This window comes from Emys orbicularis, chromosome 21 (genome assembly GCF_028017835.1).
Source record: "Emys orbicularis isolate rEmyOrb1 chromosome 21, rEmyOrb1.hap1, whole genome shotgun sequence".
Classification (NCBI taxonomy): Eukaryota; Metazoa; Chordata; order Testudines; family Emydidae; genus Emys; species Emys orbicularis.
This window is the reverse complement of record NC_088703.1, coordinates 19,896,848-20,033,093: the sequence shown is the minus strand read 5'-3', so window position 1 is coordinate 20,033,093 and position 136,246 is coordinate 19,896,848. Positions and strand designations below refer to the sequence as shown.

Below are 136,246 nucleotides of genomic sequence, written 5' to 3'. Positions count from 1 at the left end.
GATTGGTCCTGCTTTGAGCAGGAGGGTGGACTAGATGACCTACTGAGGTCCCTTCTAACCCTGATATTCTATTATATGATTCTATGCTGAGTGGCGTATTAACTCTGAAACCTAATGATGACCGTCAAACCTTGAACCTGCCTCACTATTATCATTTATTTGTATCTTTAAGTAGCAACTAGAGACCTTAACTGAAATTGGGGCTCAGTCATGCCAGGGGCTGCAGTCACAGAGTGACTGAGACAGGTGCCCCATCACACCGGGCGCTGCCCAAAAACAGAATCGCTGAGATCAGGGCCCCGTCATGCTGGGCACTGCCCAGACAGGGAATCACCAAGACTGGAGTCCCATCATGCTGGGCTCTGCCCAGATACAGAATCACTGAGGTCAGGGTCCCATCATGCCGGGTGCAGCACAAACCAAGAGACACCCTAGCGGCTTCCGATCTATATAGACAGAGAGGAAGTATTCCTACATCTGCTTCTGAGCCCTTGACTTTGCACGTTTAATGGCTTCTTCGCAGATTGGTTTTTTTGTTTTTTTTTCTTGTGCATGTGGAAACGGAATTTCCCAGGTTTTTCTTCTGCAATTCCCTCCTCCCTCCCCCCGCAACCCTCCAAACCGAACCATCTGCTTCCACCAGCAGGCCGGAAAAAGGAGAGACAGCCCAAAAGCTAAGCCAGCTCCGGCCGGGTAGGCTGCTCCCGGCCAAATCAAAATGGATTTGCACAGAGACGGAGAAAAGAACTGGCCCAAGGGCAATTTCGCTGCCAAACTTCCACTCCGGCGCCCCAGCTGGTATGGGTGCCAGCGCCGCGTTTAAAAAAAGACATCAAAGTTTACACCGTTTTGGGGTCTATTCTGGGCTATTCTCTCCACAGCCTCTGCACTTCCAAACTGCTTTAAGGCACAGCCTGGAATGGCAAACAAGGTTGGGCCGGGAGCATAGACGGGGCCTGGGGTATTTAACCCTGGAAGGGGAACAACATGAGCATGTTTAAAAAAAGGGGCTTGGAATTGGAAAGTTCAGGCAACCTTAGCTAGAGATGGGGACAAAGCCGGACTAGACTCCAATTCCTTTCCAGGTCAACTTCCCGCCTGTATTACAGCTGTCGGGAACCCCAAAACTGAGACGCCCCTGCATCTCCTCCTGCATTTCAGCCCCCAGGAAGATGCCATGCTGTGCGCTAAGCAGGATTCCCGCTACGGCACAGGGCCATTGTGGGTCGCGCCGGCGGTGCAGCGGGGGACCCCCATGGATACGTACGCAGGAGATACTCTGCGCTGTCGTGGTCGTAATCTGTGTCCTCGGGGAAGTGGTTAATTTTCACGCACACACCCCTCTTCAGGCCTGCAACAGAGATGGAGAAATCAGAGTTTGGGGCCTCTCTCCCGCCCAGTATCCGGCTCAGACCAATGGGGACGCCGACGCTGCGAGCTTCCCCACAGCGGTGCCCAGATGGGGATTCTGATGTTGTGAGCTTCCCCACAGCGGTGCCCAGATGGGGACGCTGATGCTGTAAGCTTTCCCACAGCAGTGCCCAGATGGGGATGCTGATGCTGTGAGCTTCCCCACAGCAGTGACCAGATGGGGATGCTGATGCTGCAAGCTTCCCCACAGCAGTGTCCCAGACAGGGACGCCGATGCTGCGAGCTTCCCCACAGCAGTGACCAGATGGGGATGCTGATGCTGTGAGCTTTCCCACAGCAGTGTCCCAGACAGGGACGCCGATGCTGCGAGCTTCCCCACAGCAGTGCCCAGCCCGGGATCCCCAAATGAAGGTACCTTCCAGGCAGCATATCCTCCAGAGGCCAGAGTGGGTGAGGCCCCCTGGGTCCTTCTTGTCCTTGTGGGGCATCTCCTCGCTGGAGATGTTGGTGGTGTTACAGATGAAGGCGCGGGCGTAGAGCCAGTAGTCAGTGCCGATGGCGATGGTCATGAGGCCGAAGGCTGCGAAGGCCCCGACGGTGGTGAGGAGGATCTGAACCCCCTTCTCACACCACACCACCCTCTCCTCATTCCAGCGCTTCAGGGACTCCAGCTTGACAGGGGGACGGGGTGGGGCCACCCACCCAACCAGACAACGGGGACTTCCTTGCACCAGCACCCTCCTCCCTACTCGTGGCTGGGGACAGGGGATCGTCTCTGGAACCCAGGAGTCCTGGATCCTAAAACTCTCTAGCCACTAGACCCCAATAACCTCCCACAGTGGGGGATAGAACCCAGGAGTCCGGGCTCCCTGCTCTAACCACTAGACTCCAATAACCTCCTGGAACCAGAGATAGAACCCAGGAGCCCTGGCGCCCAGCCCCCCCTGCTCTAACCACTAGACCCCACTCTCCTCCCAGAGCACAGATCTTCTTCCTTAAGCAGGTGTCTCCTTCCTCGGCTTCAGTCCCTGGTTCTGGGCTGGAGGCCGAGTGGGTCAAGGGGTGCGGGCGCCCGTACTGGCAGCCCCAGGGGCGATTCCATGGGTGGCGCCAGCCCACCTGGTCTGTCCTCAGCCTGGGGCACGGTGCCAGCCGACCTGGGGGTGGGAGAGAAATGGAGAAGGGGGGAGATTAGCTGGGGATGGGCAAGGAGATGGCCTGACACCCAGCACCCCCACACACACATGCCCCTCTGACACCCAGCACACCCCCCACATAGCCCTCTAACACCCAGCAACCCCCCTGCACCCATCTGACACCCAGTACCCCCTGCATGCCCCTCTGACTCCCAGCACCCCCCCGCACACCCTTCTGATACACAGCACCAATCCCATCCCAGTATTCCATTCCCCCCACCAGCCTGCGCTCCTAACACCACCTCCCTCCCTGATCCACCCCCATGGCCTGTAAACTCCCCCTTCCCCACCCTGTGGCCCCCTGCAGCCCCCGCTGCAGGAGTCCCTCCCGGGTTCCCCCTCCCCAGCCTGCACTGCTGTGGAGGGGTGCTGGGAGACTGGCAGCCAGGACTCCTGGGTTCTCTCCCCAGCTCTGGGAGGGAAGTGGGGGTCTAGTGGTTAGAGCAGGGAGGGCTGGGGGGGGCTGGGAGCCAGGACTCCTGGGTGCTGTTATTGGCTCTGTGACTCTGTCTCTTTCCCTCTGCCTCATTGAAAACACAGAGAAACTGAGGCAAACACTGTTTGCACCCCGCCAGCACGGGAAGATGAAGATGGGCAGGGTATTGGGGTCCATGAATGCTCCTCCTGGGCATCGAATGCCTCGAAGGACAAAGCGAGACCCACCCCAAGCCCGATATTCCTGTGTCTGGAGCATGAGCACTTGGTACGGCTGCATCCGGCCTCACCCCAAATTTCAGCAACTCTTCCAGGCACCAAAGGGCAGAGCCCTGTGGAGCCCGGGGGAAATTGAGGAAACCAGAAGAGGACAAGTGGGACCTGGCATCTGGTTAGCGCAGCCGGTCGCCTTCAGCCAGGCCTGTGGATCAAAGAACCAGCTGCTGGCAAAAACCGAGGCCTCTCAGCGGAGCAGCACACCCGAGCCAGCACTGCCCAGCGTCCCAGTAGAGAGAGCCACGTAGACACCCTGAAAGAGTGATGTCCCGAAACAAGGGAAAGGAGTGAGGAGGAGAGAGACACAGATGCCTTGTCAAGGGGGGAAGATAGATAGATAGATAGATAGATAGATAGATAGATAGATAGATAGATAGATAGATAGATAGATAGATAGATGAGGTGTATGGGGATGGATGGATGGATGGATGGATGGGGGTACGGGGATGGATGGAGAGACAGGGAGATGTGTATGGGGATAGATAGATAGATAGATAGATAGATAGATAGATAGATAGATAGATAGATAGATAGATAGATAGATAAGGTGTATGGGGATGGATGGATGGATGGATGGATGGATGGGGGTACGGGGATGGATGGAGAGACAGGGAGATGTGTATGGGGATAGATAGATAGATAGATAGATAGATAGATAGATAGATAGATAGATAGATAGATAGATAGATAGATAGATAGATAGATAAGGTGTATGGGGATGGATGGATGGATGGATGGATGGATGGATGGAGAGACAGGAAGATGTGTATGGGGATAGACAGACAGACAGAGGCCTCCAAGCCCAACCCACCCTGCTCTCCTTGAATCTGTATTAACTCCTCAGCAAGGGGGAGGTCTCTTTGGGTTCTCCCCCACCCCAAGGATCTGCCTCCATGTCTGGGTGCCTTCCCCGCCCGCTCACCATGCATTAGGTAAATATTCCTCCGCATCGGCTTCCCCCCGCCCAGGTGCCCCTCGCCTCCAGCGCCCACGAATCCCCCCTCCCTCCCTGCCCTGACCCCTTATCCTCTCTGTCAGCTCCTGGAAGATGGGGTCAGGGGTGCGGTTCCGGCGTGTGCCATTAGCCACGGTTCACAGCAAGCGCACCAATGTGTGTGTCATTTACACAAGCGCCTGCCAAGAATCGTGGCTAGAACACCCGTGCACGTGTCATTCCCGACATGTTCCATGCGCACACGACTCCGGCCACGTCTTTCCCTTCCGGTTACCAAATGGCAACCGCGGCCTCGTCCGCCCAGCCTGGCTCCTGTCTGAGGGTGTCAAATGGAACACAAGCGTGTGGGGAACACACACAGAGAACATCACACACACACGCACAAACATCACACTGAGACACACACACCATCACGTCACACACCGAGGCAACACCAAGACACAACATCACACACACACACAGAGACAACATCACACTGAGACAAACTCAGGCAGAACACACACACAGAGACACAACACACAGAGACACACATACCATCATGTCACATACAGAGGCAACACCAAGACACATCATACACACACACACCACCACCACCACCAAGACACAGACAGGACAGACAACCTCACACACAGACACGCACTTAACCAACCTGCTGCTCAAATTAGTGAGTTGCCAAGAGAGAGAGAGGGTGTGTGTGTGTGTGTAAATATCTCCTGCTCCCAAAAATCCTGGCCTGCTAATCAGTCAGCCCCTCCACACGGTTCCTTCCCTTTCAATATCCCCCCTCCCCTCCCTTTGTGCATTTCATTGCTTTCTTTGCAGCCGCTTGGAGATGCAATTTCCTTCCCAGATGCAGAACACAGTCCCCCCCACCCCATCTCCGGCAGCCAGAAGCCCCCCCCCCCGCCCCCGCATCCCCGACAGCCATTGCCCTGACGGCTTGCAATAAAGCTACCCCCCTTCACCCCACCCCCCTTTTCACTTCAGCACCACTTGCTCCCAGGTGCATCCATTAGCTGCCAACCATCCCCCACCACCCGAGCCCGCGTGCGCCATGCGGCCAGGAAATCGCCCAGCAGATCTGTTGCATTTTCCACGCGCGTTTCCTCTGTCCCCCTCCTCTGTCCACACCCCTAAACTCCAGCCACTCTGCAGGACTGGGCCTCACTTCCCCTGCACCCCCACCCCCATACAGCCCCCCAAATCCTTCCAATGAGTATCACTGGGGCTCACTTCCCCTGCACCCCCACCCCCATACAGCCCCCCAAATCCTTCCAATGAGTATCACTGGGGCTCACTTCCCCTGCACCCCCACCCCCATACAGCCCCCCAAATCCTTCCAATGAGTATCATTGGGGCTCACTTCCCCTGCACCCCACCCCCATACAGCCCCCCAAATCCATCCAATGAGTATCATTGGGGCTCACTTCCCCTGCACCCCCACCCCCATACAGCCCCCCAAATCCTTCCACTGAGTATCACTGGGGCTCACTTCCCCTGCACCCCACCCCCATCCAGACCCCCAAATCCATCCAATGAGTATCACTGGGGCTCACTTCCCCTGCACCCCACCCCCATACAGCCCCCCAAATCCTTCCAATGAGTATCACTGGGGCTCACTTCCCCTGCACCCCCACCCCCATACAGCCCCCCAAATCCTTCCAATGAGTAATATTGAGGCTCACTTCCCCTGCACCCCACCCCCATACAGCCCCCCAAATCCATCCAATGAGTATCATTGGGGCTCACTTCCCCTGCACCCCACCCCCATCCAGCCCCCCAAATCCTTCCAATGAGTATCACTGGGGCTCACTTCCCCTGCACCCCACCCCCATACAGCCCCCCAAATCCTTCCAATGAGTATCACTGGGGCTCACTTCCCCTGCACCCCACCCCCATACAGCCCCCCAAATCCTTCCAATGAGTATCACTGGGGCTCACTTCCCCTGCACCCCACCCCATCCAGACCCCCAAATCCTTCCAATGAGTATCACTGGGGCTCACTTCCCCTGCACCCCACCCCCATACAGCCCCCCAAATCCATCCAATGAGTATCACTGGGGCTCACTTCCCCTGCATTCCAACCCCATCCAGCCCCTCAAATCCTTCCAATGAGTATCACTGGGGCTCACTTCCCCTGCACCCCACCCCCATACAGCCCCCCAAATCCATCCAATGAGTATCACTGGGGCTCACTTCCCCTGCACCCCACCCCCATACAGCCCCCCAAATCCTTCCAATGAGTATCACTGGGGCTCACTTCCCCTGCACCCCACCCCCATACAGCCCCCCAAATCCTTCCAACGAGTATCACTGGGGCTCACTTCCCCTGCACCCCACCCCCATACAGCCCCTCAAAAATCCAGCCACCGAGCATCTTTAGGCCTCATTTCTTCTCACCCACAAAAACCCCCAAATCCATCCACCGAGCGTCTTTGGGTTTAATTTCCCCTGCCCCCCCAAATGCCCCCAAATCCATCCACTGAGTGTCTTTGGGTTTAATTTCCCCTGCCCCCCCCAAATGCCCCCAAATCCATCCACTGAGTATCTTTGGGTCTCATTTCCCGTGCCCCCCAAAACACCCCCAAATCCATCCACCAAGCGTCATTAGGCCTCATTTCCCCTGCCCCCCCAAACGCCCCCAAATCCATCCACTGAGCGTCTTTGGGGTTCATTCCCCCTGCCCCCTCAAACACCCCCAAATCCATCCACCAGCCTCTTCGGGGCTCATTTCCCCTGTCCCCCAAATCCATCCACTTGCGTCTTCTGGCCTCATTTCCTCCCCCCCCTACACCCCCAAATCCATCCATGGAGTGTCTTTGGGGCTCATTTCCCTTGCCCCCCACCCCCCTGAATCCATGCACGAGCCTATTTCAGTCTCCCCCCCCCCCAGCTCCTGCCCCCCAAGGAGGGGTCTCCACGCGTGGGCAGAGGCTGGCACGACCCCCGGCTCTTTGGGGTCCCAGGCAGGGCAACCCCCCCGCAGCCGGGGGGTACAGAAGCCGAGGCCGCGCGGGGGGGGGCGCCTTACCGTGCGGATGCAGAGCGGGGTGGGGGGGTCTCTGGTCCGGCGCCGGCCCCGGGAGCGGTCAGGGGGCGCGGGGGGCTCCGGGGCGCGTGGCGAGCTCGGCGGGGCGCAGGGCGCGGGCGCCCCGGTCCATGCCCCGCTGCAGAGCGGCTCGGGGCGGGGGGGGGGGACGCAGCAGCCGGCGCGCACCCGGCAGCCCGCTCGTATGGCACCGGGAGGGACCGCGGGCGGAGGCTGAGAAGGAGCTGGGGGGGGGGGGGGGATGGGGAGAGGAAGGGGGAGGGGACAGGAGGGGAAGGGGGCAAAGGGAGGTAGGAGGGGTGCAGGAGAGGAGTGGGGGTGCAGGGGGAGAGGACATGGTAGGGAGGGGGAAGGGAGAGGGAGGAGGGGATGGGGTGCAGGAGAGGAGTGGGGGTGCAGGGGGGAGGGGACACGGTAGGGAGGAGGAAGGGAGAGGGAGGAGGGGATGGGGTGCAGGAGAGGAGTGGGGGTGCAGGGGGGAGGGGACACGGTAGGGAGGAGGAAGGGAGAGGGAGGAGGGGATGGGGGCAGGAGGGGAGTGGGGTGTAGGGGGGAGGGAACACGGTAGGGAGGAGGAAGGGAGAGGGAGGAGGGGATGGGGTGCAGGGGGAACTGAGGGGTGGGGGAAGGGAGATGGGATGGGGGTGCAGGAGGAGAGGGAACATGGGGTGCAGGGGGGAGAGGACATGGTAGGGAGGGGGAAGGGAGAGGGAGGAGGGGATGGGGTGCAGGAGAGGAGTGGGGGTGCAGGGGGAGGGGACACGGTAGGGAGCAGGAAGGGAGAGGGAGGAGGGGATGGGGTGCAGGGGGGAGGGGACACGATAGGGAGGAGGAAGGGAGAGGGAAGAGGGGATGGGGTGCAGGGGGAGGGGGAACTGAGGGGTGGGGGGAAGGGAGATGGGATGGGGGTGCAGGAGGAGAGGGAACAGGGGGTGCAGGGGGGAGGGGACAAGGAGGGGAGGGGGAAGGAAGAGGGAGGAGAGGAGTGGGGATGCAGGAGGGGTGGGGCACAGGGAGGTGGGAGGGGGTGCAGGAGAAGAGTGGGGGTGCCGGAGGAGGAGACATGGAAGGGAGGGGGAAGGAAGAGGGAGGAGGGAATAGGGTGCAGGGGGAGGGGGAACTGAGGGGTGGGGGAAGGGAGATGGGATGGGGGTGCAGCAGGAGAGGGAACAGGGGGTGCAGGGGGGAGGGGACACGGAGGGGAGGAGGAAGGGAGAGGGAGGAGGGGATGGGGTGCATGAGAGGTTTGGGAGTGTAGGGGGGAGGGGGAAGGAAGAGAGAGGAGAGAAGTGGGGATGCAGGAGGGGTGGGGCACAGGGAGATGGGAGGGGGTGCAGGAAAAGAGTGGGGGTGCCGGAGGAGGAGACATGAAAGGGAGGGGGAAGGGAGGTGGGATGGGGTTCAGAAAGGGAAGGAAAGGGGGGAGGATGTGGTGCAGGAGGAGAGGGGGAGGGAATATGGGGAGGGGTCATGGGGTACGGGAGGAGAGGTGGGGTGAAGGAGAGGGGAGGGGGAAGGGAGGTGGGATGGGGTGCAAGTGGAGAGGGGGAGGGAACATGGGGGTCATGAGGGGAGGGGACATGGGGTGAAGGAGGGCAGAGGTGGGACGGGGTGCAGGAGTAGAGGGGGAGGGATGATGGGGAGGGGAGGGGAGATGGGGTGAAGTAGGGGAGGGGACACAATTCGGGGGAAGGCAGGTGGGATGGGGAGGGGGAAGCAGGTGGGGGGGCAGGAAGGGAGGGGGCACAGGGAGAAGGGGAGGGGGCACAAAAGGTGGGATGGGGGGGCGTGCGGGAAGGGAGAGGTTGGAGGGCCTGGACGAGGCTGGGTGGCTGGATGGATATTTCCTGCTGGCTTCTGGGTGCATGTCGTATGAGCTGTGCTCTACAATCTCTTGGCGTGTTCTGTGTGTGTGTGTGTGCGTGTTCTCGGTGTGCACTGGGTGTGGTCAATGCATGCCTCCCCTGCGTGCCCCGGGTGTGTCTCTCACACGCAGGTGCATCGTGCGAGCATCGGGTGCCCATGTCTCACGTCTATCACGCGTGTAGCGTGATCCCAGGGGATCCGCCCCTCCGTGGGGGAACAGCCATGTGAACACAGAGGGCCCGTCGGTCCGGCAGGCCAAGGGCTAACTCCATCCAGTGGCTGGAAGTCGAAGCTGGACAAAGCCAGACTGGAAATAAGGCGTCAGTTTTGAACAGGGACGGGAATTCATCCTTGGAACAAGTCACCCCGGGTCCTGGTGGGTTCTCCAGCCACGGTGAGTTTTAAATCTCATATAAAAGCCATGGTCTAGTTCAAACGGGAAGTACTCCTGGGACGTCCTCTGGGCTGCGTCATATAGGACTGGCTGATCACAGGGAGTCCTGCTGGCCTTAGACACTAGGAAGTTTTGAATTGTGCACCGTATGTGCTCATGCATGTGTCATGCGTGTGCATCATGTGCATGCACTGTGCTTGTGTCTCCTGGGTGTGCCTTGTGTTGGCATTCACTGAGTTTGTGTCTCATGGGTGTGCGTTGTGTGTGCACGCACCGTGTTTGCGTCTCGTGTGTGCATCCTGTGTGTCAGGCACCTGCATAAAATGCATGCCCCATTTGCGTCGCAAGCATATGCAAGATGTGTCTCATGCGTGTGTACCCTGTGCATGCATCGCATGTATCAGGCGTGTGCGCCGTGTCAGGCATGTGCGCCGTATGTGCACCGTGCGCGTGCATCACATGCGCTGGGAACGTGTGGCGGCGTGCGGCTGTGCAGGGACGGGGATGTCATACGCTGTGCCGCAGCAGCCGCTGCCTCCCCCTCCCCCTCCCGGTCTCCCCCACCCGCCTCCAGCTCCGGTCGCCATGCCAACGGGAATGCTCCGAGCCGGCTGTGTGCTGTGCTGCACTTTGAGGGCCCCGCCCCCTCCCCCTCCACTGCGTGACAGGCTGTGGGGCCTCCCCCCCAAAAAATCGCAAGGTGCTAGCAAACCCCCATGTTCTGGAGTGAGTCAGGCAAATACAGCCGTGTTGTACAGCAACGGGCCTCGAGTCCGCAGCGCTCTGGTCCCATAGGTCCCAATGCTGCATCGCTCTAGAGCAATAGATCCCAATGACACCACGCTCCAGAACAATAGATCCCGGAGCAAGATTTCCCAATCCCACAGCGCTCTAGAGCGAGATTCCCAATCCTGCAGCACTCTAGAGCGAGACACCCAATCCCGCAGCACTCTAGCACAATACATCCCAATACCTCAGTGCTCTAGAACAATATATCATAATACCACAGCGCTCCAGAACAATAGATCCAAAGCTGCAGCACTCTGGAGCAAGAAATCACAATGCCACGTCGCTCTAGAGCAAGATATCCCAATCCCGCAGGGCTCTAGAGTGAGATACCCAATCCTGCAGCACTCTAAAGCATGGGACCCCAATCCCACCACGTTCTAGAACAATAGGTCCCACTACCTCAGTGCTCTAGAACAATATATTCTAATGCCACGGCGCTCCAGAACAATAGATCCCAAAACTGCAGCGCTCTGGAGCAAGCTATCACAATACCACGTTGTGTTAGAGCAATATATCCCAATCCCTCAGCGCTCCAGAGCGAGCTACCCAATCCGGAAGCACTCTAGAACAATAGATCCCAATGATGCAGCACTCTAGCGCCAGACACCGTGGTGCTCTAGATTCTAGAACAATAGATCCCAATACCGCAGCACGCTACAGCAAGATACCCCAATACTGCAGCGCTCTAGAATATATTCTGATCCTGAGGCACGCTACAGCAAGATATCCACTTCCGCAGCACTCTAGAACAATAGATTCCCAATACCCCGGCACTCTAGAGCAATATATCACAATGTTACGTCACTCTAGAGCAATGTATCCCAACCCCGGGGCACGCTAGCACAAGATATGTGCACTCCTGTGCAAAAACATGCCATTTGCAAATACCGGGAGGATGAAGGGGTGATCAGCGGCAGCCAACCTGGATTTCCCAAGAACAAATCATGCCAAACCAGCTTGATTCCCTTCTTTGATGGGGTAACTGCTTTGGTGGATGGGGGGAATGCAGAGGACATAATACACCTGGACTTCAGCCAGGCTTTGGACACAGTCCCACAGGACATTCTGCTACGTCAGGTGGAGAAATGCGGGCTCGACAGAGCTACCATTAAGCGGATACAGACTTGCTTAGACAACCGCAAACAAAGAGTAACCGTGAATGGAGTGATGTCAGACTGGAGGGAGATCTCAAGTGGGGTTCGACAGGGATCTGTTCTGGGTCCAGTGTTGTTTAGTATCTTCATTAATGACCTGGTTGTGGGACTAGAGAGCAGACCGATCAAATCTGCAGATGACACAAAGCTGGGGGGGTTGCCAAAGCTAAAGTTCAGAGGGATCTTGATCCATTGGAGAACTGGTCTGTAGACAACAAAACGAAACTCGACAAAGACAAATGTAAGGGGCTACACTTAGGGAAGAAAAACCAAATGCACCAGTCCAGAATGGGGGCTAGCGGACTTGGCTGCAGCACTGCTGAGACGGATTGGGGAGCTGTGGTGGATCACACCCTCAACGTGAGTCAGCAACGCGATGCCGTTGCAAAACAAAAGCAAATGCAATGTTCGGCTGCATTAACAGAGGTGCAGCGTGCAAGTCACGGGCGGTGAGAGTACCGCTCTGCTCGGCGCTGGGCAGGCCGGGTGTGCTGGGTCCAGTTCTGGTCACCGCTGTATAGAAAGGATGTGGAGAAACTGGAAAAAGGATCCAGAGGTGAGCGACAAAGATGATCAAAGGGCAGGAATGCAGCCACGTGAGCAAAGGCTGAAGGAACCGGGTATGTTTAGTTTGGAAAAGAGGAGATTAAGCGGGGACATGACAGCGGTCTTCAAATACTTGAAAGGCTGTGATAGAAAAGATGGAGAAAAGTTGCTCTCTCTTGCACCAGAGGGCAGGACAAGAGGCAGTGGGTTCAAACTGCAGCAGAGCAGATTTAGATTAAATCTCAGGACAAACTTCCTAACCGTGAGAATAGAAGGACAGTGGAACAGACACCTCAGGAGGTCGTGGAAGCTCCTTCATTGGAGGTTTTCAAAGGGAGGCTTGAGCCACCTGTCCGGGATGGTTTAGACCCAACAAATTCTGCATCTTGGCCGGGGGGTTAGACGAGATGACCCTTGCGGTTCCTTCTGACCCCATGGTTCTGTGAGTCTGAGCGATACCAAACCACGTCACTCTAGAGCACAGGGTCACAATCCTCAATGCTCTCGAGTGCAAGATCCCAACACGACAGTGTTTTAGAGCAAGATATCACAGTCCCGTGGCGCTCTAGAGCAGGGGTTCTCAAACTGCATTGCGCCGCGATCCCCTTCTGACAACAACAATTCCTACACCACCCCAGGAGGGAGCACCGAAGCCTGAGCCCTGCTACCCTGCGGGGGGTGCGGGGGCAAAGCCCAAGGCCTTCAGCCCCAGGCAGGGGGCCTGTAACCTGAGCCCCGTCTCCCAGTGCTGAAGCCCTTGGGCTTTGCGGGGTTCTGCCTTCAGCCCCAGGCCCCAGCAAGTCTAATGCCAGACCTGGCGACCCCATTAAAACAGGGTCCCGACCCACTTTGGGGTCCCGACCCACAGTTTGAGAACCGCTGCTCTAGAACAAGGGAGCCCAATAATGCAGCACTCTAGAGCACCCGATCCCAATGCCCCGGCACCCTAGAGCAAGGGATCCCCATGCTAGAGCAAGTCCACATGACACTGCAGGATTCTGGAGCAAGGCATCTGCACCTTGAACACGGCACCATTCTAGAGCAATGCCATAAATCCTGCATGCCCTCTCGAGCAGGGGTTCTCAACCCATGGGCCAGGCCCCAAAATGGGGTGGCCGGAATGTGCCAAGGGGTCCCGGGGTTGGCTGGGCTCAGTTCTGGGCATTGGGGCCTAGTGCACAGGGTCCAAGCGCCGCTCAGGTATCCAGCTGGGCCAAAGTTGAGTGTTTCATGCTGCCCCTCCCCCCAGTTGTTGGGGTGGGGGGGTGTTCCTCATCGGGGGGACGCCAGCAAATACCGGCCCCCTCCAATGTAACCCCCACAGCCAGGTGACGCCCCATCTTCCATACCCCCATCCTGCTCCCCAGTACCCCCCCCCAGTATAGCCGCTTCCCCACAGCTGGGCGACTCCCCCTCTGTCATACATCCAGATCTTCCCCCACTGCCCCCCAACCCTTCTGCCCCCCCAACTCCTTCCCTCCAGCCCCCACCCACCCTAACCCAGGACCCCAAATCCCTCCACCCCTTTACGCTGATTTGCCCTCATGAGATTCCAAGGGGCATAGACCCCGGGGGCCCATCTTGCCCGGTGGTCGTCTCCACCTGCAGCTCTGGGCTGACCAGCTCCTGGGGAGCCCTCAATGCTGCCCCCCGCTGGGGTGGGGGGGAATTGCCAGACTGTGTGTGTGTGTGTGTGTGTGTGTGTGTGTGTCTCACACACACACGCACACACACACACACCAAGACCCCCTCTGCAGTGGGAACCCAGCCTCCTGGGCATAAAGGCTGCATTGCGGGACGGGGGAGTACATAAAGTCTCAGGTTCTCTCCCCTGGGGGCAACCACTGGGGGGAGGCCACTTAAAGGACCCTGCCCCACATGCATACTCCAGCACTGGGGGGTGGGGGTCAGAATACCCACACATCTCTTTCTCCTTCCCCCCCCCCCACCCCCCAGCAATAGCCAGGCTCTCTGCGGGCGCTGCAGCTCGAGGTACCAGAGCCTGGCAGGTCACCATGGTGACCATTAACCCCTGCTGTGCTGGTCCACGGCCAGGCTGTTGAGCCATCGCCAGCCTCCGCCCGCTAGCGCCCTTTCAGCTGCCAGCCTGCCAGCGCCTTTGCTCCCCTCCCCCGCCCTCCAGCCAGGCACAGAGAGAGGGGTGGGGGGGGGCAGCCAGGAGTCCTGGCTCCCTCCCCCCCACCCCCCTCTCTAACCACTAGATCCCACTTCCCTCCCAGTGCTGGGGATAGAACCCAGGAGTCCTGGCTCCCTCCCCCCCCCTCCCTCTCTAACCACTAGATCCCACTTCCCTCCCAGTGCTGGGGATAGAACCCAGGAGTGGGGGTGGGGGGTGGATGGATGGAGGGAGGGGTATGGGAGTGGATGGATGGGTGTTGGGGGAGGTGGATGGAGGGAAGGAGGGGTATGGGAGTGGATGGATGGCGGGGGGTGGGGGGTGGATGGAGGGAGGGAGGGGTAGGGGAGTGGATGGATGGAGGGAGGAGTATGGGAGTGGATGGATGGGTGGGTGGGGTGGATGGAGGGAAGGAGGGGTAGGGGAGTGGATGGATGGGTGAGGCTGGGGGTGGATGGATGGAGGGAGGGGTATGGGAGTGGATGCATGGTGGGTGTGGGGGGGTGGATGGATGGAGGGAGGGGTATGGGAGTGGCTGGATGGATGGAGTGGGGGTGGATGGAAGGAGGGAGGGGTATGGGAGTGAATTGATGGATGGGATGGATGGAAGGAGGGGTATGGGAGTGGATGCATGGTGGGTGTGGGGGGTGGATCGAGGGAGGGGTATGGGAGTGGATGGATGGGTGGGGGGGTGCATGGAGGGAGGGAGGGAGATGGGGTGCATGGATCAAGATGCGGGGGGGTATGTTTGGATGGATGGAGATGTGGGGGGGTATGGATGGAGGGAGGGAGATGGGGGTGCATGGAAGGAGATGTGGGGGGGTATGGAGGGAGGCAGATGGGAGTGCATGGATGGAGATGCGCGGGGGGTATGGATGGAGGGAAGGAGATGGGGTTCATGGATGGAGATGCGGGGAGTATGGATGGAGGGAGATGGGGTGCATGGATGGAGATGTGGGGGGTATGGAGGGAGGGAGATGGGGGTGCATGGATGGAGATGCGGGGGGTATGGAGGGAGGGAGATGGGGGTGCATGGATGGAGATGCGGGGGGTATGGAGGGAGGGAGATGGGGGTGCATGGATGGAGATGCGGGGGGTATGGAGGGAGGGAGATGGGGGTGCATGGATGGAGATGTGGGAGGGTATGGAGGGAGGGAGGGAGATGGGGGGTGCATGGATGGAGATGCGGGGGGTATGGATGGATGGAGATGCGGGGGGGTATGGATGGAGGGAGGGAGATGGAGGGTGCATGGATGGAGATGCGGGGGGTATGTTTGGATGGATAGAGATGTGGGGGGGGTATGGAGGGAGATGGAGGATGCATGGATGGAGATGCAGGGGAGTATGGAGAGAGGGAGATGGGGTGCATGGATGGAGATGCGGGGGGGGGTATGGAGGGAGGGAGATGGAGGGTGCATGGATGGAGATGTGGGGGGTATGGAGGGAGGGAGATGGGGTTGCATGGATGGAGATGTGGGGGGTATGGAGGGAGGGAGGGAGATGGGGGGTTCATGGATGGAGATGCGGGGGGTATGGATGGAGATGTGGGGGGGGGTATGGAGGGGAGGGAGGGAGATGGGGGGTGCATGGATGGAGATGCGGGGGGATATGTTTGGATGGATGGAGATGTGGGGGGGTATGGAGGGAGGGAGATGGGGGTGCATGGATGGAGATGCGGGGGGGGTATGGATGGATGGAGATGCGGGGGGTATGGATGGAGGGAGGGAGATGGAGGGTGCATGGATCAAGATGCGGGGGGGTATGTTTGGATGGATAGAGATGTGGGGGGGGTATGGAGGGAGGGAGGGAGATGGAGGGTGCATGGATGGAGATGCAGGGGAGTATGGAGAGAGGGAGATGGGGTGCATGGATGGAGATGCGGGGGGGTATGGAGGGAGGGAGGGAGATGGAGGGTGCATGGATGGAGATGCAGGGGAGTATGGAGAGAGGGAGGGAGATGGAGGGTGCATGGATGGAGATGTGAGGGGTGTATGTTTGGATGGATGGAGAGGTGTGGGGGGTATGGAGGGAGGGAGGGAGATGGAGGGTGCGTGGATGGAGATGTGAGAGGGGTGCATGGAGGGATGGGGGAACAGCCAGACAGCCAGACACGGGAGGTGTTTGAAATAAAGTTTATTGCAGTCTCTCAGTTCTATGTACATATGGTACAGAGTAAATAAGGGGGGGGGGGTCGGCCCCGCCCCCCCCCAGCACGGGGGGGGGAGAAGAATATATGACAATAAAAAGGGGTCCCTCCTTGGTTACCAGTGTAGTATGCACATCCCCCCATCCCCTCCCCGACCCCCCCATCCCACCCTGCAGGCTAAGAACCTATTTCTCCCCCCACACTCTCCCGTCACAGGTGCCAGCCGGATTCCCCCACCCCACCGCCCGTTCACAGTGATTGGAGGGGGCCGGGGGGTGTAGCTAGTTAGCTTTCGTCACCCCCGCCTCCAGCATGCCCTGTGCCCAGGGGCCATTTCTGGGGCTAGATTTTTAACCCTTTCTTTACCACCAGGTCCCAACTGTGGGGGTGCCATGACCTTCCTCCTCGACCTCCCTTTGCCAGGTCTAAGTGCTGAGGGGTCCCCTGATCCCCGGGAGCATTCAAGAGCAGGAGGTGGGATTTCTAAGGGTGGAGGAAGAAGGAGATTTCTGGCCCTTTAAGTGTCAGGGGCAAAAGATGGTGTCTCCCACTCCCTGAGGGCACACAAACTCCCCCCCCACACACACACTTCCGATATATCCCATAGACCTCACTCCCCTGACAGAACTGGAGGTAGAACCCAGGCATCCTGGCTCCCAAGCCCCCTGCTCTAACCACTAGACCCCACTCCCCTCTCAGAGCCAGGGATAGAACCCAGGAGTCCTGACTCCCAGCCCCCTTGCTCTAACCACTAGACCTCATCCCCCTCCTAGAGCTGGGTCCCACCCAGCATATACCACCCTCTGTTGGATGCTGTAAGAACAGCTCCTCTGTATGTCATAGTCCCAACATCATGACAAGAGATGAGGAGGGTGATTCTCCTTCAGCTCCCTGGCTGGGAGGCACTGCCGTGGGGAAGCTCGCAAAGTCAGGTACAGATGACCTTGTCAAAGGAGCCCACAAAAATACCCACACGGGACAGGGACCGAACAGTACCAACCAAGTCCACAGCAAGAGTCCTGGGTCCTGGCAGGGCCCAGCCAGCAGGAGGTGCCTAAACCCAGCTGTGATTCCAGTTCCCCGCACTGATCCATCCCTGAAGGCCCAGGTATCTATAACCTACCCCTTTTCTTTCCTCCATCACCTCCCTCAGCCTCGTTTCTCTTCTCTCCACCTTCCCTTCATTCTCTCGTTTCCCTCTCCCCTATTTTCCTTTCCTCCTTCTCTCCACTGGCATTTTTCTCCTCCTCTGGCTATATTTGCTCCTTCCTCGTTTCTGCATGGATGGAGACACCTTCCCCTCTACAAACACAGTCACCGTGGCAAAAGAAATGCAGTCTGAGATACACCCCAGCATGTGGAGGTGGCTAAAAGAGAAGGGAACTAACAGAGAAAGAACAAAAGAGGGTAGAGAAAGGAAGAGGAACACAAAAGGGGGGGGGAAAGGAACCTGTAAATGGACATATAAAGAAAATCAATAGAGAAGAAGTGCCGAGAAATGAACAAAAGAAGGAATGGACGAAAGAGTGCAGAGAGAGGAAGGAATCAAAGAAAACTTGCAAATGGAAACGAAAGAGAAAAGGAACAAAAGAAAGAGTGCAGTGAAAGGAAGAAGGAAAGAGCCGGGAAATGGAAAAGAAAAAAGGTGGCGAGACTGGAAGAAGAAAGCAAATAGAAAGAAAGGAAAGAGCAAAGCATGGTTAACATGGCCCACGCTTGCTAAGAAAAGGGCTTCTTCGAACGTTCTTTGGAGGGAAGACAAAGAGACGGGGCCCCCATCTGGCGGTTGAGGGGGGAGCGGGTCTCTGAGGGCGAGGTGTTGGCAGCCAGCCACCGCCGTTGCTTTAGCCGGACGGACGTTGGTGTCTATATTTTCAGCTCGCCTTGAGTCATCTCTCTGGGTTGGGTTGCTTCCGAGGGAAGAAAGTGGCCTGGGCCCTTCTCTGTGTCCCCATTTGCTGACGCAGTTCCCCCATCTGGTTCATTTGGAAAACAACAAAGATGGCGGAGGAGCCATTTCCTCTCCGGATTTGTGGGTGGGGGAGTGGGGGAGGGACCAGTGCAGCAACACGGAAAATGGCTGATGAGTGACTTCCTGTCAGGGTTGGCCATTGTGGGGCAGCAAAGATGGCGGAGAAACCATTTCCTCTCATGATCTGCAGGGGAAGGGACTGGCATGGCAACAAGGAAAATGGCTGACGAGTGACTTCCTGTCAGGGTTGGCCATTCTGGAACTGAGGAAAATGGCATTAGGAGCCATTGCTTCTCAGGATCCATACCAAGGGGAGCTGGTACAATGACAACCAGAATGGCAGATGGGCAGTTTCCTAACCGGGGTTGGCCATTGTGGGGCAAAAAAGATGGCAAAGGAGCCACTTCCTGTCAGGATCTGGGAGGAAGAGATTGGAGCAGGGAGGGATCACTTCCTGTTAGGAATTGGCCCCTGTGGGGACAAAAAAAAGTATCTGGGGCTGGCCCGATGATGACAAACAAAATGGCTGACAGGTGGCTTCCTGTTGGGAATCCCGGCACCTTCCTGTGGCAACCAAAATGGCCGATGGGGTGACTTCCTGTCGGGAGTCCTGCCACCTGCCCATGGCAGCCAAAATGGCCAACAGGTTACTTCCTATCGGCAATCTTGCCAAGTTCCCATGGCTACCAAAATAGCCGAAAAGGTGACTTTCTGTTGGGAATCCTTCAGTGACCAAAATGGCCAACGGGGTGACTTCCTCCTGGGAATCTCACCACCTTCCCATAGCTATCAAAATGGCCAACAGGGTGACTTCCTGTCAGGAATCCCGCCAAGCTCCCATGGCTACCAAACTGGCTGACGGAGGGACTTCCTGTCACAAATCCTGCCAAAATGGCCAAATTGGGGAGGCCTCCAGAGACGGTGCAAAGGGAGCGAGAAAGGGGGGACAAGGAGAGGTTTCAGTCCAGTAGCACCCCGTCTGTGATCTATGGGTGGGCCCCACTTCGCGCAGTCTCTGGGGTGGGGGGCAGCTGGCAGGCCCCGGTGGGGGATGGTCGGGGGGGATGGCCTAGCAGGGCGAGGTGGATATGTGCATGTGCTCGGGGTACTTGATAGCAGGGGGGTAATTCTGGGTCATCTGGATGGAGACGTCACTGGAGATGTCGGAGGGGCTGCGCCCGCGGTGCCACACCTCCGGGTGCAGGAACTGGCCCGAGTAGTCGGAGCAGTCGCTCAGGCGCGGGCGGTAGAAGGCCGGGTGAGGACGGTACATCTCCTCCTCCGCGTAGCGCTTGGTGAACAGGTACACGGACATCACGCCGGCGCCCTGCAGAAGGTAGGGGGGGACAGTGAGTGGAAGGGGAGGGAATGGGACAGCAGAACCCTGCTCCCCTCCCAGAGCTGGGGATGGAACCCAGGAGTCCTGGCTCTCCCCTGCCCCCAATCCACTAGATCCCACTCCCCCCGCCCAAGCCGGGGATAAAACCCAGGCATCCTGACTCCCAGCCCCTGCCTGCTCTAACCACTAGTCCCCACTCTCCTCCCAGAGCCGGGCATAGAACCCAGGAGTCCTGGCTCCCAGCCCTCCTGCTCTAACCACTAGACCTCCCTCCCCTCCCAATTGGGCCCATCTACCTCATCTATTTTAAGGACTCCACAGTTTGTAATTTGAGGTCAGAGACTTTCTAGGCTCCTCCAACAGCTCTCGCCACTGCTCCTGCTGGATAGATTAGAACTGCCCCCCTCCATGTGTCACAGTCACCGTACTGTGCCAGCAGAGGGGGATTCTCCGTTAGTTCAGCCTGCAGAATCAGGGGAAAGGGGGTTCTAAGTCCTACCCCAGGGGGCAGCACAGAGCCAGCCAGGAATCTCCAGGCCCCGAAGAGGAGGGGTTGGGATGAGGTGTGGGGCAAGGTCCAAACCTCTTTGAGGAGGAAGGAGGAGGCTGCGAAGGCGAAGGACCAGCCGTAGCGATAGTGGAAATACTGCTCCGACCCGCTGGGCCGATTCATCACCTCGTCGTTGATGCTGGAGATGTAGAGAACTAACCCCACCACGAGAGACAGGCCTGCAAGAGACAGGGCCAACGATAAAGCTACTGAGATGCAGCCGTCTCTGGGGGCTGTTGAGACAGGGACCCCTCGCCTCGCTCAGATGCGACCGCCTCTGGGGTGAGACGTGGGGTCTGCTTATACAGGGACCCCTCGCCCAGCACTGAGAAGCAGCCTCACTGGGGTGGGGTGCAGGGGCTGTTTATACAGGGACCCCTCGCCTCGCTCAGATGCGACCGCCTCTGGGGTGAGACGTGGGGTCTGCTTATACAGGGCCCCCTCGCCCAGCACTGAGAAGCAGCCTCACTGGGGTGGGGTGCAGGGGCTGTTTATACAGGGACCCCTCGCCCAGCTCTGAGATGCGGCTGCCTCTGGGGTGGGGCATGGGGTCTGCTTATACAGGAAGCCCTCGCCCAGCACTGAGAAGCAGCCCCACTGGGGTGGGGTGCAGGGGCTGTTTATACAGGGACCCCTCGGCCCGCGCTGAGATGTGGCTGCCTCTGGGTGGGGCAATGGGGTCTGCTTATACAGGAAGCCCTCGCCCAGCACTGAGAAGCAGCCCCACTGGGGTGGGGTGCAGGGGCTGTTTATACAGGACCCCTCGGCCCGCGCTGAGATGTGGCTGCCTCTGGGGTGGGGTATGGGGTCTGCTTATACAGGGACCCCTCGCCCAGCATTGTGGGGTGCAGGGGCTATTTATACAGGGACCCCACGGCCCGCAGTGATGCGACCACCTCTGGGTGGGCCTGGAGCCTGTTTACACGAGGACTATAAAATGTCAGGATGGAAGGGACCTCAAGGGGGTCATCTAATCCAGCCCCCTGCACTGATGCCAGACCAAGTAAACCTAGACCAGTGCCGACAGGGGTCTGGCCAACCTGTTCTTAAAACCTCCACTGACGGGGATGCTATAACCTCCCTTGGGAGCCGATTCCAGAGCTTTCCTCCCCTTAGAGTTAGAACATTTTTCCTAATATCTAACCTACATCTCCCTTGCTGAGGATTAAGCCGATTACTTCTTGTCCCACCTCCAGCGGACGTAGAAAACAACTGATCACAGCCCTTTATAACAGCTCTTATGAGAAGACTGGTCTCGGGTCCCCGCCTTGGGCTTTTTCTTTTCTGGACTAAACATGCCCAGGTTTTTAAAACTTCCCTTCGGACCGGGTTTCTGGCTCCCCTCTGGACTCTGTCCAATCTGTGCCTCTGTCCCAAAGGGCGGTGCCCAGAACTGGACGCAGCCAAGGTCTCCACCAGCGCCGAGCAGAGCGGGACAATCACCTCCCGTGTCTTACGTCCGACACTCCTGTTACCCAGCCCCAGAAGGACAGTCGCTTTTTTGGCAACTGCGTCGTTGCCTCGTATTCAGTTCATGACCCATTTTAACCCCCTGCCCCTTTCCAGCCGTCTGAACCTCTAGCCAGCTAGTCCACCTTTTGTAGCCGTGCATTGGATTTTTCCTTCCCAAGTGATGGACTTGGCCCTTGTCTGGACTGAATTTCATCTGGTCCATTTCAGACCACGTCTGCAATCGTCCAGGTCGTTTTGAACGCTAATCCCATCCTCCAAAGGGCTCACAACCCCTCGTGGCTTGGAGGCATCTGCCAATGCCACTTTCCACTCCATAATCCGAGTCATTAATTAAAAGAGTGAATAGTACCGGACCCACGACTGACCCCTGCAGGCCTCACTAGAGCCACCTCCCAGTTATCAATGGTTACGACGCTTAGAGTACGGTCTTCCAACCAATGATGCATCTGCCTTATAGTAAATTCATCTAGAAAGAGCCACATTTCCCTAGTCTGCTAATGAGAATGTCACGCGGGCCTTGCTAAAAATCCAGATCTCTCACAGCTACTGCTTCCCCCCGTCCACTTGGCCAGTAATCCTGTCAAAGCAGGAAATGAGGTTGGCTTGGCATGATTTGTTCTTGACAAAGCCGTGCGGGCTGTTCCTTACAACTCCGTTATCCTCCAGGTGCACAAAACTGGTTCTTTCATATTTGTCCCAGTGTCTTTCTCTGCTGGGCGTGGGGCCTGTTTATACCCGAATTCCACACTGGGTGCTGAGATGTAGCCACCTCTGGGGTGGGGACACGGGACTGTTTATATGGGGATCCCTCGCCCAGCCCTGAGATGCAGCCGCTTCTGAAGTAGGGCGCTGGGGGTGTTTACACAGGGACCCCCACTCCTGGCACTATTCAATGGCTGCACCACACAAAAGTTTGGGATGGGAACTGAAAGAGAATCTCACATCCAACCACAACCTCAGCAGGATTTTGGGGGGCGCTGACTGCTAGGGGACAGCGCCCCCTACTGAGCCCCCCCACTCCCTGCAGGACAGCGCTTCCCTAGTGCCGCACTGGGGCATTGGGGCCAGCCCTGACTGCCAGGGGAGCACGCCCCCTACTGAGCCCCCCACTCCCTGCAGGACAGTGCCCCCTAGTGCCGCACTGGGGCATTGGGGCCAGCCCTGACTGCCAGGGGAGAGCACCCCCTACCGAGCCCCCCACCCCGCTCCCAGGCCTCTCACCAGAGAGGATGAAGAAGATGCCAGAGACGAAGGCCAGGATGGTTCTCTGCGGCCGGATGTGGCCGATGTTGCTGATGACGAAGGCCGTGAAGACAAGGAAGAGGCTGACCATGGGGAAGGGCGTGGCCGTGCGAACTGTCTCTGTGGGGGGAGGGGACAACAGTCAGAGCACCTCCACCCCTGTCCGCCACCCCATCCCAGGGGGTAGGACCACCCTCTCTCAGACCCCCCAACACTCTCCTCACCTCCCATCCCCCATGTACCCCACCTGCCCATGGGAACACCTCCTCCCCCATCTCCTCCCTGTCCCCACTGCCCCCTACAAACTCCAGCTCTACCCCCCCTAGGTCCCGCCGCTAACAGCTCCCAACCCCACGGAGGACCAGGGTGCCAGGCAGCTGGGCTTCATGCCACATGCCGTCTTGCTCGGAGCAGAGTCCTGGGACACGCCTGTGACACTGCTGCCATCTCCTCTCCACAGCACGTGGGAGCTGACACGTTTTCTCCCTGTGCACACCCTCTTGCCCGTGCGCTCTGTCTCGAAGCCCCGGGACGGGAGGGGGCCCCTCTCACTTACTCAAGATGTTCTCCGTGTTTTCCGTCACCAGGTTTATCTCGGGTTCCAGGAAGTATTCTGATGCCACGCACCGGCCCTTCTCCCGGCCTGCAGGGGGCAAGAGATGGCGTTACCTGGCAAAGCCCCCGCCAGGGCGCTGCTCTGAGGAAACTCGCAGCACCGAGGAGTCCCCAGCCAGGGCAGTGCTACGGGATGCAAAAGAAGCCCTGGCTGGGGGCACTGCCGGGGGAAGCTCGCAACACGGGGCTCGTACCGGCGAAGAAGCAGACCCTCCAGAGCCCGGCGTGCAGCGCCATCTTGATCTCGGTGGTCTGGTTCTGCTGCAGCACGATGCCCTCCTCCATGTAAAGCCAGTAGTCGGTGCTGACGGCGATGCCAACCAGGAGCAGCCCGCAGGCCCCGAACACGCTACTGAGCAGCGTCAGCGCGCGGCTGCTGCAGTTACTCATCCTAAGGGACGGGGGGCGCCACACACAGCACGCGGACCTGGGCAGGGAGAGAGAAACAAGCTCAGGAGCCACTGCCAGCCACCCCCACCCCCGCTCTAACCACTAGACCCCACTCTCCTCCCAGAGCCCGGGACGGAACCCAGGAGTCCTGGCTCCCAGTTAATCTGCACTCCCCGCAGCCCAGCGCCCCCTGCAGAGCCCCCCGCCCTGCCCCTGCAGCCCAGCGCCCCCTGCTGAACCCCCCACCCCACTCCCCGCAGCCCAGTGTCCCCCGCTGAGCCCCCGCCCCGCTGCCCAGCGCCCCCCGCTGAGCCCCTCCCCTGCAGCCCAGAGCCCCCTAGCCTTGCCCTGGGCAATGGGGCCAGCCCTGACGGTGAGGGTAGAGCACACACACAGTTGGATGTAGGGGCAGGTCTATGGGGCTCAGCCGCACAGCAGCCAGGGAGCCCCCTGGCCCCAGCACCTGGCCCAGGCAGAGAAGGGTCCCACTTGCCAGGGGCTGGGCTGCTCCCCTCCCTCCCCCGGTCCTGCATCACTGACGCAGGAACAGGGCTGAATTCTGCCGGAGCAGAGCTCTGGGAAATATTTTCAAGTCCCCTGGAGTTTTCACAGCATGTTGGGGGGGGGTCCCCCTCCAGGAAATACTCTATGAGAGTTTAACCCCTGTGGACGGGATCTGTTAATATAACCCCACGATAACAAACCAGCGCTCCTGAGAGACCCTACAATAACAAAACAGTATGGACAGCCCCCACATCTCAGAGACCCACCATAACAAACCAGCGCTCCTGAGAGACCCTACAATAACAAAACAGTATGGACAGCCCCCACATCTCAGAGACCCACCATAACAAACCAGCGCTCCTGAGAGACCCTACAATAACAAAACAGTGTGGACAGCCCCCACATCTCAGAGACCCACCATAACAAACCAGCGCTCCTGAGAGACCCTAGAATAACAAAACAGTATGGACAGCCCCCACATCTCAGAGACCCACCATAACAAACCAGCGCTCCTGAGAGACCCTACAATAACAAAACAGCAGAGACAGACACAGCGACTGACAGACCCTACCATAACAAGCCAGCACTCCTAAGACACTCTACCTACCCCCATCTAGCACTGTACAGGCTCCCCCACCCCACCACTGCGTAGTGACTGGTCTCAGAAACACACCAACTGTGTAGCAAGCAGCCAAACAGCACACAACACAACTAACACAAACACAACATACCCTAGGACATCACACCTAAAGACACACTAGGCCCACCCCCACCCACCACAAAACAGCCACCAGTACACACAACACAGACACTAGCGCAATGCACAAACACACACCACTCAGAAGCACATATTAGCACACACTAAAACTCAGTAACAACTGACACCAGCGCAACACACACCAGCCACTAGCGCACACTAACTACACTAGCACAACGCACACAGTAGTGCACATCAACACCACACACACACACACACACACACACACACACACACACACACACATGTTCAGAGAGGCACTAAGGAAATCACACAGACAATACTGACATTGCTCAGAAACTCTCACAAATCGCACACACAACTTGCCACCTACTGGACCAACCAAGCAAAATGTGTGTGCGCACCCACATACACGTACACACACATGCACAAAGACACACATGCAAAACTTCACAATGCACTCTACACAACATCTCCACAGGATGCATGCACACCTGCGTGCACACACACACAGAGCAGGGCTCATCCCCTCCAGCAGGGGGCAGCAGGGACACACACACACTCACACACAATTTACAGTTCACAACAGCAGCAAACAATTCTCACACACCTACAGGGGCACAAACCCTAGCACAACTCCTCGCATGAACACACACACACCACAATATACTGTACACAACATCTCCAAATAAAGCATGTGCATACACACAGGAGCACTAATGATTATCACATACACTAGCACAACTCTCACTGCCACACACAGACACCCTCCCTCCGTCCTTGCACTGGAAAATGGGTTGGGAAAATGAAACAACAACTGAGGCTAAAAGTCACCAGCTAGCTCCGCGGACAGAACTCCAGAGGAGAGTACAGCAGGAGACATGCACACACACACACACACACACACAACAGGGGGCAGCACCACACTTTCTCCCTCACACACACACACTCCCATGTACGTATGTACATACACACACACACTGTTTCTCACTGACATTCACACCAGGTGTATGTACACACACAGACTCTCTCTCATACACTCACAGTGTAGGTACACCCCTCCCAGTGTATCCCCTCTCTCTCACACACACTCACACATACACATACACACACACGGTGTACGTAAACCACCACCCCCCGGTGTGTCCCCCTCACACACACTTGGTGTACATACACACACACACACACACACACCCTACACACAGTGTACTCACACAAACACACACATACACAATGTACATACACACACACAGACTGTACATACACACACACACACACACACACATACACGATGTACATACACACACCCACACCTGGTGTACCCACACACACAATGTACATACATGCGCGCGCACACACACACACACACAGGGTGTACGTACACATACACACACACCAGTGTACCCACACACACACACACACACACACACAGGGTGTACATACACATACACACAGAGACAATGTACACACACACACAATGTACACACACGGTGTACCACCCCACCACACACACAATGTACACACACACACATGGTGTACACACACACACACACACGGTGTACCCTCACACACACAATGTACAAACACCCACACCCACGGTGTACCCCATGCACGTGCACGCACACACATACACACACGGTGTGCACACACACACATTATGTACACACACACACACAGGGTGTACCCATACACACACGATGTACACACACACGATATACACACCCAGTGTACCCGCACACCCAGTGTACACACACACACACATACACACACGATGTACACACACCCAGTGTACACACACACACACACGATGTACACACACACACAGTGTACACACACACCAAGTGTACCCCCCCACACACAGTGTACACACATACACGATCTACACACCCGGTGCACATCCAGCCCGCATCCCCCGCGCTCACCTGGCCCTTACTCCCGGGGGCGCTGGCCGGCCGGCGGCCCCCACATGCTCTGCCCCCGCCGCTCCGCTCCTGCGCCGGCCTCAGACCCTCCGGCAGCTGCTCCCCGGGCCCCCAAGAGCCATGGGCGGGGGGGGGGTCTCCTCCGGGAGCCGCAGCAGCGGCAGGGGGGAGCCGGGCGAGCGCAGCGGGGGAAGGAGCCGGAGACCCGGGCGGAGGGATGCAGCAGTGTGGGGAGGGGGCAGAAGGGAACAGGGCCCGGCGGAGGGATGCGGCGGGGGGGGGGGGGGACAGGGCCCGGCGGAGGGATGCGGCGGGGGGGGGGGGGGGGACAGGGCCCGGCGGAGGGATGCGGCGGGGGGGGGGGGGGACAGGGCCCGGTGGAGGGATGCGGTGCGGGGGGAGACAGGAGCCCGGCGGAGGGATGCGGCGGGGGGGGGGGGAACAGGGCCCGGCGGAGGGATGCGGCGGGGGGGGGGGGGGGAACAGGGCCCGGCGGAGGGATGCGGCGGGGGGGGGGGGGGGACAGGGCCCGGTGGAGGGATGCGGTGCGGGGGGAGACAGGAGCCCGGCGGAGGGATGCGGCGGGGGGGGGGGGAACAGGGCCCGGCGGAGGGATGCGGCGGGGGGGGGGGGAACAGGGCCCGGTGGAGGGATGCGGTGCGGGGGGAGACAGGAGCCCGGCGGAGGGATGCGGCGGGGGGGATGCTGCGGGGGGGGGGGGGGAGGAGACAGGAAGGGGACAAAGATCCGGGCGGAGGGATGCAGCAGTGGAGGGGGGGAGGGGCCCGGCGGGGGGAGGGAAGAAGACAGGTGCCAGGCGGAGGGGGGGGGGAGAGAGAAGAGGACAGGGGCCCGGTGGAGGGATGCTCGGGGGCGGGGGAGGACCGGGGCCCGGCGGGAGGATGCGGCGGGTGGGGGGGAGGGAAGGAGACAGGTGCCAGGCGGAGGGATGCGGCGGGGGGGGGAGGGGAACAGGGGCCCGGCGGAGGGATGCGGCGGGGGGGGGAGGGGAACAGGGGCCCGGCGGAGGGATGCGGCGGGGGGGGGGGGGAACAGGGGCCCGGCGGGGGGATGCGGCGGGGGGGGGGGGGAGGGAACAGGGGCCGGCGGGGGGATGCGGCGGGGGGGGGGGAGGGAACAGGGGCCGGCGGGGGGATGCGGCGGGGGGGGGGGGAGGGAACAGGGGCCCGGCGGGGGGATGCTGGGGGGGGGGGGGAGAAGGGAGCGAAAACAAGCTGCGCTGGAGCACGGGGGTGCAGGGATGGGGGGGGGGGCGGGCTGGCTCCGGTCGGATCGCGGGGCTGGACCGGGCCGGACGCTCCGGAAAACGGCTCCGCTCTCGCTGCTGGAGAATCCACGGGAGCTTCCCCCCCCCCCCCGCGCCCCCCACGCGCCGCGGACACCGTGATGTCACGGGCCCCGCGCTTAAAGGGACAGACCCGGCCACCCCCCGCCCTTCCCCGCTCCCAGCCTCCAGCCCCTCCCCCACAACCCCTTCCCCAGCCCCTTCCCCCGCAGCCCCCAGCCCATTGCTTCTGTCTTCCTTCACTCCCGTCCTTCCTCTTTGTTTCTTCCTTTCTCAGTCCTTCCTTCCTTCTTTTTTCTACCCCCCCGACCCCCATCCGCTCATTTCTTCCCCACTCAGGCACTGCTTTGTCTGGCTCCCGGACTCCTTCCTTCCTTTCTTTCTTTCTTTTCCAGGCCCTTGTTCAGGGCTTTGGGGCTCGGCTCCTTGGGTCTCTTTCAGGGGCCGCTTCGCTTTTCCTTTCTTTCTCACTCACCCCCCCGACAAGCCCCCCCCCCCCGACATCAAGGAAATTCACCTTCCTGGACAGTAGGAAGATTTTTAAAAGAGGGAGGTGGGCTGGGAGCCAGGACTCCTGGGTTCTGTCCCCGGCTCTGGGAGGGGAGTGGGGTCTAGTGCTTGGGGGGGGGCAGGACTCCTGGGTTCTCTCCCTGGCTCTGGGAGGGGAGTGGGGTCTAGTGGTTGGGGGGGGCAGGACTCCTGGGTTCTCGCTCTGGGAGGGGAGTGGTGGCTAGTGGTTGAGGGGGGCAGGACACTTGGGTTCTCTCACACACACACAACGATATTTCCCCTTGGATTTGCTTCGAATGCACCTTTCGGGATTCCCCCCCCCCCCCCCCCCAGCCCCGTCCTCCTCCTGCAGCCCTGGAGAGGATTCGATACATGAATGACGCACCTGGGAGAGGACTGAACAGGCGCCCCCTAGAGGGGACAGGCCCTGGCCCCATTCCCCACCCCCCTGAGCCTGCCAGTCCCTGCCCTGGGGCTGTATCCGTCAGTGCCCCTGCAGGGGAAAAGCCCCGCAGCCTCTTCCTCAATCATTAGTAACCTCACGTCTGCTCTCCTCACAAAGCTGCGGAGCCGGAGAATTATAATCAGTATTGTGGGAGCACAGAAGTGTTCTGAGCACGATCAAACGCTGCCCAGACCGAGAGTCGCCGAGATCGGGGCCCCGTCGGCCCGGGCGCTGTCCAGACCGAGAGTCGCCGAGATCGGGGCCCCGTCGGGCCGGGCGCTGCCCAGACTGAGAGTCGCCGAGATCGGGGCCCCGTCGGGCCGGGCGCTGTCCAGACCGAGAGTCGCCGAGATCGGGGCCCCGTCGGGCCGGGCGCTGCCCAGACACAGAGTCGCCGAGATCGGGGCCCCGTCAGGCCGGGCGCTGCCCAGACTGAGAGTCGCCAAGATCGGGGCCCCGTCGGGCCGGGCGCTGCCCAGACCGAGAGTCGCCGAGATCGGGGCCCCGTCGGGCCGGGCGCTGCCCAGACCCAAAGTCGCCGAGATCGGGGCCCCGGGCCGGGCACTGCCCAGACACAGAGTCGCCGAGATCGGGGCCCTGTCGCGCCGGGCACTGCCCAGACACAGAGTCGCCGAGATCGGGGCCCCGTCGCGCCGGGCACTGCCCAGACACAGAGTCGCCGAGATCGGGGCCCCGTCGGGCCGGGCGCTGCCCAGACTGAGAGTCGCCGAGATCGGGGCCCCGTCGGGCCGGGCGCTGCCCAGACCGAGAGTCGCCGAGATCGGGGCCCCGTCGCGCCGGGCGCTGCCCAGACACAGAGTCGCCGAGATCGGGGCCCCGTCGGGCCGGGCGCTGCCCAGACTGAGAGTCGCCGAGATTGGGGCCCCGTCGGGCCAGGCACTGCCCAGACACAGAGTCACCAAGATTGGGGCCCCGTCGCGCCGGGCGCTGCCCAGACCCAAAGTCGCCGAGATCGGGGCCCCGTCGGGCCGGGCGCTGCCCAGACACAGAGTCACCGAGATCGGGGCCCCGTCGGGCCGGGCGCTGCCCAGACCGAGAGTCGCCGAGATCGGGGCCCTATCGCGCCGGGCGCTGCCCAGACACAGAATCACCGAGATCGGGGCCCCGTCGGGCCGGGCGCTGCCCAGACCGAAAGTCACCGAGATCGGGGCCCCGTCATGCCGGGCGCTGTCCAGACCGAGAGTCACCGAGATTGGGGCCCCGTCGGGCCGGGCGCTGCCCAGGCCGAGAGTCGCCGAGATCGGGGCCCCGTCGGGCCGGGCGCTGTCCAGACCGAGAGTCACCAAGATTGGGGCCCCGTCGGGCCGGGCAGTGCCCAGACCCAATCACCGATGTCGGGACACAGAAGAGCCGCTGCCTGCCCCGAAGAGCCCGCAGCATTGCTCTATATTAGCACATGATAGGATGACACAAGGCGCTTTGTTTCCTTACTGAATCCATTTCTCCGCCCCCCCGCCCTTTCCCCCCCATCCCGCCCCAGATCCGCAGGATGGAGAAACCTGAGCCGCAGTCAGTGAAACTAATGGAGGCACCAGGATGGAAATGGAATGGAGAAGAAGCTGATAATTTCCATCGACCTGGCTAGCCCAGTCCTGACTCCCCCACCCCAGCTCTGCCGGTGCCCCTCACTCCCGACCCGCAGCCCCCTGCTAGCCCAGTCCTGACTCCCCCACCCCAGCCCTGCCGGTGCCCCTCACTCCCGACCCGCAGCCCCCTGCTAGCCCAGCTCTGCCGGTGCCCCTCACTCCCGACCCGCAGCCCCCTGCTAGCCCAGCCCTGGGCCCAAGGTCGGAGTCGGATTTCCCCGACCTCAGCACTGCAGGCTCCGAAATGCTGAATGCTCGGTTCTTTCTCTGTCTGCCGGTGTCTGTTTCCAGGCCTGGTACCACCCCCCACCCCCCCACCGCACAGTCCCCTTGAGTGGCTTGCGTGGAACAGGGCAGTGGGGGAAGAGCGGGGGTGGGTGGGTGGCTGGGGGAGCTCCAGCCCCAACAACAGAGGCCTCCCCCACCATTCCCCCATAACCCAGAAAGCCCCCACTGCCTCCTATAGCTCCCCCCGAGAGACATTGCCCCCCCAAATCTCCTCCCTCATAGCGTCCTCCCCCTCCCTACCGCAGTGGCGGCTCCAGCCCTTGGCGCCTCTGCTGGGGGGAGGGGGATGTGGCCCAGTTTGGAAGGGGGGGTGGGGCTCTGCAAAGAACCTGCCTGGGAACCAGCCCGAGAACCAGCAAACTCGTTACACGCATGAGCCACAGAATGAGAGGGGGGAAAGCCCCGCACCCCATTCCCCATCCCCCTGAGCCAACCAGTCCCTGCCCTGGGGCCAGATGGGAGCCAGTGCCTCCTAGAGGGGAAAGGCCCCACACTCCATTCCCCATCCCCCTGAGCCAACCAGTCCCTGCCCTGGGGCTGGATGGGAGCCAGCGCCCCTAGAGGGGAAAGGCCCCGTGCCCCATTCCCTGCCCCCCTGAGCCAGCTAGTCCCTGCCCTGGGGCCGGATAGGAGCTGGTGCCCCCCTAGAGGGGAAAGGCTCCCGGGCCCCCTTCCCCACCCCCCTGAGCCAGCCAGTCCCTGCCCTGGGGCCAGATAGGAGCTGGCGCCCCCTAGAGGGGAAAGGCCCCAGGCCCCATTACTATCCCTGCCTGGAGGCCCCTTTAAATCCCTGCCATGTTCCTGCCCCCCCCCCCATACGCCCAAATTTCATTTCTAAGCCACAAATCTTTTAATCTCCTCCTTGATTCCTACCTTGCAGGCAGCTGCCAGACCCCTGGGAGCTGGGGGGCGGGGGGACAGACCACAGGAATCCAGATCCTCCCTTTGTCCAGATGGGAGGGGTCCAAAAAGAACACCCACTCCCCTCCCCACCAGCCACAAAACCAGGCTCACTGGGCTGGACAGAACGGGGGGGCTTGGCAGGGAAATTGCAAGGGGCGTGAGCTCTGGGGCAGTAGAACCAGCCCCCAATGGGTGCAAGGGATGTCCAGGGAGATCCCGGGGGGTGGGGTTCAGAGCGGAGCCTGGAGGGGGCTGACGGGCAGCATGTGGGGCCCAGAGCAGGATGGGGAGCCCAAGGATGTGGGGACAGGAGCAGCAAACAAGATATGGAGAGGGGCAGCCCCAGCACCCCCTGGACCAGGCAGTCACCCGAAAATCCAGGAGTCCTGGCTCACACCCCCCCCCCAACCACTGGACCCCATACCCGTCCCAGAGCCGGGGACAGAACCCAGGAGTCCTGGTTCCCAGCCCCCGACCCTCTAACCACTGCACCCCGCTCCCCTCCCAGCACGACCCATCAGAAAGGAGCCAGAGGCGCTGCTCATTGGATAAATACCTTTTATACCGAACTGCGGAGCTCAGCCGGGCTCTTTACATCCTGACACAGAGCGGGGGGGGGGGACTTTTGGACTGGGGGGGGTCGAAGACTCAGACCAGGGCTAGACTGAACGAGGGAATAGGGGTGGGGGGGGCAGGGACCAAGAACAGACACCCCCCCCCCCCCCATGGGATATGAGTGGGCCCATCTCAGGACAACAGCTCCCCTCACTTCGCATTCTCTGATCCTGCAGGAAGGGCTGGGAGCCCGGACACCTGGGTTCTCTCCCCAGCTCTGGGAGGGGAGTGGGGTCTAGCGGTTAGAGCAGGGGGGGCCCTGATTAACAGCCCACTCCCTATAGCTCTAACCACTAGACTCCCCTCCCCTCCCAGAGCCAGGCTAGACCCAGGAGTCCTGGCTCGCAGCCCTCCTGCTCTAACCACTAGCCCCCGCTCCTCTCCCAGAGCCGGGGAGAGAACCCAGGAGTCCTGGCTCCCTCCCCGTTCTCGTCACCTCCTCCAGGTGAGCCCTTGCCCCACACCAAGCCTGAGGCTGGGAAGGGTGGGGGAGGGGTGTCTCCTCCAGCCTGGGGATTGTCTGAGACTCTGACCCCTGGGCCCCAGCCCGAGCATTGGGGGGCACAGATGGGGAAAGCCGCGGTGGATTGGCCTGTGCGTTACAGCTGTAAATATAGGTGTGTAGCTATATGTACTCCATGCACCAGAGAAGGGGGTCAATATGTTGGGGGGGGGCATGTTAAGGAGAGACTGAGAAAGCAGCAATTGTCCCCCCCTGACCTTCAAGCTCACCCCAGGGTTATGTACAGGTTCAAAGCTATTTAGTACAAGGGACCCAGCAAGCGGCGCTCTCCCCTGGCAGGCAGGGCTGGGCCTAATGCCCCAGGGCAGTGCTAGGGGGCGCTGTGCTGCAGGGGGGCAGCAGGGGGCGCTCTCCCCTGGCAGGCAGGGCTGGCCCCGGTGCCCCAGGGCAGTGCTGGGGGGGGGGCTGGGCTGCAGGGAGCAGGGTGTGCTCGCCCCTGGCAGGCGGCGCTCTCCCCTGGCAGGCAGGGCTGGCCCTGGTGCCCCAGGGCGGTGCTAGGGGGCGCTGTGCTGCAAGGAGCAGGGGGGCAGTAGGGGGCGCTCTCCCCTAGCAGGGAGGGCTGGCCCTGGTGCCCCAGGGCGCTGCTAGGGGGCGTTGTGCTGCAGGGAGAGGGGGGCTCAATAGGGGGCGCTCTCCCCTGGCAGTCAGTGCCTCCTGAAATCTGGCTCGCAGTTGTTTGGGTGGGAGATTCTCTTTCACTTCCTGTCCCAAACTTTACGGTTTTGCTGCATAGCCATGAAATAGGGCCGGGCAAGGGGTCCCCGTGTACCCACCCCCCGCCCCCCACACCAGAGGAGGCTGCATTTCTGTGCACACAACCCCGGGGGGGTGTCAGACCATGTGGGGGGTAGATGGGGGGGAGCGCTCAGGTTATGGGCAGGTTAAGCCAGGGGGGAGCCGGCGGGTCAGACCATGGAGATGGGGGAGGTGGGGGGGCGCAGCGAGAGGTGCACGAAGGCGGGGTTGATATAGGTGAAGCCCTGAAATTCGCTCTGGTCCAGCCCCGCCATGACCAGCTGGTCCGGCGGGGTCAGCGCCGGCACTGCCCGCGTGAAAAACTTGTCGAAGTTCTCGCCACTCTTCCCGCACTGGGACAGACGGACGGACGGAGGGACAGACGGAGACGGCCCGAGAGAGGCAGACGGACACGGACAGACCACGAGAGACAGATCCAGACAGGGACGGACAGACAGCAAGACAGATGGGGGGGGGGGGGGAAGAGAGAAAGAAGAGCTGGGTTATTTCCCTTGGCCCCCACCCCTTCACTGTTCCCCCCACCCCGTTACGCCAGTCCCGCTCCTGCTGGCTCAGACCCTAGTGCCCCTCCGCTTCCCCCCCACAGCACCCCCTCCCTGCAGTCACATGGGGCTCCCCTAATCACAGACTCTGTTGGGACCCCCGATTCCCCATAGGGCCCTGCACCTGCTCTGGGGGGGCTACGGGGGGTGGCCAGGTGGGGTTGGGGTTCATTGGGGGTGTGAAGAAGGCTGGGTTAGGGGTGGTCACTCTCCAACAGCGGGTGAAGGGCAGCGGGCTGGGGGGGGGCATTCTCCAGGAGGGGGTGAAGGGCGGCAGGATGGGGGGGCAGAGGAAGTGGGATGGGGGGTCACTCTAGGCAGGGGGGTCACTTTCTAGGAAGGAGGAACAGGGAGCGGGATGGGGGGGTCACTCAAGGAGGGGGGGCAGGGGCAGGCTGCGGGGTCACTCTCCAGGCAGGAGTACAAGGAGCAAGATGGGGGGGGGGGTCACTTACCCAGCAGGGGGCACAGGGAGTAGGATGGGGGGAGGTCACTCACCAGGCGGGGGGGCAGGGGCAGGCTGCGGGGTCACTCTCCAGGAGAGGGTTTGGGGAGCAGGATGGGGGGTCACTCTCCAGGAAGGGGGAACACAGAGCAGGCTGGGGGGGGTCACTCACCGGGCGGGGGGTGAAGGGCGGCGGGATCTCCAGGCGCTCCAGGCTCTCCCAGTCCATCCAGCAGAAAAAGCCGTGCTCCCGGATGTCCTGCTCCCCGGCTGGCCCCGAGCCCAGGCGTTTCAGGGGGTGCTTGGTGAGGAACTGGGGGGGGGGGGGAACACGGTGACATCAGCGACACAAAACCCCTGGACCAGCTGATCCACCCCTCCCAGCCCCTTGGGGGCGGGCACCCTCCCCTCACCCCAACTCACCCCGCCACGGCTTCACCCCAGCCTGCCCCTCCCCCAGAAATTGCAGGGGTCAAAGGCCAGGGTGGCGCCCCCCCAGATATCCCTCACCCCTTTGCAGATGGAGACGGCCTCGCGGGACAGCGACTTCGGGTAGGACACCGTGTGCTCCATGATCGCCTGGAACAGCTCGTCCTCGTCCTCCCCGTCAAAGGGGGGCTGGGGGGAGAGCGGGGGGGGGGTCAGAGCCAGTCCCTCCCAGCGGAATCTGCCCCCCCCCCCGCCCGCCCCAGGGCACTGAGGCCAGGCTGCCCCCCCAGCCCCCCCCCCCAGGGTACTAGCACCAGGATTCACCCCCAGCCCCCCCCATAGGATCTATGCCCCCAGCGCCCCCCCCCCCCCAGTTACCTGCCCCGCTAGCATCTCATAGAGCAACACCCCGAAGGACCACCAATCCACCGACTTCCCGTAGGGCTGGTAGGCAATTATCTAGGGCAGGGAGAAAGCAGGGGCAAGTTAGGAGGTTCCAACCCTGTATCACAGGCCCCCAACTCCATGTGGGGACGGGGGGAAACCACCTTATGGCAGAGGAAACTCCCCCCCATCCCCTGCACAAGCCGTGAGCTACAATGTCCTACACACACACACACACACACCCACAGAGGGAGATTTAAAAGGTGCACTTCCCCTTTAAGAGTATCCCCCACCTGGCATAGCAAACTGGGATTTGGGGGAGGAGAACATCTGCAATGGGGGGCGGTGCTAAAGCACAGGAGGCAGGGCCAACCTCGCTACAGCCCCTCCCATTGGTTTATCCCTCCCCAGCTCCCAACCCTAGGAGATAATGTGGGGGGTGGGGGGGAAGGAGTCACTGCCAGGAGACCAACCCCCCAAAAAGCAGACACCCACTGTGCCACCCTGTACCCCATGTTCACTACTTGCATATGGCTATGTTACATTTTGTACAAAGCACGCCTTGTGAGGCATCATTTGAAAACTCATAATCTGCTGAACATCATTGTCCTGTGATAAACTGTGTACCAACATTGTATATGGAGTTATAAGATTTTACGGTATGATTATTACTGAAATGTGTTGTAATGCTGGGTGACACCCACAAGCCAGTTTCTCAGAGACAAAGGCCCACTGGCTCGTCAGAGCCATTACCTGTTTATTCAGACATTCAACAGAAAGGGAGGGAAGGTATAAACAAAAGAATGTACCATTCATATAAAGGACTGATTGCACAGCCCGTATGCCAGGACACTGCCTAACCCCATGACCCAGCAAGGACTTTTCCAGCACAGGGGGCTGGAGCGTAAGAAGGGAGAATACATAACACACAAACGACCTCCCCTCTTCACCTTACATCTCTCTGCTCATAACGCCAATGAATACCGGAAGGACACTGAACCGAGGGGAGTGGGTCTAACTGGAAGGCTTTGCACATGGATTGCAGCAGGTTTGCGGGGGAGAGAAATCCGTTTGCTTCCTAATCTTATTTAGCCGGGTAACGTTTAGGAATGAGCTCGCAGATTTCTCTTTTATTTCTTTTGTAACCAATTCGGACTTTCATGCCTTAACCACGTCTAATCACTGAAAAGCATCGATCTTCCTCTAGGTACCACACGGGTGTTATTCTTGTATCGAAGCTGGTGTGTTTCGGCCGACGCGCTCGGGAAATCTCTCCTCGGGTTAGCGAAGGCTGGTGCATATTCGTGCACAGTTTATGGGTGCAGTGCAGGACACATGCTGGGGCGCAAGGCTGGGGCTGAGGCATTGGCGGGTGTCGCCCTGTGTGGACGTCATGCGTGGCTGGCACAGCAGTGGCGGGCAGACAGTCACGCAGCTCAGCTGGGGGCGACTCCACATCCCGAGGGCTGCGGGTGAGCAGAGCCCCGAGAGGCGGCTGGTCTCTAGCAAAGCAGCGTATGAGGCGCCGCAGAGAATTAAAGGGACAGAGTGTGACGAAGTGGGGGGGTTTCTTGTTTTCGGTGGGGTTTCAGTGGTTTGCATGCGGAGGGGGTGGGACCCAGTTTCCCTGGGTGTTACTGGTTTAACGAGGTGAGGGGAGAGGCAGTGTGTTTTGCAGAGGACCGGAGAGAGGACGTGGGGACACAGCCGATGGCCTGGAGGATGGAGACCCCAGCGACTGGTGACCTGAGACCCCGACCCAGAGACCCAGCTCAGGAGTTGCAGCCGGTTCTGGCCAGTGGGCGGACAATGGGCTGCAGAGTGAGGACCCAGTGACCTAACCAGCCGGTTCCAGCCAGAGGACAGAAGCGAGGAGAGGAGGCCCCAGTTTACGACCCTGTTTACCTGGAGAGAAGACAATGGACAGAGGCGGGGCTTGGGGCCGGGGATCTCAGATGCCCAGCTGGGAAGCAGGGGGGCTCTGGGCTGGAGAGGGGGAGCAGGCAGAGCCCATCTGGAGGCAGAGAGACTGGGATGTGCTGGGCTGAGGGAGGCCAGGTCTGAGGCCCTGAGAGTTTCCTGTGCTGTGTTCAACGCTCAATAAACCCTCCTGTTTTACGCTGGCTGAGAGTCACTCCGGTCTAGAGAACAGGGTGGCATCAACCCCTTCGGGGGTGGAGGCCCCGGGGATCCAGAGCGAGTGGACTCCCTGAGGGGGCCCACGGCAGAGACAGGTGTGCTAAGGCTCAGAGAGGTGCGGCTCCAGGAGGTGGAGGGGCCTGACCCCGAGAGAGAGTGGACCCCCAAGAAGGGCTGTCGCACTGAAAGGGGCACCCCCCACGGACCGCACGGGGCCAAGAGTGGGCACGATCTGTGTGTCCGTGACACAGGGCAAATCAACAATCCAGGCCTGGTACCGCCCCCCCCGGCACTGCACGGTCCCCTTGAGTGGCTGGCGTGGAACAGGGCGGTGGGGGAAGAGCGGGGGTGGGTGGCTGGGGGAGCTCCAGCCCCACCAGCAGAGGCCTCCCCCACCATTCCCCCATAACCAAGTGCTCGGGTTGGGGGTGGGAGGCTGGGGGTGACCCCCCCCCAGGTACAATCTGGACTGTGGGGTCTAGTGGTTAGAGCAGGAGGGCTGGGAACCAGGACTCCTGGGTTCTCTCCCTGGCTCAGGGAGGGGAGTGGGGTCTAGCGGCTAGAGCAGGGGGGGCTGGGAACCAGGACTCCTGGGTTCTCTCCCCAGCTCAGGGAGGGGAGTGGGGTCTAGCGGCTGGATCGGGGGCGCTACCTCCGGGGCGATGTAGTCGGGGGTCCCGCAGAAGGTCCGGGTGGTCACTCCGGGGAAGATGTTCTCTTTGCACATCCCGAAATCCGTGATCTTGATGTGGCCCTCGGCATCCAGCATCACGTTATCCAGCTTCAGATCCCTGTGGGGAGAGACAGGGCTGGGCTCTCGCCTCCAGGGGGCGCTGGCTCCCATCCAGCCCCAGGGCAGGTGGGGAACAGAGACTGTAGCCAACAACCCGGCAGAGGCAGTTTCCACTCACCGATAGATGATGCCCTTGTTGTGCAGGAAGAAGAGGCCGATGGCGATCTCTGCTGCGTAGAACCTACAAGCGGGGGGGGAGGGGGGGAGCCGGGCGGGGGGGGAGGACAGAACAATCAAAGGTGACTTGGAAAATCGTTTCATCACCTTCAACGTCCCTTCAATGTCTTCACTGCTCCATGGCCACAGAGTGTTTCACGGGGACCCCTCACCCGGTGCTGGGATGCAACTGCCTCTGGGGTGGGGCACGGGGGCTAGGTATCCAGGGACCCCGGGCCTGGCGCTGGGATGTGGCCCCTCTGGGGCGGGGCGCGGGGCCTGGGTATCCGGGGACCCCTGGCCCGGTGCTGGGACGCGGCCCCTCTGGGGTGGGGTGCACGTACATGGCATGAGGTTCCTTGAACTTCCCGACCTGCTGGATATGGTACATGAGGTCTCCGCCATTGACGTATTCCATCACGAAATAGAGCCGATCCTGGACGGGACGAGTGAGACGGGGCCATGGGGGACAGAACAGACCCCCAGGACCATCTACCCCAGTATCCCACCCTGTCCCTAGCCCCCAGATCAGCCCCATGGGCCCATCTACCCCGGTATCCCACCCCGTCCCTAGCCCCCGGATCAGCCCCACGGGCCCACCCACCCCTTTATCCCACCCCGTCCCTGCCCCCTGGATCAGCCCCACAGGCCCATCTACCCCGGTATCCCGCCCCCTCCCTACCCCCTGGAGCAACCCCACGGGCCCATCTACCCCGGTATCCCACCCATCCCTAGCCCCGGATCAGCCCCACGGGCTCATCTACCCCTGTATCCCGCCGCCCCGGGGGGTACCGTGGTCTGGAAGGTGGAGTGCAGCTGGGTGAGGAAGTGTGGCCGGTCGCTGAGCGCCAGGACCCGCTTCTCCACCATGGTACATTCCACGTCGTCGTCCTGGATGATCACGTCCTTCTTCAGGATCTTGATGGCGTAGAGCTCGTCCGTGCCCCGCCGCTCAGCCAGCATCACCTGGGGGGACCACAGCCCTGAGCCAGCCAGTCCCTGCCCTGGGGCCGGGTGGGAGCTGGTGCCCCCTAGAGGGAAAAGGCCCCAGGCCCCATTCCCTGCCCCCCTGAGCCAGCCAGTCCCTGCCCTTGGGCTGGATGGGAGCCAGCACCCCCCTGAGGCAAGGGCCTGGTTGTCTCTCTACTGCAGGAGGCCAAGGGCCACTCTAAGATCACAGCTTTGGGGATATGCAGGGAGAACGCCTTCCCCAGAGCGACCACCCTGACCTTCTGCGGGACCCCGACTACATCGCCCCGGAGGTAGTGCCCCCGATCCAACCACCAGACCCCACTCCCCTCCCAGAGCCGGGGAGAGAACCCAGGCATCCGGGCTCCCAGCCCCTACGGCTCTAACCCACCAGCCCCCACTCCCCTCCCAGAGCCGGGGAAAGAACCCAGGCGTCCGGGGCATCCTCACCTTGCCAAAGCTGCCCTTCCCCAGCACCATGAGGAAGTTGAAGTCGGAGATGTGGAAGCGGCTGGTCCCGAAGAAGCTGCCGTGCTTGGAGTCCGTGGGGCTGGGGGTGGGCGAGGGGCCCGGGCCGTGGCGCACCTTCTGTGGAGGGCAGAGATGGGGCACGGTGAGGGGCTAGCCCCAGCCTTGGGGGGAGGGGAAGCAGGTAGGGGGGGCAGGGAGAGCTGGGGGGGGCAGTAGCCACTGGGCCGACACTGGGGCCCTGGAGAAAATCTGCTCCCGGGCAGGGGAAGCCTGGAGCCCTGACCCCGGTCGGCGGCAGCAGCACAGGGCAGGGGCCAGAGCTTCTCCGGTCTTGGGGATGGGGCGGGGGGGGGGGGGAAGAAAGGAGCAAACAAGTTGCAGGGTTGCAGCGGGGGGGTGGAATGGGGCGGGACCATGGGTAGAATAGGGGCGGGGGCCCGGGGAAGGGGCGGGGCCGTGGGCGTGGCCACCAGCAGAAGGGGCGGAACAGGGGCAGGGACGGCAGGTGGAAGGGGCGGGGAGGGCCCCCCCCACACACTTGCTCTGGCCCAGGGCCCCAGGAAACCTTAATCCACCTCTGCGAGGAGAGCTGGAGGGTGGGGGGAGGGGAATGGGGCAGTCATGTGGCTCAGGGTGGGGGGTAGGGTGACCAGACAGCAAGTGTGAAAAATCGGGACAGGGGGTGGGGGTAATAGCAGCCTATATAAGAAAAAGACCCCAAAATCAGGACTGTCCCTATAAAATCGGGACATCTGGTCACCCTAGTGGGGGGGCACCATGATGGGAACAGGGGCAGGGGTGCTGTGGGAAGGGCTAGTTGTGGGGTTCGGGGTGACAGGACAGGGAGTGAATGGGGCAGGCACACAGCAGGGGGTCAGGAAGCTGTTGGGGGCCAGGGTGGGGTTGGGGTGCCTGGGGGCAGAGTGGGGGGGGATTACAGTCCAGGGTCTCTCCCCCAGAGGCAGCCCCCCCTTGCACAACTGCACCCCATGGGGGAGTTGCACCCCCCCGAACCTTCCCCCACCCCTTTACCCACCTCCTCACAGAGGGGGATTCACTGGGGTCCCCCCAAACCCAGAGAGCAGGGATCCCCCAAACTGGCCCTGACCCCGCCCACCTGTGCCAGACGGCTCCAGTCACTGCCCCCCCAACAACAAGCCCCGCCCCCGGAACCTCAGAGACTGTTTCCAAGCAACAGGAGTTGATTAAAGAAATACTCGGAGGGGGGCGGGGGGGGGGGATTGGGAGCCCCAGGAAATGTGAGACCAATGAGGCCAGGAGAGTGACACAGAGAGAGTGGGGAGAGAACCCAGGAGTCCTGGCTCCCAGCCCCCCCTGCTCTAACCACTAGACCCTGTGCCCCACTGGGGTTGGCTTGAGGCTCTTTGCTTCCCTCTGCTGGAGAGAGGGGGAACAGCCACCCAGATCATCCCCCCCCCCCGCGCCCCAGGCGTTACCTGGTACAGCTCCAGGGGGTAGTTACAGGCCTGCAAGAGAGAGGGGGAGAGGGTCAGTGACCGAACGCCGCGTCCCCCAGCCCAGGAGGCCCCACAGCTGCTGGGGACAGGGAGGGAGGGAGGCCGGACCGGGAATCTGTCCCCGGGCACCAGGGTTCATGCCCCGACTCCACAGTCCTCTGGGCTTTGGGGGGTTATGTCACAGCTGAAAGATGGGGTCCCTGTGGTACAGTACCCCCTGTCGAGCTCCCCACCCCGCTCCCTGCAGCCCAGCGCCCGCTAGTGCTGTGCTGGGGCAATGGGACCAGTCGTCCCCCCCCGTCCCCCCCCCCCTGCAGCACATGGGAGTTTCTCAGTCTGCCGTCCAATAACTGAACTGGCCCGACCCTGCTTAGCCAGCGGGGCAGGAACAGGAGAGCTTTGGGGGAGGGGTTACCTCAAATTTCTGCAGCAGCCCACAATTTTCGGCATCAGCCACAGGGACATTGTAATACTCCCCCTCCTCCTGGTTGAGTAACTTGTACCTGAGACAGGGACAGAGACAGGCACAACACCGGGGGGGGGGGGGGGAGGGAGGGGGGCGTGGGGCAGGGGGAGAAACAAAGAAAGAAAGAAAGAAAGAAAGAAAGAAAGAAAGAAAGAAAGAAAGAAAGAAAGAAAGAAAGACAGACAAAGGAGGGTGCAAAGAAAAAAGGGAAAGTGTACAAAGGAGCGCAAAGAGTGAAAGTGTGCAAAGAAAGGAGTGAGAAGAAAAAATGAAAGTATGCAAAGAAAGTGAAAGGGAAAAGAAAGAAAAGGTGAAAGTGTGCAAAGAGAGGCGCGCAAGGGAAAAGTGAAAGCATGCAAAGAAAGTGAAAGGGAAAAGAAAGAAAAGGTGAAAATGTGCAAAGAGAGGCGCGCAAGGGAAAAGTGAAAGTATGCAAAGAAAGTGAAAGAGCACAAAGAAAGAAAAAGTGAAGGGGTGCAATGAAAGTGAGAAGAAAGAAAGTGAGAGTGTGCAAAGAAAGGAGTGCAAAGAAAAAGTGAAAGAGCGCAAAGAAAGTGAAAGTGAAGGAATGCAAAGAAAAACAAGTGCAAACATGTGCAAAGAAAGAAACACGGAGTGCACGTGTGCAAAGGAGAAGTGTGACAGTGCAAAGAAAATGAAAGCCGCAAGTGCAGAGGGGACGCAGGTGGAAAGGCCAGCGGTGCAAGAACCGCACGGGGAGGGAGCACGGGGACGCGGCAGCGCCGAGGCAGCCGGGCACAGCCGCCGGGCGCAGACAAATACCCAAACAGACAGAACGGTGGAGAGAGAGAGCGAGAGTGAGCCGTGGGCCTGGCTTCCCCCCTCCCCTGCACACCGCCCCCGGGCGCAGCCCCCCCCCCCCACTTACCATCCGTCCGCGTGTCCCTTCAGCAGCTCCGACACGCCAAAGGACATGGCTCCCATGAAGTCATTGCGTGAGGTGCGGTCCCAGTCCCACACCTCGACGGACAGCCGCCGCTCCACATCTCCCGGCCTCAGCGTGCTGGGGGGGGGACGACAAGGGGAGGGGGATTAAACCACCGACCCAGCCGCCTGCCCCTTTAAGTGGGGGGTGGGGGTGAACGTTTGCCCTCTGGACAAGAAGTGTGGATAAAAGCCCTACTACTGCTGCTGCCAGGGCAGGGGGGGAATCTTCAGGAGTGGACCGGACTGCATTGGAGGGGCTACAGAATCCTGGTTTATTTTGGGGGGAGGAGGGATCGTGGCTGACCGGGGGGGGGCTACTGTCCCCCCAACCCCAGAAGAGGAGGGGGGGCACTCTGGGTACATGGGGAGAGTACTTGGGGGGGGGTTAGGATACAGACACCCGTGGGAGCTCCGGCAGGCTCATGTTTCATGGCTGTGTCCAGACACCCGTGGGAGCTGTAGGACCCCCACATCTCCAGTCCAGGCACGTCCCCACGCCCACCCATGCCCGGGGCACTCACAATAGGAAGGTCTCGTTCCACACGGGGTTCAGAGTGGATTTCACAGTCCGGGTTTTCTGCTTGCTCACGTTCTTGGGGTCCGGGATGAGCTTCAGCTTCACGTAGGGGTCCGACAGCCCATTGGGGTCCATGGGGATGAGGTTCCGGGCCTCACCCACTAGGAGGGAGGGTCCACAGATCAGCACGTGGCACTGAGAGCTCAGTCTGACCCCCTTCTAGGAGCGGGGGCTGGGAGCCCGGACTCCTGGGTTCCATCCCCAGCCCAGCAAGGGGAGTGGGGTCTAGTGGTTAGAGCGGGGGGAGCTGGGAGCCAGGACTCCTGGGTTCTCTGCCTGGCTCTGGATGGGAGTGGGGTCTAGTGGTTAGAGCGGGGGGGGGGGGCTGGGAGCCAGGACTCCTGGGTTCTCTCCCCACTGCTGACTGTGTTATGTTGATCCCAGACGGCAGTGTACATGCTGTGGTATTCTGTGCCCTCCCGCCCACACCCTGGCCCGGGGGGAGCAGGACCGTGGTGGTGGTGGCGGAGGACGGCGTGCAGGGAGCTGCCAAGGAATCCCCGTTATGTAAGCATGGCTGGATGGGTTTCTTTCCACCTCCTACATGCTCCCGCTGGGAGTGCGAGAGTGCGAGGGAGGGTGTGAAGGGGAGAGGAGGAGAGTGCTGAGCTGCAGAGCCGGGAATAGAACCCAGGAGTCCTGGCTCCCAGCCCCCTGCTCTAACCACTAGCCCCCACTCCCCTCCCACACCAGGGAAAGAACCCAGGAGTCCTGGCTCCCAGCCCCTCCCGATCCAACCCACCAGACTTAAGCTGAGAGCACCTGGCAGCACAGCGCCCCCTGGGGCTGGCAGTGACCGCCAGGAGAGAGCCCCCTACTGAGCAAATCCCCACCCCTGCCCCACTCCCAGCCACCCATTGCAAAGCGAAATCCAAGTCACCACAGAGCCCCCTACTGAGCAAATCCCCACCCCCGCCTCACTCCAGCCCACCCATTGCAAAGCGAAATCCAAGTCACCACTAGGTGGCAACGTTAGCCACTAAAAGAGGAATAGATGGGGATGGGGGGTGTGGGGAAGGATGGATGGATAGAGAGGAGGGGGGTGGATGAACGGATGGATGGGCAGAGAGATGGGAGGATGGATGGATAGATAGATAGAGACAGATGTGGTGGGGGAACGGAGAGACAAACAGAGATGCAGGGGGAGGGGTCGGAAAGACAGACAGCTGGGGGGGGGTTGGAGAGACAGACCGACAGCGGGGGGGGGGGGGTTGGAGAGACAGAGACAGCGGGGGGGGGGGTTGGAGAGACAGACAGACAGATAGCTGGGGGGGGGGGTTGGAGGGACAGACCGCTGGGGGGGTTGGAGAGACAGACAGACAGACAGCTGGGGGGGGGGTTGGAGAGACAGACAGATGCCGAGGGCGGGGGTTGGAGGGACAGACAGCTGGGGGGGTTGGAGAGACAGACAGACAGCTGGGGGTGCCAACCCTGCTGTGCTGCGGCTGAGACGCTCCCTCTGGCTGGCGGCCGACGGAGGCTCTGAACCCCACACGGGCGCTCGGGTTGCCTTGAACTTTGCTGTGTTTGGGGGGGGGCAGGAGGGGTAAGTCAGGGATCCAAATTTGCAGTGATCAGAGCTGGGGCACCCAGGACGCAGCCCCCCCCACCCCACCCCCAGCCTCTTTCCCAAGCTGATCCGTTCTAGCCAGGGCCTCGGGGCCCCAACCCCAGCGCCCACTTTGCCCCCACGGCATGGCAGCCCCTCGCCATCCCCCACAGCAAGCGCCCGGCCCCTGGGGGTCTCCGTGGGGAGACCCGGTGATGGCCGAAGCCGAGGCCTGTGGAATAGACAGGTCCGAGCGCCGGAGCAAAGCCAGCTGGGGGCAGCGGCCAGGAGAAACCCCCTCCAACGGCGTAGGTAGCGTCTACACCACAGCAGGGCCCGAGCTCCAGCCAGGTGGCGTCGGTTCGAGTCCGACGCTCGGCCGAACTCAACGGAGATCTGCCCCGGGCGGGCCCGGACATCATCTGGGGCAAGCCGAAAATTCCAAACCCGCCCCCCGAGCCCCCGTACCGAAGACGCGTATCTCCTCCCCGCCGAGCGTCTCGATGCGGAGCTGCAGGCGGCCGCGGCGCTCCGTGTGATCCACCCCGCACAGGCTGGGCACACTCTGCACGCAGCGCTTGTGCACATTCATCTCACAGCCTGCGGGGGGCGCCAGAGAGTGAGGGGGGAGAAGGGTTCTCGCCCCTAGGCCGCCCCCCCTCCCCCGGCAGCCCTAACGCCAGGGTTGGCATCTCCCCCCACCTGCCTCTGGGCCTCGCTCTCCCCCATATCTCGCTCCCCCACTCCCAGGCCTTGCCCTACCCCCACATCTCGCTCCCTCCCCCACTCCCATGCCTTGCCCCTCCCCCATATCTCGCTCCCGCCCCCACTCTCAGGCCTTGCCCTTCCCCCCGCAACCCACCACCACCCCACATCTCGCTCCCCCACTCCCATGCCTTGCCCCTCCCCCACATCTCGCTCCCGCCCCCACCCCCAGGCCTTGCCCCTCCCCCACATTTCGGTCCCCCACCCCAGGCCTTGCCCCTCCCCCACATCTCCATCCCAGCCCCCACCCCCAAGCCTTGCCCTTCCCCCCGCAACCCACCCCCACCCCACATCTCGCTCCCCCACTCCCATGCTTAGTCCCTCCCCCACATCTCACTCCCACCCCCACCCCCAGGCCTTGCCCTCCCCCCGAAACCCACCCCCACCCCACATCTTGCTCCCCCATTCCCATGCCTTGCCCCTCCCCCACATCTCGCTCCCGCCCCCGTAACCCCCAGGCCTTGCTCCCAGGTCTCCCCCGCCCCTCTGACCTCACTCCCAAATCTTGCTCCCAACCTGCCACAGCCCCCAGGCCTCGCTCCCACCCCCTCTCTGCCTCCCTCCCCCCAGACCTCATGCCCACTGCCCCCCATCCTCCAAGGCCTTGCTCCCACCCCCTCCCTGCTCACCCCTGCCCCTCCCCATCCCCCCCATCTTGCTCCCGCCCCCCCCCCCCGCCCACCCTCGCTCCCCCACTCACAAGAGCACTTCATGCCCTGGTGCACCAGCCCGTAGAGCAGGGAGCCGCAGTGGTCGCAGAAGGTCGGGCTGCTGTAGCTGTGGCTCTTGAATTTGTGCTTGTTCCGGGGGTCCTGGGGAGGGGGAGCAGATAGATCAGAGCCCGCCCCCGTGCGCAGGCAAGGGGGGTGCGAGCTCACGGTCTGTGCAGGCACCGAGTGTGAGCTTGCACGGGGGGCGTACAAGGCTAGCCACAAAGACCAGAGGTGCAAGTGGGAGGATGAACGTTCTCACCCAAGGGCATGTCTGAGTGTGCTCACGGGAGCTGGCACAGGGAACGGGCCTGCCTGTGCCAAGGCTGGCGTGTGCACAAGTGTGTCGAAGCGTGCAGACGTGAGCTAGCACGGGGCAGGCGTGAGCGTGTGTCCATGTACACATGTGAGCTTGCACAAAAGGCTTGCATTTGTATGCATGTGCAAGGGGTGTTAACATGAGCTTGCACAGGGAATTGCATGCATGTGAGTGTGCAAATGTGAGCTTGAATGGGGAGTGGGTGTGGATGTGCAAAGGATGGAGCATGCACAAGTGTGTGTCAGCATCCCCGAGTGTGCACAACTTGCATTGATGCATGCACAAGCATCTAGATGTGCACAAGTGAGCTTGAATATGGTATGTGTGTGTGTGTGCACACACACGTGAGCTTGCATGGAGGGTGTGCATTTGTGTGAATGTGCAAGGAATGTAAGCATGAGCTTGCACAAGGAATAGCACAAGTGTGTGTGCAAATGTGAGCTTGTATGGGGAGTGGGCATGCATGTGCAAAGGGCAGAGTGTGCATATGTGTGTCTAAGCGTGCATATGGGAGCTTGCACAAAGGAATGCACTAGCATATCTGCGTGTGCAAATGTGAGTTTCCACGGAGAGGGTGCAAGTGTGCAGGTGCGTGCAAGGGGTGTGAATGTGAGCTTGCCCAGGGAACTGCACGAGCACTTGTGTGCGCATGCAGAGGTGAGCTAGCACAGGGTGAGCGTGCAAAGGGGGGAATGTGAGCTTGCAGAGAGCCTTGCACAGGTGCCCAAGGGAGAGTTGCACATGGCAGGCACGTGTGTGTGCAAGGAAGGAGTATGAACCAGGGTGGGGTGTGTGCATGGAAGGGATACGACTGCTAACAACATTCCCGCTTCCTTTCCCTCCCGCCCTCTTCTCCTCTTTCACCTCCCTTCCTCCTTCCCCCTTTCCAGGCCAAGGACAGTAGAATCTGGGCCGTGTCCGTGTTTTCCACCGTGCTCCGCCCCCCACTCGGGCAGTAAAAATAGCCCATGAAATTGGGACGCTCACCTGGGGGGTGGGGGCGGAGCTGCCTCCTTCCCCACCGAAGTATTTCCTCCAAAGCCAGGGACAGAACCCAGGTGTCCTGGCTCCCTGCCCCCCCATCCCCGCTCTAACCACTAGACCCCACTCCCCCCCCCCCCCCCAGAGCTGGGGAGAGAACCCAGGCGTCCTGGCAACCATCTGTCACTCACATCTGTCTGGGGTCCTTTCCCGGCTCCCGGGCATTCGAAGGTGACAAATTCATGGCACCGTTTGTGTACGACGAAGCTGCAGACTTGGTGGGGTGGGCAAATGGGGGGGCAAATAAAGCCATTAGCAGAGCAAGTTCAGGACAGTGCTGTGACACACACACCCCGCACCCCGCCCCATTCAGACCCCTCCCAGAGCCCAGATTTAGGGCAGGGAAATCCTGGATCAACGGACCCCTCGATTCGTAGGTTTATAGCACCTTCTCTCTGCTGTGGGGGGCGGGCCCCCCACAACCCTGGGACAGCCAGCACCAGAGGGACAGGCCAGCTGGGGGAGTAGGGGACGGTTTGGGGGTAGGGGTGCATTTGGGGGGGAAGGCTCGGCATGTTGGGGGAAGGTTTGGGGGTGAATTTGGGGGGCAGGGCTGAGGTTGGGAGGGAAGGTTCAGTGGGGTCGGGGTTAAGTTTGGGAGGGATGTTTCGGGGGGTTGAGGAGAAGATTCAGGGGTTCGGGGGAGTTTTGGGGGACAGGTTGGGGGAGTCGGGGGGAGTTAAGGGGATGGGTCAGGGGAGTTGGGGGAGTCAAGGGGACAGGTCAGGGGAATCGGGGTGATTTGGGGGGGACGGATCAGGAAAAGGCTCAGGGATGAGTCAGGGGGACGGGTCGGGAGAAGGCTCAGGGACAAGTCGGGGGAGTTGGGGGGATGGGTCTGGGGACAGGTAAGGGGAGTCGGGGGGACGGGTCAGGAGAAGGCTCAGGGACAGGTTGGGGGAGTCGGGGGGAGTTGAGGGGACAGGTCGGGGGGAGTTGAGGGGATAAGTCGGGGGGAGTTGAGGGGATAAGTCGGGGGGATGGGTCGGGGGAGTTGTGGGGACAGGTTCGGGGAGTCAGGGGGACAGGTTGGGGGAATCGGGGTGATTTGGGGGGGACGGATCAGGAAAAGGCTCAGGGATGAGTCGGGGGGACAGGTCGGGGGAGTCAGGGGGACGGGTCGGGAGAAGGCTCAGGGACAAGTCGGGGGAGTTGAGGGGATGGGTCTGGGGACAGGTAAGGGGAGTCGGGGGGACGGGTCAGGAGAAGGCTCAGGGATGGGTTGGGGGAGTCGGGGGGAGTTGAGGGGACAGGTCGGCGGGAGTTGAGGGGATAAGTCGGGGGATGGGTCGGGGGAGTTGTGGGGACAGGTTCGGGGAGTCAGGGGGACAGGTTGGGGGAGTCGGGGGGAGTTGAGGGGACGGGTCAGGGGAGTCGGGGGGAGTTGAGGGGACAAGTCGGGGGGAGTTGAGGGGACAAGTCGGGGGGAGTTGAGGGGATAAGTCGGGGGGATGGGTCGGGGGAGTTGTGGGGACAGGTTCGGGGAGTCGGGGGAGTCAGGGGGAGTTGAGGGGACGGGTCAGGGGAGTCGGGGGGCGTTGATGGGACGGGTCAGGGGAAGGCTCAGGGACGAGTCGGGGGGACGGGTCGGGGGGGACGGGTCGGGGGAAGGCTCAGGGACGAGTTGGGGGGACGGGTCGGGGGGGACGGGTCGGGGGAAGGCTCAGGGACGAGTCGGGGGGACGGGTCGGGGGGGGCAGAGGACAGATTGGGGGGGTCGTTTCTCTCCCCTTCCCCCTCCCGCAGCATCTTAAGGCTCCAAGGAGCGAGACGGGGAGATTTGGAAGACGGGTCTCCATGGAAACAGGCAGGAGCAGAAACCACAAGTGCCAGGAGCTGGGGGGGCGGCAGATTGGACTTGGGGGGGAGTGGGGGGGGCTTGACTCTCCCTGCATCCTCGGAGCCGTCCAGCCCCCCCATGCCACACGGGCTGCTCCCTGCTCCCACTGCTAGACCCAGAGCCAGGGATAGAGCCCAGGAGTCCTGGCTCCCACCCTCAGTCAAGCTTTCTGCCCTGGGTGGGGAGTGATGGGGGCCCCCAGGGATCTGGGCTGGGACGAAGCAAACTCATTACCTACGCGGGAGGGGGATGCAATGAACAATCCCCCCTTTGGGACTTGCCTGATGGCTCCCATGGCAACAGCTCCCCCACATTGCCTCCCCCTGGCCAGCTGCACCAAAAAGTGAAGGGAGGGGGGTGGGTGTCTGGGAACCTGCTGCATCCCACCTCTGCCACCAGCCACCCCGGCTCTGCCTGTCTCCCAGGGGGCCGAGGCTCCAGGAGGGACCCCTGCTCCTCCCACAGCCCTGAGCTCCCCCTGCCCAGGGTCCATCCAGAGTCCTGTTGCTCACACTCCCGCCCCACATAGCCACACGCACCAGCCGTACCCTGGGGCAAATACATGCCCCCTGCCGTTCTCCCCTCCACACACCCCATGTGCACGCTCCCCCCAATCACGACCCACCTTGACAGTGCCTCCTGCACACCCACCCCTGCACACACCCCAGAAATGCTCCACACCCCAGGGCCATCCCCGTGCACACCCAGCTAGGCTTGTGCAAACGCACCCCTGCCTCGTGCACACCTTTCCCCCGCACTGCTGCACTAATACAAAGGGTCTGCATGCACACCTCAATCCACACTCAGTCCAATGCACACAAACATGCACACACTCGTCCAAATGCAGACACCACACATTTGTGCAAAGGCATGCACTTGTGCACATGCACACATTCACCTGCATACTCCTGTGCATATGTGCAAACGTGCATACTTGTGCAACCCCTGCACGTGTGCAAATTCACCCACTAGTGCACACACCCTGCATCCTTGTGCAAATGCATACACTCATACAGATGCACACCCATTCACACCCCCAGCCGCCAATCCCACAGATCTGCGCCCACCAGCTCTACCTCGCTGCACCAACACACACGTGTGCAAAAGTCAGCACACTCATGCCCACCACCAACATGTCTAGCCAGTCGCACCAACAGTCTCCACATGCACCCACCCCCACCAGTGTGTAAAGGCACCTGCCACTTAGCCTCCGGCCACACACTTGTGCAAGGGTGTCTGTGTCACACACACCCCACGTGCCATCTCGGCACCTGCACACCTATCCCCACACCCTGACACACTCGTACACAGCCCCGGCAGCTTGACACTAACACCCCACTTGCTCTTGCACACCTGGCCCCCAAATACATCCACCACCACAGCCTTCCCCCCAGCACCATGCACAACCTGTCATGCCCCCCTCGTGTGCACACACCCCCACCCACTGTCACACCCACCCCCATGTGCACACCCCCCATCCACCCGTCACACCCCCCTCCAACCACCCCCATGTGCATGTTTCCCCCATCATGGCCCCCTCCACACACACCCCAGTGAGGACACTCTAAGAACCACCCCCGTCCCATCCATTTAGTCTCCCGCCCCCCCCCCCACCACCACTTAACAGTCATATCCCACCCGGGCCTCACGTTGCCAGCTGGGGGAGGGGCAGAGTCCCCTAAAAACTCTGCCCCCACCTGCCCTAGGACTGGCAGGAACCCCCCCTCCCGCCCACCGTGCCCAGAGCTGCTCATCGCTTGGCAACCGCTCCCCCAGTTCATCACTGGCCAATCAACCGCAGAGCCACACCCCCATTCGGAGCATATGGGGATTTCCCCATTATCCCCCGCCCCCACACACACACACCTGCAGGAGGGGGGAGGCAGGAAGAAATCTCCCCACCCCATCCAGAACCCCCAGATCCCCTACACAGCCGCCCAGCTAGCCGCACAGGCCTCCTACCCCGTACGAAGCCCCCCCCCCCATACCCCATAACCCCCACAGAACTCCCCTAAACACAAAACCCCCAGATCCTCCACTCCCAGCCCCCACAAATACACACTCTCCTCTCAGAGCCAGGCAGAGAACCCAGGCGACCTGGCTCCCAGCCACCCCTCTGCTCTAACCCAGCAAGGCTGATGCCAAAGCCGCCCCCCATCCCTGGCTCAGGGACTCTGACCTCCTGGCCAGACACCCAAGAGCAAAACAATCCCACGTCACTGGAGAGAACCCAGGAGTCCTGGCTCCCCTGCTCTAACCACTAGACCCCACTCCCCTCCCAGAGCCAGGGAGAGAACCCAGGAGTCCTGGCTCCCAGCCCCCCCTGCTCTAACCACTAGACCCCGCTCCCCTCCCAGAGCCAGGGAAAGAACCCAGGAGTCCTGGCCCCCAGGTATCAAAGAAGCTTAAAGAATAAAGCATCGAGCATTTGAAAGGTCACCCGGTATTAGCTATTTTGGGGCTTTTTAAAAACAGAAACAGAATTTTCCAGCCAGTCCCTAAAATAGCCGGAGTCAAGAAATCTAGTTCAGAGCCTAGAGCGCCATGGGCTCTGTGCTGGGAATGGGCGGCAATGTTCCCCCCCCCCCGCCTCCCCGACATGCGACCACATCTGGGGTGCGGCACGGGGGCTGGTTATACCATCACCAGTAGCCAGAAGAGAGGACCCCAAGGCTGAGAGTGGGAGTGACGGTCTCCCCCCCAGCATGGCTCTCAGTGGAGCAGGGGGGTCACTGACCCTGCAGGCTGGGGGTCTCTTACCTAGACACTGCAGTCCCTGCTTCCCGATCCCCCTGAAAGCAAGAGAGCAACACAATGTTACTTTGGAGCTCACCGCTGCAGTGAGCTGCCCACACTCAGCTCACCCCAATACACATATTTAACATGCGCCCCACTCCTCCCCTCCCCCAACATCTGCTATGCCACAAAGTAGGAGGCTGGGAGCCAGGACTCCTGGGTTCTGTCCCCAGCTCTGAACCAACCAGTCCCTCCAGATATGCTAAGACTAAAGGAAGGGTGGGAGCAGCAAACCCATGGGGGGGGGGGAGAGAATGGAGTTGGGGGATACTGGGGGGGTCTCACCAGATGAAGTCAGTGCAGTGGCTCCAGAACGTGGGCTGGGGGGATACTGGGGGGGGGGGCGCTGGGGGGCACTAGGAGGTGCTGGGGGGGCGCTAGGGGGGTCTCACCAGATGAAGTTGGTGCAGTGGCTGCAGAACGTGGGCTGGGGGAATACTGAGGGGGCACTAGGAGGTGCTGGGGGGGCGCTAGGGGGGGTCTCACCAGATGAAGTCGGTGCAGTGGCTCCAGAACGTGGGCTGGGGGGATACTGGGGGGGCGCTAGGGGGCACTAGGAGGTGCTGGGGGGCGCTAGGGGGGGTCTCACCAGATGAAGTCCGTGCAGTGGCTGCAGAACGTGGGCTGGGGGGGCGCTAGGGGGCACTAGGAGGTGCTGGGGGGGCGCTAGGGGGGTCTCACCAGATGAAGTCGGTGCAGTGGCTGCAGAACGTGGGCTGGGGGAATACTGAGGGGGCACTAGGAGGTGCTGGGGGGGCGCTAGGGGGGTCTCACCAGATGAAGTCCGTGCAGTGGCTGCAGAACGTGGGCTGCTTGAAGAATCGCGCCGTGAATTTGTGGCTCTTGACCTCGTGGATCAGCTTCTGGCGCAGCGCCCCCTTTCGGCAGAAGAGCGGCTTGGTCAGGCACTCCAGCTCGGTGGGCGAGGTGACCAGCGCCATGGCCCCACCTGGGCCCCCCAGCCTCGGGCGGGGGGAAGAAAGACAAAACGAGGAAGGGGCCCTGGAGGGATGGAGGGAAGGGAGGGACTGGGTGGATGGATGCAGTGAAGGGAGGTCGAAGGGATGCACAGAACAGAGCGGGGAAGAGAGAAGGCGTGGGGGGGGCGGAGGGGTGCAGGAGGAAAAGGAGAGTTGGAGAGAAGAGGAGGGAGGGAGGGAGAGAAGGGGAAGAGGCAGGGGACGGAGGGATGCGAGCAGGGGTGATGGAGAGAAGGGGAGATAGAAGAGGAGGCAGGGGATGGAGGGAGAGAAGGAGGGATGAGAGAAGGGGAGATGGGGGATAGAGAGACGGTAGAGGACGGATGGAGAGAAGGGGAGATGAGGGGTAGAGAGAAGGAAGGAAGGGATGAGAGAAAGGGGTAGAGAGAAGGAGGGATGAGAACAGGGGAGGTGGAAGAGGAGGCAGGGGACCGAGGGATGGGGGGTAGAGAGAAGGAAGGAAGGGAGGGATGAAAGAAGAAGGGATGAGAGAAAGGGGGGATAGAAGAGGAGGCAGGGACCGGAGGGCTGAAGGCGACGGCGGAGCGGAGGTTTCCAGCAGGCGCCGCAGGAGGCCGAGGTGGGGACAGGCGCGCCGGTAGGGGAGCTGCCGGCCGGTCGGGCCGTGTGTCGGCTGTGGGGGGAGAAGGGCGGGGGGAGGCGGGTCTCTGACGGCTCCGGGGGGAGGAGTCGGTCTTAAAGGAGAAAGGGGCGTTCCCTGAGGGGGGCCTGAGGACACCCCCAAATGTAGATCCCCACCGTCCTGACACCCGAATCCCCCCCCCGATCCCGGATCCCCTCAGATCCCCCCAGATCCCAGCTCTGGGAGGCTACGGGGAGGAAAGAGGAGTGAGGGGGCTGGGAGCCAGGACTCCTGGGTTCTCTCCTGGACTCTGGGCAGGGAGCGGGGACTAGTGGTTAGAAGGGGGGGGGGGGGCTGGGAGCCAGGACTCCTGGGTTCTCTCCGGGGCTCTGGGCAGGGAGCGGGAACTAGTAGTTAGAACGGGGGGCTGGGAGCCAGGACTCCTGGGTTCTCCGCAGTGACGTGGGGCTGTTTTGTTGCTGGGTGCCTGGCCGGGAGGTCAGAGTCCCCGGGCGGGGGATGGTTAATCGATAACCAGGGGGAGGGGGCGATATATACCCAGGCCTCGGGGGCACTGGCTTCACAGGGACGTCGCAGGACCCCGCCCGCCATGCCTCACGGTGCCCCCCTCCTCCTGCTGCTTCTGCTGCCCTGGGGCAGTCACTGCACCACAGGTGAGGGGCAGGGGACCCCCCCCAGGGCTCCCCATCCCTTCCCCCCACCCGCTGGGCTCACATGCTTCCCCCTCCCCTCTCTGAGGGTTCCCCCCGACGCCCCTCCCCCTGCTCCCCTCCCTCGTCAGGGTAACCCCCCAGCTCACTCCCCCCCCCACCAGCCCAACTCCTACCCCCGCCCCCGCTGCCCTCGCGTCCCCCTTCCCCCGTCCTCAGGCCTGTCCCCCTCCCCCACTAGGGAACCACCCCCCGCAGGCTCCCTGCCTCTTCCCCCTCCCCTCCCCCAAGGGGTCCTTCCACCCCCTTTCCTACCCCCCAGGGAGGGGGCTATAGACTGGAGGGGGGATCCCGCACCCCCCAGGAAGGGGGGCTGTAGACTGGAGGGGGGATCCCGCACCCCCCCCCCCGGGAAGGGGGTACAGACTGAAGGGGTTGACCCTGCCCCCCCGAGGCTCAGCCGCCTGCCCTTGTCCCATGTGATTTTGTTCCCAGGTAATTGTCCCGGCCGGGTCTTTAAACAGCCCTTTGCTAGAAACCAGGGAGGGCCCCAGTTCTCAACTCTAGAGAACCGACCCCGGGGCCCCCACCACGGTCTGGGCAGGGTAGATAGATAGATAGATAGAGGGGGTGGATGGGGATAGATAGATAGATAGGGGGTGAAGGGGGATGGATAGATGGGTGGATGGGATTAGATAGATAGATAGATAGAGGGGGTGGCTGGGGATAGATAGATAGCTAGAGGGGGTGGATGGGGATAGATAGATTAGATAGAGGGGGTGGATGGGGATAAATAGATAGAGGGGGTGGATGGGGATAAATAGATTAATAGAGGGGGTGGATGGGGATAGATAGATAAATTAGATAGAGGGGGTGAAGGGAGATAGATAGATAGGGGATGAAGGGGGATGGATAGATAGATGGGTGGATGGGGATAGAGGGGGGCGGTTATGAGGCTGGACGGTGTAGGGGGCCAGGTGGACAGACAGGTATTTGGGGGATGGACACCCCGCCAGGCTCCCCAGCCAGTACGGAGGGGAGAATTCTGCACCCCTCCCGCCCCCCACCCAGCAGGGCCCGGAGGCACGTGCAGACCTGCGCCGCCAGCGGGTGGCTATGGTGGGGATTGCAGGGGCCCTTCCCGATAAAGTCAGGGGGGCTTCGGAGGGAAATGTTTGTATGCGGCCCACCCCCCACTTCAAACTTCCCCATTTCTAACAGTACGGGGTGGGGATCCCTGTGGTAACAGCTGGCTGGGAGCCAGGGCACCTGGGTTCTCTCCCCAGCTCTGGGAGGGGAGTGGGGTCTAGTGGGTTAGAGTTGGAGCGGGGCTGGGAGCCAGGACTCCTGGGTTCTATTTGCTGTGACGTCCTTCCCCTCCTTTTGCGCCTCAGTTTCCCCACCCATACAAACCACTCTAACAGCTCTCCTTCGTGTCCTGCCAGGCACAGATGGGCCCAGTCTCTGCCCAACCCGGAGGGAGGAGCCAGCGGAGGGAACAGGCCAGACCTGCCAGAGGACCTGCACCCAGGACCGCGACTGCTCAGGCCGCAGGCAGTGCCTGTGCGATGGGGCCTGCGGGCTGAGCTGTGTGATACCCGGTAGGGGCCAGGACTGCTGCTGACTCCCATTCCCCCTCCCAGCTCTAACCTTGAGACCCCACTCCCCTCCCAGAGCCGGGACAGAACCCAGGAGTCCTGGCTCCCAGCCCCCCAGCTCTAACCACTAGACCCCACTCCCTGCCCAGAGCCGGGACAGAACCCAGGAGTCCTGGCTCCCTCCCTCCCAACTGTTTTTGTCCTTCCCAGGCCGGACCTGCCCATGGCCCGTGCAGATTGATAACGCCGAGACGCGTTTGGCCCAGGCTTCCCGTGGCTTCGGGGCCCTCATGGAGGTGACCTGCCAGCCGGGCTTCAGGCTGTCCAAAGGGGAGGGAGTGGCGCTGAGCCGATGCCAAGGGGACAGGAAGTGGAGTCTGACGGCACCCTGCGAACGTAAGGGACGGGAACGCCACCGCCAGTCACCAGCCAGGACCTTCACCATCATCCACCCTGAAGTGCCAAGCACCGTGACCCTACCTCCAGCACCGTCACCCAACATCCGCCCCCAACCCCGTCACCCAACATCCGCCCCCAACCCCGTCACCCCACCCCCAACCCCGTCACCCAACAGCCACCCTCAACACCATCACCCTGCTCCCAACACCATCACCCAACATCTGCCCCCAACCCTGTCACCCCACCCCCAACACTGTCACCTTCCCCCAGCACCATCACCCAACACCCGCCCCCAACCCCGTCACCCTGCCCCCAACCTCAGCACCTTCCCCCAGCACCATCACCCAACACCCGCCCCCAATACCATCACCCCGCCCCAACACCATCACCCAACATCTGCCCCAACCCTGTCACCCCACCCCCAACACTGTCACCTTCCCCCAGCACCGTCACCCAACACCCGCCCTCAACCCCGTCACCCCGTCACCCCGCCCCCAACCCCGTCACCCAACAGCCACCCTCAATGCCATCACCCTGCCCCCAACACCATCACCCAACATCCACCCCCAACCCTGTCACCCTACCCCCAACCCCATCACCTTCCCCCAGCACCGTCACCCAACACCCGCCTCCAACACCATCATCCCGCCCCAACACCATCACCCAACATCCGCCCCCAACCGTCACCTCACCCCAACACTGTCACCTTCCCCCAACACCATCACCCAACACCCGCCCCCAACCCCGTCACCCTGCCCCCAACCTCAGCACCTTCCCCCAGCACCATCACCCAACACCCGCCCCCAATACCATCACCCCGCCCCAACACCATCACCCAACATCTGCCCCAACCCTGTCACCCCACCCCCAACACTGTCACCTTCCCCCAGCACCGTCACCCAACACCCGCCCTCAACCCCGTCACCCCGTCACCCCGCCCCCAACCCCGTCACCCAACAGCCACCCTCAATGCCATCACCCTGCCCCCAACACCATCACCCAACATCCACCCCCAACCCTGTCACCCTACCCCCAACCCCATCACCTTCCCCCAGCACCGTCACCCAACACCCGCCTCCAACACCATCATCCCGCCCCAACACCATCACCCAACATCCGCCCCCAACCGTCACCTCACCCCAACACTGTCACCTTCCCCCAACACCATCACCCAACACCCGCCCCCAACACTGTCACCCCACCCCGAAGACTGTCACCCCACCTCCAACACTATCACCCAACACCCACCCCAGCTCTGTGACCCTGCCCCAATACCATCATACAACACCTGCCCTCAACACACTCACCCCACCCTTAACATTGTCTCCCAACAGTCACTCCCAACACCATCACTCCACCCCAACACTGTCACCCAATACCAGCCCCCAACACTGTCACCTTCCCCCAACACCATCACCCAACACCCACCCTCAACACCATCACCCCATCCCAAACAGTGTCACCCAGCACCTGCCCCATCATGATCACCCCACCCCAACACCATCACCTGACCCCAACACGGTCGCCACGCCCCAACACCTGTCCCCAACACTGTCACCCCAACACCTGCCAACAACACTGTCACCCTGCCCCCAAAACCCAACACCATCACCCGCTCCCAGAACCCACCACCAACACTGTCACCCAACACAAACTACCAAAACACAATAGTGTCACCCACACCCAACACCTGCCGCCAACACCAACACCATCACCGCATACCAGTCACCAACACCCCACAACATCACTTCACACCGCCAGCCTTCTCCACCTTCCACCCTGCAACATCAGCTGCCAACACTGTAACAGAAAAACCAACACACAAGGTCCTGGATTGTTTTTTCTTGTTTCCTGGTCTCTTTACAGATGTCCCAAAACTGGGGATAGAACCCAGGAGTCCTGACTCCCAGCCCCCCTGCTCTAACCACTAGACCCCACTCCCCTCCCAGAGCTGGGGAAAGAACCCAGGCATCCTGGCTCCCAGCCACTCACGCTGGCAATTGCCAAGGGCAGGCTGCTCTCTATGCAGTGAGCTGATCAGGATGAGTCCCGGGGCCGATTCAAGGGTAACGGATCCCCTGGCAAGCGGAGACCTAGATACGGAGCCAAAGCAGCTATCCTGGTCCTGCGTCCTCCCCCAGCCCGCCCCCAGGGGGAGCCAGGGGACCCAGCATCTGGAGCAAGGGGGCCGGCGCTAAATAGGGTTAAGGGGCCGCCTCCCCGGAGGGATCGAGCTCTGGGCCAGATGGAAACTGTCCCACCGCCCCCCACGACAGTACACTTGGGGGAGGGGCTGGGAGCCAGGACTCCTGGGTTCTCTCCCCGGCTCCAGGAGGGGAGTGGGGTCTAGTGATCAGAGCACGGGGGGCTGGGAGGCAGGACTCCTGGGGTCTATCCCAGCTCTGGAAGGACAATGCGGGGCGGGGGGGGGGGCTGGGAGACAGAACCTTCACCTCCAAAACCAATTGACTCCCCTGAATTTTCCCCTCAGAGCCAGGACTCTGCCTCCTCCCCTAAAATGCCAGTGAAATAAGAGAAACTTTCCCCTCCGAGCCCCAGATGCTGCCCCCCCCCAAAAAAAATTAGAGCCAGATCCTCAATCTAAACGCTGAACCCCCAAATTGGGTGACCCCTCCACTCCGAGGTGATCTCTGACCCTTGGGCTCCGAAGTCTTCTTTATCCCCACCCCCCTGCCACCCAGGAGAGAGAGGGAGCCTGTTGGGGGGAGGAGAACCCAGGAGTCCGGGAGAAGCAGCACGCGGGGAGGGACCTACTCCCAGCGAAACCCATGGGGTTCCCCCGCTTGTCTGGGAATTACAGCCTCGGGGGTGGGGGGGGGGGGGGGAAGGCTTTGGAGAAGGAGAGGCGGGGCTAAATAAGGGGAGGAGCCAAATGTGGAATGGGATGGGGCCTGCTGGGAGGGGGAGGAGGCAAATGGGGCAGAACGGGAGGCATTTACACTGAGAAGGAGGGGCCCAATGTCTTACAATGAAAAGGGAGGAGGCAAATAAGGGAAGTGCAGGGCTTAATGGGACACTGAAGGGCCCAATAGGGATGGAGTCTACTAAGAGGGAGGGGCAAATGGGAAAGGGGAGGGGCCTATTGGAAGAGGGCGGGGCAAGGGCCTGTCTCTTAAAGGGAGACTGTCCCACCCCCTGACGGTGTTAAAGGGGAAGGAACCTAAAAAAATCTCCCCCTTGCTGAGGCCTTTAATGGCTCTTTGTGTCTGGAGGATGCCAAGGGTTAAGGGGGGAGGAACTTGGCTGCGAGACAGGGGTGACCCCCCACCCAGTTGACTCCCCTCCCCCTTCCGTCCTCTGTTCCAGGGGATCTGACCCCGGCGTCCTTCTGCAGCCCCCCGCCAGAGACCGACAATGGCTTTTACAGCGGCGCCTCCTACAGGGCAGGCGGGGAGGTGCGGTACAAATGCAAGCGCGGGTGAGTTTCCCCCCCCCCCCCACAGCTCTGCCGGTGCCCCTCACTCCTGACCCGCAGCCCCCTGCCAGCCCAGCCCAGGGCTTCGCCCGCCCCCAGCTCTGCCGGTGCCCCTCACTCCCGACCCACAGCCCACCCCCAGCCCAGGGCTCCCGCCCCCATCCCCGCCGGTGCCCCTCAATCCCGACCCGCAGCACCTGCCAGCCCAACCCTGGGCTCCCCCCAGCTCTGCCGGTGCCCCTCACTCCCGACCCGCAGGCCCCCAGAGAGCCCAGCCCCATCTCCATCCTCACCTCTCCCTCCCGTCCAGGTACCGGCTGGAGGGCCCAGAGACCATCCGATGCCAGGAGAACCAGGAGTGGTCTGGGCCTGCCCCGACCTGCCACCGTGAGTAGCGGAAAGGGGGGCAGGAGGGGGGTCCCGGTTTCTCTCTGTCCCCGTCTGCCCCCATGCCGGGGCTGGCCCATCCTCCCAGGCTCCAGCGCCAGGCCGGGCCCTCTCCCAGCTGGGAGGGAACGTGGGGGGCTGGGAGGGTGCTCTTGGAAGGGGGTGCGAGGGAGCTTGGGGGATGCCCTAGAGAGAGAGATCCCCCCATATACCCTGCATCCCCGTACCCCCCACATCGCTTCCAGCCAACCAGCCCCCACACCCCCATCTGCCCCACACACCCCTCCAGCCATCCACCCCCACACCCCCATCTGCCCCCAGACACCTCCAGCCATCCACCCCCACACCCCCATCCACCCCCACACCCCTCCAGCCATCCACCCCCACACTCCCATATACCCTGCATCCCCATACCCCCCACATCGCTTCCAGCCAACCAGCCCCACACCCCCATTCGCCCCACACACCCCTCCAGCCATCCACCTCCTATACCCTGCATCCCCATACCCCACACACCCCTCCAGCCATCCACCCCCACATCCCTCCAACCATCCACCCCCACCCGCCCCATATACCCTCCATCCCGGTACCCTCCACATCGCTTCCAGCCACCCACCCCCCACAACCCCACCCCACCCCCATACTCCTGCATCCATGTACGCCCCATGCAACCTGCATCTCTCCACCCAGCCCTTTGTCCTTCCCTCCCTCCACTCCCCGCCCCACTGTGTCCATGCCCAGGGCCTGTCCGTGACCTCCTCTCTCCCCCAGCCGTGTTCTGCCCGCCCCCCGGGGACATCGCTGAGGGCTACCTGGTGGCGGTGGAGAAGCCTCAGTACCGGGCCGGGGAGCTGGTCTATTACCTCTGCAAGCGTAGCTACCTGCTGGACGGCACCAACCGGGTCACCTGCCGGGGCAACGGCACCTGGTCGCCCCGGCCCTTCTGCAGAGGTACCACCCCTCCCCCGCTCCCCTCCTCCCCAGAACCCCCAGCCAGAGCCACGGGCCCATCTACCCCAGTATCCCGTCTCCTCCCATCCCCCCTGGATCAGCCCCCAGGCCCATCTATCCCAGTATCCCGCCTCCTCCCATCCCCCCTGAATCAGCCCCCGGGCCCATCTACCCCGGTATCCCGCCTCCTCCCATCCCCCCTGGATCAGCCTCCGGGCCCATCTACCCCGGTATCCCGCCTCCTCCCATCCCCCCTGGATCAGCCTCCGGGCCCATCTATCCCAGTATCCCGCCTCCTCCCATCCCCCCTGGATCAGCCCTTGAGTCCATCTAACTCGGTATCCCGCCTCCTCCCATCCTCCCTGGATCAGCCCCCGGGCCCATCTACCCCGGTATCCCACCTCCTCCCATCCCCACCATGATCAGCCCCCGGGCCCATCTAACCCGGTATCCCATCTCCTCCCATCCCCCCTGGATCAGCCCCTGAGTCCATCTAACTCGGTATCCCACCTCCTCCCATCCCCCCTGGATCAGCCCCCAGGCCCATCGACCCCGGTATCCCACCTCCTCCCATCCCCCCTGGATCAGCCCCCAGGCCCATCGACCCCGGTATCCCACCTCCTCCCATCCCCCCTGGATCAGCCCCCGGGCCCATCGACCCCGGTATCCTGCCTCCTCCCATCCCCCCTGGATCAGCCCCCGGGCCCATCTACCCCGGTATCCCGCCTCCTCCCATCCCCCCTGAATCAGTCCCTGAGTCCATCTACCCTGGTATCCCGCCCCCTCCCTGTCCCCTGGACCAGAGCCATGGGCCCATCTACCCCAGTATCCTGCCACCCCCTGCGATCAGCCCCACTAGCCATCTACCCCGGTATCCCGTCTCCTCCCTGTCCCCCGGATCAGCCCCATGGGCCCATCTAACCCGGTCTCCCGTCTCCCCCCAGCGCGCTGCCTGGTGCCGGCCCAGCGGAGCCGTGTGCTCTACCAGGGCCGCAAGCTCTGGATCCAGGAGATCCCACAAGGGCAGGTCCAGCACGGGGAGATCGTCACCTTCTACTGCCGGAGCCAGAACCAGACGCAGACCCAGAGCTGCAGCTACCAGGCCCCTGCGCGCTGCTTCGATGGCCTGCTGCCCCTGCCGGCCTGCTACGACGGTGAGGGGCAGGGGGCTGGGGGGGCAGGGAGGGAGCCGTGGGGAGAGCTATGGGGCAGTGGGGGCAGGGAGGGAGCCATGGGGGGAGCTATGGGGAAGTGGGGGGCAGGGAGAGAGCCATGGGGGGAGCTATGGGGCAGTGGGGGCAGGGAGGGAGCCGTGGGGAGAGCTATGGGGCAGTGGGGGCAGGGAGGGAGCCGTGGGGGGAGCTATGGGGAAGTGGGGGGCAGGGAGAGAGCCATGGGGGGAGCTATGGGGCAGTCGGGGCAGGGAGGGAGCCGTGGGGAGAGCTATGGGGCAGTGGGGGCAGGGAGGGAGCCATGGGGGGAGCTATGGGGAAGTGGGGGGCAGGGAGAGAGCCATGGGGGGAGCTATGGGGCAGTGGGGGCAGGGAGGGAGCCGTGGGGAGAGCTATGGGGCAGTGGGGGCAGGTAGGGAGCCGTGGGGGGAGCTATGGGGAAGTGGGGGGCAGGGAGAGAGCCATGGGGGGAGCTATGGGGCAGTCGGGGCAGGGAGGGAGCCATGGGGAGAGCTATGGGGCAGTGGGGGCAGGGAGGGAGCCGTGGGGGGAGTTATGGGGCAGTGGGGGGGCAGGGAGGGAGCCGTGGGGGGAGCTATGGGGCAGTGGGGGGCAGGGAGAGAGCTGTGGGGGGGGCTATGGGGAAGTGGGGGCAGGGAGGGAGCCGTGGGGGGAGCTATGGGGAAGTGGGGGCAGGGAGGGAGCCGTGGGAGTGAGAGATTTACTGTGGGGGCTGTGTTGGGACAGGGAGCTGTAGGAAGGCAGCAGGAGAGGGGTGGGGTGGAGAGCTGTGGGGGGAGGGATATGTCCACAGGGCAGGGGGTGGGGGAGGTGGATCCTGGGGGGGAAGAGGGGAGTCCTGGGCGGGGGGAGATGAGGAGGGGTGGGAGCCCTGCGGGGGGATTCAGAGGGGAACCGCAGGGGTTCTGGGGGTATTTTTACCGCACTCCCCTCCTCACCCGCCCCGTCTCGTTTCAGAGCCCACGTGGCTGCAGTACCAGTTCTTCCCCAAGCGGGTGGTGTCCGAGATCCGCCCCTGCTGAGCCCCCCGCGGCCCCCCGACACCCACACACAGCCTGACCGGATGGACCGCCCACGTGGCGGGGAGGAGCCAGCGGCCAGCAGGGGACCCGTTGACAATGGTCCCTTCGTGGGAGGACCAATCGTGTGAAAGCTCCTCATGCGAGGGCCCCAGAGTGCAAAGGCTGCTTGTGCAAAGGTGCAGTTGTGTGAGGAGCCCGTCGGGCGAAGACCCCATTGTGCAAAGAAGCTCCCATCGTGCAAAGGCCCCATCGTGCACAGACTGCAATGCCAGGGCCCCAGCGTGTGAGGTCTCAGCGTGCAAAGGCCCCGTTGTGCAAAGGACCCATCGTGCGAGAGCCCCATCATGCACAGGCTGCAGTGCCAAGGACCCAGCGTGAGACGGTCCCATCATGCGAGGTTCCGTCATGAGAGGGCCCGTCGTGCAAAGGTCCCGTTGGTACCAGGGCCCCATTATGCTGGGCGTGAAAGAGCTGTGGGGGGGAGGGGCAGTGGTAGGGGGCTTCCCTGTCCCCATTCAGTGCATTCCAGCTGGCAGGGGGATCCAGTCCTGGCTTTAGAGCCCATCTCCGCCCCCAATAGAGAACTGGGGGGGAGGGGGGGCTGGCATGCCATTCCTGGGGGGAGGATAGAAAATCCAGGCAACTCCATTCCAGCTGGCAGTGGGATCCAGTGCCGGGTTTTCCCTCCCCTCCCCCGCATGTCCCAGAGGACCAGTCCACGCGCGGGGAGGGGGGGCTGGGGAATCTAGTCGTGTCCATTCAGCAGCCAGGATAATCCAGTGCCGGGTTTTCTCCTCCATGTGGCCTCAGTGAAATCCCAGCCTGGATTTTCACACCTGGAGTGAACTCCGAGCCCATCTCTGTGGCAGGAGGTGGGGGGCCGCGCCAGGGAGGTCTCTGTTCTCTGGAGGGGGAAGGGGGCGGGCCGGGCCGGGGGCTGTATGTTCACTTGTATTTATTGGCTGTGAGGTTGCCATTTTTAGTAGAGAAATAAAACAAAGCAAGACACTGAAATCTCTCCCAGAATCCTCCGGGGCCTGGAATGGGGTGGGGAGGGAAATGCCCCACTAAGGGATGATCTTGGGGTTCACCAGAAGAACTCCCTGCTATGGGATAATATCAGAGTCACCCAGGGAACTCCCTGCTACAGCATACCAGGGTTCACCCTGGGGGAATTCCCCATATAGGATAATATGAGGGGTCACCTGGGGAACTCCCTGCTACAGGATAATAGCACAAGTCACCTTGGGAACTCTCCACTATGGGATATATTGGGGTACCTGGGGGTACCCCTCTGATATCAGGGTTCACCCAGGGAATCCCCCCCAAGGGTAATAGTTTTCATTCTCAGGGTCCCCCCAGGATAATATTGGTTCACCCAGGATCTCCCTGCTATGGGATAATATTGGGGGGTTCACCAGGGGACCCCTGCCCTGTGGGATAATATTGGGGTTCACTCAGGGGGACCCCTCTGGGCTCATACCAGGGTTCACCAGGCGAAATCTCCCTGCTATGGGAAAATATCCAGGTTGAACGCAGGGAATTACCCCTTGTAAGCTCATTTTGGGGTTCAGCCAGGGGAACGTTCCCTTGACAGATAATTTCAGGATTCAGCTGGGAACCTCCCTGCTCCAAGGGGTCCCCCTTTTCCCTCCTCCCCAGTGCTTCTGCCACCACACCCCAAAATCCCTCTCCCAGGAATCCCACATGGGGGGGGGTCAAATTCCCCAGGGCTGGGTGGTGGCATTGGGGGGGCTCACACGTCCCCTTCTCCCAGGCAGGCGGCTTCCTGGAATAGGGCCTGGGCAGCGTCCAATGCAGGCAGCCAGGGAACAAAAGGCCAAAGACCTGATACTATTCACGCACAAACAGAGCAGGGGCACGGAGGTGAAGGACTCTGGGAGGGGGGGGACAAGGATGGAGGGGATCAGTGTGTCCATCCCTGTCCCACCCCAGACCACAGCCGCTTGCCTCCCCCAACCCCAGGAGCGGCGACCCCTGCTGTTAAACCCGGGACATGTCGCCTTTAGCCTGCGGAACTGACCGACACATGAGCAGCATGGGATCAGGGGCAGCGGAACCTCCTGGGCCCAGCGTGAGGTCAGGAAGGGGTGTGGGGGTTCCCTCTTCCCCCAGATGCATTAAGTGCGGGCGAGTAGGGGCCTGGAGCAGCCTTTCCTTATGGGGAGTTATTCCTCCATTGCCCATGTGGGGCATTTGGTATCTTCCTCCTTTCACTTTGATACAGCTACAGCTGACCACTATCTGAGACCGAGGTAGATGGGCCCATGCCTCTGGTCCGGGGGGCAGGGAGCGGGTGGGATACCAGGGTAGATGGGCCCGTGGCTCTGGTCCAGGGGCCATGGAGGGGGCAGGATACTGGGGTAGATGGGCCCATGGCTCTGATCCGGGGGGCAGGGAGGGGGCAGGATACCTGTCAGCTCTGTGTTCTTGGTGAACCAGGGCGCAGTATCCAGCCTGTCTGACTCACGAAAGACCTCGACCTCCCCACCCCCACCCCCAGCCTCTGCTTGCACCAAAGCCGATCAGAAGACAGACTTACAAAAACCAATGGAAAGGCCGTGGGAGACCCACCGAAACTCCTGGGACAAGGGTGACAGGATAAGGAAACTCCCCTGGCCTCATTTGCATGGGAGATGGGACAAGGAGGCATCTCCATCAGCTACAGACTGGAGACCAGAGATTCCAAGGCAAGAACCGCAGGGAACTCTGGGACCAGGGAAGCAGGGAAGCATGGCATGATGGGGGATCTCTGCTCCAGCTGTTAATGAGCCCACGCCTGCCCACCCCCAGCTCAGCAGTTATCAGACCAATTCTAGTAACGAATCCTCCATTGGTATCCGAAATAGTGAAGCTCCCTAATTGCATTGTGAGCTCCCTCCAAGGAACACCGTCCATGGCCAGGAATGATCAGCTCCTGTTGTCTAGCCTGAACAAAACAACTTTGGTCTTCTCCCTTGAGCCATCAATTTACCCACAAACACACCTAGTGTTCTCCCTTGAACCATTGTTCTTGCCCTACAAAAACCCCTTCCCCCGCTCAAGTCAGTGCTCTGATGCCTGGATCCAAAATCTGCATCAGTTCCACTGGGACGTCATCTTCTCCTGACTGATCGTGCTGGGGGCTCTGCCTGTCTCCAGCACTCCAGACCCTCAGCTACCACCACCACCTGGGCCCCCCGATCGATTCAAGCTTCACGGAGTGGTGAGAACCCAGCTCTCTCTCTCTCTCTAGGTGTAGCCTTCTGACCCTGACTTGTGTGATCAGTTATAATTTTTTAAACCTTTTATAATCAAATTTAAGTTTGATTTAATATTATAACTGTTTCGTTTGTTTGGCTCCCCTATGGTTATTACCTGGCAATAAATAACTTTCATGGTTAAGCTGGTTGCTTCTCGCTCTGCTCCCCCTCCCCGCCCCGTGGGTGTTGTTTGGCTTCCCCACTCGCCCTGCAGCGACGCTCCTCGTACCTAAGCTAAGTATCCCGGCAGCGCCCAAAACTCCTGTGGGGTTTGCTCATCACTTGGGTTCCTGCCAGAACAACTGTGACGGGAAAGTGGGGACAGGGACGTGCTGAACCTGGGACATCTGGGGGTGGCAGCTTGGAAGTGCTGCTCGACCCAGTCTGCTGAGTCCAGGGTCAGCTTGGGAGTGCTGATTAACCCGGTCCTCAGAGAGAGAGAGCGTGTGTGTGTGTGGGGGGGGGGGGGGGGCGGGGAGTTCTGTGGCTGGAGGAACCCAGCCCAGGGGAACCGAGGTCCTGCAGGGTGGCTCCATTGGGAGGGCACTTGCAGCAGGGAGTAGGTCTCCCTGTGAGAACACAAGCTGCACATTGATAGAAGTGCCCGACCTCCCTCTCCCCCCGCCCCCCCCCCCGAAGAGTAACTCTAATAAATGAGCAAACCCCAAAGTACCTGGCAAATCTGGTAACGCTGTGGCTCTGGTCTAGGGGGCAGGGAGGGCGTGGGATGCCGAGGTAGATGGGCCCGTGGGGCTGATTGGGGGGCAGGGAGGGGGCGGGATACCGGGGTAGATGGGCCCGTGGGGCTGATTGGGGGGCAGGGAGGGGGCGGGATACCGGGGTAGATGGGCCCGTGGGGCTGATCGGGGGGGGCAGGGAGGGGGCAGACTATGTCCTGTGCTCTAGGTTGCCCATGGCCCTGAGGGTTAATGATTAGAGGCTGGAGGGGAACAGGGGCCTTATCAGAAGTCCAGGGAACAGCTGCGGTGGGGAGCGGGGAGGATTTCCCAACCCAGGGGGCTGGGGGAAGGGGAGTAAAACAAACAGCCCAGGAAGACGTGGTTCCCATCAGCCCTTGGGGCCAGGAGGGGCGGCACCCCCTCCCCAGGGCAATCGGGGAGCCTAACAGGGGAGCCCAGGGTGGGGATGCTGTGGCACAGGTAGGGAAACTGAGACAGAGAGAGGGGCAGCGACATGGCCAGTGTCATACAGCACAAGAATGGAAGAGCCGGGGAGAGAACCCAGGAGTCCTGGCTCCCAGCCCCACCCCCTCTAACCACTAGACCCCACTCCCCTCCCAGAGCCAGGACAGAACCCAGGAGTCCTGGCTCCCAGCCCCGACCCCTCTAACCCATCATTCCCACTCCTCCCCAGGAGTCTCAGAGGCGGCGTGGGGGGGGGGAAGCAAAGGGGTTGCCCTGGGGCGCTGTTTTCTGTTGATCTCACACCAGCCAGCAGGTGTCACTGCAGCCCCAGCGTTTCAGCTGGTTCCACACTTGGAGGGGCTGCAGCCCGGGCAGGGCCGGATCAACCTTTTGTGGGCCTGGCACCAAACATATTTGTGGGGCCCCCGTGGGGGCAGTGGAGCATGGTGTAGGGGGGGTCGGTCCCCGGAGCGAGAGGCCAGCTGGGGGCAATGGGGAATGGGGGGGGGGGTCGGTCCCTGGAGAGAGGGACCAGCTGGGGGCAATGGGGACATGGCACGGGGGGGGGTCGGTCCCCGGAGCGAGGGGCCGGCCGGGGGCAATGGGGTCTGGCGAGGGGGGGGTTGGTCCCCGGAGTGAGGGGCCGGCCGGGGGCAATGGGGCCTGGCGAGGGGGGGGTTGGTCCCCGGAGTGAGGGGCCGGCCGGGAGCAATGGGGCCTGGCGAGGAGGGGTCGGTCCCCGGAGTGAGGGGCCGGCCGGGAGCAATGGGGCCTGGCGAGGAGGGGTCGGTCCCCGGAGTGAGGGGCCGGCCGGGAGCAATGGGGCCTGGCGAGGGGGGGTCGGTCCCCGGAGTGAGGGGCCGGCCGGGAGCAATGGGGCCTGGCGAGGGGGGGTCGGTCGCCGGAGGGAGGGGCCGGCCGGGGGCAATGCGGCATGGCGAGGGGGGGGTCGGTCCCCAGAGGGAGGGGCCGGCCGGGGGCAATGGGGCCTGGTGAGGGGGGGGTCGGTCCCCGGAGTGAGGGGCCGGCCGGGAGCAATGGGGCCTGGCGAGGAGGGGTCGGTCCCCGGAGTGAGGGGCCGGCCGGGAGCAATGGGGCCTGGCGAGGGGGGGTCGGTCGCCGGAGGGAGGGGCCGGCCGGGGGCAATGCGGCATGGCGAGGGGGGGGTCGGTCCCCAGAGGGAGGGGCCGGCCGGGGGCAATGAGGCCTGGTGAGGGGGGGGTCGGTCCCTGGAGCGAGGGGCCGGCCGGGGGCAATGGGGCCTGGCGAGGGGGAGTCGGTCCCTGGAGCGAGGGGCCGGCCGGGGGCAATGGGGCCTGGCGAGGGGGGGGGGTCGGTCCCTGGAGCGAGGGGCTGGCCGGGGTCGATGGGGCCTGACATGACAAGGGCGGCCCCGCTCTGCCCAGCCCAGTTCAGGGCACTATTTACAAACCGGCGGTTGGCAGACGCACAGGGGCCTGCCCGGCCCTGTGCTGCCAGCGTGACCCTTCCCCTCTGGGGCAGGCCCATGCCGTGCCACACAGCCCCCCTGCCCAACACGGGAACACACACACACACCCGATTCCAGAGCCCCCCTAGCCCCGCTATGCCCAGCAGCTCCCCCCAGGGTCTCCCACAAATGCACAGCGCCCTGCACGCCACCACCCCTGCCCACAGCCCCACCACAACTGCCCACCCCCCCACACAGAACCCCACTCCCTAGTGCCCCAACACACAGAGATCTTCCCCACCCCCCTCACAGCTCAGCACCCCCTCAGATTTCCCAGAGACCCACTCCCACACGCCCTGCCTCCAGGCCACATTCTGGGCGGGGGGGGGGGGATGGAGGGGTGAGCGGAGGGATGGAGGAAGGGGTGTGGGCGGAGGGATGGAGGAAGGGGTGCGGGGATGAATGGAGGGGTGGGGCAGGGATGGAGGAAGGGCTGGGTAAAGGGAGGGAAGGAGGAAGGGGTGTGGGGAAGGGATGGAGGAAGGGGTGTGGGCAGGATGGAGGGAGGCGTGGGGGAGAGGGAAGGAGGAAGGACTGGGTAAAGGGAGGGATGGAGGGGCATGGGGGAGAGGGATGGAGGGGTGTGGGGGAGAGGGATAGAAGAAGGGCTGGGTAAAGGGATGGATAGGGTTGTGGGTAAAGGGAGGGATGGAGAGGTTGGGGGGAGGGAGGGAGTGCTGGGGGCGATGGCTGGATGATGCCCCAGTGCATGCTGGGCCAGAGCAGTGTGGGGTGCGCTGCTCGCTGTGGGGCACCCCGAGTAGGTCCCGTTCAGCCCCCGTACCCAGCAGCCTTCGGCGGGTGAAGGTGCCTGCCGAGAATAGCTGGTCCCTGACTCACGCTGTGGACGCACCCCGCTTAGCTCATGTCCCCCTCCTCCCCGCCCTCCCAGGACCAATAAACCTCCCTTTCCTGAGAACAGATTGACTCATCCAGGCTAAAAACAGTTGGAGGGGGGGGGCTGGGACTGGGAGCCAGGACTCCTGGGTTCTCGCCTCGGCTCTGGGAGGGGAGTGGTGCCTAGTGGTTAGATGAGGGGGGGGCTGGGAGCCAGGACTCCTGGGTTCTCTCCCCAGCTCTGGGAGGGGGGTGGGGTCTAGTGGTTAGAGCAGGCGGGGGCTGGGAGCCAGGACTCCTGGGTTCTGTCCTCGGCTCTGAGAGGCTTCTTGGCCCAGAATCAAGGTTCCCACATCCTACATCTGGTCGGGAACCCCACTGCGCTCCCCCCGCCCCCGAGGCCGAGCAGGGCTCCAGCCGCATTTCTCAGCACAACATGTAAAGACAGAACCGCTCCGGCCCACACAAAGGCCAGCAGAAATCCCGGGCTGCCTCGGGGAGAGGCTGACCTGGCCCTGGTGTGGCAAACTGGCCCGCTGGCCCTCTCACCTGGGAGGCTGGCCGGTGTATTCAGGGCCGTGCCCAGCCTCCTGGCTGGGGTCCATATCGAACCTTCGCGCCCTGGCCATGTCGGCCTGCCCTTGTCCTAGACTTGAGGGTCTTAACGAGTGTCGCTTGTTACCACGCACGCCGGTCGGTTGCCAAGGCAGCTTCGGGGTTAAGCAACCCAAGAACCTGGTATCAACCCCCACCCTTGAGCCCAGTGGTCCCGGCGCCCCAAAACTCAGGGTGGCTGCCGGGCCATTAGGCCTCAAGGCTTTACATGAACCGTTTACGCCCGTGCCTTATGGCATATAGGTCCAGAGGCTGCTGCTGCGCCAAATCCAATGCCACCGCTAGCGGTATGGGCTACAGGTCTAGTGGTCAGAGCGCGGGGGGGCTGGGAGCCAGGACTCCTGGGTTCTCTCCCTGGCTCTGGGAGGGGAGTGGGGTCTAGTGGTTAGAGCAGGGGGGCTGGGAGGACAGGACTCCTGGGTCCTCTCCCTGGCTCTGGGAGGGGAGTGGGGTCTAGTGATTAGGGCAGAGGAGGCTGGGAGCCAGAACTCCTGGGTTCTCTCCTTGATGCTCTCCCCTGACTGTGGAGGACAGGGCTGGCAGGGGAGGAGAGGGCAGGAAGGGGTTAACACTAGCCAGACAGCAGCGCCTCCCGTCACTCCTTCCCCAGCCCAGACAGGGCTGTTTGTAGGAATCACCTCATTCCAGGCCGCCTTGCCCAGCCCCTTCTGGCACCAGCCCCCGGAGCGCACCCTAGCCAGCTCCTCCCCGCGCTGGAAAACAGAGCCCCCCAGCTATACATAGCAATGACCTCACCAGGCGCTGGGACATGGCCACCACTGGGGTGGGGCGCGGGGGCTGGGTATACGGGGTCCCCTTGTCCAGGGCTGAGATGCAGCTGTCTCTGGGGTGGGGCGTGGGCCTCTGCTTGTCCCAGTGTGGTGACTGGAGTTGCCAGCACGGGAGATGGTGACATATCCTCTCTCTGGGTCTTTCCCCGGCCCATCCCTACGCAACAACAGCTGCGTTCAGAGAGCTCCCCACCGAGGAAACGGAGCTCTGAGCTGGAATTTCCACTGGGCCGGACGCCCGTCCCTTCTCCACGCCCAGCCTCAGCCGCAGCCTCTGCAGAGAAACAAGCCTTTCGCTGCCGGGGGTTGCCCCACATGGCCCCTCCTCCATGTTCACCCCACCAGCCAGCCTGCCCCCCAACTCTTGGGCGGGATCAAAGCCAGCTCTCCCTGGAGGGGAAAGGTCCCATTCCCTGCCCCCCTGAGCCAGCCAGTCCCTGCCCTGGGGCCGGATGGGAGCCAGCGCCCCCCTATAGGGGAAAGACCCCGTGCCCCATTCCCTGCCCCCCTGAGCCAGCCAGTCCCTGCCCTGGAGCCGGATGGGAGCTGGCGCCCCCTAGAGGGGAAAGGCCCTACACCCCATTCCCTGCCCCCCTGAGCCAGCCAGTCCCTGCCCTGGGGCCGGATGGGAGTCAGTGCCCCCTAGAGGAGAAAGGCCCCCATACCCCATTCTCTGCCCTCCCTGAGCCATTTTTCCGTGTTCAACTTCCTGCCCTGGCTTATCCTTATCGGCAAAGCTCTAAACAGGAGAGACGACAGACAAACACAGAAAGTACCTTTCAGTCATTTATTGTTTTCTCTCTATATATTTATACATATATAACCCACCCCCTGTAATTTGCTACGTCAATCGTGACACAAACACTTGCAACGAGGACCATAATACCTTTTGTCTGCGTTTATACCAGTGTAAAAAATAGATGTATAAAAAAACCAGATGAATGATACAAAAAGAGAGACTGGACAGATGTAAGCAGCTAGCTACATTCTAGCACTGTGAGGCACGGGTCCGGCGACATCACCTTTAAGATAATGGCCGCCAGGACTATTTAAAACCCCTGGATAAATATTCAAGAAACAAGCAAATGGGGTTTGGGTTTTTTTTTTTTTTTTTTGGTGTTTTTAAATTTCCAGCTAGAGGGCTGATTCTGTGATTTACCTTTAAGGCTCCAACAGGCAAGGGTTTTTGACCGCCAGACAAATATTTTCATTAAAGGCTGCATGCTGTTTAAGCACTAGAGGCTTTTTCTTAGGAAGGCACCAGAGTGCACCCATTACCTTTAAGACTCTGGCAGGCAAGCATTTTTAACCACCAGACAAATATTTCCATTAAAGGGGAGTTGTCACCTCTTTCCCACCCTCCCTCCTGTTCCTCCCCCCACTTCTGCTGGGATTGGAGGTGTTGGGTTAAAAGGCCCCAGTGCTCACTGGGCCCTGCCCGTCAGGCCACCAATTTTTCATCCGCCACAGCTCCCGCTGGAGAAAAGGAACAGAATGGCCCGTAGTCAGCCATGATTCCTCCCCCACTCCCACCCCCAGCCACCGTGGAGGGGAGGCAACGGGCTTCTTAGAGGGCCGGTCTAAGGCAAAAAGGATAACATTGTTATTACAAGGGAGTGGGTACGCCTGGACGGGGAGTGCTGGGGAGGAGGGGGGGGGGGAAAGGAAAAAGAATGAAAGCGAGAAAATGAGAGAAAAAGAACAAAAGACCAAGTGAAAGAAAAGAAAGTGAGAGAGAGCTCCAAGAAAAGAAGGAATAAATGAGAATGATTGAAAGAGAGAGAAAGAAAATAAATGAATAAATACATGACAGGAAAAAAAGGAAACGAATGAATGAGAGGAAATGAAAGAAAAGCAAGAGAGCAAAGAATAAATAAGAAAGACAAAGAGAGGGATAAAGGAAAAGAATAAATGAAAGATAAAGACAGTAAATGAAATAGAAAAAGAATGAATAATTATAAGAAAGAAAGAAAGAAAAAGAAAGACAATAAACGAGAGAGAAAAAGAATGCAAGAATAAGGAAAGAAAAGAAAAGAATGAATAAATAAATGAATGAGAGGACAAGACAGACAGATGAGATCCGGAGAACCCGGTGGGAGACCAGCCCTTATCCCCAGCCCTCAGCCGGCCCAGCAGCCCCCGGCGCGGCTAGGCCTGGATGAAGATGAGCCGGGCGGAGTACACCAGGTCGGCCAGGTAGACCAGCAGGTTGATGGCCGTCAGCACGGCGATGGCCACCAACTTATCCCAGTCGCAGAAACGTCTGTTGTTGCTGCTGCAGGAGGAGGGCCGGTTCGGCCAGCCATCCTGATTCTTGTCGAAGTTGTAGATGGGCCAGATGACGGTGGCCGTGGCGTACATGAGCACAGCCAGCAGTGTGTAGCCACTTAGGAACTTATTGAAGGCACAGGGCAGCCAGCCGGTGCACTCCCCGATGCACAGCACAATGACCACCAGCGAGAGGATGAAGCAGATGCAGTAGACGGCCAGGCACCACTTCAGCCCCTCGTGGCGGTCGTAGGAGACCGGGTCGCTGATGAAGACGAAGATGATGCAGGCCACGAAGGTCTCTACCACCTTCAGCAGCCCGGGCACGGAGGCCATGTAGCCCGTCACCTCGCCCGGCTTGGCCCGGGTCATGGTCACCTCCACCGAGTAGGCCAGGCAGGTGAGGCAGGAGAAGACGGTGGCAGCGATGCGGTAGTCCTTGGTTTTGCCAGAGGCGGCGTTGTGCTGGATGTGGGTGACAGGGTAGATGACGGAGGCCGAGAGGCACATGAGGGTGGCGTACATGGCGAAGGTGATGGGGAAGTTCTTCCAGGAGACGGGTATGCGGTGCTGGAGCCCGACGAACTCCACCAGCAGCACTAGCAGCGTCATGGCAAAGCACAAGCACCAGCAGAACATGCACCAGTCACCGTTACGGCCATACCAGCCCCCCTGGTGCACCACCAGGCTGAAGGTGACGCAGGCGAAAAGCGCCTCCAGCAGGCGGACAATGCCCACTTGCGAGGTCAGGGCCTGTGTGTTGCCCACGGACTTGACGCGCTGGATCGGCATGGTGGGGTCACCTGGGGAGGAGGAGATGGGGGAGGAGAGTCAGGGCGCGGTACAGGAATCCGGCATATGCACAGAGCTGGGCAATCTCCATCCACTCCAGCAGGGGCAGCCGGGACAGACGGACGGACACACACACACACTCTCTCTCTCTCTTTCTTTCTAAGGGGGCTGTTTCAGTGCCTCTGGTCCAAGGTAGACATCCCCAATCACCGGCAGGGCCCGGCTGAGCTGACCTTGGGGTTCATGACCCCAATGCCCTGTGGATAGTGCCAGGCTGAAAAGCTTGGGGAAAGGGGGCTGGAAGCCACGACTCCTGGGTTCTCTCCCCGGCTCTGGGAGGGGAGTGGGGTCTAGTGGTCAGAGCAGGGGGGCTGGGAGCCAGGACTCCTGGGTTCTCTCCCCAGCTCTGGAAGGGGAGTGGGGGGCTAGTGGTGAGAGCACAGGGCGGTGGGAATGTGCATCTCTGTAGCATGAATTGGGTGGGGAGGAGAAAGGGAGATGGAGGAAGAGAGGGAAGGAGAGAGCGGCCGAACGAAGGAGTGACGGAGGGCTCTGGGCTGGGACAGAAAGATGGGAGCATGATGGGGGCCCCCCAAGGCTGCGTGGCAGAGTGGGGGATGGGTCCAAGCCACCCCGGAGGCACTGCCAGGCATAGGGCAAATTCACAGGGGGAAAGATTCCCCCCCCGACCGGTCCTGGGAGCCAGTGCCCCCCCTCCGGCCCAACCCAGTGTCCTGAGGGCCAGCGCCACCCCCTCCAGCCCCGCATGGATCCTGGGAGCCGGCCCCACACATGTCCTGGGAGCCAGCACCCCCGCCACCCCCGGCCCCACCAATGTCATGGGAGCCACCGCCCCCCTTCCGGCCCCGCCCTGGGTCCTGGGAGCCACCGGCCCCCCCTTCGGCCCCGCCCTGGGTCCTGGGAGCCAGTGCCCTCCCCCCGGCCCCACCCAGGACCTGGAAGCCAGCGCCTCCCCCTCCCCCCGCCTCGGCCCCACACCATCTTGGGAGCCAGTGTCCCCCCCTCCGGACCCACCCAGTGTCCTGAGGGCCAGCACCCCCCCCCCCCCGGCCCTGTCTGGATCCTGGGAGCCAGCGCCCCCCGCTCCGGCCCCACCCAGGTCCTGGGAGCCAAGGCCCCCCCTCCGGCCCTGCCCCAGTCCTGGGAGCCAGGGCCCCCTCCCCCCAACTCCAAAAGCTGGAACTGCTCAGCCAGGCCTAGAAATATCCTGTCATGGAGCAGGGAAGTGTGGGAGGGACTACACATAGGTCCCCTCCCCCCGAACCAAGTGGTCAGACAGCTGCTCCCCAATATGTCCCACTGCTCCCCATTGCCACCCAATGCTGCCCTGCTCCCTCCCCACCTAGCTTCCACCCACTGCCCACCCCCACTCCCCCGCTTGCTTGGATGCGGGGGTGAAAGGGTTTCAGCCCCTGGGGCAGGCCAGGAACCTTGAGATTGAACTGGGGGGGGGGGGGCACACACGGTTTATGAAGGGGGGGCAGGGAGGAGATGAGAGCTGGATACTGGGAGGGAGACCTGTTCCCATACCCCAGTCCTGGGGTCCCCCCACAGCGGAGCAGTGGGCCCAGCCTGATGGTAGGGGAGGATGATCTAGTGGTTAGAGTTGGGGCGGGGGGCGGGGGAGGGCTGGGAGCCAGAACTCCTGGGTTCTACCCCTGACACACTGTGCACCCTTTGCACCACTCCTGCCCCTCTGCCTGCCTTAGTTTCCCCACCTCTGAGGAGAGGAGGGGCTGGGAGAACCAATCACTCAATCCAGTTAATTAGACACTGACAGCAGGGGTGATGGTGATGGTGAAGGCGGTTAACGGCTCCAGTAGGAGCCATGTCACTTCCTCTCGGTCCCTCCCTCGCACAGATCCGCTATGTTGTTGTCTGTCAGGCGGGAGCGGTGGCTGGAAACTCGCCCAGCCCCGGCCCTGCCCATGACGCTGGGAGCAAGACACCGGATCCTGCTCTGCCTGGGAAGAAACTAGGCAACTGGGCTGGGAGCCCTGCTCCTCCCGGACCATGGAACCCAGGAGTCCTGGCTCCCAGCCACCCCAGCCAACCCACTAGACCAGTGCTTGCCTGTCTCAGAGCGGCTCCCTTGGTCTCTAGGGTAGTGCTGGGCTGGGGGCCAGAGAGGAGGGGCAAAGGGAGGGGGAAGAAGGGTGGGGGGGGGCAGCCTGCAGCCGCTGCCCTTATAAGGCCTAGAGAAAACCCATCCCCAGCATGTTATTTTCCACCTCACTTCGGCATTTCAGGGCCTTGGTCACAGGCCTGGAAGGAGGCTGGGCTTCCCCAGCCAGGCGAGCGCAGCAGGACGCCTGGGTTCTGTCCTGCCTCTGTGCAGGCAGTGGGGTCTAGTGGTTAGAGCAGGGGCTGGGCGCCAGGACTCCCTGGCTCTGCTATTGCTTTGCTGGGCTACCTGGGGCGAGCCACTACCCCACTCTGTGCCTCTATTTTCCCAGCTGTGAAACGGGGCTCACGACCCCACGCCTTCCTGCCCCGAGCCCTTTGAGCGAGGTCTATGGGCGCCCAGCGCTGGCCCAGGGCAGCGGATCCCCATAGTGTCACCAGCCCGGACAAAAGTCCCCCCACCCCCTTTGCCAACATTTCGATTCACACCTCTCTGGGCACTGGCCCTGCTCAGCCACAGGAAATCCAGGTCTCGGCTCTCTCTGGCAGAACCCAGGGCCCATACAACCCTGCTGATGCCAGGGCCCCACCCACTCTAACCACTAGCCCACACTTCTTTCTCCCTAGCCCGCAGAACCCGCCAGGAGGGGCTCCTGCATTGCCATGTTGTGTGACCTCCACCCCACCCCACCACGGGCAGTTCTGAGCCCTCCCTATAGGGGGCAGCGGGACAGACGGACACGCCCCACCAGCCCGCCACCCCCTGCAGGGCCCACCCGCCAGTGGGACAGACAGACACTGCCTGGTAAACTCCTTCCCCCAGCCGTGACCCCCCCTCCTATGTCACTCAAGGGGCTAAGAGATCAGGGGATGAATTATAGGGGCTCACAGTCATCCCCCCCACAATCCCCTCTTCTGGGGGGCTGAGATTTTACAGCTCCCTCCTTTTTGTGGGGTAACCGCCCCCCCCAGCAAAATATTTACCCCAGCGATGGGCCAAAATTCCTATGGGGGGGAATATGTTAAGAGGCATGGGGGCAGTGTCCTGTGGTGGTTTTTTTGGGGGGGACAGAGGGGTAGCCCCACAAATGCTGCACCCCAGGTTTGACAGTCCCGCCCAAATCTCAGTGCAGCCAGGGTGTGGCTGGACCCTGAGCTGCCCGAAATATCCTGCCATCCACAGGGCATGGCAACCCCCCACAGAGGGACCAATCCCCCCCCAACTCCCAGAGGGGCTGCCCCCCAGCCCCAAATCACAACGGACCCCTCCAATCCTCCAGAGCACCGGGTCACCCCACCCGCTGCAGTCCCCCCCCCACATGTTCCACTCACCCCCCACTAAACCCCCCACTTTTTGACCCAGCCTCCAGAAATCCTCCCAAGCCACACACCCCTCATCCTCCCCACAACCCCCCCCAAAACGGTGATACCCCCAAACCCCACATTGTGCTGGGTCCCCCAAAAAGTTCCGCTCACCCCCCCCCAAAAAATAACCCCTCGGTTCCGATCCAAGCCCCACACAGAGTCTGACCCTCCCCCCACGCCGCTCCCAGAGCTGGGGGTCCCCCAGACACGTTTCCATTGCGCTCTAGGCGCGATGCGTAGGAAGGGGGGGCGCATGGAGCAACATATTTACCTGGCTGGGGGCCCGGAGAGGCGGCTGGGGAGCGGCGCTGGGGGCCCGGAGCGGCGGCTGCGGGGCTGGAGCGGATCTGGGGCGCTGGTTGCTCCACTGCGCGCTAGCTGCAGAGATTTGGGAGCGCGGCGCTGGGCGGGGGGGGGTCTCTCCGCTCAGGGCGGAAAGGGCGGGGGGGGGGGGGAGAGGCAGACACCCCGCCCAGCCGGGACAGTGGCGTACACGTGCCATCCCGGGGAAGGGTGGGGCAGCGTGTGTGTCCCCGCCCCTCCCCTTCCCGCCCACAGGCAGAGACGGGACATAACCCCCTGCCCGTGTCCCCCGACTCCCCCCCATGTACCCCCACCTCCCCTCGCCCCGGCAGACACACCCCAGAGCTCCCCCTCCTGCACACAGCCCCCCATCCCCCAGAGCTCCCACCCCCCCATGCACACAGCCCCCCAATACCCCAGAGCTCCCAGCCCCCATGCACACAGCCCCTATCTCCCAGAGCTCCCCTATGCACACAGCCCCCCATGCCCCAGAGCTCCCACCCCTATGCACACAGCCCCCCCATACTCCAGAACTCCCACCCCATGCACACAGCCCCCCATACCCCAGAACTCCCACCCCATGCACACAGCCCCCCATACCCAGAACTCCCACCCCCCATGCACACAGCCCCCCATCTCCCAGAGCTCCCCCCCCATGCAAACAGCCCCCCATCCCCCAGAACTTCACACCCAGGGGCAGGATACCGGGGTGGATGGGCCCCGGGGGCGGATCCGAGGGGCAGGATACCGGGGTGGAAGGGCCCCTTGGGTGGATCTGGGGCAGAGAGGTGAAAAAGGAAGTGAGCCAGGGAGGGGGCAGGGCAGGGCCGGGCCCTGCAGGACGGTTGTTATGGTGTTGCTCAGACAAGAAAGGTGTTTCCTGTGATTGCGGTAACTGTCACATCACTTCTGCAGTAGTGCCCCCAGCAGTGCCCCAGCCGAGGACTCCAGCGCTGCGAGCTTCGTCTCAGCAGTGCCCCACAGGCGGTAGCTGTGTTTGGTGGGACTGTTTTTGGTTTCCATGGTGACAGGAGTGGGGATGGGGGAGGGGCTCCCCGCCGCACACAGCTGCACTCCACATCTGGCCCAGCTTCTGTCACCAGCGGGCAGGGCATGGGTGACAGCAGCGCCCCTCCCCCAATACGGGGATGTCCCACAGGAGGCCCCGCCCCAACAGGATCTCAATATTTGGTTGCCCAGACAACCCTAGTGCCGCCCCCAACTTCCATCATCTGACACAGGGGTTCTGAAACGTCATCGCACCCGGACCCGCTTCTGACAACAAAAATTACAGCCCCTAACGCCAGCCCTGCCGACCCCATTACAACGGGGTCGCGACCCACCGTTTGATAACACCCGTCCTGACCCCTATCGGGCCCCTTTCCCTGCCAGTGTGGCAGGGGGGAGCAGGATCTAGTGGTTAGAGCGGGGGGAGGGGGCTGGGAGCCAGGACTCCTGGGTTCTCTCCCTGGCTCTGGGAGGAGAGTGGGGCCTAGTGGTTAGAGCAGGAGGGGCTGGGAGCCAGGACTCCTGGGTTGTCTCCCTGGCTCTGGGAGGAGAGTGGGGCCTAGTGGTTAGAGCAGAGGGGGCTGGGAGCCAGGACTCCTGGGTTCTCTCCCTGGCTCTGGGAGGAGAGTGGGGCCTAGTGGTTAGAGCAGGAGGGGCTGGGAGCCAGGACTCCTGGGTTCTCTCCCTGGCTCTGGGAGGAGAGTGGGGCCTAGTGGTTAGAGCAGAGGGGGCTGGGAGCCAGGACTCCTGGGTTCTCTCCCCGGCTCTGGGAGGGGAGTGGGGCCTAGTGGTTAGAGCAGAGGGGGCTGGGAGCCAGGACTCCTGGGTTGTCTCCCCGGCTCTGGGAGGAGAGTGGGGCCTAGTGGTTAGAGCAGAGGGGGCTGGGAGCCAGGACTCCTGGGTTCTCTCCCCGGCTCTGGGAGGGGAGTGGGGCCTAGTGGTTAGAGCAGAGGGGGCTGGGAGCCAGGACTCCTGGGTTCTCTCCCCGGCTCTGGGAGGGGAGTGGGGCCTAGTGGTTAGAGCAGAGGGGGCTAGGAGCCAGGACTCCTGGGTTCTCTCCCCGGCTCTGGGAGGGGAGTGGGTTAAAGCAGGAGGAGCCTGGGAACCGACAGAGCGTTCTGCGCTGCTTTTTAGCTCTGCAAGCCAGGAGGACCCCCCCACAAATGAAAATTCCCAGCCCCCTCCCCCCCGACTGGCCAATCCGCCCCACCCCCCACAGTCCCTCCACAAGGCAGCTGCTGGTTCCACTTCCCCTTTCCTTGGTGGCAGCAGGGAACAAAAGGTTCATTCACCCCCCCAGCCCGGGCCCAAAGCTCCCTCCTGGAAGGGGGGGGCAGGGAATGGGGTTAGGGGCTTCTCCCCTGTGGGTGCTGGCAGAAAATGGGACATGGGGCCTTTCCCCTCTTGTCAGGACCTGCCCAGAGCTGCCTCCTGTGGCCAGAGCCGGCATTGCAAGAAGCAGTCAACACCTTTCAGCAGCTCTCCTCCGGCCCCCTGCCCTCAGTCCACTTGGACCCCATTGGTTACCACAGGGACAGCGAGCCAGGACTCCTGGGTTCGCTAACTGGCTCTGGGAGATTCTGGGCGGCAGGGAGCGGGGCAGGGGCTCAATGGGGGCGCTCTGCTCTGGCCGTCAGCACTGGCCCCAGTGCAGTGCTAGGGGACATCAAGCCAGCAGTCCCCGGATACCCAGCCCCTGCACCCCACCCCAGAGGGGCCGCATCCCAGTGCCGGGCGAGGGGTCCCCGGATAACCAGCCCTCGCGCCCCACCCCAGAGGGGACGCACCCAGGGCGTGGGGAGCTCACACAAACGCCCAGCAGGGGGCAGCACTGTTTCACACAATACAACCTTGTGGCATTTATTACTGATTCCATCCCTCCACTGATACAATCCCACCGCTGGTTCCCATGCAGCACCCTCCACTTTGGGGTTGGGGTTCTGCCCTCTCCCGGTTCGGGGGGGAGGGGGAGGAAAAATTTCCATCTCACTGGGAGGGGGCAGCCTCGCTCTGTATCTGGGCATGCTCCTTGGGGACCATCTGGCTGTGGTATGAGGGGGACATGGTGTGCATGGGGGGGGGGGGTCGTGCATCTGGAGCAGGTCAATTTCAGAGTGTGAAATTAACGAGCTTCCATCCATGATTGATTGGCGGGAGAGACCTGAAGATTAGTCAAGATTACCAGAGTGGAGGTGTGGTTTGGGGGGGACAGTGGGAGGGTCTCACCTCGCCCGACACCCACACCCTGCTGTTGGGCCAAAGGAACCGGCCACTTCAGCAGATGGAAATGGGGGCAGCTTGATCTGGTGTGGGGGGGCGTCAGTACTTGGGGTTCCCACCATGGCTCCCCGAGATCTAGGGCGACAGGCAGCCCGGGAAGGCAGAGGGGACGATGGTGGCGGGGTGCGTTCAACTGGAGAGGGGCAGAGGTGGAATCCAGCCCCAGGACAGTGCCGATGGGGACAGGGATGGCGGGGAAGGTGGAGAAAGAGGGGAACACGGGGGTGGAGGGAAGCAGCACACACTACAGGAGTCTGACCGGGATGCTATTTGCCACAGGAGACCCAGCTCCGACCCCAGCCTCTGCCTCAGGCCTCCATGGGCCGCCGGGCCCCCCCAGCCGCCCGCAGCCCCCCCGGCTCGGTGAACTGGGTCTTCTTGGGGGACGGTGTCTCCTCCTTGCTCAGCACCTGTGGGGAGGCAAACGAGATAGCTTGTTTCAGGAAGAACTGGGGAGGGAATCCAGGAGTCCTGGCGCCCAGCCCGGTGCTCTAACCACTAGGCCCACTCACCTCCCGGAGGATGCGGTCTCTCAGTTCACTGTGGGTGAGGGGTCGTTCCTCTTCCTCACTCCCAGCTTCATATTCCTCCCTGGGGAGAAGATAAAGAGAATGAGGGGGCTAAGTATGTGTGAACCCCACTGCCTCCTGCGGGAGATAGAACCCAAAGAGTCCTGGCTCCCAGCCCCTCAGCCTGCTCTCACCACTAGACCCCACTCCCCTCCCAGAGCCGGGAGAGAACCCAGGAGTCCTGGCTCCCAGCTCTACCCCATCCCTCTCCTGGGTCAGGTCTTTCTAGACCATATGTGTTGTGGGTGGCAGGGTGGGGAGCCCCCCTCCAATCCCATGGCTATAGGGGGTTGGGGACACGGTGCTTACCCAGCAGTGGGGGGCCGCAGGGGGTACGTTGTGGGGGCGTAACCCGCCATCTGCCCCAGGAGCAGTCGAGCCGTCTCTTCGGGGTCGTAGGGCAGATCGTAGTTCTGGGGGGGAGGGGGAAAAGGTTGGGGGATGGTCTGGGGGTGGGGGGCTCATTTCCTGCCCCCCCACATCCCCCTCAGATCATCCCATCCCCCTGATCTCTGCCCCAGCATACATCCCCCCCACCTCATCCCATCCCCCCACCACCCCATCCCACTCCCTGCCCCCCCCCACTTGGGACACATCCCCCCAGCACCGACCCCCGCAATTCCTCCCACCTGACACAGACCTGCCCCCTCTGCCCCCTCAATCCTTCCCCCAGCACAGATCTCCCGCCCCTGGTTTCCCCATCCCATCCCCCAACGCCCCCCTCCCCGGCTCCCCCACAGCTGCCACGGTCCCATCCCTCACCACTGTTGCCAGTACAGATCCCCCCCAGCTTCACCCCATCCACAATGTCCCATCCCCCAGCACCCCCCCCATGCAGAACTCCCCCCCCCCCCAAGCTGCCCGTACCTTGGAGGCCAGGTAGGAGCGCATGGCCAACAGCTCGTGGGCCCGCTGCTCCAGGAGACCCAGGAACACAGGGATGTTCCCATCCCGCACCACGGCCGAGCCCCCCAGCGCCTCGTCCAGCGCCGAGCACTGACAGTCCAGCTTCCTGAACAGCGACCTGATCCCTGCGGGGACAGACAGCCCGGACGCCTGGGTTGTACCCACAGCTTGAGGAGGGGGAGCTGGTGGGTTAGAGCGGGGGGAGCTGGGAGCCAGGACGCCGGGTTCTATCCCTGGCTCTGGGAGGGGAGTGGGGTCTAGTGGTTAGGGGAGCAGGGGGGCTGGGAGTCGGGGCTCCTGGGTTCTCTCCCCAGCCCTGGGAGGGGATTTGAGTCTAGTGGTTAGAGCAGGGGGCTGGGATCCAGGACTCCTGGGTTCTACCACCGGCTTGCAGAGACGATGCGGGTCCCGGGACACCCCCCTCCCGGCTCCGTACCCTCTTTGAGCTGTTCCAGGGTTTTCCTGGCCACCTTCTCTTTGCTCAGCAGCTGCTGGGCCTCCTGCACGACAGCCTCCTGCTGCATCTCCAGTGCCCGGGTCTGCGCCCGCTGCTCCTGCTGCTCCTGCTCGTCCTGGGCCCGCGCCGCCTGGATCTCCCGGCGCACCTGGGAGGCCGCAGAAGGGTACAGGGAGGGGATGGGAGTGGGGAGAGGCAGGCAGAGCTGGGTATGGCCCTCGGAGGGGGGGCGGGATTTGGCATGGCCCTGGAAGGGAGCAGGGTTGTCTATGGGGAACAGGGCCCCGGGGGGCAGAGCCATGGGGGACAGAGGGGGAAGGGCTGCCTATGGGGGGGCAGTGCCACCATGGGGAGCGTGGGGGGCAGGACAGTCTATGGTGCAGAAGGCCCTGGGGAGGAGTTGGGAGGATGCAGGGCTTTCTGTGGGGGGGCAGGATGCTGGTGGGCAATGGGGGACAGTGGGGGGCAGAGCTGTCTGTGGGGGGCAGTGCCCTGGAGGGCGTTGGGGCAGGGCTGTCTGCGGGGGGCAGAGCCATCATGGGGGGCTGGCCCCCCTCACCTGGGCAATCCGCTCCCCCAGTCGCTCCAGCTCGTTGTTCTGCTCGTTGACGTAGTTGAACTGGGCGAAATTCCGGTCCTCAACTGGGAGGGGGAGGGAGGTGTCAGAGCCCCTGACCAAAAAGAGCCCCCCCTCCCCCGACAGACCCCTTCCCCCTGACCGAAGAAACCCCATAGACACCCCCCCCGGACCAGAGAGACATCCCCCCCCCCCGACAGGCCCCCCTCGACAGACCCCTCCCCCTCCACCAGAGTCAGCTCCCCCAACAGACCCCAGCCCTCGGACTGGAGAGAGAGCCCCCCGCCTGGGGCCGGATCCGAGCCAGCGCCCCCTGCCCGTCACCTGCTATGAATTTCTCCACCAGCACATCCAGGTCGTCCTCCCCTGTCAGCTGTTGGATCTGCTTGAAGGCAGCTTCATAGGACTCCAGCACCTCCTCCCTGGGGTCCCGGTGCTTCCCCTCGGCCTCCTCTTGCTCTGAACGGGGAGTAAACCGGACACGGTCAGAGCCCCTCAGCCACCGAACCCAGGAGTCCTGGCTCCCAGGCCCCATGCTCTAACCACTAGACCTCACTCCCCTCCCAGAGCCAGGGAGAGAAAAGAGGAGTCCTGGCTCCCATCGCCTCCTCCCCCCCGCCCCCCGCTCTAGCCACTAGACCCCACTCTCCTCCCAGAGTCAGGAGAGAACCCAGGCATCCCGGCTAGTACCTCTCTTGCGCTTGGCCTCCAGCGCCTCCTGGGTGAACGTCCGCTCCTGCACCTTGACATCCAGGAAGTGGCGTAAGCGCCGGTCGTGGTCCAGGACCCGCTGCAGCTCCTTCATCTCGGCCCCATGCTGGGCCAAGTCCTTCTCCGCCTTCTCCCTCAGCTGCCCCAGCTTGGTCTGGGCCTCATCCCTGCAGGAGGGGAGGGGAGCAATAAAAGTGGGTGCCCTGCCCACAGACAGCCTGCAAAGCCCTGGACAGAACCCAGGAGTCCGGGCTCCCAGCCTGCCCCCCTGCTCTAACCACTAGACCCCACTCCCCTCCCACAGCCAGGGAGAGAACCCAGGCATCCTGGCTCCCAACCCCCAATCCCCTGCTCTAACCACTAGATCCCATTCCCCTCCCAGAGCCAGGGAGAGAACCCAGGAGTCCTGGTTCCCCCACTCTATGCAGTAGGAGATACCAAGACCCGGGCCCTGCCCTTCCCGGGCCCCCATGGAGGGTGCAGGGGGCTCAGTTTCCACAGCCCGACTAGCCCTTGGCTTCTGCTGGAGGGGGCAGTGCCCTGGGGCAAGATCAGACAGGCCCGTGACATGTGTGCGGATGGGGTGGCCGATCCTGAGTGCAAGGAGCAGCGGGTGGGGGGGGAAGATTGTGGGGCCAGCAGAGGGGCACCCTGGAGACAGGAGGGGTTGCTGTAGGTCTCCTTGGCACCATGTGTCCAGCAGGAGGCACCAGGGACCAGCAGGGGGCGCTGTGGGCCAGCGGGAGGCGCTGTGGGCCAGCGGGGGGCGCAGTGGGGCTAGCAGGTGGTGCCGGGGGCCCTACCTAGCATCAAAGGCCGAGGAGGAGGAGTCGATCACGGCTCCAATGGCTTTCCGTGTCTCCTGCAGCTCCTGGGAATCAAAGGGAGAAGGTCATAGGCTTCTCTCAACCAATCAGATCCTTCCGTTCTGGCCCTGTGTCACAGCAGGACCTTCACTGGCCTATCAGACCTCTCCATCCCACACCAATTTCTTAACAAGACCTTTGTTGGCCAATTAGATGCCTGCTTCCCACTGGGGCCAGCATCAGCCAACCACAACCCTTCATTTTATGCACATCACCGGGGGGAGGGGTCCTATCAGACACCAATCAGAGCCCAACAGGTGGGTGGGGCCAAACCCTGTGTGCACCTCCCAGTGGTGCCCATTGGTGCCTCAGTTTCCCATGTTGGGCTCTGTGGGGACTGATGGGTCCCTGGTCACCATGTGACAGGCTGGGTGCAGGGGGTACGTGCAGCTTGAACCATGAAGGGAAAGACGGGGTTAACAGCCACCACCACCGGCTCTAACCTTTAGACCTCACTCCCCACCCCGAAGCCAGGGAGAGAACCCAGGCGTCCTGGCTCCCAGCCCCCCGCTCCCCTGGCAGAGCTCTCACCTTCTCCAGCCTGCGGTAAAGGTGTTCGAAGCGCCCACGTTCGATACGCAGGGTCTCCAGCTCCTCGCGCAGGCTGGCGTTCAGCGCCAGCTGGGAGCTGAACCGGGCTGATGCCTGAAGAGAACCAGGGGTGCTGGCATTAGCCCCCCTGAGGGCCCAGGCGCCTGGTGAAGCCTCCCAACGTGGAACACAGCCTCACCCGCCGGGGCCGGCAACTACACCCCATTCCCTTCCCCGAGCCGGGAGAGAACCCAGGCGTCCTGGCTCCCAGCCCCTCTGCTCTAACCCCTATCCTCCACTCCCCTCCCCGAGCCGGGAGAGAACCCAGGCGTCCTGGCTCCCAGCCCCTCTGCTCTAACCCCTATCCTCCACTCCCCTCCCAGAGCGGGGGATAGAACCCAGCCCCCCCTCGCCTGCTCTAACCACTAGTGTCCCCTACGGCAGTGACAGCCCTGCCCCCCCTCACCTTGTCCAACTGGTTCTCCAGGGCGCGCACCCTCCTCTGGCCCTGGGCCTTGTGCCGCTGGCTGACTCCTGCACTGCCCGCCTGCTTCGCCAGCCCCGCCAGCCGCTTCTCCCAGCTCCGGATCTGCCGGGGGGGGACACACCGTTAGGAAGCACAGCCCGAACCCCACGGCCTCACTGCCTTGGGTGCCCCGTAGCACCCCCAAGAGCTTCTGGGTTCTGCCCAGCAGTGCCCTTTGGGATGGATAGAGGAAGGGGGCACCAAAGCCAACCGCCAGCCAGAGGAAGGGGGACATCTTGGCCTGATCCCCCAGGCTCTGTCCCAGAGCATGCTGGGATGCACTGTAGCATCATAAGAACACAAGAACGGCCATACAAGGTCCATCAAGCCCATTATCCTGTCCTCTGACAGTGGCCAATGGCAGGTGCCCCAAAGGGAATGAACAGACAGGTTATCATCAAGTGATCCATGCCCTGTCACCCAATCCCAGCTTCTGGCAAACAGAGGCTAAGGACACCATCCCTGCCCATCCTGGCTAATAGCCATTGATGGACCTGTCCTCCACGAATCTATCTAGCTCCCTTTTGAACCTCGTTATAGTATTGGCCTTCACAACACCCTCTGGCAAGGAGTTCCAGAGGTTGACAGTGTGTTGCATGAAAAAATATTTTCTTGTGTTTGTTTTAAACCTGTTACCTATTAATTTCACTTGGTGGCCCCTTGTTCTTGTATTATGAGAAGGCGTAAATAACACTTCCTTAATTTACTTTCTCTATACCACTCATGATTTTATAGACCTCTATCATATCCCCCCTTAGTCGCCTCTTTTCCAAGCTGTAAAGTCCCAGTCTTATGAATCTCTCTTCATACGGCAGCCGTTCTATACCCCTAATCATTTTTGATGCCCTTTTCTGAACCTTTTCCAATTCCAATATTTATTTTTTTTTGAGATGGGGCGACCACATCTGCACGCAGTATTCAAGGTGTGGGCGTGCCATGGATTTATATAGAAGCAATATGATATTTTCTGTCTTATTATCTATCCCTTTCTTGATGATTCCCAACCTTCTGTTCGCTTTTTTGACTGCCGCTGCACACTGAGTGGATGATTTCAGAGAACCATCCACAATGACTCCAAGATCTCTTTCTTGAGTGGTAACAGCTAATTTAGACCCCATCATTATATATGTATAGTTGGGATTATGTTTTCCAATGTGCATTACTTTGCATTTATCAACATTGAATTTCACCTGCCATTTTGTTGCCCAGTCACCCAGTTTTGTGAGATTCTTTTGTAGCTCTTCGCAGACTGCCTGGGACTTAACTATCTTGAGTAGTTTTGTATCATCTGCAAATTTTGCCACCGCACTGTTTACCCCTTTTTCCAGATCGTTTATGAATATGTTGAATAGGACTCGGCCCAGTACAGACCCCTGGGGGACACCACTATTTACCTCTCTCCATTCTGAAAACTGGCCATTTATTCCTACCCCTTGTTTCCTATCTTTTAACCAGTTACCAATCCATGAGAGAACCTTCCCTCTTATCCCATGACTGCTTACTTTGCTTAAGAGCCTTGGGTGAGGGACCTTGTCAAAGGCTTTCTGAAAATCTAAGTACACTGGATCCACTGGATCCCCCTTGTCCACATGCTTGTTGACTCCCTCAAAGAATTCTAGTAGATTGGTGAGGCATGATTTCCCTTTACAAAACCCATGTTGACTATTTCCTAACAAATTATGTTCATCTGTGTGTCTGACAATTTTGTTCTTTACGATAGTTTCACCCAATTTGCTACTGAAGTGAGGCTTACTGGCCTGTAGTTGCCAGGGTCACCTCTGGAGGCTTTTTTAAAAACTGGCGTCACATTAGCTATTCTCCAGTCAGTTGGTACAGAAGCTGATTTAAATGATAGGTTACAGATGACAGTTAGTAGTGCTGCCAGGGCCGGCTCTGACTTTTTGGTCGCCCCAAGCAAAAAAAAAACTGCGGCGGCCAGAACGGCAAATAAAAAAAAAAAAAAAAAACCTGCCGCGCAGCCGGAGCCAGGGTGCAGGGGGACTCCCTGCCCTGCAGATGTGCCCCGGTTAGCGGGGGGGGGAGGGAGCGGGGGGAGAGAGAGAAGGGGGGCAGCCAGGGTTTCAGCGGGGCGCTGCCACACGGACCCTCCCGCTGTGCCCCCTGCCGGGAGGGCTCCGCACTGCTCCGGTCGGCTGGGAGGGAAGGACGGGGGCTGCCCTGCCGGGCTTGCTGCAGGGCGCTCCCGTCCTCCATGCCGCTGCCCCCTACAGGGCGGCGGGAGCGTAACAACACACACACACACACACACACACACAAAGCAACCGTGCTGCCCTAGGATTGGGTGGAATGCCGCCTCGTTCAATCTGCCACCCCAAGCACCAGCTTGCTCGGCTGGTGCCTGGAGCCGGCCCTGAGTGCTGCAATTTCATATTTGAGTTCCTTCAGAACTCTTGGGTGAATACCATCAGGTCCTGGAGACTTATTACTGTTTAGTTTATCAATTTGTTCCAAAACCTCCTCTAATGACACCTCCATTTGGGACAGTTCCTCAGATCTGTCACCCCAAAAGAATGGCTCAGGTTTGGGAATCTCCCTCACATCCTCAACAGTGAAGACCTATGCAAATAATTCATTTAGTTTCTCTGCAATGGCCTTATCGTCATTGAGTGCTCCTTTAGCATCTCGGTCGTCCAGTGGCCCCACTGGTTGTTTAGCACGCTTTCTACTTCTGATGGATTTAAAAAACCTTTGGCTATTACTTTTGGAGTCTTTGGCTAGCTGTGCTTCAAATTCTTTTTTGGTCTTTCTAATTATATTTTTACACTTCATTTGCCAGAGTTTATGCTCTTCTCTAGTTTCTTCATTAGGATTTATCTTCCACTTTTTAAAGGATGCCTTTTTGCCTCTCACTGCTTCTTTTACTTTGTTGTTTAACCACGGTGGCTCTTTTCTGGTTCTCTTACTATGTTTTTTAATTTGGGGGATACATTTCAGTTGAACCTCTATTATGGTGTCTTTAAAAAGTTTCCACGCGGCTTGCAGGGATTTCACTTTTGGTACTGTACCTTTTAATTTCTCTTTCACTAACCCCTACATTTATGTGTAGTTCCCCTTTCTGAAATCATTCAAGGCCTTGTGGGTAATTCCCCGCATAGCATTGTGGGATAGAGGAAGAGCCACACCGAGCCTCTCCTCCACACCCATCCCATCCTGTTCACTCACCAGGGAACAGGAGAAGGGGGGAGCCCTGCCAGGGACACAGTCTGATTGCCGCAGCCCCACTCCCGTCCCCGAGCCAGGAGAGAACCCAGGTGTCCTGGCTCCCAGCCCCTCTGCTCAAACCATTAGACCCCACTCCCCTTCCAGAGGCAGGGAGAGAACCGAGGAGTCCTGGCTCCCAGCCCCTCTGCTCTAACCACTACATCACCCTACCAGTCCAGTGGTACCTCCTGGTCTAGCTGGGTCACCGTCCTCCTCTCGGCGGCCGCCTGCTCCTCCACCTGGTCCTGGTTCCGCAGCAGGGCGCGTAGGCTGCCGGCCTGGTCCTGCTCCCGCTGCCTGTTGGCACGGCCCTCCGCCACCCGCAGGTCCCACAGCAGCCCCTTCCGCTCCTTCTCCAGCCGCTGCAGGTCGGCCCTGCCGGAGACACCAGGGTGGCCAGCAGAGATGGGCGGCAGGGAGAGGCGCCGGGTGGCAGGCAGCGCCGGGGTGGGATGGTGGCAGCGGTGGGGCCCCATGGTACAGGGTGGAGGGTAGGCGGGGTATGCTGGGGCCCAGCACGCAGGGGGCAGCGGGGGCTGGATCTACCGGAGGGTGTGGAGCATCGGGGGAAGAGGATGGAGAGAACTTGTGGGAGGGTGTGCGAGCTAGTGTGTGTGATTGTGTGTGTGTGTTTGTGTGATGTGGTGGGTGTCAGTGTGCGGGATCAGGTGGGAGATGGTGTGTGCGTGATCTGGCGGGTGTCAGAAAGATCTGGTGTATGATCTATGGTGATCTGGCATGTGTTGGTGGGATCTAGTGTGATCTGGTGTCTGCGCAGTGTCGTGTGCGAGTGGGATCTAACATGGGCTCTTGTGGGCAGGTAAGTCTGGGTCACCTGGTGTGTGTGTGTGAGCTACGGTTTGAGTGTGGGTGTTCAAGTGTGCGAGTGTGATCTAGTGTGAGCTTGTCTGACTGTATGCCTCTGTGTGATCTACTGCGTGTGATCCAATGTGGGACTCATGTGTGTGATCTCGTCCGAGTGAGTGTGAGCATGTGGGGGGAGGGGGGCGGAGGGCAGTGACCCAGCCTAGTGTGTGTGTGGGGGGGGTGGGAGAGTGTTGCTAGGCCCACGTGGGTTGTTAGGGGGCTGAGTGTTACATCAATAACGCATCAGTGTGCAGAGGGGAGTGTGTCAGTCTGTGTTACGGTGTGTGGGGGGTGTCAGTTGCGTTGTATAGGTTTGTGTGTTGAACCTGCCCCCCAGCCCGGTGACCCCAACCCCTGGAATCTTTCCTGGGTCCCTCCCTCTAGCCTGGTGACCCCGCCCCCTGGATCATTCCCAGGCCCCTCCCCCCAGCCCGGTGACCCTGCTCTCAGGGATAATTCCCAGATCTCCTGCCCCAGCTCGGTGACCTGGACCCCAGGGACCGCAAGGGGGTACGTACAGCTGCTTGCGGATGGTCTCCTGGGACTGCAGGATGTAGGCATGGCGGTCACCCTCTAGCAGCCGGAACTGGCGCTGCAGCTTGGCCAGCTCGCTCTCGGCTGGGGGGGGGGGGTGAGATGTGGGGGGGGGGGGTCAGAAAAGGGGGGAAGGGAATCGTTAGAGAAGGCAGCAGACGAGTCTGAGGCCTTTGTCATCTGAGGACAAGATTCTCTGTCTTGTCACACCAAGGCCCCGTGACGTCACGCCAAGGCCATGCCCCATCACGCCAAGGCCCCATCATGTCATGCCAAGGTCTGCCATGGCCTCACCCTGTCACGTCAATACCCCATCCCATCACGCCAAGACCCCTTATCATACCAAGGTCCCACTTCCTCATTCCAAGGTCCCACATCTTGGGGTGAAGCGTTGGTGTCATCCCAGCCACAGGACAATGCTCCGGACTGGTACAGAGTTGGGGGTGGGATATCAGGGGATCGGAGGGGCTAAAGGCAGAGGGCAGGGCCGGGTTCTCATCTCAGCCCCCCCCTCGGGGCCAATCCAGAGTCACTCCTATTTGGAATGGGGACAAAGCCAGGTTCTGATCTCAGCCCTCTGGGGTCAATCCGGAGTCACCCCTGTTTGCAATGGGGGCAGGACCAGGTTCTGATCTCAGCTCCCTGGGGTCAATCCAAAGTCTGTTAAGTTCAGCAATCTGGCTAAGTGGGGTGCTGCCCCCATCCCCAGAGGCAGGATTGCTCCTCTGGCCACCAGCCCTGCTGCCCCCCTCCCAGATGCCATCCCAGCAGCCAGAGGCATCTGGGAGGGGGGCAGCAGGGATGGCTCTTCCCCAGGGCGGCCTGGCAGGGAAGGACACGTCCCCCAGCGTGGGGGGGAGGACCCCTCACCCTGGCTGGGCTGATGGGGTAGTGCTGGGAGGGCTGGGGTATTGTTACCGCCAGCTCCTGGGACCGAGGGCATGGGGCAGGGATCAGACAGAGATGTGGGGCGGGGAGAGAAAACAGGGAGGGCACCAGAGTGGTGGGGTCACGAGTAGGGAGCCCCATGTGGCACTGGGACAACAGGCTGTGAGGGGGGGCACCCAGGGGGCTAGATAAAGGGGCGGGACCATGCTGGGGGGCACTGGAGCCAGAGAACAGGGCCGCACGGGGGGGCATCAGGGAGGCAGAGCACAGAGGGTGGGACCATGCAGAGTGCATGGGGGGGGGCAGGAAGGTCATGTGATGGGTACCAGGGGGTAGAGCACGGAGACGGGGCCGTGTGGAGTCACTGGGGGGGCAGAGCACAGGGGGCAGGGCCACGCGGAGGGCACCGGCGGCAGGTCCACGCTGGAGGCAGCGGGGTAGCTCCCATTCTGTCTGGTGGCAGCCAGGAGACGCCAATCCCTAGCCTTCCCACAATGCCCTGGGGCAGAGCCATTACCGATGCCCTCCAGGTCCAGGTCGCTGCCCTCCGAGCGGGTACTCGAGGCAGATCGGTGCAGCGGCATCTTCTCCTCCTCCTCCTCGCCGACAGGTGGCCAAGAAAGAGAGTGGGGAGAGAGAGAGAGAGGGCTTTTAACTGGACCCCGGCTGTCACGGCCCAGAGAGAGACAGGGGTGCAGGGGGTGCCCAGCCCAGCACTGGGGCATCAGGAGAGGGGGCAACCTCCGAGGCTCTGGGGCAGGCCTCGCGCTGTCAGGCATGTGGCTGATTCTGGGGTGGGGCATCACAAGGTTTGGAGGGGCTGGGGAAGGCGTGGGGCTGGTGCATAGGGGCTAGGAGGGTTTAAGGAGTTGGAGGGTGGAGTGGGATTGGGGGGGAAGGTTCAGGGAGCTGTGGAGTTTGGAGTGGGGTCATTTGGGAGCAAAGGATCAGGTGGTTCTGTGGCTGGGGGCAGGTTCAGGTGGTCAAGGCGAGTTTGGGGGAAGGTTCGGAGAATCGGGGGGAGTGGAAGAAAGATTATGGGGTCAGAGGTGAATTTGGGGGGGAAGGGTCAGGGGAAGGTTTGGGGGCTCAGGGGAGAGTTTGGGGGGAAGGTTCAGGGGTTAAGTGGGAATTTGGGGGGGTTATAATAAATATATGGAGATATACCTATCTCATAGAACTGGAAGGGACCCTGAAATGTCATCAAGTCCAGCTCCCTGCCTTCACTAGCAGGACCAAGTACTGATTTTGCCCCAGATCCCTAAGTGGCCCCCTCAAGGATTGAGCTCACAACCCTGGGTTTAGCAGGCCAATGCTCAAACCACTGAGCTATCCCTCCCCCCCTGGGTTCAGGGGGGTCAGTGGTGAATTTGGGGGGAAGGTTCAGGGGGTTGGGGTGAGTTTGGGGGAAAGGTTCGGGGGGCTCGGGGGAAAGTTCAGGGGTCGGGGTGAGTTTGGGGGGAAGGTTTGGGGGCTCAGGGGAGAGTTTGGGGGGAAGGTTCAGGGGCTAAGTGGGAATTTGGGGGGGTTCAGGGGGTCGGTGGTGAATTTGGGGGGAAGGTTCAGGGATCGGGGTGAGTTTGGGGGGAAGGTTTGGGAGGCTCAGGGGAGAGTTTAGGGGGAAGGTTTTGGGGGGGGGAGATCTGGGATCCGATTTCCTTCCTAGCCCCAGTACCCCCCACCCCTGGGTGCCGGGATTTACCTCACTCTCCGGCAGCCAGTCCGGGGGGGATGGTCAGTGGGCTCGGGGGGAGCCCAGCCCGTGACAGGCACAGGGAGGTGCGGGGATCACACCTGGCCTCTCCTCGCCTGCCAGCATCGCCGCCCCCCACACCCACACCACCCGAGTTGTTAGCAACCGTCTCCAGGAAGCAGAAATACCTCAGCCAATGGGGGGAGAGGACGGAGCCCTGGGGGTGGGAGAAAAGGGGGACGTGTCAGATTAGGGGGAACAGGAGAGCCATGCTGGAAAATCCCCTTTATTCCCCCCACCAACCCCACACCTCCCTTTCCCCCACTCCACCCCCCCCCCCCCTCCCCACCCTAATCACAAACACACCTCCATTCCTCCCGCCCCCAGCCATGCAGAATGTCTACACTGCGGGGGACTGGGAGCCAGGACTCCTGGGTTCTATCCCGGCTCTGGGAGGGGAGTGGGGCCTAGTGGTTAGAGGGGGTGCGATGGCTGGGTTAACAGGGAGGCATTTATTTCCGAGCCAGGGAGCCGCCAGGTGCCTGAACCGGGGATGACAAGTTGGGGTGGTTGGGGTGGGGGCCTGCTGGGGTGCGGGATGCCAGGATGTGGGGGAGGAGCCGAGGGGCTGTGGAGCTGGAGGCTACAGGGTGAGGGAGGACACGTGACACTGCCCCCTTCCCCAGCGGCTCTGTGTCCGGATGGGATGGCTGCTCTGTCACAACCACAGGGGGGTGCCATTGCTGCTCGGGGTTGTTTCATTTCACCTGGATGCCCTCAGGTCACGCTAAGACTCAGTCCCCTGTCCGCCCCCTCCTGTCATGCCAACATACCATCATGTCATGCCAAGGCCCTACCCCAAAGACACATCAGGTCACACCAAGACACTGTCCCATCTCACCACGGCCCCAGAAGCTCCCGCCACGCCCCAGTTACAGCAGGCCATGGCAAGCCAAGGCCCCGTCATGCCAAGGCCCCGTCAAGTCACACCATGGCCCCACTACACCACGGTCCTGACAGGTCACACCGAGGCCACATCACTCCAAAGACCTGTCACACCAAGGACCCGGCAGATCATGCCATCACGCCAAGGCCCCGTCCAGTCACACCAAGGTCCCGTCCAATCATACCAAGGTCCCAGCAGGTCATGCCAAGGCCCCAGTGACCCCGTCTCGTCAAGGCACTGTCATGCCAAGACCCTGTCCAGTCACACCAAGACCCCGTCACACTAAGGTCCTGTCACACCAAGGCCCCCGCAGCTCACACCAAGGCCACGTCAGGTCACACCAAGGCCCTGTCACGCCAAGGCCATGTCAGGTCACACCAAGGCCCCGTCAAGCCAAGGCCCCGGCAGCTCACGCCAAGGCCCCGGCAGCTCACACCAAGGCCCCGTCAAGCCAAGGCCCCGGCAGCTCACGCCAAGCCCCTGGCAGCTCACACCAAGGCCCCATCACGCCAAGGCCCCGGCCGGTCATGCCAAGGCCCCGGCAGCTCACACGAAGGCCCTGTCAGGTCACACCAAGGCCCCATATCCTGCCCTGGGGGGTGATGGGGTCTCACCAGGAGGCCAGGCCAGGGGGCGGGGCTAATACAGGGGGCGGAGCCTGGCGCCACTCCCTCCGCCAGGCTCCTGAATCACCACTCTGAGCAGGGCCAGGCCGACATTGCGCATGCGCTATCCCAACAGCTCCCTTCTTCCTTCCCCCACCCTCCACCGAGGCCTCGCCCAGTGCGCAAACCCCGCCCCTTTCGGCTGCCCCCGTCCTCCAGCGGGCGTCCCGCGCATGCGCGGTTCCTCCTTCCCTTTTCTGTGGCGGGAGTCGGGATGGGAGGGTGTGCTGAGACTGGGAAGTGGATGGAGGGCTGGGCGTTGGATGCATTGGGGCACGTGCACAGCTGGGGCGTTGGATGCACTGGGGCATGTGCATAGCTGGGGGGGTGGGTGTATTGGGAAGCAGGGTGCACGGATGCGGGGGACAGGTGCACGGGTAGGAGGCCAGGGGCATAGGGAAGCAAGCGCACAGCTGGGGGGCTGGGCGCATTGTGGCACGTGAATAGCTGGGGGAGCCCGGTGCATGGGGGCGGGGATGCACAGCTGGGTTGCCGAGTGCATTGGGGAGTGGGGTGCACTGCTGGAGTGCTGGGTGCATTGGCGGATGGGGTGCACAGCTGGGGGAGCTGGGTGCATGGCGGGGGGGTGCACAGCTGGGGAGGCAGGTGCATGAGCAGGGTCCTGGTACAGCTGCATGAATACAGCCAGGAGAGGGTGGGGCTGCTGGGGGCTGTGTGACTCATGGGCCTCTGGTCACCCACACACACACCACGCGACACCCCAGCACAGGAAACCACCAAACCCCAACACCCCACCCACCCATCTGTGTTTGTCCCATCACAGCGGTTGCCATTCTGCTTGCGATGACTGTTGCCAGGGCACCGCGTGCCTGATTGGGCAGGGGTTCAGGGGACAGGATGTTGGGTGGGGAGATGATGATACCTAGGTCTGCTTTCCTATTGCCCGATCTCCGCCCCTTTGGGCTCTCAGCCTGGGCTACCTGGGGTCACCACCGGGGGCCCCCACAACAGCCAGCCCGGGGGGGGGGAGCGCAGCTGCATCCACGGGCATTTGCCTCCTGCACACTGCTGAGCTCTAGACCCCGTTCCCCTCCCAGAGCTGGGCTAGAACTCAGGAGTCCTGGCTCCCAGCCCCCCTGCTCTAACCACTAGACCCCCACTGCCTGCACAGAGCTGGGGATAGAACCCAGGAGTCCTGGCTCCCAGCCCCCCTGCTCTAACCACTAGACCCCCACTGCCTGCACAGAGCTGGGGATAGAACCCAGGAGTCCTGGCTCCCAGCCCCCCATCCGCGCGTTTTAACCACTCACCAAGATAAAAAGCTGTTTATTTCTATTCCTGGTTCCCCAGCACCGGCTCCTTATTTTGGGCAAACCTCAATGGGGAAGTGAAAGCCCCAGTTGCCCAGGGGAGGGGGAATCCTATTAACCCTTGACAAGTGGGGTCCACTCCACAGACCCCATTAACCTGCCCTCTTTGCTGTCCAGGATTGGGGTCCCTGGCTGGCCCGGGGGGGGGCTAGTGTCCCATAGCCCTTCCCATCTGCCGTCCATTTGGGGGGAGGGGGTTAGCAGTGGTGGGGGCTGTGAAATTTACGGGGTTCTGTTCAAATGTTGGGGGGTCTTTTATGACGGGGCACAAACTCCTGCAGTTTGCTTCCCCACTTTACCTGGTGGGGGAATTTTGGGAGGAATGATTTTTGGCGGGCAGCAAAGTCTGAGTCTGTGTGTGTGTGTGGGGGGGCGGATTCTGGGCATTGTTCTGGGGGGTTAGCACGTTGAGGGGGGTGGAAAGCTCTGGGGTTCCCCTGCGTTCGGGGATGCCCCCCCCCCGGGGGAGGGGAAATCTAGGGGGCTGTACTTCGCCAGACACACGCCAGCCCCGTCCGGCCCCTCCCTGCTGGGGCGGCTGCCAGGGGTAGGGCTGGGGAGCGGGGGGAGGATTCAGACGGGCAGAGAGAGAGGGATAGAGACAGCCTGCGCGAAAGAGGAGAGACTCCCCCAGCCCGTCTGCAGCGCCAGGTATCCCCCACCCCCTCCCGCGCGGGGGATCTGCCCCCTGCCCCCCTAAACTCCCTTCTGCGGGATCTGCCCCCTGCCCCCCTTAACTCCCTGCTGGGGGACCAGCCCCCTGCCCCCCTTAACTCCCTGCTGGGGGACCTGCCCCCTTTCACTCTGTCCTGGGGGGACCTGCCTCCCTAAACTCCCTGCTGGGGGACCAGCCCCCTGCCCCCCTTAACTCTCTGCTGGGGGACCTGCCCCCTTTCACTCTGTCCTGGGGAGGACCAGCCCCCTGCCCCCCTTAACTCCCTGCTGAGGGACCAGCCCCCTGCCCCCCTTAACTCTCTGCTGGGGGACCTGCCCCCCCTAACTCCCTGCTGGGGGACCTGCCCCCTTTCACTCTGTCCTGGGGAGGACCAGCCCCCTGCCCCCCTTAACTCCCTGCTGAGGGACCAGCCCCCTGCCCCCCTTAACTCTCTGCTGGGGGACCTGCCCCCCCTAACTCCCTGCTGGGGGACCTGCCCCCTTTCACTCTGTCCTGGGGAGGACCAGCCCCCTGCCCCCCCTAACTCCCTGCTGGGGGACCTGCCCCCTTTCACTCTGTCCTGGGGAGGACCAGCCCCCTGCCCCCCTTAACTCCCTGCTGGGGGACCTGCCCCCTTTCACTCTGTCCTGGGGGGACCTGCCTCCCTAAACTCCCTGCTGGGGGACCAGCCCCCTGCCCCCCTTAACTCTCTGCTGGGGGACCTGCCCCCTTTCACTCTGTCCTGGGGAGGACCAGCCCCCTGCCCCCCCTAACTCCCTGCTGGGGGACCTGCCCCCTTTCACTCTGTCCTGGGGAGGACCAGCCCCCTGCCCCCCTTAACTCCCTGCTGGGCGACCTGCCCCGTTAACAGCCCGCTGGAGGGGAGATGTCTCTGTCTGTCTTACTGGATCGGTCTCGATGGGGACATTTCCTTTGCGGAGTGTAGAAGTTCTGCGCTGGCTGCTGTGCGGGGACGGGGGGCGGGGGGAGGATCCCAGGGCGCTGGCTGCCCCCCCCCTTCCAGGCTCTTGGTTTAGAGGGGAAGAAACAACCCCTGAAACCCCCGCTCCGTGCACTATGCGGCCCCTGGTATCCCCTCCCACCCACAGCATCCCTGCCCCTCCACAAACAGCTAGAGCCCCTCCCCCAACACACACAGCGCCCCCCACCCCACCCAACCCCCCCAGCACCCGCAGCGCCCCCCAGGTATACCCAACCCCCCCAGCACACACAGTGCCTCCCCACCCCACCCAACGACCCCAGAACACGCAGCGCCCCCCGATATACCCCCCACAGCACACACAGTACCTCCCCACCCCACCCCACCCAAACCCCCCAGCACCCGCAGCGCCTCCCCAGATACATCCAACCCCCCCTGAGCACACACAGTGCTTCCCCACCCCACCCAACCCCCCCAGCACACACAGTGCCTCCCCACCCCACCCAACCCCCCCAGCACCCGCGGCGCCCCCCCAGGTACATCCAACCCCCCCTGAGCACACACAGTGCTTCCCCACCCCACCCAACCCCCTCAGCACACACAGTACCTCCCCACCCCACCCAACCCCCCCAGCACCCGCAGTGCCCCCCCAGGTACACCCAACCCCCCCGAGCACACACAGCCCCAGAGGAGGGCTCTGTCTCCGGATCCATCCAGCCCTTGGACTCTGCTCCAGTTGCTCATGTCTCATTCCCTGCTCCCCATAACCAGCCAGTCCCTTCCCTGGGGCCAGGAGGGAGTCGGTGCCCCCAGAGGGGAGAGGCCCTGTGCCCCATTCCCCACACCCTGAACCAGGCAGTCCCTGCCCAGGGCCAGGTGGGACCCGACGCCCCCTAGAGGGGAGAGGTCCCATGCCCCATTCCCTGCCCCCCTGAGCCAGCCAGTCCCTGCCCTGGGGCCAGGTGGGAGCCGGCACCCCCTAGAGGGGAGAGGCCCCATGCCCCATTCCCTGCCCCCCTGAGCCAGCCAGTCCCTTCCCTGGGGCCAGGGGGGAGTCGGTGCCCCCAGAGGGGAGAGGCCCTGTGCCCCATTCCCCACACCCTGAACCAGCCAGTCCCTGCCCAGGGCCAGGTGGGATCCGACACCCCCTAGAGGGGAGAGGTCCCATGCCCCATTCCCTGCCCCCCTGAGCCAGCCAGTCCCTGCCCTGGGGCCAGGTGGGAGCTGGCACCCCCTAGAGGGGAGAGGCCCCATGCCCCATTCCCTGCCCCCCTGAGCCAGCCAGTCCCTGCCCTGGGGCCAGGTGGGACCCGGCGCCCCCTAGAGGGGAGAGGCCCCGTGCCCCATTCCCTGCCCCCCTGAGCCAGCTAGTCCCTGCCCTGGGGCCTGGTGGGACCCGGCGCCCCCTAGAGGGGACCCCGTGCCCCATTCCCTGCCCCCCTGAGCCAGCCAGTCCCTGCCCTGGGGCCAGGTGGGACCTGGCGCCCCCTAGAGGGGAGAGGCCCCATGCCCCATTCCCTGCCCCCCTGAGCCAGCCAGTCCCTTCCCTGGGGCCAGGTGGGAGCCGGCACCCCCTAGAGGGGAGAGGCCCCGTGCCCCATTCCCTGCCCCCCTGAGCCAGCTAGTCCCTGCCCTGGGGCCTGGTGGGACCCGGCGCCCCCTAGAGGGGAGAGGCCCTGTGCCCGTTCAGTGAGGCAGCCAGTCACACCCAGGCCAGCACCACTGCAATCAATGGTCAAGTTGTTTGTGTCTCTTCAATGGTGTCTTGATTTAGAACAGAAAATACTAACTTGTGGCTGAATGGCCCCGGGCTGGGAGCCAGGCCGGTCACCAGCGCCGCCGGGCAGGGCTGGGGCTGCCTTTGAGGGGGTTACTGTGACTCAGAGCGCCCCACAGTGCCCGTGTGGGTGCCGTGCTGCAGGGAGTGGGGCTGGGGACTCAGCAGGGGGGGGCTGGGTTGCGGGCAGTGGGGCTGGGGGTCAGGAGGGGGGGCTGGGCTGTGGGGAGTGAGGCTGGGGGTCAGGAGGGGGCGCTGGGGAGTGGGGAATGAGGCTGGGGGCTCAGCAGGGGGGGCTGGGCTGCGGGGAGTGGGGCTGGGGGCTCAGCAGGGGGCGCTGGGGAGCGGGGAATGAGGCTGGGGGCTCAGAAGGGGGCACTGGGGAGCAGAGCGGGGGGCTCAGCAGGGCGCGCTGGGCTGCAGGGAGTGGGGCTGGGGGCTCAGGAGGGGGCGCTGGGGAGCGGGGCGGGGGGCTCAGCAGGGCGCGCTGGGCTGCAGGGAGTGGGGCTGGGGGCTCAGGAGGGGGCGCTGGGGAGCAGGGCGGGGGGCTCAGCAGGGCACGCTGGGGGCTCAGGAGGGGGCGCTGGGGAGCGGGGCGGGGGGGCTCAGCAGGGTGCGCTGGGCTGCAGGGAGTGGGGCTGGGGGCTCAGGGGGGGCGCTGGGGAGCAGGGCGGGGGGCTCAGCAGGGCGCGCTGGGCTGCAGGGAGTGAGGCTGGGGGTCAGGAGGGGGTGCTGGGCAGCAGGGCGGAGGGCTCAGCAGGGGGCGCTGGGCTGCAGGGAGTGGGGCTGGCAGCTCAGAAGGGGGCGCTGGGGAGCAGGGCGGGGGGCTCAGCAGGGCGCGCTGGGCTGCAGGGAGTGAGGCTGGGGGTCAGGAGGGGGCGCTGGGGAGCAGGGCGGGGGGCTCAGCAGGGGGCGCTGGGCTGCAGGGAGTGGGGCTGGCGGCTCAGAAGGGGGCGCTGGGCTGCAGGGAGTGAGGCTGGGGGTCAGGAGGGGGCGCTGGGGAGCAGGGCGGGGGGCTCAGCAGGTGGCGCTGGGCTGCAGGGAGTGGGGCTGGCGGCTCAGAAGGGGGCGCTGGGGAGCAGGGCGGGGGCTCAGCAGGGGGCGCTGGGCTGCAGGGAGTGGGGCTGGCGGCTCAGAAGGGGGCGCTCTCCCCAGTCAGCACAGACTCTATGGGGCGTTGTGCTCACAGATGCAGCATGTTTGAAATGAGCTGTAATACTGAGTCTATGCTCTGTAAATATCCCCTATTTCCCCCACAAATTGGGGGGTGAACCCTGCCACAGTCACAACCGATTCATTTTGGCCTGCCTCACTTCACCGGCGGGGGGTCCCTGTATACCCAACCCCCTCGCCCCACCCGCAGAGTAGCTGCATTTGAGTGCCAGGTGAGGGGTCCCCATATAACCAGCCCCCGTGTCCCACCCCAGAGAGGCTGCGTCTCAGCGCCGGGTGAGGGGTCCCCATATAAAGAGCCACCGGCACAGAAACATGGGGTGGGGGGAGCTTGCCTGAATCCAACCCCAGAGGCCGATGGAATCGGGGAGAGGGCGGGATTCCCACACACCCCAGATGAGAGGCCAGCAACAAATTGGGAATTCCCGAGTAGGAGGAAATATTCAGTACTAAATTGATGGGCCCTGGTATCCCACCCACCCCTGTCCCCCAGATCAGATCCCCGGGCCCATCTACACCGGTATCCTATCCCCTCTCTGCCCCCAGATCAGCCCCACGGGCCCATCTACCCCAGCTTCCCGCCCCCTTCCTGCCCACCAGATCAGACCTCCGGGCCCATCTACCCCGGTATCCCACCCTGCCATCTGATAAATGGGGAGGTTGGGAGCCAGGACTCCTGGGTTCTCTCCCTGGCTCTGGGAGGTGAGTGGGGTCCAGTGGTGCAGATGGGGGCGGGATGCTGGCTGGGCATGTTCTACAGTGGCTGTGGGGAAATCCATCCCCACACCCAGCGCTCACATGATCCTGGAGCATCTGGAACCCATTAGGGGAGGCTGGGACAGAGGGATGTTTGTGTGTGTACATGGGGGGGGAGGGGAGTCAGAGATTCGGGGCGGGATGGTGCCCGGGGGGGGAGGGGGGCTGGGAACTTCCCGCCTCAGAGTTAATCTTCCCCCTTGGATTGGAACCGGGAAGTACGTGGGGACGAACGGGAGACTGGGGAGTGGGGCGCGGAAGGACTGGGGGGTAGCCAGGAATCTGGGGGGACAGGGGTGTGGGCTGGCTCCTGGCTGGTTTGGGGGGGGGGGGAAGGCCTGGTGGGTGTCCTGACGAAGGGGGTGTGAGGATCTGGCCCAGGCCTCAGGAGGTGTTTGGGCATGGCCAGGTTCCCCATTGACACCCCCTATCTCTGACTCCCCCAGCACTCACCATGAGCTTCCTCCTCTTTGCCATCTCGGCCCTGCACGTCCTCATCCTCGTGCTGCTCTTCGTCGCCACTCTGGACAAGGTGAGATGCCCCCACTCCCAATGCCAGGCAGAGGACCCAGGAGTCCTGGCTCCCAGCGCCCCTGCTCTAACCACCAGTCCCCACTCCCCTCCCAGAGCCAGGGAGAGAACCCAGGAGTCCTGGCTTCCAGCCCCCTCTGCTCTAACCACCAGCCCCCATTCCCTCTCAAAGCCAGGCAGAGAACCCAGGAGCCCTGGCTCCCAGCTCCCCTCTTTTAACCACCAGCTCCCACTCCTTCCCCAGAGCCAGGGAGAGAACCCAGGAGTCCTGGTTTCCAGAGCTCCTGCTGTAACCTCTGGACCCGAGGCTGGGGGAGGGGAGGGCATCTCAGGGCCCTGTGCTAATCCCCCTTATCCCCGCAGTCGTGGTGGGTACTGCCGGATGATGAGACTGTCAATCTGTGGTATGACTGTCTGTACGACAACAACACCCAGAGCTGGGTGTGCGCCTCTGTTGCTGACAGCCGTGAGTGGGGGTCCCGGAGCAGGGAATGGGGGAAGGGGGTGGTAAGCATGAGGGGGATGGTAGGGGAGTGCCACGGGGTGATGATGGGATGGGACAGTCCCAGATATTCTGGGCCAGCCACGCCACACCTCAGAAGGGCCGCATCTCTGTGCCAGTCAAAGGGTCCCCATATACCCAGCCCCCGTGCCCCATCTCAGAGTAGCCGCGTCCCAGTGCCGGGGGAGGGGTCCCGTATACCCAGCCCCCACGCCCCACCCTAGAGGGGCCACGTCCCAGCGCCGGGGGAGGGGTCCCGTATACCCAGCCCCCACGCTCCACCCCAGAGGGGCCACGTCCCAGTGCCGGGCGATGTCCCCGTATACCCAGCCCCCACGCCCCACCCTAGAGGGGCCACATCCCAGCGCTGGGGGAGGGGTCCCGTATACCCAGCCACACGCCCCACCGCAGAGGGGCCGCGTCCCAGCGCCGGGGGAGGGGTCCCGTATACCCAGCCCCCACACCCCACCCCAGAGGGGCCACGTCCCAGTGCCGGGCGATGTCCCCGTATACCCAGCCCCCACGCCCCACCCTAGAGGGGCCACATCCCAGCGCTGGGGGAGGGGTCCCGTATACCCAGCCACACGCCCCACCGCAGAGGGGCCGCGTCCCAGCGCCGGGGGAGGGGTCCCGTATACTCAGCCCCCACGCCCCACCCCAGAGCCGGGCGATGTCCCAGTATACCCAGCCCCCACGCCCCACCCCAGAGGGGCCGTGTCCCACCGCCGGGTGATGTCCCCGTATACCCAGCCCCCGTGCCCCACCCCAGAGGGGCTGCATCCCAGCGCCGGGGGAGGGGTCTGTGGTCTCACCAGTGGCTGTTCTTCGGTCCCCAGAGTGGCTCCATGCCGTCCAAGCCCTCATGGTCCTGGCTATGCTCTTCTCCAGCTTTGCCTTCGTCCTCTTCATGTACCAGCTCTACACCATGGAGCGCGGGGGGCTCTTCTATGCCACCGGCGTCTGCCAGCTCTTGGCCTGTGAGTGCCCAGCCCCTGCGCCCTGCCCCAGAGGGGCCGCATCACAGCACCACTTTTCTCCCTGGCTCTGGGAGGGGAGTGGGGGCTAGTGATTGGGGTGGGGGGGTGGGGCTGGGAGCCAGGACTCCTGGGTTCTATCCCCGGCTCTGGGAAGGGAGTGGGGGCTAGTGGTTGGGTTGGGGGGCTGGGAGCCAGGACTCCTGGGTTCTATCCCTGGCTCTGGCAGGAGAGTGGGGGCTAGCAGTTAGTGGGGCTGGGCTGGGAGCCCGGACGCCTGGCTGCTCTGGCCTGAAGCTGCCCCTCATCCCTCCTCTCTCTGTTGTCCCCCTGCCCTCCGGTGCAGGTATCTCGGTGTTCACAGCCGCCTTGATCTACGCCATCCACGTGGGCAAATTTCACCTGGACCGGCAGCCGGGCGGCTCCTTCGGCTACTGCTTCGTGCTGGCCTGGCTGGCCTTCCCCCTGGCGCTGCTCAGTGGCATCATGTACATCCACCTCCGCAAGAGGGAGTGACCCCCACCCCCGTCACAGGGGGGCTGCTCCTGACCATGGCCCATGCCAGTGGAGGGGGAGTCACCCCCAGGGGCTGATCCCTTCCCCCTGCCCCATGGCGGCCTGGCCGTCACACGCTGCTGGGGCCCTGGAGCCTGTCCTGGCCACACCCAGTTCTCTTCACCTTGCCCATGCCAGGGCCCCCAGGGTCAGGTCGCCCTCTGCATGGGCACCTGCTCTCCTCCTGCCCATGGCCAGGGCTCCCTCCTGCCTCCATGATAAGGCCCCATGGCCACCCCTGCTCCCCTCTCCGCAACCCGTTGTGGGTGGGACAACCCTGGTCATGGAGGGGATCCCCCCCCCGCCTGGGGTGACACTGTCCAATCATATCATTGAACATGCTGGGGATGGGGTCCCCCTGGCCGTGCCTTACAAATATGGGTGCCACGCATACAAATCTGGGGGGTCACACCCCTTGCCCATGCCTGGCAGAGATGCCCTGGTGTCAGATCCCCCATGGGCATACACCCTGGTCTCAGATCGAGCCAGCGCCGGCTTCCCGCGGCTGCAACTCCTGGCTCACTGCCTCATTCTGCTCCCACTCGGGCATCTGGATGGGTGGAGCTGGGCACCAGGGCACTGGTGCCCAGCTGAGGGCCCCCCCGCTCCCATCAGGGCATCTGCTCTCACCATCCTGGTCCAGAACGTGGCTTACAAATGTGGGGTCCACCCCTTCGTGACAGGGGTGGCACCCTCCCCTCCGCAGAAAGGAGGTAGGCACCAGGGGGGTGGTCCTAGGGGAGGGACACCCCTTCTTTCCCAAGGTGGGGATTTCCGGGCTCCCATGGAGCCTTCCTCTGGCAGCATCTCAGTACACGGCTTCTGTCCAGCCACGTGCCAGCCGCAGCCCCGCGCCTGGGCTCCGTCATTTATACCTTTGGACAATAAAAAAGTGACCTTATTGATCCGCCTGGTGGCTTTGATAGCACTTATGCCTGGAGCAAGGGATTGTGGGTACAGCCGGGCCAAGCGATTTGTGGCAGTGCCACAAACACCCCCCTGTGACTAAGTCCCTCCAGGAGCAAGGGATTGTGGGTAGGGCCGGGCCACGTGGCTGCCCCCTGGCCACACCAACTTTCTAAGTCACCCAATGGAGGTGGAAATCACCCCCGCGCTGGGAGGGGGGGGGAGCAGCTTTGCCCGCAGGCTGGCATGCCCGGCGAAGATCAGGGATCAAACAAGAAACCTCTTTATTGCACTGCAAATACAGTAGAAACTCCCTTCCCCCCAGAGCGGCTTTCAGGCCGGGGAATAAAGCTGGGCTCCTACGGCTAAGACATTTTACCATCGCTCACCGGGGGTGGGAGCCTGCGCTCCGGGAGGGGAGTGGGGTCTAATGCTCAGAGCAGGGGGGTGGGTAGTCTGGACTCCTGGGTTCTCTCCCTGGCTCTGGCAGGGGAGTGGGGTCTAGTGGTTAGAGCAGGGGAGCTGGGAGCCAGGACTCCTGGGTTCTCTCCCCGGCTCTAGGGAAAGGTGCTGGCTTAGAGCCTGACTAGTCAGGAGTCAACGTGGCCAGCTGCCCCCCTGGCGTGAACTGGCCCTGGCTCCAGCGGAGGCAATGGGAGGTGTGCTGCGTGCAGCCCCACCCCTGGCGACTAAAGTGCTTTCAGTTTGGGAAGGAGGCCCAGCGTTCTTCCACTCCTGCCTGAAAGTCTCTTTCTCACACACAAATCGAGGCCAGGCGCTATGAAAATCAGCAGCGGAGGAAAGCACGGGAGGAGCCAGAGCGAAGCAGCCCCTGCCAACCGGCCGGCAGGTCTGAAATCACGGCCTGAATTCTGCATGCAGCCCCGCTGGCTCGGGCGGGCCGATCTCACTCCTCTCGCAGCAGTGCAGTCGCTTGCTCCAAGAGAGGCGCCGGGTGCGAATCCATGTGCCACCGGCAGCCAGCGCTGGGGTCCGGGCACACAACAGGGAGGGTTCGGCCGGGTGGGCTTTGGGCACTCTCTTGCTGCCAAAGAGAAGGGGGATCCAGGGTCCAAATCCCTTGCTGGGGAGGGGGCTGTAATGGGGCCAGAGCCCTCCGGGCTGAATGGGCTTTGATCCATTGGTGTCAATGGGCCGGCGCTCCCCTGCCAATTTCCCAGCATCCTTCTTGAATGGTGGCTGACAGAACCCCTCGGGCACCAGGCGGCCTAGAGGGGGTTAATGACCCAGCAATCCAGCCCTGGCAGTAGCTGGGTAACGGCAGGGCCATGCCAAGCATGGGAGTTGGCAGGACTCCCAGAATGCACCAGGAACATGCTTAGAGTGTGTGCGCATGGGGGGGGCTCAGTTCTCCTCCCCCCCAAGGTGTTGCATGCTCGATAGAGGGCCCCCTCCGGTGCTGTCCCTGCCCTTCCCTCCGGAGTGGCTGTAGCGCAGCCGGGAGAAGGGACCGGGGGTGCCCACGCTGCAAACAGCCAGAGGGCGTCAGTGGGACCCAGGGGCCATGGCGGGATCGGCCCGGTGCCCCCCCTCTAGGCTGAGCAGGTGCCGGCAGGCGCGGTCGGCGCAGAAGGAGACTTCCAGGCCCGAGTGGAGCTGCAGCCACGACTGGACATGCTCCTGAAGGCCAGCCACGATCTCAGGGTCTGGGGAGAGAGGAGGCCTGGGTCACCCCTGGGGAGAGTGCCCCCTGCTGGGGAACCCCCCTCACTGTCAGCCCCGCCCCCCTCATGAGAGCACCCCCTGCTCGGGAACCCCCCCCACTGTCAGCCCCCCCCCGCCCATGAGAGCGCCCCCTGCTGGGAACCCCCCCCACTGTCAGCTCTGCCCCCCCCCCCCATGAGAGAGCCCCCTGCTGGGGAGCCCCCCTCACTGTCACCCTGCCCTGCCAATGAGAGCACCCCCTGCTGGGGAACCCCGCCCACACTGTCAGCTCTGCCCCCCCATGAGAGAGCCCCTGCTGGGGAACCCCCCCACACTGTCAGCTCTGCCCCCCCCCCCATGAGAGAGCCCCCTGCTGGGGAACCCCCCCCTCACTGTCACCCTGCCCCGCCCATGAGAGCGCCCCCTGCTGGGGAGACCCTCCCAGTCTTAGCCCTGCCCCTCCTGGGTGATATAGCCCTCTGCTGGGGAGACCCACACACACTCTCAGCCCTGGGGTCCCCCCAACCTGATGGGGAGACACTCCCGCTCAGCCCTGCCCTCTGAGTGAGAGCGCCCCCTGCCGGGGAGACCCCGTGTCTCAGCCCTGCCTCCCGCTGAGAGCACCCCCTGCTGGTCCCTACCTGCGGGGCCGTGCGGGGGCTGGGCTGGCTGCCGGCCCAGGAAGCTGTGTGCCAGGATCAGCTCCTTGGCGTGCTCCTCCTGCGCCCGCAGCACCAGCGCCCCCAGCAGCTCCGAGTTGTTGGAGGTACTGCGGTAATACAGCATGTGCGCCAGCTCCAGGGAGTGGATGTTCCGCCGCTGCCCGAATACCTGCGTGGGGAGCATGGGGTCAGGACGCCTGGGTCCTATCCCCTGCTCGGGGAGGGAAGTGGGGTCTAGTGGTTACAGCGAGGAGCCCGGACTCCTGGGTTCTATCTCTTAGCTCTGGGAGGAGAGTAGCTGCAGTGCCAAGGCCTGGCAACTCGGTGGCTCCTTTCAGACGCCGACGGGAGCCTTCAGGCCTGTGTGGTCTCATGGGTAGGGCACTGGAGCCCTGGGTGCTCTTCCCAGCTCTACCCCTGACCTGCTGTGGGACGCCGTCAACTCAATTAGTCAATCCGTGCCTCAGTTTCCCCTCTTCCTCTCTGCCTTGTCTATTTAAATTGTGAGCTCTTTGGTGCAGGACCTGTTTCTATGAGAGTACAGAGGACCCAGCCCAACGGGGTCTGCACGACGCGACGGGGGCCTCGATCTCGGGCGGGAGGTGGAGTCTGCGCGGCGCCCGGTGCAACGGGGGTCCCCGATCTCCCGCCCAGGGGACTGCGCGGCCCCGACCTCGCCAGGGCACCTACCTTCCAGGCGCGGAAGGTCATGAAGGCGGCGAAGCAGAGCAGCAGGAAACTGGTGCCGATCTTGAGGTCGGACAGCACCACCATGCCGACGTTGACGAAGAGGACCAGCCCGCTCACCACCAGCGTGACGTTCAGCAGCGTCTTGTAGAACATGGACGTGCGGATCCTCACGGCCGGCAGCAGCTGCTCCAGCGCCTCCAAGGGGATGTCCTTGAAGCACTTCAGCACCAGGTGGGCGTTCCTGGGCCGGGCCGCCACCAGCACCCGCTTGAAATAATGCCTGGGGGTGGGCAGCACCATCAGCGGGGTGGGATCTAGGGCCAGGCACTGCGGGTGCAGCCCCCCAAATCATGGCTCGGGCCACGACCGACAGAGGCAGGGAAGGGAGGTCGCAACCCTGGATGAATCCCTGGGGCCAGCACTGATTGCTGGAGGAGAGCGCCCCTACTGAGCCCCCCACTCCACTCCTGAGGCACTGGGGTCAACCCTGACTGTGAGGGGACAGCACCCCCTACTGAGGCCCTAGCAGAACAGCGCCCACTAGCACCGCCCTGGGGCTTTGGGGTGAATGCTGACTGCCAGGGGAGAGCACCCCCTATTGAGTCCCCTGCGCCATTCCCTCAGCACAGCGCCCCCAAGCCATTCTGCTCCTAGAGATCCTGGCTGGAGGGGTTAGAAGAGGGGGCGTCCTTGCCTTTCCGCGGGGGTCCGTGCCGTGCCGAACAGCCCCTTCCGAGGCCCCAGCGTGGATTTAATCGGGAGGACTCCAACACGCTGGCCGAGGGCCCAGAACCGGATGTACTCGTACTGATCCAGGTTGACTGAAACCTGGGGAACAAAGGGAAACCTACAGCCACAACACACAGCGGGACGGGTTGCTAAGCCTGGGTCCTCCCAACACGACTGGCCCTCGAATGCGGCCGCTTCTGGGGAGGACCACAAGAGCTGGTTATACGGGGACCCCTTGCCGGGCGCAGAGACGGGGCCCCTCTGGAGTGGTGCATGGGGGCTGTTTATCCAGCAATCCCTTGCCCAGCGTTGAGAGGCAGCCCCTTTCAGGTGGGGCGCAGGGGCTGTTTATACAGGGACCCCTGGCTCGTTGTTGAGATGCAGCTGCCTCTGGGGTGGGGAATAGGGTTTCTTCATTGCACAGCTCAGGGAGAGAAGGGAAATCCTGTATACCTGACAGGATTATAGGCAGGCAGGAGGGTCTATCCTGAAGTGGTAACCAAGGGAGGGGCAGTTGCAGGGGGCAAGAGGCCTGCTGGGTCAGTAGCAGGGCACGGGATCAGGGGCAGAAAGGAATTTGCTTTTCCCATGTGTTATACTGGGGCAGTGCCCGATGGGCCGCTCCCCTCCCCAGAGGTGGCCGCACCTGGACGTCATCCTGAGGGTGATGCACGATGAGGGCGTAGGCCAGGGCATCCTCCGACAGGCTGTTGAAGTTGGCTTGATCCAGCACCGGTTCCAGCTCAGCCAGGACCTGACGCTCCTTAGCCAGGCGCTCGGTGTCGCTCAGAGCCAACTCTGGCAGGGTGTCCCGGTCGGGGTTAATGGGGTCGTAGAGAGCCTGTGGAGGGGTAGCAGGAAGGTACAGCTGTGTGGGACACCCGGCCCCAAGGATCCCACAGCACCATGTCTGAAAAGGGATCTGTTCACTCCACGCTGAGATGCGGCCAGCCCTGGGGTGGAGCGCTGTGGCTGTTTATACAGGGACTCTCACCCGGTGCTGAGATGCAGCCGACTCTGGGGTCAGGAGCAGGGTCTGCTTATACAGTGATCCCTGACCCAGTGCTGAGATGCAGCTGCCTCTGGGGTGGGGAGTGGGGTCTGCTTACACAGCAATCCCTCACCCGGCGCTCAGATGTGACTGCCTCTGAGGTGGAGCAAAGAGACTGTTTATAGAGAAAATCCACAAATGGGCCCCCCTACTGAGCCCCTGCCCTGCTCCCTGCAGCACAGACCCCCTAGGGCTGCCCTGGGGCCAGCGCTGACTGCCAGTGGACAGCGCCCCCTACCCACCGTGTTTTCTTTCACCGGCTCCCATCTGAGCCCCAGCCCGGCTTAGCTATTCCGAAGGGGACTCCGTACAACAGACACCTTACCTGCAAGCGCCCCAGGAGGGAATGGTAGCGATGCAGGAGGGAAGAGTCCACCCGCGCCACGAAGGCCAGGAAGGAGGCGCGCTCGGCGTCGCTGGAAGAGTGGAACTCCTGGAGGGACAGTTAGCGCCAAGTGTGGATTCACCAGGGGCCGGCATCCCCAGATCTCAGAGGTATATCCTGTGCTGTGTGCGAGAGCCGTCTCCTGTGCTGCTCCGACCGCCTAATTGAGAGGCAGGCACCTCTGGGGTGGAGCGGTATGGCTGTTTATATAGAGACCCCTCGCCTGACACTGAGCTGCGACCGCCTCTGGGGCGGGGCTGTTTATACAGGGACCCCACGCCCGGTGCTGAGATGCAACCACCTCTGGGGTGGGGCTCTTTATACAGCGACCCCTCTGGGGTGAGATCGGCTCTGACTCAGAGGGGATTGCCCTGTACCAAGTCACCCACCCTGCTGCCGCCAGGTGTTTCCCAACGGTCTCCCCTCGGCGTGCTGCCCCAGCCTGGCCCTGCTTCGCTTTGTGGCCCCCGGGGGAGCGCCCTGTACCTTGAGAAGGGTGCTGACCAGCTGCCCCTTGGTGAAGGGGATGAACCGCTCCCTGTACTGCTCAGCCCACCCCTGGGGCTCCACAGGCTTCCACATCCTCCGGTACTCTGCCATCCGGGAGGCGAGGGAGGCCGTGCCACGGCGGGGCGGCCCCGGCACCCCTGTCCCCAGGGCGGCCCAAGCCACACCCAGCATCCTGCAAGAGAGGGAGGCATCAGCCCAACACAACACAGCCGCCATAGCCCTGCAGTGGGCAGCTCCAGCTCTGTGGCCAGCTCAATCCTCAGCCAAACTGTGGGTCTCGGGGCCGGTTTATATAGGGATCCCTTGCTGGGCACTTAGATGCGGGCACAGGGGCTGTTTGTACGGGGACCGCCTCACCCGGTGCTGAGATGCGGCCTCTCTGGGGTGGGGCACAGTGGCTGTTTATACAGCAACCCCTTGCTTGGTGGGGAGATGCAGCCTCTCTGGGGTCGGGCATGGGGACTGTTTATTCAGGGATCCCTCGCCCAGGAACCGGGCTGAGACCCAGCCACTCAGTTCACACATGGGCCAGCAAGCAGAGATCAGATGAGAATGACTTTTAGCACTCAGTTTGGGAGAGAGGGAAACCAACACCCTCTGGAAGAGGCAGGCCCCACGTCCCATTCTCTGCCCCCCCGAGCCAGCCAGTCTCCTGTCTTGGGGCCAGATGAGAGCCAGCACTCCCTGGAAAGACCCTGTGTCCCATTCCCTGCCCCACTGAGCTGGCCAGTCCCCCGCTCTGGGGCCAGAAAGGAGCTGGTGCCCCCTAGAGGGGAAAGGCCCCGTGCCCCCGTTCCCCAACCACCCACCGCCGCCCAGCAGCCATATCCCTGGCCAGTGCGAGCCTGTTTCTCTGTTGCGTCCGTTCCCAGGAGTCAGGTCTTGGGAGACTCTTCAGATTCCTCCATGGCACCATTTAAACCCTCTGCCCCAGCAGAGAAGTGGGTGGGGCTGCAGGAGCTCGGGGGGGGACGGGACGACGGGACACGACCCCAGGAGAGTTCAAAGGTCGCCAGCCCTGGGGCAGGAGTAGCAAAGTTGGCTTAGCTGCTGTGCAAGGTTCAAAGGTCACCGGCCGTGGGATGGCAGCACCGAGGGCGTCTTGGCCGCTGTGCAGGGTTCAAAGGTCGCTGGCCGTGGGTGCAAGGTTCAAAGGTCACCAGCTGTGGGATGGCAGCACCGAGGGCGTCTTGGCCGCTGTGCAGGGTTCAAAGGTCGCATCCGTGCACCCGGCTTGACCGCTGCAGGAAGGTCAGAGGTCACCGGGCCTGCAGGGACCAGTCACAGAGGTCAAAGGTCACCAGGCGCCACCTGCTGCGGGGGGCCACGTGCCCCCCTCCCGCCCAAGCCACGTGCCCCCTCCGCCCAAGGACCGCGACCCAGCCAGGCCCCTGGGGGCTGGGTTAACAACGTGCAGAGCAGGAAGAAATCCCCATGCACCAGCAGCAGCCCCCTAACCTTGGGCAAGGCGGTGTTGACATTGAGTCTGCGCATGCGCACCAGAACCTCCTCGCTCGCTCTGTCCCCTTCCCTCTGCCCCGCCCGTGCCTTTCCACGGTGCGCATGCGTGCCTTCCTTCCTGCCTCCCAGGCTGCGCGTGCGCACCGGCAATCTCGCTCGGCTCTCCCCTCACTCCCTCCCTCTCCCGGAAAGCCCGCGCGGCTGATTCGAAAACCCGGCTCGCGCTCCTGCTCCTGCCCTGGCTCCGGCCCAACCCACTCCAACGGGCGTTTCCAACCGCCGCCTCAGCGGCAGAGTTCGAAATAGGGGCGTGGCCAGGGTCTAGCCAATCAGGCGTCGAGCCCTTCCTTTCGCTTTCTCTCCCCTTCCCCCTCCCATCGGGGATGCGGGGGGGCGGGGACGCGCTTGAAGGGAAAAGGCGGGAAAAGGGGACTGAGGAGAGACTCTGAGTGGGGATAGGGACAGGTGAGCAGGGAGCTGGGTCCCTGAGGTGAGAGTCCCCCGGAACCTGCCATGAGCCCCCCAGTACCGGCCCCCATAGAGAAGCCACAACTGTGGTCATGCCAACCCCCCAGTGTCAGAGAGACATGAGGGGGCAACAGCTGAGGTCATGCCAACCCAACCCCCCCATGTTAGAGAGAGCTTAGGGGGGTGTAGTTGGGGTCACGCCAACCCCCCAATGTCAGAGAGAGCTATGGGGGGCACAGCAAGGGTCATGCCAACCCCACAGTGTCAGAGAGACATGAGGGGGGCATGCCAACCCCCCAGTGTCAGAGAGAGCTGAGGGGGGCACAGCAAGGGTCATGCCAACCCCGCAGTGTCAGAGAGACATGAGGGGAGCACAGCTGGGGTCACGCCAACCCCCCAATGTTGGAGAGAGCAGGGGGGGCACAGCCGAAGTCACGCCACCTATGTCAGAGAGAGCTGAGGGGGGCACCGTGAGGGTCATGCCAATCCCCCAGTGTGAGAGAACTGAGGGGGGTACAGCCGAAGTCACGCCAACACAACCCCCCTATGTCAGAGAGAGCTGAGGGCAGTACAGTGGGGGTCACGCCAACCCCTCAATGTTAGATAGAGCTGAGGGGGGGCACAGTTGGGGTCCCGCCAACCTCCCAATGTCAGAGAGAGTTGAGGGGGGCACAATCAGGGTCACGCCAACCCCCCGAATATCAGAGAGAGCTGGGTGGTGATAGGGGGCAAAGCCGGGGTCATGCCAACCCCTCTAACATCAAAGAGAGCAGGGCTGGGAATTGAAAGGGTACATAGGGCATAGCTGGCATCGTGCCAGCACTGCCACTGTCAGAGATTTGGGTTGGGATGTGACGGGTGCTGGGGTGATGGCAACCCCCTCGCATCAGATGGTACACCTGTTTGTGAGGGAAAGCAGGATGTGATGGGGGCACAACTGGGATCACACCAATCCTGCCTCTGCCAGAGACACGCTAACCCCACAGCAGCCAGGGGTGGGTCAGAGAGCAGAGCCAGGGTTACACCAACCCCACCACGATCAGGAAGAGCCTAGAAGTTAGAGGGTCAGAAGCAGGGCTGGGGTCTCACCCCCCTCATAGCAGCAAAGGAGATCAAGGGTGGTAGCAGGCAATGCTGGGATCATGCTAACCCTGGTGCAGTCAGGGACAGGTCAGAGGGCACAACTGGGGTGATGCCATTGCAGTCCCAGTCAGCAATAACAAGGTCATTGGAGTCAAAGGAGAGGTGGGGATCACACCAACCCTGCCTTGTTTAGGTGCAGCAGGGTAGGGGGGGCTCAGATGGCAAAGACAGGGCCATGCCAAGCCTGCAGCTGTCAGGAATGATGGCAACGTGAGAGGCCGGAGGGAAAAGCCAGGATTATTCCCACCAGAGGGTCACGTAAACCCCATCCTCACCGTGGTCAGGGACAGCAGGAATCTGAGGGAGTCAGCGTGGTGTCAGCCCTGTCATGTTCCTGGATACTCACCTGGGAGGAGGTCCCTGGGCTGGGGAGGATCAGACAGCAGAACTGGGGTCTTGCCAACCCCAGTTCAGGCAAACTCTGGCATGGTCTGAGATAGTGGGATGGGTCAGCACAGAGCCAGGGTCCATGAGCCCCGCCACAACCAGAGTTACCTGGCTGCCAGGGGTCAAAGGGCAGAATCAGGGTCAAATCCATCCCCTGTGACTCACAGATACCTGGCTGGGGGGGCTTAGAGGGTAAAGTGAATGTCATACTTACTCCACCAAGTACTCTGGAATGCCTCCTGCCAAATCCTCTGCAGCCAGGCAGGGTTAGTCAGAAGTATTAGAGGGATGAGCCGGGCTTACATGAACTCCATGGAGGTAAATTAGGGGCATCCCGCTGAAAATAGGACAGGGGAGCATTATTAGGGTTCAGCCGTTGCCCCTTTTTCCTGTGTGACTGAGGGAACTAAAGATCACCTAGCAATGGGAACACTAGACACCTCTCCTTTCTGTCTATCACCACTTCTAATCTCTTGTCTGTTGCCTTGCATCCTGAAGATCAATCTTCACCCCGAGGCAGGTGAGAAGACAGCAGGATGAGGAGGGTGAGCTTGAGTCCGCAGGAGCAATCGGAGAACAACGTGGTCCAGTTCCTGAGGCAACCTCGGACCATTGCTAGGATCCTAGCTGGGGTGAGAGAAACCAAGAGAAAAACCCCACCTCCAAGCCCCGGGGGTGGAGATTTAGCCTCACAACCAACACTGGCTTAACCCTTGACAAAATATGCCCTAATAATTATGAACATGTATATGATAGTAGCGGTCAAAAGGCCCCAAGGAGGATTTGGTCCCATTGTGCTCGGTGCTGTCCAAACTCAGAGTCCTAGAGAGCTTGCAAACCGAAGTCCTCCATTCCCAGGGCAGGGATGGACACAACAGACCCCTACCTACATCCCCCTCTCATGGTGTTTCCAATTCTGTATGAAACCGGGGCTTTTGAAAATATAAAGCACCCCAAAGTAATAAATGTTTTCAAACCTCAGAGTTCACTCAAGCTTTGGGGAAGACGCCCAATCTCTTCATATTTCAACCAAGCCAGGCCTGCCCATCTGTCTACGTAAAAGGGGTGGTCCCACTGGACTGGATCTCAGGTGTCCTGGGTTCTATTCCCAGATCTGCCACTGGCCTGCTGGGTGACCCTGTCCCCCACTCTGTGCCTCAGTTTCCCCATCTGTGAAATGGAGATAATAATACTGACTTCCTTTGTAAAATGCTTTGATATTGATTGATGAAAAGTACTAGCTAGAAGCTGCTCATCACTTTCTTTCACTGTTCATTGACTAGCAATTGATTCCTCCAGTCACATTAATTTTTGCTTGGTGGCTGGGATGCAAGTATGGTGACAAGTGCTCAGGTCCTGCAATCATTATTATCAGTGTTCATTATATCACAGAGATGCCTCAAGGCCCCAGAACACATTATAAGCTTTTTGGAGTAGGGATTGCTTAAAATAGACAGGCAGGACTACAGCCCCCATTTCGTAGAGTGGGACACAGGTATGAGGACACACAGAGCCTAGACTTGAACTCAGATCTATTGAGTCACAGTCTGTTGCCCTACCCCAAGAACATCCTCTCATGAGAGCAAAGCTTATTCTTTTTTGCTACAGCAGAGTGGGAGGCCAGTGTTCAGGCACCCCCAACAACTCCTGAGCTACAAACAGAAAAGGTGTCCAAGGATTTCTCTGCCCAAGCTGATAATCTTTTATCAGAGCCCAGTGCTGCGAGGCGCTGAGCAACCTCAGCAACTGTTGAAGTAGATTGGAGTCACAGAATCATAGAAATTCAGGTCTGGAAGGGACCTCGAGAGGTCACCTAGTCCAGCTCCCTGCACTGAGGCAGGACCAAGTAAACCTAGACCATCCCTGACAGGTGTTTGTCCAATCTAGATGATTATGATGGACCCTTCTGGCCTTATAGTCTATGAGTCTATAATCTGTTCTTAAAAACCTGTAATGACAGGGATTCCACAGCCTCCTTTGGAAACCAATTCCACAGCTTAACTTCCCTTAGAGTTAGAACATTTTTCCTAATATCTAACCTAAATCTCCCTTGCTGCAGATTAAGCCGATTACTTCTTCCCTACCTTCAGTAGACACGGAGAACAGCTGATCACAGCCCTCTTTATAACAGCCCTTAAGGTATTTACAGGCTGTTCTCAGGTTCCCCCTCAGGCTTCTTTTCTCTAGACTAAACATGCCTAGTTTTGTAACCTTTCCTCCTAGGTCAGGTTTCCTAAATCTTTGATCATTTTTGTTCCTCTTTATTATTTGTATTGTGGTGGTGCCTAAGAGTCCCAGTCACAGAGCAGGACCCCTCTGGCGCTAGGTGCTGTACAAACACAGGACAAACAGACAATGCTTGCTCCAGAGAGCTTGACTGCTCACCACTTCATTTTAGGTTTCAGAGTAGCAGCCGTGTTAGTCTGTATCTGCAAAAAGAACAGGAGTACTTGTGGCACCTTAGAGACTAACAAATTTATTTGAGCATAAGCTTTCGTGGGCTACAGCCTACTTCATCGGATGCATGTAGTGGAAAATACAGTAGGAAGATATATATATACACAGAGAACATGAAACAATGGGTGTTACTATACACACTATAAGGAGTTAAGGTGAGCTTTTATCAGCAGGAGAGAAAAAAACTGTTTGTAGTGGTAATGAAAATGGCCCATTTCCAGCAATCGACAAGGAGATATGAGGAACTTTGCGCGGGGGGGGGGGGGGGGAATAAGCATGGGGAAATAGTTTTACCTTGTGTAATGGCCCATCCACTCCCAGTCTTTGTTCAAGCCTAATTTAATGGAGTCCAATTTGCAAATTAATTCCAATTCAGCAGTCTCTCATTGGAGTCTGTTTTTGAAGTTTTTTTGTTGTAATATTGCGACTTTTAGGTCTGTAATCGAGTGGCCAGGGAGATTGAAGTGTTCTCCAACTGGTTTTTGAATGTTATAATTCTTGACGTCTGATTTGTGTCCATTTATTCTTTTACATAGAGACTGTCCGGTTTGGCCAATGCACATGGCAGAGGGGCATTGCTGGCACATGATGACATATATCACATTGGTAGATGTGCAGGTGAACGAGCCTCTGATAGTGTGGCTGATGTGATTAGGTCCTATGACAGTATCCCCTGAATAGATATGTGGACAGAGTTGGCAACGGGCTATTACAGAATCACACAGTTTGGGATTGGGGACCCATTGTGGTGGGTGCTGAACAAATAGAGACAGTCCCTGCCTCAAAGATATTACAGTCTAAAAGAGGAGCTGGCAGGACAATCATATTACCCACCAGTCGCCACAGCCCTACACAATCCCAGCAGTGTGTCTGTCTACCTGTGGTTAACTCTTTCCCTTTTTGCCACCCCAGCTCTTCTCGCTTATCATATTTGCCACCCTGGTGACCGACGGCTACCAGAACTTGACAGCTTCATCCCAGCTGCGCTGCGTGCTGAATGACAATAGGGTGGCCTGCGGCTATGCCATCACAGCCGGGGTCCTGGCCTTCCTGCAATCCTTCCTCTTCCTGGCCTTCGACGCTTATGACAACATCATCATTAGCCACAAGGTCAAATCTGTCATCCTGAGTCTGGACCTGACCTTCTCCAGTAAGTGATTACTCCTCCAAATCCAAAAGTCCCTCTATGGGGTTGATCAACAACAGCTCAGCATAGCACAGCAGCAAGCCCCTCTTCACTCACGCACTTTCAACCTTTTCCACTTTGGCCAGAGCCAAAGGGCTACAAATCTTGGCATTGAGACATCTTTGCTGCTGTCCCACTTCCCAGCTGGACTGGATCAGACCCATTGGTCTGCCAGTACCACATCAGATCAACTGTCTATTAAGCATGGTATCCTCTCTGCAGACATTTTCAATCAGAAAAGCAGCCTGTTTAAGGCAAGTACCCCCGCCACCAGGTCTGAGCAGAGGCGCGGTATCCCTAGCTCACCTGATCAGGCTAACGATCCGTCTAGTCTGCTGCATCTGCCCACAGTCTGCCTGCTGCACTGGATCACACCAATAGTCCCTAGCTAGTGTTTTTCATCAGTAGACCTCAAAGTGCTTCACAAAGGGAGGTAAATATCATCATCTGCATTTTACAGATGGGGAAACTGAGGCAATGAAGTGACTTACCCATGGCTGAGACAGGAATTGAACCCAGGTCTCCTGAATTCCACCTCAGGGGAGTCCAGTGATCCATCTAGCTTGGTATTCTGTCTCCTTCTAATGTCTCAGAGGAAGGCAAAACACCTCTTTAATACACCCACCAATTTTCCAGTGATGTTCATCAGAGATAAAAATGCCCCCCAGCTCCTCAGGCAGCTTATCCCCTGGAGCAGTAGGTGTCATTGAGTTTCCCATTCACTTGGTTGTACAATAACCACTGGAGAGCATTTTATGATATTTTTCAGCTGCTTTATTCTTTGAAATGCAGCCCCATTATCTCAGTCACATGTGGAGGTTTGCCTCAGACAAATGGGAAGGGGAACATTCACCCTGAGCTTTTGCATGGACCTTTGACAGCTCCGTTCCCACCTCACCATAACTCCCCAACACACCTGTTTGCATTGCCCATAATCCTGCTCCCTGTCTTTCCAGTCATCTGGTCGTGCATATGGTTCGTTGGCTTCTGTTTCCTGGCCAATCAATGGAACAGGTCTGCTCACCACTACCTGCTGGGAAGCAGCTCAGCCCGCGCCAGCATTGCCTTTGCTTTCTTCTCCATCCCCTGCTGGGTAAGAAATTCTCACTTCTCTTTCTCGACTCCAGTCCTTTCCAGAGCGAATACACCCCGTTGATCTAGCAATCATAGCAGAGCCCCTGTTGCGCTGCCTTGTAAAAGGAATGTTTCACTACTGGGCAGGAAAGAAAGGAGATTTCCCCTCTTAACTGAGACAGAATTGGCCCTTTCTGGGAAATAGCACTAACTTAAGAATGAAAGTGGTATAGGGGTGCTACTGTGATTCCTGTCTATTTCTTTCTTCCTGCATTAGAGGGCTCCTCCTTCTCATCACTTAACATGGTTGTAGCACTTTACATTTCCAAAGCAATTAACCCTTTTAACACACTCTGGAGGTAAGCAGGTATATGGGGAAACAGAGGCACAGAGCCAGCTGTGGTAAGAAGCCAAGCGCGCCTGGCTCCTTTGCTGGCAGCACCCATTAGTCCACACAGGTTCTACCCACAGCTGTGACTTCCCATCCTGATGACAGGAATCCTTGGCTTGTTTCATACCAAGACACCACCCCCTTCATATTTTGCCAGTTCACCCTTCTTCACGCCTGCCTTGAGAGGTGCCAAAAAGAAAGCCTGATGCCTTTGTCTTTAAGGGGAGCAGCAGCTGCTGAGCGCCTCTTGGGATCAGGCCCTTAACAGACCACCCGCAAATGGGTGACTCATACTTTCCTCAACGGGCTGCGGACCTAGTCACTCGCTCTCAGGAGGGGCCTTCTCACAAGATCTGTTACGGACCTTCCCTGTCTCTCTCACTCATGCACAGGCACCAAATGAATTGAATGATTCAAGATTCAGCTAGTATTCCAGATCAGGAAGTGGGGGATTCCAATGCCAGAAGGGGGAGCCCTCATCAGGAAGGGCTGAACTGACCAGTTTACAAACTGAGGGCCAGATCCTTAGCTGGAGTAAATCAGTTGTTACTCCAGTGAAGTCAACAGAGCTATATGGATTTACACTGCCCGGGGAACTATCCCTGGAAGTCATTCTGAGGGCCTGTCTTCACTGCAAAGTTAATCTGAGTGTTGCCACTAACTTGAGTCCCATACACACAACAGCCCTTGAGTGTGGGGTGGTGTTCCTGGCCCAAGAGGGGGCATAGGCTAAAACTCTAGGAAGCACAGCTCATCAGCTGCTAACACAACCTCTTTCCAGTGTAGAGGCAGGCTAGCTCCGCTCAAGTGCTGCTACCCCCCTTTGCCCAGAAAGGACAGACAAGTTCTCCTGTAATTCACTGGGAAAGAATAGAGAGCGGCTCAGTTTACTGCAGTGCTCAGAACCGCCAGATGTGCCCCCCGAGGTCCTTGCACCGCACATGCGCCAATGCGGACACAGCTGGTAGTTGAGTTGTAATTTGAGTGTAGCTAACCTGAGTTAACTCTGCAGTGAGGCCATTCCCTAAGCCTAAATGGAGATGTTCGGACTAAGAATGACATGTGTGTGACAGGTCTCCCCATCTCTGCCTTGCAGGTGTACCTGGGCTACCGAGCCCTGAGGGGCCTGTGGGTTGAGCCCCCCATTCCCTACAAAAAGTCCTTGGACGAAGGCGCTGTGGCCCTGACCACGCTCTCTTCTGTCACCACCACCTCCATCTCCAACAGCATGGAGTATCATAGCCCCACCGAAGGCAGAAGAGCCAGCTCCACCCCCTTCCCGCAGACTCCAAGGGGAAACCGGCTCACTTTCCTGAATGACAATTAGAGATCTATTTTTTTCAACCTGCAGTAAATAAAGAGAGGCTTTGGCTTTCTCAACCAGAACCTGAGTGGCTTAATTCAAATCATAAGGCAAGAGGGAAGGAGACTTGAGACACAGAGAAGCAGTGTTGAAATGAAAGCCAATAACCACGGGTGTCAAACTCATTTGATGCAAAGGGACAAATTCCGCGTATAGTTCTGGCCCTAAATACAGGGCTCCATTCCCCCGCCACCCCGCTGATACCAATTGGAAGTTTGCAAAGATCGAGGATAGAATGTGTCTAAATTAGTTACTGTTCTTTGTCACATTTGGTGACACTAAAGTGAGAAAGATATACCCAACTCCTTAGAGGTCAGTGGCATTTCTGCACTCTTCCTTTCCCCCATCCTCCTTATCTTTGTGGCTCTGCTGTTCTTTCTGCCGCATTTCCTTCCCTGCACCAGCTGCTTCTGCTAAAAGGACCAGCAGCAACACAGTTACATTGACAATGTCGCAGCATTTGAATCAACATGTCAACAAGGTGCAGGAGCAAGGAGTTCATGCATCTCCAAGCTGTTGTTTCAGGCTGCCTGCAGACTCAAGTAGGCAACGCTGCTTTGGTTTAACCCAAGGGTGAAAGTAGTTACAGGGACTTACCGGTACAGGGCTGGGCTGGGGCTGGCCCCCGGAAGGGGCGTGGCCTCAGGCGGAAGGGGCAGGGTGGGGGGTCAGAGCCAGCCCCGGCCCACCTCATACCGGTAAGTCCCTGTAGCTGTTCCCTTTGCCCCCCCCCCACCCCCCCCAGCACTTTAAGGGTCCTTTGCGCGGCAGTGCTTTAATGTTGCTGTGCCCCCCCAAACCGTCAGGGCCGCTGATGCGGGAGGGGCGCAGCAGTGTTAAAGCGCTGCTGCGGCAAAGGACCGTTCTTAAAGCAGCGCTTTAACGTCCCTGCCTCTTTTGCCTCCCCTGTCGGGGGCCCTGCCAGTACGGACCCTACCAGCAGGGCCGCTGACTGGGAGGAAGGGGCAGGGACATTAAAGCGCTGCCGTGGCAGCACTTTAATGTGGGGTGAATACAGGCCGGTACGGGTTCTTACCGGTACGCCATACCGGCCAACTTTCACCCCTGGTTTAACCTCAGTTCCCAGGGGAAGGTTTTCTTCACAACCAGGAGCGCTGGAAACTTACTTTTAAAAAAATGGGTAAAGCTGAGATTTTGCATCATCTGAATGTGGCATAGGGGCTGTAAGTTCATTTGAAACCCCTGGAACAGGACTTACTTTGAGCTGAGCAGAAGTAAGTGATTCCCAAAGAACTCAGAATTACCGCTGGACAGAAAATGGTTTCTATTGCCACAAACAATTTCCACTTTTTGGCAGGAAAAAATAAATCAAAACCTGAAATCTTCAGTTCAAATATGCTGCTGCGGTGTCTCATGGAATTTGTAGTTTGGGTGCCATTCTGCTCCATAAGATAGGCTCCCTGGTTGGATTCCATCTCCCATGATGTATGATCGTCTCTCCTCTCACTGAAGGGAGGTGGTGCATCATGGGAAATGAAACTCAGCTGGGAAGCCCAGCCCATAGAGGAGACCGGAAATATTGAGGCACCCAAACTACAATTCCCATAAGGCACTGCAACAGCATATCCATAAGAACTGCCATAGTGGGTCAGACCAATGGTCCATCTAGCCCAGTATCTTGTCTCTGACATTGGCCAGTACCAGAGCTTCAGGGGGAATGTACAGCACAGGACAATTTTGGAGAGATGCAGGCCTGTCTTCTCATCCCGCATTCTGGCAGCCAGAGCTTTCAGGTCGCCTGAAACATAATGTTGCGTCCCTGATCATCTTGGCTAATAGCCAGTGATGGACCTATCCTCCATGAACTTATCAAATTCTTTTTTGAAACCAGTTATACCTTTGGCCATCACAACATCCCATGGTAATGAGTTCCACAGGTTAACTGGGTGTTGTGTAAAAAATCAAATCAAAATATTTCAGGTTTGAGGCATTCATTTTTGGATGAAAATTCAAAATTACCTGTGGAAAAAACAGACCCTTTTTAAACAAAAATTCCTTTAATCAAAACCCCACTTTTCCATGAAAAAAAAAAAAAATGTTCCAATGAAAAACATTCAATGGCACACACAGCAACACCATGTTTAGGACAGGAAGCGATGGGGAGCCCTGTATCCAATCGAAACTGCCAGAATAACAGAGGGGAGACAAAGAGGTGACCACACACAGGACAGGAAAACAAAGCAGGTTTCTCTTTTATTGATTTTTTTTCCAAAAAAAGGCACTAAGTTGATTAAAAAAAAAAAAATTTGTTTTCTTCTGTTTATTTAAAGTGAACAAGGAATTAACCATCAATTATGTACACAACAAGGAGATTTACAGAGTTTAGTGTGTTGCACCCTCTTTGCCAATAAAAAAAAGGAATAAACAGAGACAGATTCAATTCCCACCTCAAAATGAAAAAAAATGGATTTTTATCAAAAGGAACCAGAGGCTATTTCAATGCCTTCCCTGTGGTGTGAAATAACACCCCCACCCTATGTCTCGAAAACAGCACCCCAAAAAAACCTGGCCTCCATCCGAGCAGACATTGGTGAAACCACGCCGCAGGCACCAAAGACCTCAGCGAGCCTGTCTGGCTACACAACCGGGGAATCAGCCAAGAGGGAAGAGAGGAGCCCATTTAAAACGTCCCCGGCTGTTTATAAAAATAAGGGAAGAGGGAGAAAAAGAAGAGAAAGGGCAGGGGAGATGGGGTTGGGTGTTTTCAAAAGGCAAAAAACTACAAACTCTCAAACCCAGAGATCCGTCTCGACCAAAAAAGGCCTGTCGACTGTTTCCTCCCAAATCCCCACGGTCTCTCGCTCGAGTGGCTAACAGTTCCAGGTGACAGTAAATACAGGAGAGCTCAGCTCGACTTGTGGCTGGTTCAGTTGGTCAAAAAACAAAAAAAGAGTCAGAAACGGTATGTGTCTGTCGTCTGCATGTGAACAGGCTTCCTCCTAGGGGCTGACGGAGGGCAGCGGGAGCAGGATGCCACTATGCTGGCAAACTCAGCTTCTTCCCCTTTAGAACTGTGGGAGGAAGGATTTCAGCGTTTCTTACACCTTTGGTCTCAAGGCATTTTACACCTTCACCCACCACCCAGCTCCTTCTAGGGTGGGGTGTGATAGCTGGTCACAAAGGACTTGCTGACCCAGAGGGGACATGCAGCCACCTGTGGGTGAGGTGCAACAGCTCCTTGTACAAGGAGCCCTTTCTCAGCACTGAGATGCAGCCACCTCTGGGGTGGGGGCATGGCAGCTATTTAGCAGCACACAGCCATGCTAGAAAAGTATGACAAACGAGAACAGAGACCAAATGCCAAGTCCTGAATTTTAGGCACTCAAACAAGGGCCTGATTCACAGAGGGGCTGAACACACTCAGCTCCCATCGACCCTGGAGCACCTGGTCCCTCTGACAAAATCCAGCCTCTTCCCTGAAGTGGATTTTGATGCCTAATTTTAGGCAGCAGCATTTGACAGGGTTGGCTGGCACGGTGGGCTGGCATAGCAGGGGCGACAGGGCCATGGGATAAAATTGCCACTGTACAGGGATTTGCCAGTCCGACTCCCCCAATAAAGTCCCACAGAGCCTTTAAATGACCACACCACAGATCCCCGCTGAATTACCAGTGTTAGCCCCAGAAGCACAGGTCATTCGGCCCCAGCTCCTCACACATGCCCACCCTGGGAGGTGGGTGAGCACGGCTCAGTTTCCAGAAGTGCTAACTGGGGTATAGCGAGGGGAAGCAACTTGTTTTCTCCCCAGACCACACAGCGAATCAGTGACAGAGCCAAAATAGAACCCAGAAGTCCTCACTTCCAGCTGCCCCCCTGTAACCACTAGACCCCACTCCCCTCCAAGTGGAAGGACAGAACCTAGCAGTTCTGGCTCCCAGCCCCCCCTGCTCAAACCCACGAGACCCCACTGCCCTCCTAGAGCTGGGGATAGACCCAAGAGTCCTGGCTCCGAGCCCCCCCGCTCTAACCGCTAGACACCACTCCTCTCCCAGAGCTGGGGAGAGACCAGAGGAGTCCTGCTCCCAGCCCTCCAGCTCTGACCACTAGATCCCTATCCCTAATCTCCGCACGCACCTTTTGTGATGTAGAGGTAGAAGAAGTCGCAGTAGAGGATGGTCTGCACCAGCCCGGCCACGATGGCGATCAGGTCAAAAAAGCCCTCCTGCTGGTAGCGCCAGATCCAGTTGAAGAGGTAGAGGGTGCGGTAGATGCCCAGGGCGAAGAGATAGTGGCTGGTGATGGTCTCCGCCTCGCCCGTCTTGCTCACCATGAACAGCTGCGGCAGGATGGCCACCGACTCCAGGTAGATGGAGAACGTCCAGAGGATCTTAGGACCCACGCAGCGACGGGGAGAGAACCGGTTAGAGCTCGCGCAGGAGTCCGTGGGATCCCCCCGCGCCAGGCTCTAGGCGGGGAGATGCCCTCCCTCCCTGCCCGCCCCCAGAGTAACCAAGCCCCGCCCAAACAGCCTGGCGGTACCCCCGCCGGGGGCATGGGGCCGCCGTTACCTCCAGCGGGGTGAAGTCGTGGTTCACCAGGAAGGCCAGCACAGCCGTGGGCACCACAAGGAACTCCACCCGGAAGGTGTCGTGGTTCCCGTCGTATGTGGCCTTGAACTTGCTGTAGATCAGCCACACCGTGGCGTAGGAGCAGGCGATGTACACGACCTGGAGACAAGAGGCGGAGCTGGGTGGGAGCCCAATCCTTCCCCGCTGGTTATCCCGGACGGCGGGGGAGCAGCCGCGGAGAGGAGCCCGCCATAGGCACTGCACAAACCCAGCACAACGAGGTAGCCCCCACCCCAAGGTGCAATGACATGGGTTGTATGCCTCTAGTGCAGACAGGGACCCTTCACCCAGCGCTGAGATGTGGCCCCTCTGGGGTGGGGGGTGGACGCTGGTTATATGGGGTCGCTTCGCCTGGCACTGGGACGCGGCCCCTATGGGCTGGGGCGTGGGGACTGGCTATATGGGGACCCTTAGCCCGGGGCTGGAATGCAGCCCCTCTGGGCTGGGGCATGGGGACTGGCTATACGGGTACCCTTCGCTGATACATGGTCCCTCTGGGGTGGGCGCGGGGGCTGGTTATACAGGGACCCTTTGCCTGGCGCTCAGATACAGCCCCCCTTGGATGGGGCACGGGGGCTGGTTATACAGGGACCCCTCGCCCGGTGTTGAGACGTGGCCCCTCTGGGGTGGGACTGATTATACAGGGACCCCTCGCCCAGTGTTGAGACGCGGCTCCTCTGGGGTGGAACGTGGGCGATTCTTACATGGGGCCCCCTCACCAGTGCTGAGACGCAGCTGTGGGGGCTGGTTATACAGGGACCCCCTGACTGAGACATGGCCCCTCTATGGTAGGGTGCGGGGGCTGGTTTTATGGGGACCCCTCACCCGGCACAGAGACAAAGAACCAAGCATCCAACTGAAACCCAGGGGAAGGCGGGCGGGAGCTGATGAGGGGTGTGTGCGAGGGGGTCGGAGAGGGCCTGGGGGGCAGATGGCAAGAGGGGGGCTGGGGAGCCCCCAGGCACGGTGATCAGGCCTTACCTTCATGGAGGTGTTGTAGAAGGAGATGAAGTTGGTGACCAGGTCCAGGTAGCGGGTTGTGAACACGACAGCAAAGAGAATCTGGCTCTTCCCAGAGATCCCTGCCCGGGGGGCGAGAGATGAAGTGGGGGTCAGGGGGCTGTGGGTCGGGAGTGAGGAGCACCTGCAGAGCTGGGTGGGGGGAGCCCAGGGCTGGGCCAGCAGGGGGGGGTGGGGGGGCTGCATGTTGGGAGTGAGGAGCACCAGCCATTCCGGGCCTATTCTATCCAGGGCCTTTCCTATCTGCCCTGCCCGTAGATCGCTCTGCAGTCCAGGGGAAGCTGCTGACGCCAGCCTGGGGCTGCCCCACACATACCAGGCCTCTGGCTTCACCCCATCGCAGCCCCCTGCAGTGTGTGTGTGCCTGGGGGTCTGTGCCCCATACAGATGTTCCTAACAGAGAGGATGGGGGTCGGGGGGGGGGGGGCAGCAGGAGTGTAATTTGTGGGATCTCTGACCCCCCTCTCACCCAGCTTCCATATCACCACCCTCCTCCCCTTCCCCACAAATCAACCCCCCCCCAAAAGCCATTGGGGGTGGAATGACCCAATCATTGGGGCTTTAGATACCCCCTTTCCCCAGCCTCCAACACCCCCCAGAGGAGGGGACATAACCCCTCAAGCTTCCCCCAAAGGCAGCTCTTCAAGTGGGGAACCCCATTTCCTCCCATCCCCCAAGTCCTCCACCTTCCAGAACTCCATGCCCCTCAAAAAGGAGCCCCCCAAAACCCAGCCGAGGCTATTCCCACCCCACCTCAAAAATACACGAGTGGGGGGGGTGCACTGAACCCCGCAAATCAAAGGGCCCATCCCCCCTTCACGAGGGGTGTCCGCTCCCCAATATGAAGTTTAATTATCCCCCAAATCTCTCCCCCAATTAGTTCTCCAAATAAGTCAATTCCAAGTCCGATCTCAAAAGGGGGGGGTCTGTTTGTGGGGTGAGGAGGCCCCCAATTTACTTATACACCTCCGTGCTCCCACTATAGTTTAGGGGCTACCTTGCTCCCCCAGAGTCCCCTCCACTTCCCAGCTCCCCCCCCCAATCAAGGAGCCCCCCCCCCTCTATTTTGGCTTTATCGCACACTCACCCCCCAAATTTGCAAACCTGAGGGATGACCAGGCCGCCGAAGGATGGGCGGGCTGGGGAGCCCAGGCGCCCCCACAATGCCCCCCAAAGCCCAGTGACGGAGGGGTGCGCTGGGGGCCATGCACCCCAATAACTTCCCGTTGTTACATGGGAGGCGGAGAACCACCCTGCTCCGGGCAAGGGGCTGGGCTGAGCCAGCGAGGACCCCTCCAAAGAGATCCCGGGGCAGTTTCCCAGGGGAGACCCGGAGGGGTAGTTTGGGGGTGCAGAGCAGGGGTAATGGGGGGCCTCCTTACCCGCACAGGACCTCGTCTTCCAGATCTTCATCAGCAGGATGATAATAGCCAGGAGGTGGGAAATGTCCCCCAGGAATCGGAAGATGTTCATGGCGGCTCGGGGAGGGGGCGCCGAGGGGGCTTTGGGGGGGCTGGCTGGCGAGATGGGGGAGGGGCGCCCCTTGCTGTCTGGGAAGGGCCCGGCTGGAGTGTGTGTGGGGCTGAGGAAACAAGGCCCGAGCAGGAGGAGGAAGGAGGAGCAAAGAAAATCCCCTCCCCCCCGCGGGGCTGGGCTGAGAGCGGGGAGAGAGATGACAACGTGTCCTGCCCCTCCCGGAGCCGGGGGGAGAACCCAGGAGTCCTGCCTCCCCCACTCCCCTGTTCTTCTAACCACTAGACCCCACCCCCCTCCTGGAGCTGGGAGGAGAACCCAGGAGTCCCGGCTCCCAGGCCCCACAGCCCTGCTTCAGGAAACCAAGCTGAATGCCACTCCACAGCTCCCCAAATTTGCTGTCATCCAACTTGCCCCTCTCTTTGCAACAATCCTCCCCCTGCCGGCCCCATAGAGGATATCCAGAGTAAATGGGTCTTTGGGAGGTCGTCCCCCCCCCTCTGCTCTCAGCTCAGGGACACCCCTCATGCCTGCCCCCCAAATCTCAACCCAACCAAATACACAGTGATGTCACCTTGACAAGCACCGCTGGCCCCGATGCCCCAGGGGGGCGCTAGGGGGACGCTGGGCTGCAGGGAGCGGGGCGGGGGCTCAGCAGGGGGCGCTGTCCCTCATTGTCTATGCGGGCCTCAATGCCCTAAGGCAACGCTAGGAGGCGCTGTGCTTTTGGAATTGCCACGTTTCTGATAAGATGAGCATATCGGAGTCAGGACTCCCGGGTTCTATCCCAGCTCTGGGAGGGGAGAGGAGTCCAGTGGTTACACGGTGGGGGGCTGGGAGCCAGGACTCCTGGGTTCTCTCCCTGGCTCTGGGAGGAGAGTGAGGGCTGGTGGTTAGAGCAAAGAGGGCTGTGAATTAGCTCTGTGGTTCTCCCATCCATATGGGGGGGGGGTATAACGTCTCCCTCTCTCCCCCAGGTTGCCCCAAGGGAATGGGCTCATGCTGTATGGGCATCTAGCCCCCACCCCCAAACAACCCCCCAGGTACAGCCCAGCTGGGCTTTGCCCATCCCCTGGAGCCGGAGGGTTGAGCCCAGAGATCAGAGCCTGGGGGGAAGGTGTTTCTGCCAGGCTGAGGTGGAGCATCTGTCAGGGGGCATAGCTAACGGGGGGTGGGGTGATTTGGGGGTCCCCCCCCAGGCTCCAGCTTCGTTGGATGCCCAGCACACAGGCTTGTGCCACCCACAGCTCTCCATGCTGTGCCTTGCAGGAGAGCCGGGTCGGCAGTGCCCAGCCATGGGCAGAAGCCGGGTGGAGGAGTGCGAGCTGCCAGGTCACCATGCCCTGCTTGCAGCTGATGCAGGGAGCAGCTGGGAGGGATGTGCCTGCCAGGGCTGGATAGAGATGGTGGAGAAATTATGCTAAACCCCTGCTCTACCCACTAGACCACACTCCCCTTCCAGCTCCCCTGCTCTTACTCTCCACATGCCTTTTCCAGGGACCCCTTGCCCAGCGCTGAGACGTGGGCCGTCTGGAATGGGGCATCGGGTCTGTTTGTACAGGGACTGCTTACCCAGGGCTAAGATGCGAGCCCTCTGAAGTGGGGTGCAGGGGCTGGTTATATGCAGAGGCTGGTTATACAGGCAGGGCTGCCCAGAGGATTCAGGGGGCCTGGGGCAAAGCAATTTTGGGGGCCCCTTCCATAAAAAAAAGTTGCAATACTATAGAATACTATATTCTCGTGGGGGCCCCTGTGGGGCCCGGGGAAAATTGCCCCACTTGCCCCCACCTCTGGGTGGCCCTGTATAGAGGGACCCCTTACCCAGGGCTGAGATGCGGCCCCTCTGGGGTGGGGCACTGGGGCTGTGTAACAGCCACACAGAACGTTTAGGGCAGGAAGAGAAAGAGAATCCTGCATCAGATGCAGGCTCCAGCGGGGGATATAGGGAGGGCTACGCTGAGTCCCTCAGATTGTGGCATGGACCAGGGTCCGCTAAGGGAAAAAGGCCCTGTGGCCCATCCATGATTCTCAGTTAATGTAGGTTTCAGAGTAGCAGCCGTGTTAGTCTGTATCCGCAAAAATAACAGGAGTACTTGTGGCACCTTAGAGACTAACAAATTTATTAGAGCATAAGCTTTCGTGGGCTACAACCCACTTCTTCGGATGCATCCGAAGAAGTGGGTTGTAGCCCACGAAAGCTTATGCTCTAATAAATTTGTTAGTCTCTAAGGTGCCACAAGTACTCCTGTTATTTTTTCAGTTAATGTAGTCGAGCCCCTTCTGGCCAGCAGGGGGCAGCGCCAGCTCAGGAACCGGCCTAGCCAGCCTTGGTGTGCTACCCAGCCAGCCGGCCCTGGGCAAACTCCAGCCACTGGTGTGTGCAGACACAGAGGGGTCGCTTCTGCCCCACTACATGGGGACAGAACCCCGGCATCCTGCCTCCCAACCCCGCATGTGCTGGGGCAGACAGAGCCAGGCAGCAGAATATAGACAGGCCATGGGCCAGGTTTTCCCAGCTCTAGCCACTAGGCCCCACTCCCCTCCCAGGGATAGAACCCAGGCATCCTGGCTCCCAACCCCACACTCTAACCACGAGGCCCCACTCCCCTCCCAGAGCCAGAGATAGAACCCAGATGCCCTGGCTCCCAGCCCCCCTCCCCCAACCACTAGGCCGCACTCCCCTCCCAGAGCCAGAGATAGAACCCAGACGCCCTGGCTCCCAGCCTCCCCCCCCCACTCTAACCACGAGGCCCCACTCCCCTCCCAGAGCCAGAGATAGAACCCAGACACCCTGGCTCCCAGCCTCCCCCCCCACACACTCTAACCACTAGGCCCCACTCCCCTCCCAGAGCCAGAGATAGAACCCAGATGCCCTGGCTCCCAGCCCCCCTCCCCCAACCACTAGGCCCCACTCCCCTCCCAGAGCAAGGGATAGAACCCAGGCGTCCTGGCTCCCAGCCCCCCCCCTTCTAACCACTAGGCCGCACTCCCCTCCCAGAGCCAGGGATTGAAGCCAAGCATCCTGGCTCTCAGCACTTTCCTCATAAGCTCATCTGTCCCCATGGGCTGCCCGGCAGCTGGGGGCCCTGGAGGCAGTGCCCTGGGCTGGGGGTGGGGGGAGTGATAGAGGAGAGGGGTGCAGCTGTTTATTGCCTCTGGCTAGAAAAGTGGGGAGGCAGCTGGTGCTGTGGGGGAGCCGGCGTGGGCGGGTGCTATTCCCCTCACGCTGCCAGGGTCGAGCAGCTGGCGCTCTGCAACAGTCATGCTCCCCTGTTTGCTAACTACGCTGGTTAATTGCTTTCCGATCCACATGAGGGGAATGGTAAGCAGGACAGCCAGCCTGCTGGGGGGTGGGGGGGAACCAGGACTCCTGGGTTCTCTCCCTGGCTCTGGGAGGGGAGTGGGGACTAGTGGTTAGAGCAGTGGGGGCTGGGAGCCAGGATTCCTGGGGGCTTGTGAGAGGAAATTCATTGAGGTTTCTAAAAGGCCTCGGGTAGGCACTTAGAAAAGGCTAAAGATAGATTAATAACTCCAGTTATAGCTTTTATAAAATGCAGCTGCCTCTGGGGTGGGATGCAGGGGCTATTTATACAGGGACCCCTCGCCCAGCTCTGGAACGTGGCCACGTCTGGGGTGTGGCGCGGGGGCTGGGTATACGGGGCTCCTCGCCTGGCACTGAGATGCGGCCCCTCTGGGGTTGAGTGCAGGGACTGGTTATATGGGGACCCTTCACGCCGTACTGAGATGCGGCCCTTCTGGGGTGAGGCGTTGGACATGGAGGCTGTGTAACAGCTCACGGGAACATCTGGGGCAGGAGATGAAGTTTCCCGTTGAAATGTCAGGAGAATTATGGCACCACTTTTGGAGTGAAAAAGCCAAGGGACGGGGCACTTGGCACCGCCAGTAATAATACAGGGCCCCCAGGCCTGGGCAAGCAGCGGGTCGAGAGTGAGGGGCACCGGCGGAGCTGCATGTGGGATGAGTTCCCCTCCCGCACTGTTCCTGGTGCCTAATGAAGGGGGTTTAGGGAGATGATTAAGGGGGCCATGGAACAACAGGAATTTCAGGGGCCAACTGCAGGGCACCAGCGGCTCAGCACCACCTCCCCGCTTGAGGGAGGGTCAGATCAGCCCCCCCTCCCTGGAGCATCCCAGCTGCCCTAGGCCCTTTCCCGCTCAATCTCCTTCACCCCAGCCCTCCCAGAGCCAGGGAGAGAACCCAGGAGTCCTGGCTCCCAGCCCCCTCTGCTCTAACCACTAGACCCCACTCCCCTGCCAGAGCAGGGCTGGGACTGATCGGCTGTCTCCTCACACCCAGCTGACGCTCTGCCGTTACATTTTCTATCGGCCGTGTCTATTTTTTCCTCCTTTCTTCCTCCTTCCCTTGTTCTCTGCAGAGAGCCCAAGCGTCACGAATGGGGGACGGGGCCTTTGTTCCTGTGAGCCACCTTGCTCCCCGCTGCTCCTAACCAGCCCCAGTCGCAATCCGCCACGGCTTCCATCGTCGTGCCTGCTCCAGCGGGGCGTGGGGACTGGCCGGACAGCACCGAGAGAGAAGACAGCTGGACTGAGGTGCTAGGGGGGTACTGGGCAGGGGGTCAGCAGGGGGCGCTCTCCTCTGCCAGTCATTGCAGACGCCGGTGCTCCAGGGCCCGGCTGTGCTGCAGGGAGCATGTTCTTCTCCCCTGGAGGTGCTGCCCCAGGGCTAGGCATCTCCCCAGCTTATCCCACATGGGTGAATCTTTCTGTAAGCACCTACCCCATAGGGGCCCCTACGTTCTGCCCCCCTGGCTTTGGGGTGAAACCTGGTGCAAATTTACCCCTCTACAGGCCTGTGAGCTTCTGAGCCCCCCCAGAACAACCCAGCCCCCCATAGCACAGCCCCCTTTTGGTTCAGGGCTCTCTGCCAGCCAGGGGAGTGCCCCCCTTTTTAGCACAACAGCCTCTAGGTTCAGCCCTGACTGCAAGGGGAAGATATCCCAGCCACACACCCCTTAGAGGTCACCCCTTTAACCAACCACTTCCCATCTGGTCTCTCCTCCACCCTCCTAATTTCCTGGGCCCTACTTAGCTTGTAGAGACCAGCTGGTATCACAACTCGGGGTGCTATAGGGGCAAATTGGCATCTGGCTTCTCTGGACATGGGGGAGGGAGGGGAGTGTGGAACTTTGTGTATCTCTCACACACACCCCTCGGAGACATACATCCCTTGCACACACATACGCACCCCCCCCTCTGCTACATACACCCCTTGGACACACATACACAAAAAAACATACCCCTCTACTACATACACACATGCACACACACCCCTCTGTCACACAACCTCACACACCCCTCTGCTACATACACCCCTTGGACACACACACACACACACACACCTCTGACACATACACCCTCACACACCCCTGTGCCACATACACCCTTTGGAGACACACACACACACCTACCTCTACTACATACACACATGCACACACACCCCTCTGTCACACAACCTCACGCACCCCTCTGCTACATACACCCCTTGGGGACACACACACACACCCCTCTGCTGCATACACCCCTTGGGGACACACCCACCCACCCACACACAGCCCTCTGCTACATACACCCCTTGGGGACACCCACACCCACACACCCACCTCTGCTACATACACCCCTTGGGGACACACACACACACACACACACACACACACCCCTCTGCTACATACACCCTTTGGACACCCCCTGCCCCTCACCTGCTTACCTTCTCTCATTGCCTTGCTCTGATGGGGGGACGGGACCCCAGACAGCAGGGCTGGGTGGGTTGAGATTTGGGAGATGTGGGGGGGGGGGCAAAGGGATATCTATCTCTTCCCCCAGCCTCCCCCCTTTCTGCTCCAAGCTCTCCCCTCCCACTGCGCTCCATCCCTCTCCCTTCACAGCCCCCCTTTCACTACAGGGGTGATTCCTGCCCCCCCACACCCCTTCCTCCGGCGGTGGCTGGCTTGGGGGGCCCCCTCCGCTTCAGGCAGCCACGGCCCGCAGCGCCGGGCTCCAACCTGCGCTCGCCTGGCTGGGCGGCGATGGGCTGTGAATGTTAATGACCCTGGCGCTGTGTGTGTGAGTGTGAGTGTGTGTCCCAGGCGGTGTGTGTGTGTACGCGCCAACCGGGGCGGGTGTAGCTCTGCGTTAGAGGAGTCAAACCACCCGCTCCCCCCCGTCCCCACTGCGCGCTCCCCGGGCGCACGGAGAAAGGTGACCCAAGGGGAAGGGGAAAAAACCAGCCAAGCGGTGTCCGGGCGAGCAGGGAGGAGACACGGGCCGGCGGATCGGCCATTCTGGAAGGAGGAGAGGAGAGGGGCCCTCCCCGGCCCCCCTGCCGGAGAAACTGGGGCGGGGGGGGGGGGAGGATCGGGGCTCCCGGTGCCCGGAGCCGAAGCAGACGCGTTTGGCATCGCGCTAACTTCGGATGCAACATGTGTAGCGGCTGCCGGGCGGCGGAGCTGGGGCTGCTGCAACCTTGAGGAGGGACAGACGGGGGGCGGCGGGGGGGCGATGTCGCCTCCTGGGAGCTTTCCCCGCGGGGGGGTTTAGCCTGGGTTTTCTCCAGGCAGGACAAAGTGGGGAGGGGGGGAGGGAATCCGCCGCTGCCCGGGTTGCGGAGCGGGTGTCGCTCCGGATTTTGCACGGCTCCGGCTCTGCTGCAGAGGTTTCTGAGCTCCCAGCCCTGCTGTGCAACGGAGGTGTCATGAAAAGGTAAGAGGCTTCCCCCTTCCTCCTGGGCTAGGCTGGGACACACTCACACCCCCAGACAGACTCCCTGACACACACACACACACACACACACACAACCTGACAAACACACACAACCTGACAAACACACACACACACTGACCCTGACACACACACACACTGACCCTGACACACACACAGACACACAAACACCCTGACACAGACACACAAACACCCTCACACACACACACACACTGACACTCTGACACACACACAGGCACCCTGACACACACAAACATCCTGACACACACACACAGACACTCTGACACACAGACAGGCACCCTGACACACAGAGACACATAAATAGACACCCTGACCCTGACACAGACACAAACACTCTGACACACAGACACATATCAAAACACAGAGACATCCTGACAG

General features: G+C 61.1%; 10 protein-coding genes across 11 annotated transcripts in view; 3 read left to right on the top strand and 7 right to left on the bottom strand.

The window, feature by feature from the left end:
- CACNG8 (calcium voltage-gated channel auxiliary subunit gamma 8) overlaps positions 1-2,051 on the bottom strand; it is a 6,929-nt gene extending 4,878 nt beyond the window's left edge. For both annotated transcript variants that reach the window (XM_065421001.1, XM_065421002.1), the window contains exons 1-2: positions 1,787-2,051; positions 1,268-1,351 (exon numbers count right to left, since the gene is read on the bottom strand). In XM_065421001.1, coding sequence (XP_065277073.1) covers positions 1,268-1,351; positions 1,787-1,940 — 238 coding nt within the window. In that variant the 5' untranslated portion in view covers positions 1,941-2,051. The remainder of the gene's footprint in view (positions 1-1,267; positions 1,352-1,786) is intronic.
- Positions 2,052-19,355: 17,304 nt separating this feature from the next.
- CACNG7 (calcium voltage-gated channel auxiliary subunit gamma 7) lies at positions 19,356-23,895 on the bottom strand. The gene is made up of 5 exons (XM_065421035.1): positions 23,700-23,895; positions 23,447-23,533; positions 22,870-23,010; positions 20,209-20,354; positions 19,356-19,613 (listed from the first exon to the last, which is right to left on the bottom strand). Exons 1-5 carry the CDS (start codon positions 23,893-23,895, stop codon positions 19,356-19,358), a joined length of 828 nt encoding a protein of 275 aa, XP_065277107.1.
- A 10,246-nt stretch (positions 23,896-34,141) lies between these two features.
- PRKCG (protein kinase C gamma) lies at positions 34,142-53,750 on the bottom strand. Its single transcript, XM_065420818.1, has 18 exons — positions 53,584-53,750; positions 52,774-52,805; positions 48,305-48,387; positions 46,804-46,915; positions 45,807-45,938; positions 43,734-43,890; positions 43,154-43,288; positions 42,214-42,301; positions 41,778-41,807; positions 40,300-40,437; positions 39,673-39,846; positions 39,225-39,316; positions 38,843-38,905; positions 38,584-38,722; positions 35,787-35,867; positions 35,490-35,597; positions 35,152-35,292; positions 34,142-34,324 (listed from the first exon to the last, which is right to left on the bottom strand). Exons 1-18 carry the CDS (start codon positions 53,748-53,750, stop codon positions 34,142-34,144), a joined length of 2,055 nt encoding a protein of 684 aa, XP_065276890.1.
- Positions 53,751-54,227: 477 nt separating this feature from the next.
- Positions 54,228-64,029, top strand: LOC135893075 (beta-2-glycoprotein 1-like). Its single transcript, XM_065420860.1, is given in 8 exon segments — positions 54,228-54,369; positions 56,489-56,644; positions 56,852-57,037; positions 60,368-60,479; positions 60,787-60,863; positions 61,605-61,814; positions 62,759-62,968; positions 63,965-64,029. Coding segments are annotated over 8 exon segments (1,158 nt in total).
- Positions 64,030-72,944: 8,915 nt separating this feature from the next.
- MYADM (myeloid associated differentiation marker) lies at positions 72,945-79,027 on the bottom strand. The gene is made up of 2 exons (XM_065420925.1): positions 79,011-79,027; positions 72,945-75,240 (listed from the first exon to the last, which is right to left on the bottom strand). Exon 2 carries the CDS (start codon positions 75,227-75,229, stop codon positions 74,318-74,320), a length of 912 nt encoding a protein of 303 aa, XP_065276997.1. The 5' UTR covers positions 75,230-75,240; positions 79,011-79,027; the 3' UTR covers positions 72,945-74,317.
- A 3,611-nt stretch (positions 79,028-82,638) lies between these two features.
- Positions 82,639-93,568, bottom strand: ODAD1 (outer dynein arm docking complex subunit 1). Its single transcript, XM_065421058.1, has 14 exons — positions 93,502-93,568; positions 92,081-92,180; positions 90,881-91,070; positions 87,414-87,536; positions 86,948-87,061; positions 86,354-86,421; positions 85,530-85,717; positions 85,164-85,298; positions 84,822-84,904; positions 84,242-84,410; positions 83,767-83,930; positions 83,209-83,312; positions 82,843-82,921; positions 82,639-82,740 (listed from the first exon to the last, which is right to left on the bottom strand). Exons 1-14 carry the CDS (start codon positions 93,566-93,568, stop codon positions 82,639-82,641), a joined length of 1,686 nt encoding a protein of 561 aa, XP_065277130.1.
- A 4,626-nt stretch (positions 93,569-98,194) lies between these two features.
- Positions 98,195-106,360, top strand: EMP3 (epithelial membrane protein 3 (MAM blood group)). The gene is made up of 5 exons (XM_065420973.1): positions 98,195-98,270; positions 103,367-103,452; positions 103,815-103,917; positions 104,790-104,930; positions 105,274-106,360. The coding sequence occupies exons 2-5, from the start codon at positions 103,375-103,377 to the stop codon at positions 105,441-105,443; spliced, it is 492 nt and encodes a 163-aa protein (XP_065277045.1). The 5' UTR covers positions 98,195-98,270; positions 103,367-103,374; the 3' UTR covers positions 105,444-106,360.
- Positions 106,361-107,894: 1,534 nt separating this feature from the next.
- Positions 107,895-112,996, bottom strand: TMEM143 (transmembrane protein 143). Its single transcript, XM_065421034.1, has 8 exons — positions 112,890-112,996; positions 112,057-112,252; positions 111,511-111,618; positions 110,781-110,975; positions 110,100-110,233; positions 109,406-109,685; positions 108,695-108,884; positions 107,895-108,055 (listed from the first exon to the last, which is right to left on the bottom strand). Exons 1-8 carry the CDS (start codon positions 112,994-112,996, stop codon positions 107,895-107,897), a joined length of 1,371 nt encoding a protein of 456 aa, XP_065277106.1.
- Positions 112,997-116,075: 3,079 nt separating this feature from the next.
- SYNGR4 (synaptogyrin 4) lies at positions 116,076-121,974 on the top strand. The gene is made up of 4 exons (XM_065421064.1): positions 116,076-116,171; positions 118,909-119,146; positions 120,139-120,275; positions 121,744-121,974. The coding sequence occupies exons 1-4, from the start codon at positions 116,076-116,078 to the stop codon at positions 121,972-121,974; spliced, it is 702 nt and encodes a 233-aa protein (XP_065277136.1).
- Positions 121,975-124,927: 2,953 nt separating this feature from the next.
- KDELR1 (KDEL endoplasmic reticulum protein retention receptor 1) lies at positions 124,928-129,235 on the bottom strand. Its single transcript, XM_065420767.1, has 5 exons — positions 129,002-129,235; positions 127,581-127,681; positions 126,540-126,698; positions 126,106-126,358; positions 124,928-125,042 (listed from the first exon to the last, which is right to left on the bottom strand). Exons 1-5 carry the CDS (start codon positions 129,090-129,092, stop codon positions 125,008-125,010), a joined length of 639 nt encoding a protein of 212 aa, XP_065276839.1. The 5' UTR covers positions 129,093-129,235; the 3' UTR covers positions 124,928-125,007.
- Positions 129,236-136,246: the final 7,011 nt, after the last annotated feature.

Excerpts from the sequence above, each read along its gene's own strand:
- KDELR1 (XM_065420767.1), bottom strand. The coding sequence starts at position 129,092 with ATGAACATCTTCCGATTCCTGGGGGACATTTCCCACCTCCTGGCTATT. Across the intron at positions 127,682-129,001 it reads GAAGACGAGGTCCTGTGCGG|GGATCTCTGGGAAGAGCCAG; the intron begins GTAAGGAGGCCC and ends CCCCCCGGGCAG. Across the intron at positions 126,359-126,539 it reads ACGACTTCACCCCGCTGGAG|ATCCTCTGGACGTTCTCCAT; the intron begins GTAACGGCGGCC and ends GTGGGTCCTAAG.
- EMP3 (XM_065420973.1), top strand. The coding sequence starts at position 103,375 with ATGAGCTTCCTCCTCTTTGCCATCTCGGCCCTGCACGTCCTCATCCTC. Across the intron at positions 103,453-103,814 it reads TCGTCGCCACTCTGGACAAG|TCGTGGTGGGTACTGCCGGA; the intron begins GTGAGATGCCCC and ends TTATCCCCGCAG. Across the intron at positions 104,931-105,273 it reads CGTCTGCCAGCTCTTGGCCT|GTATCTCGGTGTTCACAGCC; the intron begins GTGAGTGCCCAG and ends CCTCCGGTGCAG.
- CACNG7 (XM_065421035.1), bottom strand. The coding sequence starts at position 23,895 with ATGAGTAACTGCAGCAGCCGCGCGCTGACGCTGCTCAGTAGCGTGTTC. Across the intron at positions 23,011-23,446 it reads AAACACGGAGAACATCTTGA|AGACAGTTCGCACGGCCACG; the intron begins GTAAGTGAGAGG and ends CTCCCCCCACAG. Across the intron at positions 20,355-22,869 it reads CATCTTCTTCATCCTCTCTG|GCCTGTCTCTCGTGGTGGGG; the intron begins GTGAGAGGCCTG and ends TGTCTCTTGCAG.
- PRKCG (XM_065420818.1), bottom strand. The coding sequence starts at position 53,750 with ATGGCGCTGGTCACCTCGCCCACCGAGCTGGAGTGCCTGACCAAGCCG. Across the intron at positions 45,939-46,803 it reads CCAGGGCATGAAGTGCTCTT|GCTGTGAGATGAATGTGCAC; the intron begins GTGAGTGGGGGA and ends CGCCCCCCGCAG. Across the intron at positions 40,438-41,777 it reads ACCCCCTGGAGCTGTACCAG|AAGGTGCGCCACGGCCCGGG; the intron begins GTAACGCCTGGG and ends TGCCCTCCACAG.
- MYADM (XM_065420925.1), bottom strand. The coding sequence starts at position 75,229 with ATGCCGATCCAGCGCGTCAAGTCCGTGGGCAACACACAGGCCCTGACC.
- ODAD1 (XM_065421058.1), bottom strand. The coding sequence starts at position 93,568 with ATGCCGCTGCACCGATCTGCCTCGAGTACCCGCTCGGAGGGCAGCGAC. Across the intron at positions 87,062-87,413 it reads TGGAGAACCAGTTGGACAAG|GCATCAGCCCGGTTCAGCTC; the intron begins GTGAGGGGGGGC and ends GGTTCTCTTCAG. Across the intron at positions 85,718-86,353 it reads TCCTCGGCCTTTGATGCTAG|GGATGAGGCCCAGACCAAGC; the intron begins GTAGGGCCCCCG and ends CCCCTCCTGCAG.
- SYNGR4 (XM_065421064.1), top strand. The coding sequence starts at position 116,076 with ATGAGGAGGGTGAGCTTGAGTCCGCAGGAGCAATCGGAGAACAACGTG. Across the intron at positions 116,172-118,908 it reads TTGCTAGGATCCTAGCTGGG|CTCTTCTCGCTTATCATATT; the intron begins GTGAGAGAAACC and ends TTGCCACCCCAG. Across the intron at positions 119,147-120,138 it reads TCTGGACCTGACCTTCTCCA|TCATCTGGTCGTGCATATGG; the intron begins GTAAGTGATTAC and ends CTGTCTTTCCAG.
- TMEM143 (XM_065421034.1), bottom strand. The coding sequence starts at position 112,996 with ATGGTGCCATGGAGGAATCTGAAGAGTCTCCCAAGACCTGACTCCTGG. Across the intron at positions 112,253-112,889 it reads GATATGGCTGCTGGGCGGCG|GATGCTGGGTGTGGCTTGGG; the intron begins GTGGGTGGTTGG and ends CCTCTCTTGCAG. Across the intron at positions 108,885-109,405 it reads TGACCTTCCGCGCCTGGAAG|GTATTCGGGCAGCGGCGGAA; the intron begins GTAGGTGCCCTG and ends CTCCCCACGCAG.